The sequence below is a fragment of the Anarhichas minor genome, unplaced genomic scaffold (genome assembly GCF_050575085.1).
Source record: "Anarhichas minor isolate MPS153535 unplaced genomic scaffold, ASM5057508v1 ptg000005l, whole genome shotgun sequence".
In the NCBI taxonomy this organism is placed as follows: domain Eukaryota; kingdom Metazoa; phylum Chordata; class Actinopteri; order Perciformes; family Anarhichadidae; genus Anarhichas; species Anarhichas minor.
Genome location: NW_027466451.1, coordinates 4,003,488 through 4,135,000, shown reverse-complemented (window position 1 = coordinate 4,135,000; position 131,513 = coordinate 4,003,488). Strand labels below are relative to the sequence as shown.

General features: G+C 44.3%; 6 protein-coding genes across 20 annotated transcripts in view; 3 read left to right on the top strand and 3 right to left on the bottom strand.

Annotated features, from left to right (window-relative positions):
* ppp6r3 (protein phosphatase 6, regulatory subunit 3) overlaps window positions 1–7,327 on the top strand; it is a 24,774-nt gene extending 17,447 nt beyond the window's left edge. For 3 of the 7 annotated variants that reach the window (XM_076076387.1, XM_076076366.1, XM_076076360.1), the window contains exons 17-25: window positions 767–821; window positions 1,212–1,342; window positions 2,310–2,425; window positions 2,768–2,981; window positions 3,086–3,183; window positions 3,366–3,561; window positions 6,137–6,232; window positions 6,692–6,811; window positions 6,910–7,327. In XM_076076387.1, coding sequence (XP_075932502.1) covers window positions 767–821; window positions 1,212–1,342; window positions 2,310–2,425; window positions 2,768–2,981; window positions 3,086–3,183; window positions 3,366–3,561; window positions 6,137–6,232; window positions 6,692–6,811; window positions 6,910–6,961 — 1,078 coding nt within the window. In that variant the 3' untranslated portion in view covers window positions 6,962–7,327. The remainder of the gene's footprint in view (window positions 1–766; window positions 822–1,211; window positions 1,343–2,309; window positions 2,426–2,767; window positions 2,982–3,085; window positions 3,184–3,365; window positions 3,562–6,136; window positions 6,233–6,691; window positions 6,812–6,909) is intronic. The other 4 variants (XM_076076372.1, XM_076076379.1, XM_076076403.1 and 1 more) reach the window with 4 other exon arrangements.
* Window positions 7,328–9,914: 2,587 nt separating this feature from the next.
* Window positions 9,915–65,858, bottom strand: cmip (c-Maf inducing protein). Of its 2 annotated transcripts, XM_076076417.1 has the most exons (21): window positions 64,869–65,857; window positions 42,465–42,590; window positions 36,056–36,106; window positions 35,261–35,422; window positions 33,883–33,924; window positions 28,717–28,779; window positions 28,521–28,601; window positions 27,852–27,955; window positions 27,522–27,626; window positions 24,897–25,349; window positions 23,642–23,707; window positions 19,726–19,752; window positions 19,579–19,627; window positions 19,379–19,486; window positions 19,176–19,292; window positions 17,908–18,048; window positions 15,010–15,057; window positions 14,752–14,898; window positions 14,538–14,643; window positions 13,823–13,893; window positions 9,915–13,120 (listed from the first exon to the last, which is right to left on the bottom strand). In XM_076076417.1, the coding sequence occupies exons 1-21, from the start codon at window positions 65,196–65,198 to the stop codon at window positions 13,067–13,069; spliced, it is 2,451 nt and encodes an 816-aa protein (XP_075932532.1). In that variant the 5' UTR covers window positions 65,199–65,857; the 3' UTR covers window positions 9,915–13,066. The 2 variants fall into 2 exon arrangements, with proteins under 2 accessions (XP_075932532.1, XP_075932540.1); XM_076076425.1 differs by lacking the exon at window positions 36,056–36,106 and having other exon boundaries at window positions 64,869–65,858.
* Window positions 65,859–70,257: 4,399 nt separating this feature from the next.
* On the bottom strand, window positions 70,258–82,189 carry gan (gigaxonin). 4 transcript variants are annotated; one of them, XR_012947474.1, is made up of 15 exons: window positions 82,073–82,189; window positions 81,465–81,662; window positions 81,209–81,323; window positions 80,751–81,101; window positions 79,953–80,021; window positions 79,622–79,773; window positions 79,099–79,220; window positions 78,865–78,977; window positions 78,241–78,390; window positions 77,408–77,544; window positions 76,724–76,858; window positions 76,016–76,125; window positions 75,694–75,923; window positions 71,877–72,445; window positions 70,258–70,513 (listed from the first exon to the last, which is right to left on the bottom strand). XR_012947474.1 is itself a non-coding variant. In XM_076076345.1 (13 exons), exons 2-13 carry the CDS (start codon window positions 81,647–81,649, stop codon window positions 75,751–75,753), a joined length of 1,812 nt encoding a protein of 603 aa, XP_075932460.1. In that variant the 5' UTR covers window positions 81,650–81,662; window positions 82,073–82,189; the 3' UTR covers window positions 72,483–75,750. The 4 variants fall into 4 exon arrangements, 1 of the variants encoding a protein (XP_075932460.1); XR_012947470.1 differs by having other exon boundaries at window positions 70,258–72,305; window positions 72,403–72,445; XR_012947469.1 differs by having other exon boundaries at window positions 70,258–72,445.
* A 241-nt stretch (window positions 82,190–82,430) lies between these two features.
* Window positions 82,431–85,221, top strand: acd (ACD shelterin complex subunit and telomerase recruitment factor). 2 transcript variants are annotated; one of them, XM_076076334.1, is made up of 2 exons: window positions 82,431–82,493; window positions 83,275–85,221. In XM_076076334.1, exon 2 carries the CDS (start codon window positions 83,370–83,372, stop codon window positions 85,095–85,097), a length of 1,728 nt encoding a protein of 575 aa, XP_075932449.1. In that variant the 5' UTR covers window positions 82,431–82,493; window positions 83,275–83,369; the 3' UTR covers window positions 85,098–85,221. The 2 variants fall into 2 exon arrangements, with proteins under 2 accessions (XP_075932449.1, XP_075932448.1); XM_076076333.1 differs by lacking the exon at window positions 82,431–82,493 and adding an exon at window positions 82,887–83,044.
* Window positions 85,222–91,719: 6,498 nt separating this feature from the next.
* On the top strand, window positions 91,720–92,880 carry foxl1 (forkhead box L1). Its single transcript, XM_076112717.1, has one exon. It carries the CDS (start codon window positions 91,720–91,722, stop codon window positions 92,878–92,880), a length of 1,161 nt encoding a protein of 386 aa, XP_075968832.1.
* Window positions 92,881–108,478: 15,598 nt separating this feature from the next.
* kiaa0513 (KIAA0513 ortholog) overlaps window positions 108,479–131,513 on the bottom strand; it is a 34,912-nt gene continuing 11,877 nt past the window's right edge. Inside the window, exons 3-13 of one of the 4 annotated variants that reach the window (XM_076076330.1) lie at window positions 129,535–129,634; window positions 129,205–129,278; window positions 128,038–128,108; window positions 126,838–127,045; window positions 126,704–126,744; window positions 126,535–126,607; window positions 125,449–125,526; window positions 118,346–118,375; window positions 114,051–114,131; window positions 112,944–113,038; window positions 108,479–111,360 (exon numbers count right to left, since the gene is read on the bottom strand). In XM_076076330.1, the coding sequence (XP_075932445.1) occupies window positions 111,311–111,360; window positions 112,944–113,038; window positions 114,051–114,131; window positions 118,346–118,375; window positions 125,449–125,526; window positions 126,535–126,607; window positions 126,704–126,744; window positions 126,838–127,045; window positions 128,038–128,108; window positions 129,205–129,278; window positions 129,535–129,634 (901 nt within the window). In that variant the 3' untranslated portion in view covers window positions 108,479–111,310. Of the gene's footprint in view, window positions 111,361–112,943; window positions 113,039–114,050; window positions 114,132–118,345; window positions 118,376–121,779; window positions 122,494–125,448; window positions 125,527–126,534; window positions 126,608–126,703; window positions 126,745–126,837; window positions 127,046–128,037; window positions 128,109–129,204; window positions 129,279–129,534; window positions 129,635–131,513 lie in introns of those variants that run through there. The other 3 variants (XM_076076332.1, XR_012947467.1, XR_012947468.1) reach the window with 3 other exon arrangements.

Sequence of the window (131,513 nt, the reverse complement as noted above, 5' to 3'; positions counted from 1 at the left end):
GTTGTACCGGTATCTGTCGACTTCTTTCTAATCATGAACGTTAAGGAAGATAAAATATTTCATGTAGACGTATCCGGCCTGCTCCCCAAAGGTCCCTGAGTAGAAGCATTACTGCACACTGCCTGACGGGAAAGTTCTGTCTCACAATAATAACGATGACCAGGATGAACATTATTTCTGACTGTGTGAAAGGTTCCATGGCTTGCTAATCACAATAACACACTATATATTCTGAACAAATGTATTCATGTCGTATCAAATGCACACCAGCAGATTAACTGATAATGAAAATCATTTCTAGTTCGGGCCCTGATCTCTGTCCAGCTTTAGTGTGTGTGTTTGTATGAGCTGTGTTTTCACTCTCTAAAGAACCCTGATGGCACTTTTTCTCTGCTTCCAGTCTTTGTGCTAAGCTAGGCTAATCCTTGAGCTGATATTATTCTCATCTGACTTTGTGTAAAATGGCAAATAATTCCCCCAAATGTTTGATCAACTATTTAAAATGTTACACGTTGTGGTAATGGAAACCTTGCCATCCGTTAAGCGATGTTGAAAGTGTCTATTTTGGCTTTCTTTGTCTCCCAGGGTCCATGTAGGACTCTTTTCTTTGGCCAGTTTACAACCCGTTACTGTCTCTATGTGACCATGGAGCTGCATGGCGTGAGCTAGAGTTGGTCCTCCCTTCAGCGTTGAACATGTCTGCCTGTGTGTCTCTGTATCTGTGGATGCCTAACTGAACTAAACTCTGTTCTCTTTAACGTTGCAGTATTCCCTTTGATAGAATATCAGACATCAATTTTTCTCTGAATACAAATGAAAGTGTAAGTACTTTGATTATTAATCTTGAATTCATACATAGTCAATGAGAGGAGAGAGTAAAACGATCATAGAACAAATTAAAATGTGTTATTCTGTCAATATGGCATGTTTTTGTATTTACTGAGATCACTGTTAACAGAGTGAGACGATGACGTTGTTCTAGCCTGCATTTGATCAAATACTGTCCCATTGTTTGTTAATGTGCGTACATAGATATTGTGTGTGAGGCCTGCTGTTGTGCTAGGGTACTGGAGGTGTACATGTTAATGTCTGCGTCCGGTCTTGAGAGGCCTTTGTTCTGTAGGATGCAGCCCTAGTTTGTGTGTGGACGTGCTGTAGATGTAGAAAGAGTCTCGAGTGTCTAAGTGTGTGGCCCCTGTGTGTCTCCACAGGCAAATATAGCTTTGTTTGAGGCGCGCTGTAAGGAGAAAATCCAGCAGTTTGAAGACGCCGGTTCAGACGAGGAGGATATCTGGGATGAGAAGGATGTCACCTTTGCACCAGAGGCACAGAGACGCCCCAGGTCAGTTAAACAGACGTTTGTCCTTCTATAGACTTCATTGAGCCTTGAACGTGATTTTACCCGTAACGTCAAAACCAAGTCTCAACCGTCCTTTGAAGTAGTGTGGACCTGCCAGAATGTTGTCACCATTCAGAAATGGCCTTACTTCGCAATTAAAGGAAATGTATTTGTATAACCCAAAATCACAAATTAGCCTCATAGGGCTTTACAATCTGTACAGCATACGACAGCCTCTGTCCTCTAAGGGTTTGAGGTTTCTTCTTTTTGTTCCCAACACTCAAAACGGTCCCCTTTAATGTCGCACTGAATATACTTCAATGATGATTGTAACACCTTGAAGTCATCATCCTTCTACTTTAGAAAGTACATTTAAATCGTCTATAATGAATCCGGTGTGTTTGGTTGCACAAAGTACAAGAATCGTCAAGTTAGCACACTTGAGCACACTGTGGAAGAACTAGAGAGACGACTAACACTTTTTAATAAATGATTGGTTCATTGCTCATCGTTTTATCACTTATGGATTTTGTCTATAAAATACCCAGACGTTTGAATGCTATCGTGACATTTGTGAAATGTTACTCAACAAGTGACCCAAACATTTCAGTTAGTTAGGACAATGGTTATGAAACGGTCTTAATGTAAAACTGACATAAGTAAACAAGACCATCGGCAAGAAGATGGTCTGTTTTGATATAGAAGTAGTTTCTATACATGTGGGGTGCTCATGGAAACACCAGCGCTCTGGTGCACAGAAGCAACAAATCATCCCAAATGTGAGCTCCATGGAGGAGATTTAACTTGAGTAGTTAATACTTGAGAATATGTTGACGTCGGATAGTTAACAGAAGGTCAGCCCGTGATTAAATCAATCATTAACTGCCAGCGCTGTATACTTTGTAGAAGCAGTAATGAGATGAAGTCAGACGTGGATTAGAAGTAACGTGTGATGTGCGTGTCGTCTCAGGAGTTCAGGCAGCACGGACAGCGAGGAAAGCACCGACTCGGAGGAGGAGGACGGGAAGAGAGATCCGTTTGAAGCTTCCAACCCCAGCACCGACGACCGGATGGAAGTCGACACAGGTTGGTGTACCCAAGACTACTACATATCAACCCGAGGGACATAACTGTAACGGTGAACCCAAGTAAGAACTACTTTTGCCTGGACGGGGGTTTAGGATTCAGATAAGATTCAGCCCAGTTCATTCATTCATTATTCACAATGAACTAAATTGGGGCCGTGGGTTCAGGGCTGATGTAAGAACTGTGATTAGGTTTATTTTCAGTTTAGGTTTTTGCACACGGTGCTGATGGTTTATAAAATAACTGTTTTCTGTCCATGCACGTAGGGGCGGCGGTGCGTTCAACACCGTACTTTTTCCCACTGATTTCATGTTGTTTTTTATAATCATCATTATCTTTTAGGGCCCGTGTGGACGGCCAACTTTGATGACATCCCCATGGACACGGGCACGTCCACAGCTCCGGCCTCCAGCCCCAACAACCCTGCTGCCCCTGCTGCTTTGCCCTCCTCCCCCTCTTCTACAGAAGACGTCCCAGAGGCAGCGTGGAGCGCCACCTCTCCTCCTGCCAACTCTGAAACAGGCTGGGCTGACTTCTCCAACTTCACCCCCGTCAGGTAGGACGTCCCAACAGACTCTGGGTCAGTTTGTGGGTGTGAGCCTGCAGTGCTGCAGCTCATTGTCTTTGAGTGTTTCATAAACAGGAGTTGCTCTCTTTCAGCCCCAAACACCCTCTGAGGTGCAACTCTCCTGTTGCTATGGAGACCAGTTTAGAGACAATGGACCCTCTGGGGGTCAACGCCCCCATGCAGCCCGAAGGTGAGAAGTGTGCATATCTGTGTCCCACTGTCATGAGCTACACCTGGACACACTGATGTGTATGATGTCACACAAGCTCTAAATAACCCAAAGTCACATTAGTAGGAGAGATGAGCCCTAATGTCCGGGTAGCTGATGAGTCTTTCAGGTGTTCAGATCTGAACCTATTGTCACCCCCCCAGATTGTGATGGCTGGCTGGGTACCAGTGTGGCTTCTCCCTCCTCCACCTCAGCTAAGGATTGTGGGAGACCTAAAGCGGAGGAGGAAACGGCTTCCTGTGAGCAGCGCAGCATCACGGAGACGGTCATCAACGGCTCCATGAAGGAGACGGTCAGCCTCACTGTCGACGCCAAGACTGAGACCGCCGTCTTCAAGAGGTTCGCCAAACATGTATATACACAAAGAATCACAACATGGCGCTCTGTGCTACAGTTAAGTTATCGTCCTGGTCTTATGAAACCCAGGAGGGGATCGCTGCAATTCACTCTTACAATATGGTGTTTCCCAGAGCGGCTACTCCAGATGTGTCTCATTAGTCTTCCACATCTGTTTTCATGAGTGCCCTTGCTCTATCACTGGGTCACAGTTCCTGTAGAGGTGTTGTATTTAACACTCCGGGCCCCAGACCATTCAAACTCTTTGGAGTGTTTACTAAAATAGTTGACCTGAGTTTGAGTCGTCGGCCCACCAATGCTGTGCATTTAGTTTGATCTTGTGGACAGAATCCCCATAGTGGCAGCAGTGTGACTCTACACTAGAAACACTCGTTCTGAGACATTTGTTCTCAGCACAACATCCAGAGGCCCACTTTTCACCAGATTCCCACCAGCTTGCTTTGTTCTTCCTCATTCGAATGGACTCCCCGTCAGTTTGTTCCCCTCCTCCCATCTGTGCATCAAAATGCCAACACAGACTAGCAGAGCCAGGTTCTCGGTCAGGATGAGACTAAAGTGCCAGAGCTCTGCTTAGACGAGTCCAGCTGTCTCACTCGTTCTCTCACTGTCTGGTAATATGTGGTGGTCATAGCTCCCGTAACAGAATGGCACATAAAGGAGACATGATTAAGTGTTGGTCACTGATTATGTATTTAGGCTTTAAGTTATATTGAGAGTATGAAGCGCCCTCTACATAAAGTCTAAATGTCCCACTGGAAGGTTTGGTTTGAACCATTTTAGTTTGAAATGTTCCTGATATTGATAACACTTCTGTGGAACACTTAGGCTATAAAAGTGGAAAGCATCTCTCACGCTATGAAATATGAAATATAACTGTCTATATTTAAAGGTCGGCCTAACTAAAGTGAGCCTTGGCTGGAGTTGTTGCTAGCATCGGGGCTAACGCCCTCCACTTTAACCAGCAGGGGGCCGGCTTGTTGTAGGATTTCTTCAGCGTAGCTATGTTCCTGCTAACCTCATACTTCCTGTTGCGCACACAACCTGACTACAGCCCCCCCCCCCCTCCACTACTGACTCCACTCCTTCGTGTGTCAGAGCTCCCATAGTGGAGTCCTCAGGTTTCCAGTTGCTGTCCTCTGTCCTGTGTTGATGCTGCATTATTCTGTCTGTCTGTCTGTCTGAGTAACAACTGTGTGATGACCTGAGTGACACTTACAACCTGAGCTTCCCCTCCTCTCTCTCTTGCTGTGCGTTGTGGGTGTGGTCTTCTTCAGAGTTTTGAAATCTTATCGGTATGTACAGCCAATCAGAGATCAGCCTGCAGCCGTGATGTAGTCTTGTTGTCACGTCAACCACCAACCTTTCTTTCCCAATTTTGATCTTCTTCTTTGGTTTCAGCTCCTTGTTTGTTTTTATTTCATTATCTCCATTCTGCATGTGTTCTTACCAAAGGTGTTGTCCAAGTGAGTTTACTAGTTTATGGCTTTATTCTCAACGAGCCGACCGGATTAAAGCGGACTATAGTGTGAAAGTGTCCTACGACTCCACAGCCAGTTCTACTGGTTCCTCAGTTATTGTCTCCATTTTAAGATTGTGAGTTATTAAGATTCAAATGTCCAAATTCAATGTGAAACTGCTCAACAAATTCTAATGTGCAAACAGTCCCAGTACTGGACGTGTGTGTGTCTAGACAGCAGGCACTGACTGACGGGTCATCACGCCCTCACTGAACACATACAAGTCATTGAGATCATAGTGGTACGTTTTGACCGCATATTGACATAATGGTTAATAGGAATAATGACGACCATTCTGACATTTATAATAATAATAATAATCATCCACTCATTACTTTTAATCACACAAATTGAACGAAAATGCTATTCCATCAAATAGGACTTTGTGAAGTGTAAAAGAGAAGCACTTATAGCACATGGTTCATCACATCAGTAACTTATGAAAGTTATTTCTGAAGAACAAAGCTTTTCTTCTGAGCAGTGACGTTGATGACGTCGTGTCCCTGTTTGTAAATGAAGTTACATTAAAGATTTCTATTAGTTAATTAGACTACTCTCAACCGAGTACTCGGATACTGGTATGAATGATATCGTGTCTCTAACCAGAGGTTTTATTCTTCTTGCTTCAGTGTGCACCGTCTCACAGCGTAGCTTCTATCTGGATGTTTGTGGGCGTTTTGCTTTGATTGAGGCCTCATCAAGGTTATTGGTGGTTCTTGAGACAAAGCAAGACTGACGGCTGGTAATTTGGGTCTAATCGGTGTCCAAATGGTTTGGTAGGCCTGCCTACTGTTTGGCTCTGTAACTACAAAACAACAGCATCCTATCCAAACAGTTGACTTTCTCCATTTGCTGTACATTTTGATGCTTCTCCTACATGCTCCATTTCAACACCCTCCATCCTTTGTTTTTACTGTGTCCGTCCAGCATGCGTCACCGTGCACATCTCACTGTGTTCTGTGTGTTTCTGTGGGGAACGCGGTGGTGCGGGTCACCTCCTATGGTATTGATGTGTGTGTGTGTGTGTGTGTGTAATGCAGCGATGAAGAGAAGAGTGCCTCTTCAGTAGTGGAGTGTGTGGATTCGGAGAGAACGGGCGTCAACAGCTCAGCCGCAGCCTGCTGTCCCAAAACAGGGTCAGATGCAACACACTCCCACACACTCACACACACACACACACAAAGAAAAGAAGGCTTGTGCTCAGACGGCGGTCTTCAGCGCTGCACATTCAGAAATGTTCAGTTGCATGATATCGTACAGCCCCGTCTAGGATGTGTCAGTGTCTACAGACATCAGGAGGCAGATGAGTTGTGAGGTGCAATGTGGTACAAAGATTCATGAGTAAAATAAATTCACTTTATTCGCTTTTTTACTTTTTAATGCATCATGTAAATACAGATTTAGTTAATTCAGCATTTACATTTATGAATTGTGTAAAAGTTCTGCGCTCCATGCAGCGCTACAGCAGAGTGGATCCACCGGATACATCTGTCATACGTTTCCCAGGCACTGTCCTGTCCTGTAGATCCTGTTGATTTAGTGTCTCATTCAGATGAGGAATATCAACTCGTCTCTATCTTATATTGTACCTTTAGTGACACAAACGACCGTCTTAACCTTTTCCTCTCCGCACCTGTAAGCAGTGAGAAGTGTCGGCCCAGCGTCGAGCTTCCCAACGGTCCTCTGGAGGAAATGTCGCCCGTCGAGGAGGCCAAGTAAGTGTGACTCTACTACACCGAGCAGAGAAACGTTTCTATACTTTACTGTCCTGTTACTCAAAAATGGACGTGTCCTTTTCCCCGTCACGTCCCAGACTGGACCAGAGTGCCGTGTCCTCAGAGCCAGCTGTGAACGGGCCGGCGTGAGGCCTCCCAGTGCCGGCTGACGTCCAGCCTGTTGTGCCACGCAGGGCCCTCCTGCTGGCCAGCCAGCGGAGGCCACTGCTCAGAGCTGTACCAATCACACGCCCCCACCAGGACCAGCAATACTCCTATTGGCTCATCACTGACTGACAGACGGACAAGACGGGTGTACAGACACGGGACGAACTGAAAAGCAAAACGAGAGACGTACTCGAATGGATACAGAATACCTTCTTTCTGCATTTGTTTATATTCTATTGTTCTTATGAGGTGACGTGCGACTGATATCTTGCCACTCAAAATTAAATAGTAATGTTGCTATAGTTAAAGAAATGATTGTATGAATAAAATATTTTATAAAAAGAAAAATGTATACAGAAACATAAGATGAATTACACAGAACAGCTGTTGTGACTGGCTGCATCTGTCATCAGCACACTTCACACAACAGCTGCTATACTTCAAACTCTCCATCGCTCCATGAAACGCCTTTTAAAGAGAACACACTCAACCTTTTGCTTTCGCTGCAGGTATTATTATTTGTAAATGTTTCTCTCTTGTATTCTTCTGCATCGAGTAAGATTTGACACTTTTTTTTTTTTCTTTTTTTTTTGGTATAATTTTTTTATTTTATTATGGAAGTAAGATGAAGGTTGTTACTGAAGAGCCGTACCCCTCCCCTTCCATTAAGGCTACGTTCATGCTGGGTTCCTAATGCTAAGCTAGAAGGCTAACAGATCCAGTATGACGTCACACAGCCTGAACTGGGAGCTGTAAGTCCCGACTAGACCTCTTCAGACACAGTCCTCTTCTTTGGCCCAAAGCTCTGTCCAGTTGTTCCTTCTTGCTCTCCCTTAAATCAACATGTGCAGAGCTGAGGTAGCGACAGCGTTCTAGAGAACGTGGCTGTTGAAGACTCTCACTGCTACCTGAAGACCTGCTTACTGTGTTCAGACTGAGCGCTGTGAAAGAAACACTAAAGCTCAATGAGTGCTGTGACCATCATCCAGTCCGTGCACACAGTCCTGCTAGATGAGTGTCAGGGTTACGTGCTGCTGGTTGTAAACCAGGAGCCCAGCAGACTCGGTCTCTGACGCGTAACCCTGGGAGTGGTTTTGGTGCTGTGGTCAGGCTGAACCCTCGCGCCACCTCTTTCTGTCCACTTACTCCGCCTTCATGAGGCGATGGGTCTGATAGATATAATGCAGTAATGGCAGCACTACTGCTGAACGTCCGTCCTCCATGGTTCCTAAATGGGCCGTTGACTGACGCATGTACCTGCAGCTGGGATCTAAATGGTGTCTTTGTTGCAGCCCTTCCTTCTCCATCCTGTCCGTGGACTCGCTGCCTTTCCTCTCTGCCAAATGTGACCGCTTTCTTATTTTTCATCTTGGCATCAAATGACTCACTGGTTGGGGGAAATGTTCTGTGTACCGTACCAGCATTGGAAGGGGAAGAAGCGATCTACAGATGGATTGTTCAACCCACGTTTTTGTCCGATTATTAATTCAATTTCATCTTAATTTCTGAAGCTAAGTGGTCTTTGCAGATGGTTTCTGGGGCTTTGTTTGACCTGTTGCACCATCCCACCAGAGGGCTGCACGTTCTTCAGCTCTCACTGCACAGAGCTGCACCTCTGTGACCTGTGAGACGCTGAGTGTTGCTGCATATTGAATGTGAAACCGTGCATTAGGTGGTATTTATCAGTCCTGTCTGAAAACAGCATCAACGTTGGGAACTTTAAATGTGAGGAGCTTTGGGGGAGTCGGGGATTTGAAGTGTCCGTAGTTGAAGAGCACTGATGTCTGCGCCGCTTCAACTTCCTTCAGTCAGGGACAGCCTGGAAAGGTCAGTCTTTTCTTTTACAGTTTGAACAAAGGTAGAGGGTCCAGCATGCACTAGATGTATGAATTATTCATAAACATGTTTCTTTACTCTTGATCAGGCAAAGCTTCAGGGGTTAAAGGAGAAGCCCCTCCATATGAAAGTTCTAAACTAATCATTCACGATGCGTCTCTAGTACCACTTATATTTACTGTGGTTTTAAAGTAAATATAACTGTCGAGGATTTGAAAGTATAACTGAGTAGAATAATCAGATCTGATAATTTAAAGTGTAACGGTGTATATGGATTATGATCAGCCCAAATCACTGTTCTAATGAGAACTCGTAGACCACCGGCCTACGTACTAACATGTCTCCTTAATACTCAATAAGGCTCAACATGCTGTTCATTCACACTTCACAATTTAAAAAACTTACCAAATCATTCAATTACTGTTAATATATTATTAATATTTACTCAGAAAAAGCTGCTCCAGTTGATTCACTTGCACATGTCCACTGGAACAGTCACATGACGTGTTCTATTCATGAAGAAAGCATGTTGGCTTGATGTCTGACAGATGAGACCTTATTAAGGAATACTTTCAGTCACTGAGACATTAATGTTTCAGTGACTCAACGGCAGCTTTAAGTAGAATGTGTTCTGTGGGTTCTATTGTCCCTTTAAAGGTGGTTTTAATCTCTATAACCATCATGACGTCTGCTCCAAATATAAGCAAGAACACACCACACATACATTATGACTAGTGGTAGTAGTAGATCTTTCTGTAAGAAAGGTGCAAATAGAGTTGAAAATACTCAGAGGGATAAATATACCTAAAAGTATAAATGTTTACGTACACAGAATCTCAAAATAGTATGAAATAGTTGGGATCATTATTTCTGACGTATTGTTGATATATCTTTGCATTGCACGACATTACGTAAGGATTTATTTTCCAAATTTTAAATTCTTTTCACATTTAGTTTATATTATATTAGAGAATGAACACTGAACACTTCCAGACCTGTTGGTCCATCACTGCTGCAGTCACGACTAAACGATAATTACTTGATACAATTTACAAGTTGGTCTTGTAGAAAGATAAACAGAAGACGTGCCACACGCAGCTGAAACATATTCAGACAATTTATTTTGATTGAAGTTATTTCACATCATAGTTATTTTTCCTGTTGATGATCTTTTGTATTTTTATTACAACAGCCACAGAGCAGCAGCAGCAATAATAATAATAATAATAATAACAACCCAGCAGGAGAAGCAGATCAACGGGAGAAAGACAAAGAGAGCGAGACATTATGGGCCACGCCCTTTTTCTCCAGCTGCCAAAACATTTTCTTACAAGGAATTGTGGGAAATCAAGTTTTTTCTTTTTTATTCAGTCGGTCAGATTGGTCAGGCGGTGCCACATGTGACCCTGTTGTGAACTACAAACAGAGAGGCGATGGACAAGAGGGAGGAGCTCCACAGGATACAGACGCACCCTAAAACAAACAGTGGGAGGAGTTCAGAGAGACACCGCCCACTTCTTTAAAGGAACAGGTCGCTTTCATGCATCAATCCTCTCATCTGCGGTTCATCAAAAAAGCCTATTTTCCAAAATGTCAAGTTCCTGTAAAACACTGGGACATGAGGAATGAAACAAGAGGACAGTGAAGTGACACTGAGGCTGGATTTAAAATGGTAACGTTCAGTCAGCGTGGTCCACCTCTGATATGATTATCTGGCAGGATCAGGACAAAACAGATCAACTTGAATGATTAAAGCTCAGCTGTGAGCAGCTTCAGTCCATCAGTACCAGTACTGGCTTTTTAGAAAAGCAACATCACTCAAATCCCGACTGCCTCGACCAATAGGATCCGCCCAGACTCGTGGCAACAACCAATCAGAAAGCAGTTAGGTGGGATCTCTCCGTTTCAGTCCTTAACCTCAGAGAGATAGTGATCAGACCCTTTTCTCAAATTTTCAAAACTTTTTATAAAAACAAAATTACAAAATAAAAACACCAGATGACGCAGCGACATGTACATGCAAAAGAAACGACAACAACACAGGAAACAAACGTCTGATTAAAGCGATCAAATCAAAGATGTTGGAAAAGATAAAAGAAATGATGAAAAACATTTGTTAGACTACAGTGCACTGTGTGTGAAAAACATAACCACACACGCATAAGATGAAGGCGACACCAGCCTGCCGACGATGGGAGGCTGTGAGATACAGAAAGAGGATGAGGAGGGTAAAGGGGGGGATTTAAAGAGAGGAAGGGAGAAGACGACTATATACACCCGTATATACATCATACAGGATATGACAGAGGTCCTAGAGCCAGACCCAAAGACGGCCGTACACAAACCCAACGGTCATGGCCCCCAATAAATAGGAAACAAAGCCTCTCGTGGCGGACGGCGTCCTGTCCTCTGCTGCAGCTTCTGCCTCCGTTCAACAAACATCCCGAGTCAGAGCGCGGCTGACTGGGAGAAAGGGTGGAGATCGGACTTGTCTCATGTCTTCTAGGGTGCCCAAGAGAGAGCAACCCAGACCGGACCGAGAGGAACAAGAGGTTCTGACATTGTGTCGGGACAGTTAACACAACGTATGAAACATTTGGAGGGAATGTAGACGGGCAAATGTGGCCGAAAGGTGCCTTTCCCCCCCAATCTGTTGTCCCTTATAGCCCAATGCGAAAACATATGTACAATAATTTAGTTCCATCCTTTGATGGGAGTGAATCCTCCCGACAGCCTCAAAGTGTTTTATGGCGTAATATAAATACAGCAAAACAATTCAAAACAGGTGTTGTGACAGACAGAAAGATCACAATATGCAACTCATCCACAGCTCCACCAGAGGCACTGCGACTCTCCACCCCAACCTCGGCGGGGGGGGGGGGGGGGGGGGGGGGGGGGGGGGGGGTCAGAGTCTCCACCTGGCAGCACTGAAACCACACTCACGATGTCTTCAAGCTACAAGTGCACAAAACTAAAACTAAACTAAACTCCATGCCCATGTGTGGCAAGTGTCCTTTCTCCTTTTTCCTAACCGTCTCAAAAAAGCCCCCCCTCCCCCCAAAAAAAATAACATAAGCAGAGGATATGAAGATATACAACAGTCAGCTGGTGATGGGTCTGCTTCACAGATCCACGAGAGATCCTCTTGGTTGGCTTCCTTTGTTGTACAATGCAAAAACAACACAGAGCCGGTGTTCTTCATTACTGTCAGGACGTAATAATCCAGGAGAGACGGAGTAGAGGAGGCTTTAAGGACACAACTTATGAACACGAGGCGGTCCCAGACCCCCCAGCTGCTGCTACACAGCTGTCCTATTCAAGAGCAATGAGAGATCATCAGCACGGTGACAACAAGTGAGAGCAACAAGGAACGTCACCATCGCCGTTCAACTTTCCTTCAGAGGTCCCCAAATGTCATCACTGGGGGTTTTCCTCATATGTATATATATGTATATATATACATATATATATATACACATATATATATGTTTTATATAGAAACACACAGTATATGAAAGCACAGATGTCTGGAAAAATATGTTCATTCAAGTTGATAAAAACCTTTTTTTATGTGTGTGAACGCGTCGCGTTAAGAGGAAGAGGCACAGTCTCGCGACTCTTCTTCTCTCGGAGGTAGCACCTCATTTACCAAATGAACGAGACCAGAATCTGAACCTGAAAACCGAAGCCAAAGAGCGCGAGAGGGACAGTTCACCACGGCCGGTTCTGGAGAGCTACATAGCGGATCGGATTGGAGAAGAACTGGAATGTGAGCTGCTGTGTCCAGCCTTCATGGAGAGAGAGAGAGAGAGAGAGAGAAAAGAGAGGAAGGCTCATGTTTTCCTCACAACACACTCACAGAGGAGGGAGAGCTTGGACTGGATATGAAAGCTGTATGTGAGACACGGCCAGAAGATAAAGACAGAGAGAGAAAGGTGTCCCTTCTGTCCAACATCTCGGCTCCTTGCATGTCCTCTGATCACAAGGTCCTTGGAGCATTGGTGACGGAGGTAAGGGGAGCGGCGAGGTCCATGAAAGTTTCTCATTTTGGAAAAAAAGGGACGCTGACTAGACAGTTCCTTCCTGGTGATGGCGGCTGAAGGTGATGAAGGCTCCTCCTCTGACGTGTCAGAGTTCCCGGTCTAACGATGGAGTTGACATCATGATGTGTCTGAGCCTGTGTGCAGTGTGTGCATGTGTGTGTGTGTGTGTGTGTGTGTGTCTGGCTATGTATGAGGGCCGTGTGGTTGATCACCAGGCCTCCGTGTACCGAACGTCAACGTCTTTCAGGTTGGGCAGTTTGGCCTGCAGAGAGAGACAGACGGAGAGAAACTCACCAAATATCCTTCTTCCTCAGATCAAACTATTTATATGAATGTTGTCTCTTTGCACTCGTACAGACAGGTACGTTTGTTAAGCCTAGCTTAGCACGGACAACTCCCAGACCTCACAATGTCTATGTAGAGACCTGTCAATCACCGTGTAGCCCCGCCCTAAAGCATCCCCTGCTTTATGGTCTGTTTGACTCTAAATGGACCATCATGTACTAAATGAACATCATGCTGTATTGAAGAAGACTTGAAACTAGAGATTGAGACCATAAACTCATGTTTACAATGTTTACTGAGGTAATAAATCAAGAGAGAAGTAGAGTCATTTTCTCATAGACTTCTATACAACCAGAGGAGTCGCCTCCGTGTCTGAAAGCTGCATTCTCTCGAATGTCCATGTGACAGTTTTCACACATTCATTGAATCCTTTGTGAATATAAAAGTATTGATTAATGCAGCTTTTACTATATATTCATTGATCATTATTTTATGATCGGAAACTTCATACTGAATATTGAGCCCCTGTTGACTTCACGAGTCATGTAAATTCATCGGACAATATAAATATGAATGCATATTTGGCAGATATAAATGCATGTTGCATTGTGTTTTCAAGGCACAGTTTAGGCGAAGGGTTCGATGGTAGACGTGTTGGTTTGAGTGTGTGTGCTTCTACCTTGAGGTCCTCGTATGTGTCGGCGGTGAGCTTGGTGCTGTTCATGTTCAGACTGCACAGACTCTTCATGGCTGAAAGAGGCAAACAGCAGATTGGGTTAACGTATTTCATGTTCCTCACACTGGATATATACTCAGCTGACATATTCTGCATTACAATCCGTTAGCTACGCAGCTCGACAGCGCTAGTCGCCCGATCTTGGGAGAATGTTGCTGAGACGGAGCGACGTCTCGGACAAAGATCATTTCCTCCTGATTTGAGTGTCAGAATGTTCAGGATTGTGATTCGATGTTTACTTTGGTGACTATATAGTGAAAGAATCGGACATCATTTGTGTTCACTTCTCCCATTGGAGTTATTAAACTCCACCTGCCGCTTGTCTCCTAAAGGGGCGGGGCTAAACCAACGTGACTCAGATACAGGAAACTGACTCAGCGGGTCATCTCCTGTCTCCAGCTGGTGGTCTGTTCTAATGAGCCGTGCATGACACAGGAAGGTGAGCCAAATCTGATTGGCTTGTTGAATCCATGCGTTCTGATCTAGACAAGAACAACCCGGAGGTCGTATTTCACAGGTAGAAACTCCAGATACACAAATGTGTGTGCACTGAAAAGGTGTTCATAATATGTCCCCTTCATCGATATTAATATTATAATAATAAGTGTAATAACACCTACAGACAGTGATGTGATTCATTGTGTGTGTGTTTCCTTACAACTGAGAGCCAGCAGACCAGCGTCGGTGACGGGAGTCTCACACAGGTTCAACACCTGGAGACAGGCCAGATGCTCAGATAACAACCTTAACCCTGCATCCCCGAACTAAAGGAGGGAAAGCACAGAGAGAGAGAGGACATGAGACAGCTATCGGATCAGTGCTGGTTACTCGTGTGTGTGTGTGTGTGTGTGTGTGTGTGTGTACGTATGTACCTGTGTGGACCAGAGGTTGAGCTGTTTGAGTGAGGGCAGCTTGATGAGCTGCTCGGCACAGGCACTGGTGACGTTGGTGAAGGCCAGGCTCAGGTTCTCCAAGTTCCCAAAAGAACCCGAACTCAACAGGCGGGCCAGGTCCGCATCCTAAATGTTGAGGAAAATAAACATTCCATATTGAAATAGCCAACGCGAGTATCTTCTGATGGGATCAAATGATTGTGTGTGTGAGGCAGTGAAGCATCGGCGTGGTCTCACCGTGGACTTTGAGGGCAGAGTGAGCCGGGTCGGGCCTCCTTTCCTTTGCTGAGGAGCAGACAGACAGAAAACAAAAAGATGGCGTCTGTGAATGATTAATAACTGTAATTAATGTTATTTAAAGTTATAAAAAGTGTTAGAATCGACATACAATGGTATGATTATGATAGATACAGAAGCATGGTTTTATAGCTATTTCTCTTTTAAAGGCACATTCCATGATTCTGTGCACAATGTAGCGTCTGTTTATACGTTCTATATGTCGGAGCAGAGTCACTGCTGTGTCTCTGGTATCAGGGAATCATCACAGTCTATCGAGCCATCGCTGGAGACCATGTCTGAAAGTCTCAACATGGTTCTAGGAACATGATATCTAAGCCCATCCGCTGTGAAGACGGCGACCAATCAGAGCCGACTGGCAAACATCTTCCAGTTAGAACCCAAAATACAGGCGTGAACCTGAAGAAGAGCATGATGTGACCCTTTAGAGCAGGCATGGGCAAACTACGGCCCGCGGGCCGGATACGGCCCGTTGGGCGTTTTAATCCGGCCCGTCAAATATTGGTACAAAATTGTCCATATTATAATTAAGACTAGGGCTGGGTGGTATACCGGTTTTAATTTCCCGTATGATATGAATTCGTCACACACCATTATACCGGTGCATACCCGAAACAACTGCTGTCTGCTTTCAACAGGCAGCTAAATGTATTCTTTGCCGCTATTGCACAGCGGTCAGCGCTAGTTCTCTTATATGTATTGAGAGGGAACCCGAGTCATGGTCATAACTTTATAACAACAATTAATAACCCACAACTAACGCTCTTTAACAGAGAAAAACACAACAGCACACAACAGTCTGTGACACATAAACAATTTGTAACACTAATAATTGTACATTTATAAAATTTCACCGCCGAACTGCATGCTGCGTGCTTGCTAGCACAACAGTCTGCTGGGAGAGGCTCGTCACTCCACTTACGTTACATTAAAGAACCGGAGATGCACCGATAGAGTTTGACACATATGCAACGCTGATTACCGTGTAATATGTGTGGTATTTGTTATAAATGTACATTGGTGCAAAGAGGGTGATAATAAGCTGTACTTGGAGGGGCTTAGGACCCAGGGGAATGTAGGTGAAGGAAACAGGAAGAGACGGAAGACACCAATCAGACACACAAACAGCTGTTCACCGCTCGTCACGATCCTGTAGACCAGTGATTCTCAACTGGTGGTTCGTCGCGGACCCGTTTTCAGTGCTTTGCTTTATGCAGCGGAGTTATTCACGCTCCTTTCCAGCATTTACGGCACTTGTTCAGCGGTGCAGGAAAAACACAGACCAATGCGTTGTGAATCACGTCACGTGATGCAGTTTAGCCAATAAAATAAAGGTATTCTGATACGTTTCCTGACTGCAGTGAGATGCACCCACACCGTGACACAGGGGGGAGAGACAAGGAAAGACATCACAGAGCAGAACTCTGATAATGTTAGATGTGACAGTCAAACATGTGTATGATCCGGTCAAAGACTCAAACTGCTAAAAAGACCACAGTCATTAACCTTTACACTAAAAACACTGTGTCGAAAATGACTGCTTAATAATTAAGTGCATGATAAAATATGCATTAATGCGTACCGTGTAAGATCCCAGCTAACTGATGAACACCTCAGATCTGTTCTGAGAATTGCCACAACCAAACTGACACCAAACGTTGACGCACTGGTTAAAAAGGGTGACCAACAACACTGTTCCCGCTGAAATTAAATTGTACTTGTAATTTATATTAGTTCACACAAACACTCCATTCATCTGCTACTGGCCCGTCTGTCAAATTTTAAAACTCAATGTGGCCCCCGAGCCAAAAAGTTTGCCCACCCCTGCTTTAGAACATCAGCACTAGAGTTACTGGGGTACGGTAGATCTAGCCTTATACCTTTAGTCATGATAACGGGATCTCCATCTTCCAAAAGTAGACCAACGCAGACAATAGATATTCATTTCATATATATTCATGTCACCAGCTTTATATCTTGGAGATTCAACTCGTATGTCTTGAGTCCTAATCTTTAAAGTGAAAAATGTCTGAAGAAGAAATAAGTGCCGACAGTAAACAGAGTGCTGCTATACGACTACGACTGTATGTTCAATCAAGTCTATTAACACATTAAATACACTACAGCTTGAAAGTGCAACATGGCCTCAGTAGTATCTGGAGTCAGTAGTGTTTCATGTGCATAGAGAACATGACGTCACATGTGTCGGGGTTGAGTGGGGGAACATGTGGAGGAATGAAAGCAGCTCTCTGCTCAGGTTCTGGTACCAGAGAAGGTGGAGCTGCTCATACACACACGTATGGATACACGACGCATCGCTCTCTGCTCTCATGCTGGGGCCTTCTAACAGCTGCTGTTTTGGAATTGTGGATTGTTAAGTAGGTCAGACGGGAATATTTGTCCATAATGAGAAACCGGTGATTCTCTTTCTCCTGCAGAGCCCTTCACTCCAACAGGCTGAACGCAGCAGAGATGTGGGACCAACTGGAACAAGACGTTCTCAGTTCAGATCTACCACAACTGCAGGGGTGCCAGAGATCACAGCACCGTGTTCTCCTCAGGCCTCGCTGTACCTCATAACGTACTGAGTGTGTGTGAGAGACTGTGGCTAAGTGGAGAGCAGGGCCGTCCTTCAATCAGTGGATCGGCGGTTTGATCCCCGGCTCAGGCTCCGCCAGTCGCATGTCGATGTGTCCTTGACCCCCAAAAAGTGCTCCCTTCCTGTGCCTACGGTGAATGAATGTGATAGAATCTGAATTGTAAGTCGCTTTGGATGAAAGCGTCTGCTGAATGACTGTGATGTGATGTGATGCGTGTGCGTGTTGGGGCAGGACTCACCAGTTCTTTGAGCTCTCTCTGTCGGTCACAGAGCTGCTCGTACATGCGGAGGCCCACCTGGGTGCTCTCCAGGGTGGAGATGATCTGCAGCTGGGTGTCTTTGTTCTCGATGATGTTGTACTCCAGCATCAGACACAAGATCTGCAAATACACACTCACTATGAGGAGCACTACGGGGCAGAGCCGGAGAACACCAGTGGAGGTCAGTGATGTCATCAGGGTTCAACGTTCTAACAGGAAGCTGTGGTGCAGACTGGGAGGATCTAGCATCACCACTTTCTGTTAAATCTGTCTCCCAGCTGAGTTACTAGAACAGAACTGAAACTAGAGCAGCAACAATTATCCAATTCAGCGATTTGTCAACCAACAGAAAAATGGATCCGTTGATCGATCGATTACAATCTGTATTCTGCTGTCCAGCCCCTACGATGGGACGGTTGGTTTCTGACATCAAGTGAAGCTCTGTCATCTGTGATGGATATTGTTCACTATTTCTACGTCATTTAATATTGAGGAGAGAGTCAGCAGACGAATCTATCATGAAAACCACACCCACTTCTACTAGCGCTTCAGTAATGTACTATATGCATAAACATAAAGAACAGATGTCTTCTATAACGACCCCGTCTCTGCCAATAACCGTGTTCTCCAGTGTTCCAGTCTGTCTGCCTCACTGCTGCAGCTCTGCTCTCCTCCTCCCTACGGAGCTCTGGTTAGTGTCTGCTTTAAGTTCACTTTGTTCACCTTACGCACACGCACACACGCACGCACGCACACACACACACGCACGCACGCACACACACGCACACACACACGCACACACACACACACACGCACACACGCGCACACACACGCACACACACACACACACACACACACACGCTCACACACGCACACACACGCACACACGCACACACACACACACGCACACACGCACGCACGCACACACACACACACACACACGCACACACACACACACACGCACGCACACACACACACGCACACACACACGCACACACGCGCACACACGCACACACGCACGCATGTCTCTGTCTGTTGAGGCCTGAGAGCCGGTCAAACAAGAATAAAAGTTGATATAAAAAGATGATTGAAACTAAAGTACCACATGTTAATGCACCAACAGACCACGAGGAGGTACGAAGAATAAAAGAGAATGTTCATTGATAAAAGAATTCATAGAAAGATGAATGATGAAAGATGATTTTAGCATGAGCCTGGGGTCTGAGTAGGTGGTGAATGCTCTGTACCTCCACCATGGTCTGGTTCCCACGCAGGGCCAGCAGCATGCAGGGACCCAGCTTGTTTTCAGCCAGCGAGAGCAGGAACTTCTTGGTCTTGTAGCAGGAGCCCATCAGGATATGGACCTGGAGGAGAGGAAGAGGAGAGCCAGTTATTATGGGCCACGCACCAGCAGCTGAATTGAACTCTCTGTGTGTCTCCGTACACTCACCATGCTGGCAAACAGCTCTCCATCGTCATCACAGGCCACGCCTCCCGGACTGTAGAGCTGGAACCAGCCGTCTTTACCTGAACGCACGCTGAGTAGGCAGGAATGCACCTGGAAAAAAACACATTTGTCTGTTGGTGAATCTCTACAAAGATGTGCTATGAGGCTGAACCGGTGGTGAAGCTGCAGAAACACACACTCACCTCCTGCCTCGGGTCCTCCGCAAACCTCTGAATGACATATTTCAGTTCCCTGTTTGGACAGAAGCATTAAGACACAAACGTCAGGTGGTTTTCAAACTGGAATCATACTGAATCTGAAGGACGGCGTTTGGTGTCGGAGGTACTTACTTTGTGAATTTGGCATGTGCAAGGGCCCTGAAGAGAGGAGGAGATGTGAGAGGTTAGAGCCCAACACTCTGAGCCCAGCAGGGAGATACAACTAATGTTCATTCAATGCTTTTCTAGCAGTACGGCTCACAGTGTACACCAAGAGGTCAGTTTGTGCTCCTTCTTACAGGACGTCAAGCTGATGACAACATGTGACTTCATATTGATAGCCAGCGGGATCAGAGGGAGGGTAGAGCTCTTTCTCAGCACACAAGGCACCAGCTTGTGAACTTGTAGGAATTGTTTGTTACATTGGATGACATTGTAACGATCATTATAATTATTTCATTAGCAGTTGTAAGATGCTGCTGTGGTGATACCAGGTCAGAGAAATGGATGCTATGGATACAATCCCTCATGCTCCAGGTCTTTCTCTGGTTGTACTAATATATCAGCAGTGACGCTCATCATTATACACAAGTAAGCATATGTCCCCAAAAGAACTGGTCCTTTAGAGCTGTAAGAAGTGGTCCGAGCATGAGGACATGAGGAGAAAACTAGTTACCTAATAACAGACGTGTGTTCCTGCATGTGTGTGCAGGAGCTCACGTGAGAATGTTAGTGTGTGTGTGTGTGTGTGTGTGCGTGCGTGCGTGCGTGCGTGCGTGCGCGCGCCTCGTGCACTGATGTGACTCATTATATCCTTAGCTACAGGCTGCTGGGGAGTATTGTTGCCTTTCTTAATGACGCCCGAAGCCATCGACCCGGCAACAGCGGCGCAGGTGAGCAACAGGTGCGTCCCAGCGTTGGAGGAACAACAAGTCGTCCGCCAGCCATTAGCCAGCTAATGAAGCTCTGGATCAGCCGGCCAATTACCAACAAGAACCCGGAGCTGCTTACAGCCAATTATGGTGGGCTCTCTGAGGAGAGAGAGAGATACGGCCCCTCCAGTTCCTGACCCCCAGAGGTGTGTTCAGGTACCTCACCCACGTCAGAAGCCAGGCCCCAGCAGAACCCTCCTATCAACATGCACACACCCCCGGAGACAGTGATGTAAGGGAGGGGAAGCAAATGAGCAAGGAGGCCGATACAAACAGCCATAAACAGTATATGATTATGGTTGTGGTGTTTTTGGACGGCTCTCAAAAGGCCTCGAATCTGCATTTCTCCAAAACAGCGTTTAGGCTTTCAGGAGACACTAAAACATAGTATACTACTGCAAGTACTGCAACTATTAGGACTTTTTCTAAAAGAAAGCTGGTGAAATGTCAGTCTTCTTCTCTTCTCTTCCATGTACATGTGTACCTACAGTGATGGTGTACTGGGGTTCAGTACTGGGCCTCAAAGCATCTTTTGTAGACACAGCAGAGAGATGAAGCTGCTGTTAACGTGCTGCTGTCACTAACTCAGGCTGCGCACACGTTGTGGAAGCCCTCAGCACACACACACACACACACGCACACGCACACACAGTGTCTAATCTGAGTCCAGGTTGGATATAAATAGCATTAGACGTGTAAACAAACATTAATAATAGCGCCTCGCATATCCCTAAAAAAATAATTGGAGCACTATTTCACTTTTCCACGTTGGTGGTACTTACTGTACTGAAGTACAATTTTGAGGTACCTGTTCTTACTTGATGATTAATACTATGCAGTAGTATATATGCATTAACATGAAGGCATCGGTGTTTTGAGGAGACTATTATCCTCTCAAATACTTAATTACTTACTTACTTGTACTTACAAACAAGACATATGATGAGTTTCTGAAATTGTTAAAGATTAAATGATCCAGCAGGACATGAGGTAGGAAGGTACAATGAGCTCCACCTCAAGCTGCTACAACACTAAATATGTAGAAAGACAATCACACACTTCTGATCACTACTGGAGGAGATAATGATAATATAACATATGATATTATAACATATAATAATATAACATACGATAATATAACATACGATAATATAGCATACGATAATATAACATACGATAATATAGCATACGATAATATAGCATACGATACTATAGCATACGATACTATAGCATACGATACTATAGCATACGATAATATAGCATACGATAATATAACATACGATAATATAGCATACGATAATATAACATACGATAATATAGCATACGATAATATAGCATACGATAATATAGCATACGATACTATAGCATACGATAATATAGCATACGATAATATAGCATACGATAATATAACATACGATAATATAACATACGATAATATAGCATACGATAATATAACATACGATAATATAGCATACGATAATATAACATACGATAATATAGCATACGATAATATAGCATACGATACTATAGCATACGATACTATAGCATACGATACTATAGCATACGATAATATAGCATACGATAATATAACATACGATAATATAGCATACGATAATATAGCATACGATACTATAGCATACGATACTATAGCATACGATAATATAGCATACGATAATATAGCATACGATAATATAACATACGATAATATAACATACGATACTATAGCATACGATAATATAACATATGATAATATAACATACGATAATATAACATACGATACTGTAGCATACGATACTATAGCATACGATACTATAACATACGACAACATAACATATAATAATATAACATACGATAATATAACATACGATAATATAGCATACGATAATATAGCATACGATAATATAGCATACGATAATATAACATACGATAATATAACATACGATACTATAGCATACGATACTATAGCATACGATAATATAACATACGATAATATAACATACGATAATATAACATACGATAACATAACATATAATAATATAACATACGATAATATAACACGATAATATAGCACACGATAATATAACATACGATAATATAACATTTGATAATATAACATATGACAACATAACATATAATAATATAACATATAATAATATAACATACGATAATATAGCATACGATAATATAACACGATAATATAGCACACGATAATATAACATACGATAATATAACATTTGATAATATAACATATGACAACATAACATATAATAATATAACATATAATAATATAACATTTGATAATAACATATGATAATATAACATTTGATAATATAACATTTGATAATATAACATACGATAATATAACATACGATAATATAACATACGATAATATAACATACGATAATATAACATACGATAATATAGCATACGATAATATAGCATACGATAATATAGCATACGATAATATAGCATACGATACTATAGCATACGATAATATAACATACGATAATATAACATACGATAATATAGCATACGATAATATAGCATACGATAATATAGCATACGATAATATAACATACGATAATATAACATTTGATAATATAACATAATATAACATATAATAATATAACATATAATAATATAACATTTGATAATATAACATATAATAATATAACATTTGATAATATAACATATAATAATATAACATTTGATAATATAACATATAATATAACATATAATAATATAACATATAATAATATAACATATGATAATATAACATAACATATAATAATATAACTCCTAAAGACATTCTGCTCCATAATTACTTGAGGTAAATTTTTCAGAAAGACTTTTGCACTTTCAATGAAATAAGGTTTTAACATGTTCTATCATCAAACTGGTATCATTACTTTACTTCAGTGTAGTTTCTCGATACTTCTCCCACAGCTGACCGTTAATACCGTTTTTCAAAAACATGCTGAAGAGTTTGAAGTACTTACTTAGTAAATACAATTACACATCTCAAGCTTTTGTGGGTCATTTCTGTGGCTTGAATGAGAGATCACTAGAGAGATGAATAAGATGCGATGGCGTCTGTGTGATGCGTGTGTACTCACTCTTTTGGGAAGGGGATGGGCTGCAGCAGGCTGGCCAGAGCAGGTCTCCAGTCATCGTAGTCCGACCTGACCGAGACGGACGGTTGTGAAAGGAAGAGGAGAGAAAGAGATGAAGTGAGTCGGTGTGACAATGTAAAGAGGAGGGTGCAGCCTGGAGAACACAGAGATGAAGGAGCAGCTGAAACACGAGCCGTGGGCCTGCGTCATCTCAGCGCTGGTTCAACAGAAGCTGGAGCAGCTTCACATTACTGTTACAAACGTACAGACACAGCAACGCTCTTTAGGCCATCTTGTTTGGTTACCGCACACACACACACACACACACACACACACACACACACACACACACACACACACACACACACACACACACACACACGCACACACGCACACACACGCACACACACACACGCACACACACACACACACACACGTAACCACTGCTCCACTTTCACACCGTGAGACCAGCACCGAGACTCTTCCAGTCATTTACACTCTCTCACATGAAGCACCTTTACAAACGGACCATATCTGTGTTCTTTTGTCCCACGGTTCACCTTTCAATCTCTCAAGCTGTGTGATCTCTACTCTACTCCTCTCCACCATGTGTTCAGGTCCATCCTACAGAGCTGTAAAGGAGGATCCATTAGCAGAAATGGAATATGATATTCATAACTATGACTTAGTTAGTGTATAATCACCTGATACTAACAATCTTTGTGTTTTTGCCTTAGAATGACACCTTTGTATCTACATATTTCTACAGTAGCCCAGAACGGACAAACACTGGCTCTGGAGAGAGCCTTTGCATGTTTACATTACCCGAAGGCCACCGTAGTTCTCCAACACGCTGGTTAGCTGGGGTAAAGTGAGCCACCGAGTGCAAAAGCATGCTATTGCCAGCCACCGTCCGTGTGTCATTATGGTATGGATGGCCTCTGAGCGAGGAGAATGGCGTTACCGCGGTTTTGCACTCGGTGGCTCACGTTACCACAGTCTTGGAAAAAGAAGAGTGAGCAGAGGGGTATTTAGGAGGTTGCAATCAGCTACACTGGCCCTTTAACAGCAGTTATGTTGCCCTTGTTGCGGTCTTATACAGTCAGAGTCAGAGGAGAAGATGAAGAGTAACATCAGAATAAAGGATCCAATGACTGGATGCAGGGGGAACTGCTAGTCCCCTGCTTCATCTCTGGATAGCACCTAGAGCTTCAGCTACTGATCGTCATATCTGACTCTGGGTTCCATTAATACTCACAGCATCTTAAGGATGAGAGCGAAGCAGCCCAGCACCCGGTCGGCCTGCGCTGGCAGCTGGATGGACAGAGTGTTGACGGCCGGGCTGACCAGCAGACAGTCGATGAGGTTGGGCTCGCTGTCGCCCCCCGACGGCCCGCCCTTCCGCCTGGCGTTGGCCGAGTTGTTGTTCCGCTCCAGTTCCACCAGGATCTCGCTGGAGTTGACGACGGAGGGGGGAGGGGTGAGGGGCAGGGCGGGCTTCAGGGAGGAGAAGGGAATGGACGGGGCGGGGTTTGAGGGGGCGGGGGGAGGTGGCTGAGGGGGGCTGGGGTTGGCGGTGAGGGGCAGGAGGGTGGCAGGAGGCGGCTTCAGAGGCTCGGGGCGCAGCAGACGGAGCGGCATGGGGGGCTTCCGTTCGTTCTGCTGCTGGCAGCCGTTTCTGATCTCCTTCAGGCTGGGGGAGTTGTCCCGACTGCACGGGGAAGAGGGGGGAAAGGTAATTGGACGAGATACAAATCCTTTATTCAATGCAGGAGTCAAAGTACAGCAGCAATGTCAATGGAAGTATGAGCAACAGAAGTGACAGAAGGGAAAGACAAAAGAAGAGACAAAGGATCCCGGAGACATGGTCACCAGAGGGACGGCTCCTCCGTGTGCTGGAAGCTTGGAAAAATGGAGTAAGAATGATCCTCTCTGGGGCGAAGGAGATGACTCTAATGAGTCAGCTCAGCCTATACCTCCACATCTCCAGTCAACACAAAGCCTCTATGGAACACACCAGAAAGAAACACGACCACTTCAACAGAAACACTGGAACAGAAAGCAAACAGACTGTGACTGAGCTTAGGTGATGGAAAGGGTTTGGTTTCTCTAATGTACCGTGGCATATGTAAATCTATTGTATCACACTGTAGAGTTATTGTTCCTTTAAAGACGAATAAATAATAAACGGGGACTTTGCTAATTAGCTTAGATTTGAAGTGGCACACCGTGGTCTCATGACGGGACGGTATCTGATCTGCTTTCCCAGTAACACTGCAGATTACTGTTTGTACCGTTTCCTTCATATTAGTCCTACAAGATGTGGGAAATTAACAATCGTGTGTTTTGTTTATCCAATCAATGACAAAAGAATGACCCTTCGACCACGACAGCTGAACAAACAGGTATTGTGTCTGCTGTGCTGAGCTTCTTTCTCACACTACATCTGTTTGCTGTAAGTGTGTCCTCTACGGACAGCATTAAGATTTACAGGAAATGTCTGGTCATCATAAATCATAAGGTCATTCTAAGAGTCTGTTCTTTCTCACATGATAATTACTGTATTTTTATTTCTCCGCCATGATAGCGAACTAGACAATATCGATATTCACGATTATACCGATAATGAAAATTCACCACAAACAAGTTATTGTGACTGTTTTTTTATCGTGATCCGCCATTAAATCCCATATCATCCATCCACCGCCCAGTGACAGCTATAGGGAGACGAAGTCCCGCCTCCCGATGCCCAGCATGGGACCGTATATGTATTGTAGTCAAGGGTGAGAAACAAATAACTCTTTGATCCTGTTTGAATTGTGCCATGAATTACACACACGTTTGTCAATTAGAATAATAATTCTGCACATCAAGAAAGTTGTATTTTGGTGTAAAACTGTAGAAATATATGAGGTATAAGTGAAAATACCCTAAAGTGGCGTAAGTGACTTGTGAAGCTGCGATGCCTCCGATGTGTTTAGTACCAGGATGTACTCACACCTACAGCAGGTCTGGCTCTGATCAACAGAGTCACTGGATTCAACACATCAGCTGAGAGAACTCCACATGTGTTCATGGGCATGGCTACGTTAGCTCGCTCGCTAGCAAGCCAAGCTACCGTCTGTAGTTGGTGACGTTGTGCGAGACGAGAGATGTTCACTGATCACGTTCACACTAAACTAAATGATACGACAAGTCTACCACGAGCTGCCACTTTCCTGACAAACATCATATGTGTAATTCATGGCATTATTCAAAAAGGCAGAGATCATTGCAATTGACTACTGAACATATTTCTTCCGGGTCCCACGGCGAACTTCTCCTCTCTACAGAGTAACTATGGACAACAACACCAAGCATGTCCTGTGTTGTTGCTAGGAGCTGAGGAGAGTCCGGTTGTCTTTTTGACGGCAGCACCAACAATAATAATAATACTTGGAAACACGCATTTCGTTCTGGGTAACAATCACAGTTATCACAGACTTCAACCAGTTGTGCACTTCTTGTTCGTACGTTATCAAATGACTCTTATTGACAGATGTTTAATAAAGAGTATCGAGTAACTCACATAATGTCTGTAAATCTCTCTATATGTGGTTCTGTCACCTACAACACTCACTGTCAGCAAAGAGCACACATTGACTCAGGTAGCCATTTTGTACACAAGCAGTGAGGCAGTGTGAAGCCCCAGCGGAGCTTAGGCTCCTCTAGCCTTCCATGCCGCTGACCCACAGACAGATCTGAGCTGCTCACACTGCAGCGGTCAGATAAACAAGATGTCAAGACATGAGTGGAAAGGGAAGTGAAGGAGGTGAGGCAAGTTTACAAACTCCATCGAGTTCTGAAAGAGACTGAGTGTGTGAGTGAGTGTGTACTGACTGACCTGTTGATGAACTCCTCGTAACAGGAGTAAATGGCGGCGAGACACACTGCCACCAGGTTTGGCAGGACGCGTGGGTGAGGGCACTGCCCCGTTGGCCCGTGCATGCTGCAACACACATGGGTGCAGGTTAGTCTGGCTACTGAAGGATCAGCATCAGCCTCACGCTGCTTTGAGTATGAGTAACGGAGAGTCTAAGTGTTGTTAGGAGGCTTTCATCCCTGTAATACACCAGTAGTCATTAACGTGTCTACATGTGACCCAGCGGGGCGTTGACGATCTTGTGGGACCCGTTGACACGGACGTGTGCCGTGGTGCGGGACGGTGTCTCACCTGTGGACGAACTTCTTGACGACCTCCATCCCAGCATTCAGCTCGTTGAGAGCCAGGATGTACTCCTGAGTGAAGAGACGCAGTCGAGGGCACTTTCCAAAATCCTGTCAGAGACACACAATTAACATATATCAACCCGACCAAAGAGAGAAGACAGAACTGCAGGATTACATCAAAAAGGAGAGGTTCCCCCTTTTGTTTTGGTATGGAGAAAGAAACCTTTTAGAGCGTTAACATGAGTCATGGTTAGTGCCTTAATCCCTCAGCAACATCTGATTTCATTATAGATTTTGTTTTTTGGTCCGTTTCTCTATCAATCTCCTTATCCATTGCTTTATGATTAACTGCTGGGTAAAATAAAGCATATACATATTTTAAATGTTAGGTTTAGTTTCACTGGGCTGAGCTGATTAAGGGTCCTGTCTGATTAACATGCCAACATCAGGTTTTTATCATATATTTTCTAATATATATATATATTCAGGATTTAGATCAGACTTATCAGAAGAACTGAAGGCATTTCTTGTCCTACTAGACCTAAAGAATGTAGCGACTTGCACATAAACAACCATAAACATGAAATTGCATGCATTAAACAGACTAAATATAACAGATTCCTAGTTCTATTACTGAAGGCTCTGTGCAGCTCCAGGACAGAGCCGTTCTCACCATGTTGTGTTTGAGGATTCTCTGGACCACAGGAGTGAAAACTTCGATCACCACCATGGACCGCGGCCGCTCCCGACAGTGCTGCAACACACAGCCATGACTATTAACAGGAAGCACTGTGAAACGCTTAAAACCATTTCTCTTTACTATCATGGCTTTACTATCAGCGTTGTTCTACTTTGACACATGGGCTTACCTTACAGAAGAACTCACACAGGTCAGGTGGTGGGTGGTTGTTTTCCAGAAGAGGAGCAATGGCCTAAACACACACAGAGACTGATGAATATTTCCATATCCTATCTCTTATTTATCCTGGCTGGGAGCCAACAGTATAGATGTGAGCTGTTAGTTGCAGGAGATTTGTAAAATAAAGCTCACAGGAGACTACGCAAACACCAGAAACTCTCTCAGCATCAAACTCTTCAGTTCTGCCCAGATACGGTTATAATACTGTCATGATAGCACCATGATAACGCCATGATAGTGCCATGATACTGCCATGATAGCGCCATAATAACGCAATGATACCGCCATGATACCACCATGATAGCATCATAATAATGCCATGATACCACCATGATAGCGCTATAATAACGCCATGATACTGCCATGATAGCGCCATAATAACGCAATGATACCGCCATGATACCACCATGATAGCATCATAATAACGCCATGATACCATGATAGCACCATATTAACGCCATACCACCACGATAGCGCCATAATAACGCAATGATACCGCCATGATACCACCATGATAGCATCATAATAACGCCATGATACCATGATAGCACCATATTAACGCCATACCACCACGATAGCGCCATAATAACGCAATGATACCGCCATGATAGCGCCATAATAACGCAATGATACCGCCATGATAGCGCTATAATAACGCCATGATACCACCATGATAGCACCATAATAACGCCATGATACCACCATGATAGCGCCATAATAACGCCATGATACCACCATGATAGCATCATAATAACGCCATGATACCACCATGATAACGCCATGCTACCACGATAGCGCCATAATAACGCAATGATACCGCCATGATAGCGCCATGATACCACCATGATAGCGCCATAATAACGCGATGATACCGCCACGATAGCGCCATAATAACGCCATGATACCACCATGATAGCATCATAATAACGCCATGATACCACCACGATAGCGCCATAATAACGCCATGATACCACCATGATAGCGCCATAATAACGCCATGATACCACCATGATAGCATCATAATAACGCCATGATACCGCCATGATAGCGCTATAACGCCATGATAGCACCATAATAACGCCATGATACCACCATGATAGCGCTATAATAACGCCATGATACCGCCATGATAACGCAATGATACCGCCATGATACCACCATGATAGCATCATAATAACGCCATGATACCACCATGATAGCGCCATAATAACGCAATTATACCGCCATGATAGTGCCATAATAACGCAATGATACCACCATGATAGCGCCATAATAACGCAATGATACCGCCATGATAGCGCCATAATAACGCCATGATACCACCATGATAGCGCCATAATAACGCCATGATACCACCACGATAGCATCATAATAACGCCATGATACCACCATGATAGCGCCATAATAACGCCATGATACCACCATGATAGCATCATAATAACGCCATGATACCGCCAGGATAGCGCCATAATAACGCCATGATACCACCATGATAGCACCATAATAACGCCATGATACCACCATGATAGCGCTATAATAATGCCATAATACCGCCATGATAGCGCCATAATAACGCCATGATACCACCATGATAGCATCATAATAACGCCATGATACCACCACGATAGCGCCATAATAACGCCATGATACCACCATGATAGCGCTATAATAACGCTATGATGCCGCCATGATAGCGCCATAATAACGCAATGATACCGCCATGATACCACCATGATAGCATCATAATAACGCCATGATACCACCATGATAGCACCATAATAACGCCATGATACCACCATGATAGCGCTATAATAACGCCATGATACCGCCATGATAGCGCCATAATAACGCAATGATACCGCCATGATACCACCATGATAGCATCATAATAACGCCATGATACCACCATGATAGCGCCATAATAACGCAATGATACCACCATGATAGCGCCATAATAACGCCATGATACCACCATGATAGCGCTATAATAACGCCATGATACTGCCATGATAGCGCCATAATAACGCAATGATACCGCCATGATAGCGCCATAATAACGCAATGATACCGCCATGATAGCGCTATAATAACGCCATGATACCACCATGATAGCACCATAATAACGCCATGATACCACCATGATAGCGCCATAATAACGCCATGATACCACCATGATAGCATCATAATAACGCCATGATACCACCATGATAACGCCATGCTACCACGATAGCGCCATAATAACGCAATGATACCGCCATGATAGCGCCATAATAACGCCATGATACCACCATGATAGCGCCATAATAACGCAATGATACCACCATGATAGCATCATAATAACGCCATGATACCACCATGATAGCGCCATAATAACGCCATGATACCGCCATGATAGCGCTATAACGCCATGATAGCACCATAATAACGCCATGATACCACCATGATAGCGCTATAATAATGCAATGATACCGCCATGATACCACCATGATAGCATCATAATAACGCCATGATACCACCATGATAGCGCCATAATAACGCAATTATACCGCCATGATAGTGCCATAATAACGCAATGATACCACCATGATAGCGCCATAATAACGCAATGATACCGCCATGATAGCGCCATAATAACGCCATGATACCACCATGATAGCGCCATAATAACGCCATGATACCACCACGATAGCATCATAATAACGCCATGATACCACCATGATAGCGCCATAATAACGCCATGATACCACCATGATAGCATCATAATAACGCCATGATACCGCCAGGATAGCGCCATAATAACGCCATGATACCACCATGATAGCACCATAATAACGCCATGATACCACCATGATAGCGCTATAATAATGCCATAATACCGCCATGATAGCGCCATAATAACGCCATGATACCACCATGATAGCATCATAATAACGCCATGATACCACCACGATAGCGCCATAATAACGCCATGATACCACCATGATAGCGCTATAATAACGCCATGATGCCGCCATGATAGCGCCATAATAACGCAATGATACCGCCATGATACCACCATGATAGCATCATAATAACGCCATAATACCACCATGATAGCACCATAATAACGCCATGATACCACCATGATAGCGCTATAATAACGCCATGATACCGCCATGATAGCGCCATGATACCACCATGATAGCGCTATAATAACGCCATGATACCGCCATGATAGCGCCATAATAACGCAATGATACCGCCATGATACCACCATGATAGCATCATAATAACGCCATGATACCACCATGATAGCGCCATAATAACGCAATGATACCACCATGATAGCGCCATAATAACGCAATGATACCACCATGATAGCGCCATAATAACGCCATGATACCGCCAGGATAGCGCTATAATAACGCCATGATACCACCATGATAGCACCATAATAACGCCATGATACCACCATGATAGCGCTATAATAACGCCATGATACCGCCATGATAGCGCCATAATAACGCAATGATACCGCCATGATACCACCATGATAGCGCCATAATAACGCAATGATACCGCCATGATAGCGCCATAATAACGCCATGATACCGCCATGATAGCGCTATAATAACGCCATGATACCACCATGATAGCGCCATAATAACGCAATGATACCGCCATGATAGCGCCATAATAACGCAATGATACCGCCATGATAGCGCCATAATAACGCCATGATACCACCATGATAGCATCATAATAACGCCGTGATAGCGACATAATAACGCAATGATACCGCCATGATAGCGCCATAATAACGCAATGATACCACCATGATAGCGCTATAATAACGCAATGATACCGCCATGATAGCGCCATAATAACGCCATGATACCACCATGATAGCACCATAATAACGCCATGATACCACCATGATAGCGCTATAATAACGCCATGATACTGCCATGATAGCGCCATAATAACGCAATGATACCGCCATGATACCACCATGATAGCATCATAACGCCATGATACCACCATGATAGCGCCATAATAACGCAATGATACCGCCATGATAGCGCCATAATACCGCTATGATACCGCCATGATAGCGCTATAATAACGGCATGATACCACCATGATAGCGCCATAATAACGCAATGATACCGCCATGATAGCGCCATAATAACGCCATGATACCACCATGATAGCATCATAATAACGCCATGATACCACCATGATAGCACCATAATAACGCCATGATACCATGATAGCGCCATAATAACGCAATGATACCGCCATGATAGCGCTATAATAACGCCACCACCATGATAGCATCATAATAACGCCATGATACCACCATGATAGCATCATAATAACGCCATGATACCACCATGATAGCATCATAATAACGCCGTGATAGCGCCATAATAACGCAATGATACCGCCATGATAGCGCCATAATAACGCAATGATACCACCATGATAGCGCCATAATAACGCAATGATACCGCCATGATAGCGCCATAATAACGCAATGATACCACCATGATAGCATCATAATAACGCAATGATACCGCCATGATAGCGCCATAATAACGCAATGATACCGCCATGATAGCGCCATAATAACGCAATGATACCGCCATGATAGCGCCATAATAACGCAATGATACCGCCATGATAGCGCCATAATAACGCAATGATACCACCATGATAGCATCATAATAACGCCATGATACCACCATGATAGCACCATAATAACGCCATGATACCACCATGATAGCGCCATAATAACGCAATGATACCGCCATGATAGCGCTATAATAACGCCATGATACCACCATGATAGCATCATAATAACGCCATGATACCACCATGATAGCGCCGTGATACCACTATTTTACCGCCATGATACTGCTACCATGATGATACTAGCATGATATTGGCATGATACTGCCATCTTACCGCTCCTATTATACAGCGCAAGCAACAATCAAAAATGTACAAGTGTAACACAAACCAATACATGAAGATATCTGTCCTCAATTTAAAGATCAAACCAGCAGGACTCAAGCGGGTTCATTATTAACTTCAGGCTGACATTAAATATCAATTTATAGTGGAAACTCACCACAATGATGTTCTCATGATCCTGAGTGCTGAGATTAGAGTTCTGTGGTGAAGACCAAGAGAAAAAACTGGAGTCAAATGTCCGCACAGCAATATAAAAAAGGAGAACTTTATGAGGGCTTATTTTTTTTTAAACATTTGGACCAAGTTTAGGATTAGTGTCATCTTTAGGTGGAGTTAGGTTAGGTTGCTGCTTCGTACTGCGTGGTCATGTGAACTGACACAGTGCCACGTCAACATAGTACCCAAACACATTGTCTGGAATATTGTGCCTTAGAGGAGATGGCACCACATCAGAGCAAACATAAGGACGAACCAAAACATCACAACCAAAGTGTGAGGCTTTACATCATTGTTACATCAATTCATATCTCTTATTCTAAATTTACCAAGATTGTTTTAATGTATTTCTTTATGCTGCAATACTAACTCTAAAAACTTCAATGTCAGTAATGCAAAGCTTTTTTAGGAAAGGTATCATTTAAATACTTCTTAGCAGTAGAACCTGACATAAGCTCATGGTCACGTTGTCATAAAGCAGGCTGTGAACATTCATGGTCCCCAGAGGAGGATTCTTAAAGGACTAGTTTGACATTTTGCCACGACTTGGATAAAACTCCGTAGGATGAAGTTGAAGCTACCTCTGGCAGCAGGTTAGCTTAGCTAATAGCTTAGCAAAAAGACTGAAAACAACTAGCATTGTTCATTTGTGTAAAAACATAATACTGCTGTTCTAAAGTGCGTTTTGTGTCAGACTATTTATTGGCCAGTAGCAGTTTTTACATTTCAGTTTCTTACACAAGTCTAGCGACTCAAAAACACAAATAAACAGGCTTTTGTTACCTTTAAACAAAGTGAAGCTAACTGTTGACTGGCTGTTGCTTCACAGTGTATAATCTAAAACATATGGTCTGTATGTAAAACCTGAATGAACTGGTAACTATATCTGATTTATAACTGTAGTAGAGCCAAACCTATTATGTTTTCCTCTGATTGGAGTGTAAAGCAGCAAGAAACTAAAATTCTCAAGTATATGAAGTCTTAAGTGTTTAAATTGATAAATAAGTAGTTGGAAATAAATAACCAAGTGAATTAATTGTGTTAAATATATAAAGGAACCAATAATTGTGCCCTCACTTAAGAATGTAAAACATCAGCTCTTCTTATTTCTTCATTTCTATTTCCTTATTGTAAGATTAACCGGTTTCTTTCTGGTTATTGTTATAATTTAAAGAAGTGAAGAAAAGACAATAAGGACTAGGCTTAGATGAGGGTCCAAACTAATATTAGGCATAAAGAGGGAATGGTAAGGTCCTGATAGGTAAAATACTGCATCCATGAATGTGTGTGTGTGCGTGTGTGTGTGTGTGTGTTTCTACCTCGGCCAGCAGGGTGGAGATGATGTGCAGAGGAGCCTGGTGGATGGACTCGTCCTGCAGCGGTGAGGTCAGAGCCATGTCCACCAGCGCCCTGATCTCCTTCAGTACCACGTCCCAGCGACTCGGGTTGTTGAGGACCTTGCGGTACTTGTAGATCTTTTTCTGCATGAAAAGCACAACACAACAGCCCCCGGTGACTACCGAGAAAAACATCTGGAACATCATCATCCTTTTCTGGAGCTGCTGCCTGCGTTGTTTTGTGACAGAAACATTTGTCGAAAGTGTGAATTTTCTTCTGGTCTTTGGTCTGTTTCATGTGGCGTGGACATTTCTATCTAGAATGGTGGAGTGGAAGCACATCAACAGGACATGCTTGTGAAGAGTCAGAGCTGCGTGGACCGATCATGATACCCGGGCACTGCTGTCTATACAACAGCTTTATATTTGTCCCTGAGAGACAATGTTGAGTGTAAAAAGAATAAAGTAAACCAAAGGAAGTCGGTGTGAGCTCTCTGAACTTCTTCAGGCCTACTTCCTCGTGCAGCTTCATTTAGCTCGGTGAGCTCAGCACGACTCTGGTACCGACAGGCTTAGAGGTCAGATCCTCATAAAGAGCTGCAACGTGGAGGGACTGACTGTGAGAAGAGTTCTAAAGCAACACAAACCTACTGTGCTTTTCAACATTATCAATCAGCAATACATTTCAATATGTGTGTATTTCTTAAATAAGGAACAATACAGGATACAATACATGAAACAAATCCATTAATAGTTAAAGACAAACAGTAACCTTACCTTCCACTGCAGGGAGTGAAACCACTGGTCCCTTAAGTAGCTGTTTGCAGCCTGTAGCCACACACACACACACACACACACACACACACACACACACACACACACACACACACACACACACACACACACACACACACACACACACACACACACAAAGGATTCGTTACATGTGATCTCAGGTAATAGGAAGCAAACCCACACACAAGGGTTTCATGTCATTTGCTAGCAGCCACTCAGTCAACAGCATCCTTCGGCGTGGCACTTATTGCATTCGTTTGTTTCTGCACTGTACGTTGGCTCTGGTTTATGCTCTTAGATGCTTGTTTGAGGAAAGGACATGCACTTATTACTTCTGGTGACTAGTTCTCTCGAAAACCGATGTTGAATACACCTATTGTAAGTCGCTTTGGATAAAAGTGTCTGCTAAATGACTGTAATGTAATAATGTAAATGTAATGGATACGGTGTTTTTATCAGTTTGTAATCTAAGAACTGATCCATTCTGAAGATAGATTTACAGTTGCAGATGACTTCAGCAGGGTTTCTGACTCACGAATGCAGAGCCCTCCCTCCAACTACCATTGGTTAGTCAAAAACTAATTTCACTCCTAAACCAGCCCACAGTACCTGCTGTGAGTGTTTAACATTAGTCATGAATAAACTGTACTGCCTGCCAAAGAAAAAATAGATTCAACAGGCAGGTTGGACTTTGACGGGAGACATTCTGAACATTAATGCTGCACTGATCAATATTTTATATTAACAATGGGTCAATGTTCAATGAAAGTGGTTGCACATAGTGATGAATAAATAAAGAATAAGCAGCGAGGAGCCTCCAGCTGGTGAACATAGCTGAACATTTAGCAGTTAGAGAGTTGGTGGAGACCAAAAGAAGAGCTAAAAGCAGAGCGACTGTTGGATTAAACACCGTTGTTTCACTGCATCTCATGGATGTGAGTGCAAGCGAGCAAAACATAATTCATGAAGCACATTTCATTCCATGTGCTGCACAACATGTGAGCTACCAAGTCTACGTGGATAGGGTAAAGATCAAACGTGAGGCACAGTAAGTTACAGTACAGTAAGTTAGAGTGAGTTACAGTAAGTTAGAGTGAGTTACAGTAAGTTACAGTAAGTTAGTGAGTTAGAGTGAGTTAGAGTGAGTTACAGTAAGTTAGAGTGAGTTACAGTAAGTTACAGTAAGTTAGTGAGTTAGAGTGAGTTAGAGTGAGTTAGTGAGTTACAGTAAGTTACAGTGAGTTAGAGTCAGTTAGAGTGAGTTAGTGAGTTACAGTAAGTTACAGTGAGTTAGAGTGAGTTAGAGTGAGTTAGTGAGTTACAGTAAGTTAGAGTAAGTTACAGTGAGTTAGAGTAAGTTACAGTGAGTTCGAGTGAGTTAGAGTGAGTTACAGTAAGTTAGAGTAAGTTACAGTGAGTTAGAGTGAGTTACAGTGAGTTACAGTAAGTTAGAGTGAGTTACAGTAAGTTACAGTGAGTTACAGTAAGTTACAGTGAGTTAGAGTGAGTTACAGTAAGTTAGAGTGAGTTAGAGTAAGTTACAGTGAGTTAGAGTGAGTTAGAGTGAGTTAGAGTGAGTTACAGTAAGTTAGAGTAAGTTAGTCAGTTAGAGTGAGTTACAGTGAGTTAGAGTGAGTTACAGTGAGTTAGAGTGAGTTACAGTGAGTTACAGTAAGTTAGAGTGAGTTACAGTGAGTTAGAGTGAGTTACAGTGAGTTACAGTGAGTTAGAGTAAGTTACAGTGAGTTAGAGTGAGTTACAGTGAGTTACAGTAAGTTAGAGTGAGTTACAGTAAGTTAGAGTAAGTTAGTCAGTTAGAGTGAGTTACAGTGAGTTAGAGTGAGTTACAGTGAGTTAGAGTGAGTTACAGTGAGTTACAGTGAGTTAGAGTGAGTTACAGTGAGTTAGAGTGAGTTACAGTGAGTTACAGTGAGTTAGAGTGAGTTACAGTGAGTTAGAGTGAGTTACAGTGAGTTACAGTGAGTTAGAGTAAGTTACAGTGAGTTAGAGTGAGTTACAGTGAGTTACAGTAAGTTAGAGTGAGTTACAGTAAGTTACAGTGAGTTACAGTAAGTTACAGTGAGTTAGAGTGAGTTACAGTAAGTTAGAGTGAGTTAGAGTAAGTTACAGTGAGTTAGAGTGAGTTAGAGTGAGTTAGAGTGAGTTACAGTAAGTTAGAGTAAGTTAGTCAGTTAGAGTGAGTTACAGTGAGTTACAGTGAGTTACAGTAAGTTACAGTGAGTTAGAGTGAGTTAGAGTAAGTTAGAGTAAGTTAGAGTGAGTTAGAGTGAGTTAGAGTGAGTTAGAGTGAGTTAGAGTGAGTTAGTGAGTTACAGTAAGTTAGAGTAAGTTACAGTAAGTTAGAGTGAGTTACAGTAAGTTACAGTAAGTTAGAGTGAGTTACAGTGAGTTACAGTGAGTTAGAGTGAGTTACAGTGAGTTACAGTGAGTTACAGGGAGGTTGGGGACACGGAATCCGAATGGACCATGTTCAAAGCCTCTATTGTGGATGCGGCCGCTAGGAGCTGTGGCCGGAAGGTCATCGGTGCCTGTCGTGGCGGCAACCCGAGAACCCGGTGGTGGACACCGGAGGTGAGGGAAGCCGTCAAGCTGAAGAAGGAGACCTTCAAGGCCTGGTTGGCCCAGGGGTCTCCTGAAGCAGGTACAGGTACTGGCAGGCCAGAAGGGCTGCAGCTGCGGTGGTCGCGAATGCTAAAACTCGGGCATGGGAGGAGTTCGGGGAGGCCATGGAGAAGGACTTTCGGTTGGCCTCAAGGAGGTTCTGGCAAACCATCCGACGGCTCAGGAAGGGAAAGCAGGGCTTACCCCAGGCTGTTCTCAGCAGGGGGGGGGGGCAACTGCTAACCCGGACGGGGGACATCGTCGGGCGGTGGAAAGAGCACTTTGAGGAACTCCTAAACCCGACCAACATGTCCTCTGCAGAGGAGGCAGCGCCTGAGGACCTAGGGGGAGGCTCACCCATATCCCTGGCAGAGGTCGCTGAGGTAGTTAAAAAGCTCCTTGGTGGCAAGGCGCCTGGGGTGGGTGAGATCCACCCTGAGATGCTGAAGGCGCTGGACATAGTTGGGCTGTCCTGGCTGACATGGCCATGGAATGGCAGACCGGGGTGGTGGTTCCCATCTTCAAAAAGGGGGACCGGAGAGTGTGCTCGAATTACCGGGGTATCACACTACTCAGCCTCCCGGGGAAGGCTTATGCCAGGGTGCTGGAAAGGAGGCTCCGACCGCTTGTCGAACCTCGGATTCAAAAGGAGCAGTGCGGATTCCGTCCCGGCCGTGGAACAGTGGACCAGCTCTTTACCCTCGCAAGACTACTGGAGGGGTTCTGGGAGTTTGCCCAACCAGTCTACATGTGCTTTGTGGACTTGGAGAAGGCTTTCGACCGGGTCCCTCGGGGGTGCTGCGTGAGTGAGTTAGAGTGAGTTACATTAAGTTACAGAGAGTTAGAGTGAGTTAGAGTGAGTTAGAGTGAGTTACATTAAGTTACAGTAAGTTAGAGTGAGTTAGAGTGAGTTACAGAGAGTTACAGTGAGTTACAGTAAGTTAGAGTGAGTTACATTAAGTTACAGAGAGTTACAGAGAGTTACAGTAAGTTAGAGTGAGTTACATTAAGTTACAGTAAGTTAGAGTGAGTTAGAGTGAGTTAGAGTGAGTTACATTAAGTTACAGTAAGTTAGAGTGAGTTATATTAAGTTACAGAGAGTTACAGTGAGTTACAGTAAGTTAGAGTGAGTTACATTAAGTTACAGAGAGTTACAGAGAGTTACAGTAAGTTAGAGTGAGTTACATTAAGTTACAGTAAGTTAGAGTGAGTTAGAGTGAGTTACATTAAGTTAGAGTGAGTTACAGTAAGTTAGAGTGAGTTAGAGTGAGTTAGAGTGAGTTACAGTAAGTTAGAGTGAGTTACAGTAAGTTAGAGTGAGTTACAGTAAGTTAGAGTGAGTTAGAGTGAGTTAGAGTGAGTTACAGTAAGTTAGAGTGAGTTAGAGTGAGTTAGAGTGAGTTACAGTAGAAGTAAGATAAATGAAATGGTTGAAATTATTGGCCGACATCTTTTAAAAATGAGCTTCTCCTACAACACAGATAGAGTACAAGGAAAAGTGAGTGACGCAACAGGACCAGAAAGGATGCGGCATTATTCCCGTCTGCTTCCAGCGTGTTTGAACTTTTTTACTACCCGTCCGCTGTTTGTTAACAGCAAAACAAAGTGCGCTAACACTGAGCTCAGACCAGTCTAGGTGCGGTTTGTATTCAGAGGGAGAAAGTGAACATGGTGTAGTGTGTTCAGTACAGTAGGTGGCCTATTGTTTGAGAGAAACAATCATGCCTGTGTGCTACTGTGAAGGAGTTAAACTGTAACTGTTTTAATATTATTAATAGAGTAAAATGATGTCAGGGTATACTGAGTCCATTATTGTCTGCTTAAAGCTCTTGATAACAAGCCTGTATCCCCCATTAAAGAGATGAGTCAGCATAGTTTACATTCCCGGTTCCCTCGTCTCAAAGTCGATGTGTTTTTGGTTAGAAGTCTGAAACAAGCTCTGTGTTAACACAGGATGAAGAGTTTTGAACATTTTGTTCTACGACATAAAATCGTCATGAAACATACTCTACTTGTGAATTTAGAAGCTTTTACGTGTTTAAAATGATTGGGTTGTGTATTCATCACTTTTATTGCTACTACGTCACACGCCATGCAGCTACATAGTTTGTGCGTATGAACAATTAGTTGCTGCAGCGACTTACTATCTTACTATCCTCAGTTTCCCATGACCTGGAAATATTTGTTCCAATGTTCCATGTTCTTCCAGTAAGTGAAGCAACACACCAGGTTTTCCAGGTTTTCACCGCTTTCAGGAACCCTGACTGATCTCGGCTCGTGGATGCAAACCGGCCGAGCTTTTCCCTCCGAGGAACACACTGAATGTGTCTGGCAGCGGTCCAAACAGCTGGCAGCATGCATAAGCAAACACAGCTGATGAGGTGGGTAGACACCGCTGACCCCCACCACCAATAATGGGCCGAGTAGCGTATCAGAGGTAATTGGGCTAATGGGCTACAGTACCGAATGTGCTCACTGAAGGACTCTGGTTAACGTGGGGATGGACTGAGGTGTGAGGGTATCCAGTACGGGTTCTGGTTCTGTCCAAAACAATACAGCCACTAATCTATTGTGATCGGTTTGAAGAAGGCAAACATCAGATGGATAATGTGTGGAGCCAGCCCTTCCTTTATTGCTGACACAGCACTCTGGAGACTACCACAAATGTGCTCGTCTCTCAAGGACCAAAGTTCCCCTTACACCCACAGCTTTAGAACCTCAGTCCAATCATTTATCACAGCACACTGACCCAGCACTAACCACACAGTGCTCCACTCTGTTCCCAGACCTTCACTCTGTTTATCTAGAGGTTCTTGTGAAACACGATCGTAGATACAAAGACTTTGCCAAAGAGTTTGAGCTGAATGAATGCCAGACTTCTCTATCCAGCCAGGGACCGTCCTTTGCACAAACACAAATATTCCATCCATTAGCAGCCGTACACGAGCATGAAGGGGTTCATCATTAAAAAGTGCAGAGTGGAACATGTGGCCACCTGTTTGCACCGTCTGAACACAAGCTAACTGCTAACTGGTGAAGCACAAGGGTCACACCAGGCTATTGTGCATCATCCCGATGAACCGGCTCACTATTCTGCTGAGTTACTTTTCAAACATATTGTTCAAATCTTGAAAAAAATTACCTTAAATTTAAAATATGCTTTAAAAACTTTTTCTTTGAAACGGAAGTGGAGAAAAATGAAATAATTGATAAATAACAGAATTAAGACTTATTTCTGTGTTGTGTTTGTCTTGTCCATGTTCATTTTATTTTTTCAAAGCCTTCAAAATAATTCTGACCCTTTTTTAAAATTCCTGAGCAGATGACACACGGAGCTGCTCGGACACCTGCATTGATGGATTCCTCTGCTGCGTTATAGTTATGGTAAATGGTATGGAACACATTCTTCTACAAAACCTTTTGAAACACTACTGACCCTTAAAGGAAGGTATACTAACAAAGTACGGTTTATGAGCATAATTCAGCTGATATCAACAAGTATTTATGTTCCCTTTCATGTCCGTAGAGAAATCAAACAGCATCCCATGCATCCTTTAGTGTTGCACCAAACTGATGAGATGAATGAATGATCTAACACAAGCCCATATCTTGATGGTAGCCGTAGCTATTGCTAACAGAATAAGCTATGCCTGCAAGGAAACAGCCAACGACGACGTCATGGTCTCTAGTTTACTTCCAGCCTTTATATTCCACGCTGATGAAGAGCTGAGCTCCACTAGCTCCTCTCTAAGATGACGGCAGACGTTACCTGCAGCAGGACGGTGCCGCCGGGGAAGCTGAGCTGGACACAGTACTTGGGAGCGTTATCCCATGAGAGGAGCTGCAGGTCCTCTATGGAGCTGTAGGACAGGGACGTCTCCATGTAACCGGTGGGCTGGAGACAGAGGAGAGACAGAAAGCCAGAGGACGTTAGTCTGCCACCGTCGAACATTTACACAACATACTGAATATTCAAACAGAGACAAAAAAAAGAGCGTTTATTTTTACTGGCGGTCGGCCGGAAAGACAAAAAGAAAGATGTCCTGGGCTAACGTGCCCTGGGTAAACACCAGGCCAGCGCTGCTACCGAGCACACAGAGGCCTCGCTATCAGCTGTGGGGACGTTTCATGGAGGGAATAGTCATTGAATGCTGAAACAAAGTGGAAAAGCAATTTAGCAAAAGCCATTAATCACACAAACACGGCGCAGAAAGACATTGTTCATGTAGGTTCAAGTCAACACACGCGCGCACGCGCGCGCACACACACACACACACACACACACACACACACACACACACACACACACACGGTGTGATGGCAGATCCCAGCTGTGGGAGCTGGAAGCAGATGCAGCTGAGTAACAGGCCACAACCTGTTTGCTCGTCTCAAAATGATTACAGAAACACTGACAAATGACCACAAGTTTCCGGACTCAGAGACAGAAGAGTCGTTAAAGAGAAAGTGTGTGTGTGTGTGTGTGTGTGCTTGTTAATGCCACAGTGCGTCTATAATAAGACATTTGTCGGTCGGTAATGCAGAGAAATGGCAGTCGATGAATCACCAGCGGACATTAGCGTCACTGAGTGACTTAGTAGCTGCTGATGGAGAGCGACTGTGTACGAGTCCTGCAGACGTCATCTGGACCCTGATGAGGCCGCAGTGCTTTCTGCTGCTTATCATCGCTGGTTTTCTTTTTCATTGAGAAAACTTGAGATACGTTTTTCTGTGAACATAAAACATTCACAGAATGATGAATCATTCATTTCGCTATATTTTTTTGTCCTTATTTGATTTAATTTGTTTTTCTTTACTGGAGCATTTATGACAGAATACACTCAACATTTGAAAAGGTGCAGCGGACTTTGAGGCGATCGCCGCCCACCTAGTCAGACCTGCTGGACCAAACACCACCAAACTGCCCCAGAGAGGAGAGGGAGGGGAGATGGAAGCTAAGCTAACCCAGCAGGACCTGAGGCTGCTCCACTACCCAGCATGCTCCTGGCTGTCTGATGCCCGGTCGCTGAAAAATAAGATGGATGAAAGCAGCTGGAGGTCGGTGACCTTTGAGCCCACATCTTCACAGAGACCTGGATCCATCGTGGTCCAGGATCAAGCTGCACTTGACGGGTCAGGACAGAGAGCAGGACTCTGGTGGACCAGAGGAGGAGGACTCTGTGTTCACATCATGATGCTTGGTGCTCAAACACAGTCAGAGTTGATGGACAATGTTTTCCTCATGTTGAGTTTTTAATGTGAAGATGTCGGCCATCTTATCTGACCAGAGAACTGTTTCTGTTGCTGCTGTTTACGTTCCTTATGATGAAAATATCAAAGATGCTCTACAGCAGTGATTCTCAACTGGTGGGTCGCGCGGATCCGTTTTCAGTGCTTTCTGCTACTGAAAAAATACAACTGTGCTTTTATTTTGAAGGGGATTTTTTTTATGCAGCGGAGTGCCGTCTATTCACACTCCTTAACAATATTTGGCGTTAATGCCTTGTAATGCTAATATCAGCAGAGGATGAACTGAAAACTATACCTCTGTCTAATGACACTATAAGTCTTGAACTGAAGACATGTCGGATGACTGACAGGAACAATGTCTCTGCACTAGAGAGCTCCTACTCTACGACTGCAGAGGACATGTTCAGCTCAGGTTCAAACTGCTCCATCTTTACATTAAATAACTTTGAGAAGTTGAACATTTTCCTCGATTTGGGTCGTGGCTTGTCATTAAGGCGTGATGGTGGGTCCCGCAGCCAGACCAGTTGAGAACCACTGCTCTACAGGAATGTAAAACTGGTTTTCTTTGTTCTGCGTTTGTTGTGTTACGAATGGACTACAACTGCATTTAGTTCCCTGTGTTGCATAATGACAAGAGATGATCCTTGAATCACTTCACACAGCGACGGGCCAGGTGTGCAGAGGTGAGAGCAGGTAACAGTGCTCTTTCATCCCATTGGTAGAATTCAAAGGGCCTCATGCAGGAAGAGACAGAAGAAGAGATTTCCTCTTATTTTTGTTTTTTAATGATTTGCTCTTATTTTGTTGAACGTTTTCTTGTTGTTGCTCTTCTCTCAGGTAAGAGAAGACGTTACGAGTGGTCCATAGCACTCCGACTAAGAGGAGAAAACTAATTGTTTGTCCAACATAAAGAGAGATTTAAAAAATGCGTGAATATCACATCATTTATTTTAATTATTATATGTTTTAGAGTAATTATAACGGTTGGATTATTAAAGAAGCTCTATTAGGACTAAACAGACTTGTGGATGGTTGACATGCTGCTCTTAGATGCCTTTGAACTGTGCTGGACCACCAGGACTTAGTTTAGGTTCACTGGACTGAAGCTCACTTTCTCTACTGCTGACGTTCTTCATCTCTCCAGTATACAGTCATGTGCACACAGCACAGCGTTACCTACGCTATGATAAACAATCCACCACACGCCTCCAATTAACGAGCCGCCGTTCAGACTTCTAGTATTTGTTTCTTTCAACAGAGAAGTCAGAGTTGCTGCATGAGGTGTGTCGGGACTAGAAGCACTCGGAGTCCTCTGCAGAGCGCTCTGTGTGGAAGCTTCCCCACAGCACATCAATGTTAATCTGAAGTGGACGTTGAAGACGTCGGTATGTGCTGATTCCAGCAGTGTGTGTGTATCATGTGTGTGTTCTGTGGTGGCTCTCGACAGGGAGGCCAATATTTACCAATATTCAAAAAATAAAAATTTGACCATTTTTCCCCTTTTTAATTTTTTAGACTAGGAAAAAAATGGAATAATGATGCATGATAAAGAAAATAAAGACTTTATCAATATCAGCTTTATTTTCATTACTCATGGTTATAATTTATACTAGATCTGAACAGATTGTGTCATTGCAGCCTTCTTCTTCTTCTCTCAGACAAGCAGCCGCTCAACACAAACACAGCGGAGTAGTTGCAGCGATACAGCAGCAAACGCTGCTTTCTTACCCTGCCGTCCCTCTGCAGTGGAGTCCAACAGACAGGTGGTTGTCTTTATTTGCCCCCCCCCCCCCCAGTTGTGAAACTGTACGCATTACAGTGTTTTCATTACAGACCATGTCCAGGGCAAATATTGGTTCTGGGCGAGATGTCTCATTTCCTTGGAAGAGCAAACGCCAGCCTCGGTGTCCGTCTGTCTCTCTGTATGTCTGTCTCTCCGTCCGTCTCTCTCTCTGTCTCTCCGTCCGTCTCTCTCTCTGTCCGTCTGTCCGTCCGTCTCTCTGTCTGTCCGTCTCTCTGTCTGTCCGTCTGTCCGTCCGTCTCTCTGTCTGTCTGTCTGTCCGTCCGTCTCTCTGTGCGTCCGTCCCTCTGTCCGTCCGTCCCTCTGTCCGTCCGTCTCTCTGTCCGTCCGTCCGTCTCTCTCTCTGTCTCTCTGTCCGTCCGTCTCTCTCTCTCTCTCTCTGTCCGTCTGTCTCTCTGTCCGTCCGTCTCTCTCTCTCTGTCCGTCTGTCCGTCTGTCTCTCTGTCCGTCTCTCTCTCTGTCCGTCTTACATGCAGCCTGGAGTTGGACGCACATGTTGCACTAACAAGATGAACCACTAAATAAAGAGCAGAATATGAGGCGGTGCACTGGAGGAGGAGATTAATGGTGTTTTTGAAAAGGCAGCAGAACAGAGACAAACAGAAGGGACTTCAAGTCTCTGATAACCAGCCGAGGTTACCATAGATACTACATCCTGCACAAGAGCATGTGCTGATTGCCTCCCTCTACCTCCCTCTACCTCCTTCTCTCTCTCTCTGCCTCCTTCTCTCTCTCTCTACCTCCCTCTGCCTCCTTCTCTCTCTCTCTGCCTCCCTCTACCTCCTCTCTCTCTACCTCCCTCTGCCTCCTTCTCTCTCTCTACCTCCCTCTACCTCCATCTGACTCCTCTCTCTCTCTCTGCCTCCTCTCTCTCTCTGCCTCACTCTGCCTCCCTCTGCCTCCTTCTCTCTCTCTCTACCTCCCTCTACCTCCTTCTCTCTCCCTCTGCCTCCCTACCTCCTTCTCTCTCTCTGCCTCCTTCTCTCTCTCTCTACCTCCCTCTGCCTCCTTCTCTCTCTCTCTGCCTCCCTCTACCTCCCTCTGCCTCCTTCTCTCTCTCCCTCTACCTCCCTCTGACTCCTTCTCTCTCTCGCTCTGCCTCCCTCTACCTCCCTCTGCCTCCTCTCTCCCTCTACCTCCTCTCTCTCTGCCTCCCTCTACCTCTCTCTGCCTCCTTCTCTCTCTCTCTACCTCCCTCTGCCTCCTTCTCTCTCTCTCTCTCTCTACCTCCCTCTGCCTCCTTCTCTCTCTCTCTGCCTCCCTCTACCTCCCTCTGCCTCCTTCTCTCTCCCTCTACCTCCCTCTGACTCCTTCTCTCTCTCGCTCTGCCTCCCTCTACCTCCCTCTGCCTCCTCTCTCTCTGCCTCCCTCTGCCTCCCTCTGCCTCCTCTCTCCCTCTGCCTCCTCTCTCTCTGCCTCCCTCTACCTCCCTCTGACTCCTCTCTCTCTCTCTGCCTCCCTCTACCTCCTCTCTCTCTCTGCCTCCCTCTGCCTCCTTCTCTCTCTCTACCTCCCTCTGACTCCTCTCTCTCTCTCTCTCTGCCTCCCTCTACCTCCCTCTGCCTCCTTCTCTCTCTCTCTGCCTCCCTCTACCTCCCTCTGACTTCCCTTCTTTCTACTCGACTGTTTTCCTGCCCTCTCTTTTTCTCCTTGTTCTCATTCTGCTGTTGATCGTGGAGGAGAGCTGGAGGAGGCTACAGCTCCTCTTGTCTGCTCTCCTCACCGCTGTGTTACCATAGAAACAGGGGATGGAGGTGTACGTTGTGTTGTTGTTGTTTGTTTCCAGGAGAAGAGACGAGGAGCATGAAACAACAAAGGAAGAGAGCGTGACCGTGCCCTGTATTATCAGCAGAGGTTCCACCCTTCAGCTGACACCAAAACAGATAGTAGAGACTAGAAGCTCAGTATCTCTGTATCTTTGAAACTATTAGGTTTACTATCACAACATCATGTCAAACCAAAGGGTGGCGGTCTGTTTGAAAGTGGAATTTTCGATCCCTTGGCTTCCATTCATTTCTGTTAAGTGAAAAAATAAACTTCAGCAACTTGAATCTTGCTTCTAATGAACGAGCCATCGCAGTGACTGCAAGCTGGAGAAAAACATGAAACATTCTAAAACAATCTGGCACACAATGCCTGTATGTAGCAGTACTGTAGTCTTTGAATAGTGCTGAACACAATGTTGAAAAGACAATGAATGTATCGAATAAGTACAGACTGATATCTCTTCTTCCTCTGAGCCATAGAGCTCCATTAAAAACACACCCATGAGCCTCACTGTTGCTCCTTCATCCCTTCATCACCATGAACACACACACTGTAGTTTATTTTGACTGAAGGCCTCACACACTGTCCTGCTGCCACAAACACTACACTAAGAGAAAACATGTATCAATCCACCAATGAAAATAGTTCCAGACCTTTTAGAAGTGATGAGCCTTTGTTTGGGACAACGTGTCACAGAGTGGGTTTAACAGACGTTTCAATGCCTTCAACTCTCAGGTGTGGTGTGACATTGGGAAACCAGAAGTATCAGTGCTTCTAAACGCTGAGTCACTGATCAGCTACCCAATCAGCTCCCTCCTATGCTGCGTTCACCGAGCACTGCAGGGCAGCGACAAACATACAAATTGTGCCTTTGGCGACTCAAAGCAGGAAACGCATCGAGAGCCAGAGAGAGAAGAAAGATAAAGTGAGGAGGAAACAGCTGACTGCGCCAGTCTGAGCTGCAGCTTTGAATGAGACACCGATCAGGTGTTCAGTACTGGAAAGGTCAAGCAGCCATTTTAAAAGGTCAGTCCACTACACACCTGCAACAACAGAAGTAGTGCCAGCAATGCTGTGGAATAAGGTCTATTCTTTATGGTTTAACTCAGGACTTTGAAAGGTCCTCATGTCCGTCCATCCTTCTTGTTCTCCTCTACTCCCTCTTTCCTTCTTTACTTTCTTCCCTCTTCATCTTTTACTAATTTATCCTCCTTCGATTTCCCTCCTTTCCTCTGTCCTTCCCTTTTCCTTATCTGTTCCCTCATTTCCTTCTCTCTTAACTTCTTCTTGCCATTCTTGTGTCCTCATTTTCTTTTCCTCCTGTTTTCCTTTCTCTCATCCCTCTCCACGCTGTCTTCTTCTACTCTTTGTTCCTTTTCTTTAGTCATCTTCTGCTACTCCTTTTCTTCCCCTTCCTCCATCTTCCCATTTACTCATCTTCTTTTACTTCACTTTTCCTTTATTTTAATGCCCTCTGGTCCATTCATCCATCCATTTTCCTCCGCTTATCCGAGGTCGGGTCGCAGTGGCAGCAGGCCAAGCAGGCTGACCCAGACCTCCCTCTCCCCGGCAACATGTTCCAGCTCATTCTGGGGGATCCCGAGGCTGGGAGATGTATTCTCTCCAGCGTGTTCTGGGTCTTCCCCGGGGTCTCCTCCCAGTTGGACGTGCCTGGAAAACCTCCAGTGGGAGGCGTCCAGGAGGCATCCTAATTAGATGCGTAGCGGCTCGACTCCAAGTTCCCTCCTGATGACCAAGCTCCTTACCCTATCTCTAAGGCTGAGCCCGGCCACCCTACGGAGGTTCAAAATAACCCTGATGTATAGCAACTCACGGTCTTCAGCCACCTCGCCCGGACCAGGGAAACCGGGGCACCCTCCCGGAGCCAGACCCAGGTGGGGAGCTCGCCGGTGGGCGTCTGGTGGCCGGGCCTTCGCCCATGGGGCCCGGTTGTGTTCAGCCCGAAGAAACAACATGGAACAGCCACCCTGTGAACCCAGCACCCGCAGGGACAAGCATCGGGGTCAGGTGCAATGCAGACCGGGCAGCGGGCCGGGCCGGGGGCCTGGGCGAGCCGATCGCAGGCAGCATGGACCAGCATAGCCCTCTAGTCCATCTTTTCCTTATCTGAACCCCAAGTCCAAATGTGTCCTTCTTCCCATCCTTTACTACTTCAGAAGGTCCAAAATGTATAATGTGTTCTTCTTCCCTTGCTTTGCCACTCGTAGTGCTTTTAGCCTACTACTATTTTCCTCTCATCCTCTTCTTTTACTCAATAATAGTGCGTGGCATCGCAGCGTGAGCTCTGATGTACGGAGGCGGTTATACTCGATGTGTTTGCTGCTTTATTCTCTGAAACACCAGAGGGCGTCCAAACTAAATGAACTGTGAAGAATCAAAAACACAACGGGAGTAACCGACAAAGCGCCGTAAACTAACCTTCACAATGATGAGGGTGGATTGTGTGAGGACTTTAAGTTTAAAAGTACCTAGTATGTTTAATAGCACCCCTAGTGGTGGATATTGTATGTTACAGTATATTTACTTATAAAAGTGTTGAACTAAAAAGCATAGTCATTGAATGTATTGAACACTGTAAGTATAGTCATTGGATGATTTGAACGATGAAGTGGTAGGAGAGTGAGGGTTTGCAGGATACGTCCATATGAGCCAACAGAGACACCGGCTTCAGGAAGGAAACAGGAAATGGTCAAGCAGAGACATGCTGGCTTCAGAGGGTCTGGACCATCGGGTCAGAGGGCAGGAGGAGTCCGAGAGAGATCAGCCAATCACTGAGCTGATACGGGACATCTCAGAGACACTCGGAACACAAAAGACTGTGGATCTACGGACATCTTGAGACTCGCTGCGGGTCTGCCGGGTGGCCCGGATTGGGCCTCGGTTTCATGGAACATTAGATTATTAATAGTGTGATTCGGTTTGTAACTGTTTTTGCGTTTGTGGGATAATAAATCCATTTGATTTTAACTTGAACCAGCTGTTTTGTTTTGGAAACGGACGCGAAGCACATGGCTGCAGTGAGGGGGGCGGCTTCTCTCGGTGTTCAAAAGGTACGGCCCTAACAATTGTAATTACTGTAAACTCATATCACATATTCATGGACTACTTTACTACCTTTATACAAGCCCTGTTAAGAACAAAGTCAAGTATTAAATGAATTATAATGAAAGAAAGGTTGAATATCCTATAAAACATTTTCTCAAGTGAAGGTTTTTAAGATCTCCTGTTGCTTAAGCATTTAAAAACACGACATTCAGTCCAGAGGTACAGGACCAAGCGGCGCGACCACTTGCTGTGATTATGTCATTTTCGCCGTGTGCATCTTGCGTCTGCTTCACTACTGCGAGTATAAATGTAGCTTTACGCTTTCATGTGCTAACCTCTGGGTCCGACTAAATAAAAGAATCAGGTTTTTATGTCTGCTGTCTTTTTTAATACCCAAAAATCGATCAAACTTTCTTTTTGGTTTATTGAAATAATAAAAATGATTAATCATATTCACAAAAACTAAAACAGAGGAGTCACAACAACATGAGCACCTGTGTAACAAAGAAGTATGTCACAAAACAGGATGTTACACGGGCTTACCAGCCGAGACACTGTGGACACTGTGGACACTCTGGTCCACATGAAACCTTCTGCGTCCCACAGACACACAACAAGAACACGCCCCCTGTTGAAGGCACACAGCGAGTGGACAAGAGGGCATTTGAGTGCACATTTCCTCCTGTTCCCATCATCAAGCGAGCAATATCAATTCACTTCCTGTGTCCCCTCGGTTTCAGATTCACCAATAATCACACAACAGTAGTTCCCATTCAGCAGTGGCCCAGATTTGAAGGGTGCCCGAGGTGCTATGGTAGCTCTGTTTGTTCAGAGACCCTCGGGTCGATCCCACACCAGCACAAACACATCACACGTCCGTTTGGGGACAAGTCAAGCTGCTGGACTCGTGTGTGACGTCGCCGGGCGTTAAAAGACTCACTTCCCCGAACGATAAGCCGCTCCACTTCTCCATTTGCTAAGGAACAACCAAACTGCTCCTCGTAAACTTGGTGGACAACAACACAGTGTTGATCTGTTGATCGGTGCGTCTCAGAGGACAGGACAGAGGACAGGACAGAGGACAGGACAGAGGACAGGACAGAGGACACTCTGTTGAGGTAGCTGTTTGGAGACACTGCTCTGTGGTTTGGCTTTTCTACTTTCTGTGAAGACACAGTTCCAAGAAAGTTTTCAAGGCCAAAATGACAGCTCCAAAAAAATGACAACCACATGTGTTATCAAGACATAAGACTGCACGTCACATGACAAAAACAACTATGTAGCAATACAGCATAGTGAGAAAGTAGTTGGTTAAACAATTGTTCTGGTTTTTACTTTTATAAAATGTAGACTTTTAGAAGTAAAAAGGGGAAACTTTGAATGTAAGTGAAATGCTATGCAGCTATAAATCAGTGCAACACGTTTTAAAAGCACACCGTGGAATAAGTGGTGGAAAGCTGCTGGCTTTAGGATTTTGGACACAAAGGTTTTCTCATCGTTGAATATTCTTACTACTTTCTAAAGCTTGATAAATAAAGGACAGAACAATAAACACCAAAACAGCAACTGCAACAACGAACAAAAAAACACGTCAGCAACAAAAGCAACGACGAGTGCAGCCTCAGCTCCACCACTTACACGGCAATGGAACAGCTGGAAAGTGGAAGTAGCTCCACACTAAGATCCAAATATAACGCTAACCCAAACCAAACTGTGAGTCAGATTGTGGAGAACCTTGTGAGTGTAGTTCTGATTATCAAGGGAGGTTACAGTTACAGCTGTTTATTCCCTGTAGCAGGTCAACGTTCAGCAGTGTGACGCATGGCAGACGAGCACAAACACAACACGCCGAAATATCTGTACTGAGCTCATCGTTTACCAGAGTATACAACTATATGTACAATCACAGACACACAGGAGATATGCAACAACAGTCGCATAAAGACAAGGAGAGCTCTCGCTACCAGACGGAGAGAAGTCGTCACACCGAGATATTACAGCGCAGAGGTACCGAGGAGGAACTCCAGAAGAGTTCTGCATTGGTCCACTTGTGCACGTCATTTCATTCATGCAGACTGATAGCGTGGAGTTCAGGGACTCACTCACCTTTGCACTCCTTCTTCACATTTTAAAATACAGGATAAAGAAAGGGAACAGATGAATACGTTTATGTCCGCTTTAGAGCGTGGCTTACAAAGAGAAAGAGAAACGATGAGTAAGGGCGTTTTTATCTTTATTATTCAGCCAGTGTGACATTTAAAGGTTGGCCACCGCTTCACATCTCACTGATGAATGAGCTTGAGACGTCATTTCAAGAAGAACAATCCATCTTTTTCTCTTTTTCAACAGCAGACCAACTGATCAAACATACCCGACAAGTTCCAACCGATACAAACTAAAGGCACTCTCAACACATTTGAAGCCATGCAGACAGTATAACTTTAATAAAGTATATAGTAGGCCTTTATTTTAGAGACCTTTAAGCCTTTTTAGCTAATGTTCCATGTTTTAATACATCTTTGAAGATTCTTACCGTTCTGTTAGCTTTGGTCCAGAACAACAGTAGGAAACAGAATGGCTTGCAATGTCCCTTGACTTTATATGTCTTCTGGTCATCCACTTTGTCGGATGTTACGTCTCATGCAAGAAGTATGTCACTTGTAGAATATAACATGAGCAAGTATACAGAAATATACAGATTTACCTCAATGGCAGACCTAATTCATGGGGTGTAAATCTAAACTCAACGGGTTATTTAAAGGTATCTACTGGCTCCACACAGCTCTCAACATGGCGACGACTGAGCTGGCAGCTCGCAGCTAACAGAGCTAACAGTTTACCTGAAGGGGAACCGCAATGCTGTGGGTGTGAATGGCGTTAGCAGCTGTAACCGCCGTGCAGAACTAACCAACGGGGCGGGCACGTTAGCATAGCTTAGCATAAATACTGGGGGCAGGGGGAAATAGTTAGAATAAATAATAACCACCTCTTAGCACCTCTAAAGATCTCTGACACCATCTGGATTTCACAAAACGCAAAGTGAAATAAAACAAGTTGTGGCTTCACAGTTATGTGCCGGACTATTCCCTGGTCGGTTGCAGTGACATCCTCTTTCCAGCCAAGAAAGTTTCAGCACATAACTCCACAAAACCACAACTTGTCTTTTTTTTTTTACAGATTAAACAAACAAGATAAAATGTTATCATTAAATATGCTTAACAGTTTTTGTAGGTGTTCTTTTTATTTATTTGGACTGAATCTGACGAGCTGTTTCCCACAGTTTATTGGTTAAAGGTTTAACTAAATGGACCAGAGTTAACAAAGAAGTAAACACAGATTATCTGATGGCATACTAGATATGCAAAGATGTGCCAGTATCAAATGAACATTTCATTTGTGTCAGTGTGTGCTATCTTGCTGCCATAAGGTGAAACAGCTGTGCATAAATGACCAAATCATGCAAACTAGTGGGGGCATAGTGCAACCACGTTTCATAGCACTCAGCTGTAGAAGGGTGGTGTGTGTGTGTGTGTGTGTGTGTGACTGCTCACTGCCCTGGCTGAATGTGGCTTTTTTTTAACAAGGTTAAAAACAACCAGACTAAAAACGGTCAGAAATAGAGAATAACTGCTGCAGTCTTCATTCCTCTTCAGGAGTCTTTTCCCTCCAGTCTCTCTTGTTTGGTTTCTCTGTTTTCCTTCACGTTATCCATCACATCGCAGACACACACACACAACAGGGTAGAACGAGGGGAACCATTCCAATTCCAATCTATTGTAAATATCATAAATCAATATGGCGGGGAGAGCGCCATCGTTCCCGACTATGACTCAAATCTTTGCCAAATGGCTGCATTGTTCAAACAGAACTGGGAGGATCCAGTATTTGAATATGAACATGTACTGCAGCCCGTCCTGGAGGCCTGCCCAGAGCCTCTCAGAGCGGTGTGTGTGTGTGTGTGTGTGTGTGTGTGTGTGACCTCATAGGTTGTAGTCACTGCACGTCATTTCTCTTCCCTTTATTCTGCATTAAAACAATACTTTTGCTGATGGCTGAGATTAGGATGAGGGCCATTCTTGGTTGTGTGATGTGTTGTTCTACCACACTCGTATGAACTTTATATCCTGATTTTATAGAAGTGAGAGCCATGACAGCTGGGCTGTGGCGCTACACAGACTCTAGCATTCGTTAGCACCGAGTGAGACGATGTCAACTGAAAAATAAATGAACACATTCCGACTCCTAAAAATTAAAAGTTAAACTCATGAGCAATAAACGCACCGCTGGTCAATTCAATAGACTGAGGGCTTTATTTAGTTTGTGTCGATGATTAGAGAGGTGAGTTACCGGAGTCTGGGCCTTCAAGGAGAGCATATCAATTGTATGTTTTGTACGTTATTAAATTATAATAATTGTCCAAGTCCCAGTTGATTTCATTTTTTTTTATATAACCCCTTTGTTTGTTGTGGACGATGACTTTCCCGTGGGAATAAAAACAGTTGTCATACATTGATCCCTCCTCATGGTTCAGCACACATGTGAACCGTGGATTAGTTACACAGTCTTATTATAACGTTATCGTGACGCGTTCACATGTAATCTTGTTGTTTGAAGGAGATGTTTTCACAGCAACATAAAAAGATATTAAAGATTAATTATGAGCTGTTTACACTACCTCTATGCAGATTATAATACTTCATTCAAACTACTAATGACAAGATTGGTTTTTATTTCCTAATCATTTAAATTGTGTGTTTTTATGAAAAAAAGTAAAAAAGGATAACATGTAGAATATTTGATGGTTTACTGACTTCAGAGTGGGTTAAATTATTTTACGGACGGAGACAATCGTGTGGATCCTTGTAGAGCAGCTGCTGTAATCAAACAACAATATGGATCATCAATGATCATCAATTAGTATCAGGAGCAAAACAAACAGGATCAGAGATCTCTAGTTCTATTTGATCGGTGACTCTGATCGGCCGTGATTCTGATCGGCCGTGACTCTGATCCGTGACTCTGATCGGTCGTGACTCTGAACTGTGACTCTGATCGGTCGTGACTCTGATCGGTCGTGACTCTGATCCGTGACTCTGATCGGTCGTGACTCTGATCGGTCGTGACTCTGATCGGTCGTGACTCTGAACTGTGACTCTGATCGGTCGTGACTCTGATCGGTCGTGACTCTGATCGGTCGTGACTCTGATCCGTGACTCTGATCGGTCGTGACTCTGATCCGTGACTCTGATCGGTCGTGACTCTGATCAGTCGTGACTCTGATCCGTGACTCTGATCGGTCGTGACTCTGATCGGTCGTGACTCTGATCCGTGACTGATCGGTCGTGACTCTGATCCGTAGTGATTCTGATCGGTGGTGACTGATCGGTCGTGACTCTGATCCGTGACTGATCGGTCGTGACTCTGATCCGTGGTGACTCTGATCCGTGGTGACTCTGATCGGTGGTGACTGATCGGTCGTGACTCTGATCGGTCGTGACTCTGATCGGTCGTGACTCTGATCGGTGGTGACTCTGATCGGTGGTGACTCTGATCGGTGATGACTCTAAACCGTGACTCTGATCGGTGGTGACTCTGATCCGTGACTCTGATCCTATCTGAACTGTGAGTCTTATGATCAGTTACACCACTAGTTGCAAGGTCAAAACTTTCTCACCTCCCACACATACAACTTCAAAGGCAAGACCAGTACGCTTATCAAACATAACTAAGAAATTTCTCATTTTAAGATCATTCTACTGCCAAATGAAATGTACGGTATTTGACTATTCTTTTCAAATTAAACACCACAAAGATCTTTGGTGAAAGCAAAAGTGACACAGAGGATCACACCGACCCGCGCTAGAAAGAGTGGCACTGTTAAAATAGACTTCTTACATAATCATTAGAAGACACTCAATCCTCCCTCACTGATTTCTAAACGGGCTCCCGTCTCTCGCCTCGCTACCTAGAACGAGTCCCTCACGCTCGCAGCACCACCAGATTCCTTTCATCTCGGGCCTTTTATGAGTGAGGCGCAGCACAGGAAGTGCTTGCACTCGCGCCCTTCTAACGCAAATGTGATGCAAGTTAGGTTTGACTACAGTCGGGTCTGTCAGAGGAGAGAGGGGAGATGTTGAGTCCTCCTTAAACCACATTTAATACTGACACAGTGTCATTTTCTACTCGTGTTGGAAAAATGGCCGTTGCTTGAAGTGAAACGGGATTTGTGAGCTTTTTGTTACTGAAACAAATGAAACCCTCTCGGTGGACCACGCTCACTTTCACAGAGCTCCTCTTTCACAATGGTCTGAATTGTTCTCCGTGCGTGGGGATGTTGTTGGAGACGCAGAGTCAACGCTCTTTGCCTCCTTCTTGGAAGCACAATTGGTCAGCATTGTCCATCGGCCCACATAACCGCTCTGTTAGAAAAAGCAGAGCACAACGTCGCCACTCAGGAAATGCACATTCATGCTTCGCCTTGTGAACAAAAACCCTCTTCCTCATATTTCAGCCTTCACAGAAGGGAGACCGTGGTTCACTAGAACTAGCTTATGATAGATGACACCATTTTGAGTTCATACTCCCTACTATGTAAACCACATATGTAGAGCTTAAGGAATTCAAATGGTGACCTAAAAGCAACAGGGTGCATTGTTAGCTTACAGAGCAGCAACATTTCCGTTAGCCTTAGTCAGGATCATTTATGAGAGCCAGTCACAGCCGTCAGTGCCTGACAGCAAAGGACCAATCAGTAGAATAGACACTAGTAGACAAACAGCAGTTTGAGTAAACTCAACAGCTAGCTTCTCCTTAACCACAGTTCAGATTTGAACAAACTAATGTCTCATTTGCATATCTAAACTTAACATTTCAGAAAACTTGTAATAAAAAATAATCCTCTTAATGTGAGTAATGAAGTGGTGAAGTTTGATGGTGATATCTATGAGTGTTTGACCCTATTCACCTGTAGAGTCTCTAAATGTCTGTAATGGAACTGAACGTCTCTTTAAAGGACGTTTCCTCTCAATGAGTTTGTTCTCAGACTCTGATGATAAATCTCCACTTCAGCAGCTCTTACATTCACCAAACTCTACTCTTTCACTCCTCTCTGTGTGCTGAAGGTTCACACAGAGGGGTTTGTTTATATCTAAGTCATAGTCTGACTTATAGAATATTTTACTCCAAAAACATGGAGAAAGAAACAATCCTTGTTTCTAAAGTATTTTGGGATTTATGCAGTGATCAAAATCCAGTGGTGGGTCGTCAGGGCCTGCAAGGCCTTCTCTGCTGGCCTAAACACAATCACAAAGTTATAGCTATTTTATAATTTAATAATGTTTCTTTAATACACTACATGTATTATAATTTATAAAAATATTTTTCCCATTATCTTATGTTCTCACTGCACAGCTACTGTCTTCCTCAGTTGCTCTGCTTCCAGTGCAGCTTGTTTTAAGTAGAGCTTTTATCCAATCAGATCTCACCTCTGTGTCTCTAGGTAAGAACAGAGGCCCGAGGCCTGCAGACTCACAAGTGAATCCATGTGCAGTTTAAGTGAATGGGGACGATATTGTTGATTGTCATAGTGTTCAACCAATCAGATCTTTAGTTTGACATGTTGGGCGTATTCTTTGACGTGCCAGTGGTACCCAGGTAGCCTCTAAGTACGTCTGCATTAACGTGCTCCGTGATTGGTCAGTGGGCCAGCGTGACTTTTGTCGAACAGGAAGCTAGCTAGCAGGTCTTAGTGTTTAGTCAGAGTGTTTTTAGAACTGGACATCGTATCAAAGGGTCGGTCACCCCCACAGCTAGCATGGAAAAGGATTTGTACTAACGGTATTTCTGGCTAACAGCGGCAGAGAAGCGTTGCACATTTTATGGCTAAGAATGAAACTTTTGGAGAGACCCGAGTGGATCTACAACTCAACGAACACGTTCACAGGAGGTCCTCTGACTGGAACTGAACTGAACCGATGTTCTGTACAACCGCGTCATTAAACTGTGTTAACAAAGAAAGGAGGATGGACTTTGTCTTTATGTGAACAGCAGCTTTGGTAAGTGAACTGCTTTTGTGTTTTTACATCTGCAGTAGTGTTACTGTTAGATTTTCTATGGCAGGGGTGTCAAACTCATCTTCACTCTGGGCCACATCAGCATCATGTTTCCCTCAAAGGGCCGGTTGTAAATGTAAGACTATATAACTGTAACTACTCCTAACATATTGTTAAATAACTGTCTCTGCATTTGATTATTGTTTATTCAAGTGTTAAAATATTGTACATGCAGTTATATAAATGTAAACATATATTTAAGCACATTTCTGTTATAACTTAAATCCTTTTAATTTAGGGTTAAGAAACCCACATTACTCTATCAATGATCAAACTATTAAAGAAAATATCAAAGACAAATATCAAACACAAGTTAATAAAATAACTTTGTTCAAAGCTTAAAATCCTTTCAAGGATGTGTTTGCACAATCCCACGTGAAGTATTTCATGTGTTTTAAAGTCACGTTTAAAGTAGTCTTCAATGTACTCACAATACATTTACATGTCAAATGTACAGTAACCAGCCAAAGAGCTGCTTCTGTGACTGTGTGTTTAAGTATCTCATAACTTCGACTATGGGAATCTTTTTATTATCAAGTCTAACTTGAGTCAATCCACCGAAAACATTATATTTCCCACAATTGAAGCTTCTGCATTTTACAAACACACTAGTATTATTCAAACGTGTTGTTCGGTTCATAAGCCTCGTACTGAACGGTTTAATACGAATACGTGATGTTACACCCTAGAAACAAATAACCGTAGCTGTGGCTCATAAGAGGTTATTCAGCTGTAGTAGGACAGCACAGAAGGCCCAGGTATAGAATACACTGTCAAAATTCCCTCTGTAAAAACTTTGACTAATGTTTCAACAAAATGAAACAAGAATTTTGAACCTTATCGAATGTTTAGATTTATGTTCTTGAAATGTATGACAATTAGCACATACTTAAAATGATCATTCCTAATTTGCATATTCAATGATCAATTTTTCAGAAAACTTTTTCAACAAAAAATAATTGTCTTTATTCAAGTAATCAACTGGGGAAGTTTCATGATACAATACATCAATTCAGAAGTTTTAACCCAACTATCTGTCTCCCCTAGACATCACGGTATTAGCACTGTAGTACTACAGCGCTACAGTACTGTAGTACTACAGTACTGTAGCGCTGTAGTACTACTGTAGTACTACAGTACTGTAGTACTACAGTAGTACTACAGTACTGTAGTACTACACTGAACTTGAGGTGTGTCTACTACTCTACTCCATCTTGTATGTAATTGGTGGGAGATGAATACTGAGAAAGACCTCTCAATATAATTCAATACAGAACACCACCACTAATAACTACAACTTCAATAATGAATACTCTACTAGAGTACTGAACACACTATTACACTCAACACTTTTACACTACACCTACATCTCACTTCTTTATAGTCCTGTCATCTGTTCGTTTGTGCACTTATATTTCATCTTTATTTTATATCTCTGTACATTTTTATATGTTTCTACTTGCACTGATTGTTGTTGATTGTTAAATGTTTGCACCTCCCGTCACGCCAAATTCCTTGTATGTTCAACATACCATGGCAATAAACGGTTCTGATTCTGAACAGTACCACAGACCGGATGGCACAGCTGTTGTGTTGGACTGCATTAGAGCGTAGAGCTGCACCAAACTAAGTGCTCACTGAATGTATTGAGCTACTATTTCTCTCTCGGTTTGTTTTGGAGTAAATAGCTGAAGTGGATATTTAGTGTCAACAACAGACCGTCCTGAGGAAAACAGCCCGTCCATGACTAGAGACCAGGAATGTGGCAACGCAACAACACCAGCAGTGAGAAACATCGTAGGCCAACAGCACAAGACACTTTCCATGAATGGGGACTGAAGAGATGTAGGACGGGCTGTGCCCGAGTCTCCTGCTGTTGACTGGCCAAAGTTCAATGCAGACTCACTGATAGGCGGTGCAGCTCACGGCACACCACTCAAACCGCCACTATATCCTGACAGTGGTACATGAGACAGAGGATGAGACACGTTAGAGGCCGACCTCAAGCAGCACCCCCCACCGCCCGGAGCAAACGACGACACCGGACCGTACATCCTGCATGATCGCTGCTGCACACGCGCAAACTAGCAGTGGTGTATAGTAACCAAGTAGAAATACTTCGTTACTGTACTTAAGTCGTTTTTTTGGATATCTGTACTTTACTTTACTACTTATATTTCTGATGACTTTTACTTTTACTTCACTACATTTTGCAAAGAAAACTGATACTTTGACTCCGATACATTTCCCCTGAAACCTTCGTTACTCGCTACAAAATCAAATCTATCTTTAGAAACAAAATGAATCATGAGACCAACGTCGGGGACTGTGGTGGAACACAGACTGCAACAAGCAGGTTTGGCGAATCAGTGGTCCTAGCTTGCAAGTTAAATCATTGGTTAATCACGTTAATGCGCAAAACAAGTGCTCTCAAAGCCGCGGTGTTTAGATTCCCAGTGATGCCCAGGATGCTACATGCTATAGCTAGCGAGACTACATGAGTATAATTCCACTCTACGATGACTGATTTCATGACGGAAGCAGAAATGGAAGCACCTGCTACTCCCGCAACAAACTACGGTGGTGACGAAGACCAACACCCGTGGATCGCTAGCGAGTTAGTGAGCTGAGGAAGTGTTGACAGTTGTGAGATTGTGTTGTGTGGTGGCTAGCTAACTTAACGTTAGCTAGCCACCACACCATAGGATTGACAGGAGCCGTGAGAGCGCAGCATTAGGGGAATCCTTCCCAGCTGTGCGCAAGCTGTGTGTGAAGCTGAACACACCTCTACCTGCCTCAGCGGCCTGTGAAAGGCTGTTTAGCATCGCAGGACTAGTCTTCAGCCCAAGAAGAGCGAGACGGAATTCTCGCAATTTTGAAAACCAACTTCTTTTGAAGATGAACAGGACATTTTTCAGGTTCAGGTAATGACTGGGTTGTTACTTTCGGTGCTGCTTTAGTATCGATCATGTTTTGATATTTGAGTCATTTTGTGGATGATCAGATGGAGTTATGATGGTAACAGTCGCCCAATTGCAGATTCAGCTTGAGCAAAACCTTTGTGTTCAAATCAGGCCCATAGGAGTTCACAAGGCAGGTGTCCTTTCTCACAACACTGACCTGATGCATCAAGTGGATATTTTCTGCTGAACACAATATGATGCATTTGCCCTCTACATCCTCTAGTCGGAATGAGCATACTTATAAACGCACTGTTACAACTCCTTCATAGTGTCATATTGCGACTAGAGGAGAATTATGATGATAAGTTCATAGTAGATGCAAAAGTATACTTATGTACAATATGTTATGTTGAACATTGTTGCTCCTGGATGGATCACAGCCAACACAATTATGTTCAACACAGCTCCATGTCCTTGGTCCTGGTGCCACAGCACTTAAAATAATAAACTTCATAATTCTGACCCTTTGCTTTTTTATTAACAGCATTTACTTGTACTTTTACTTTCAATACTTAAGTACATTTAATATCAGAAAATTACTTTTGATACTTAAGTACAATAAATATCAGATACTTTAAGACTTTTACTCAAGTAGTATTCTAATAGGTGACTTTTACTGGAGTAGTTTTCCAGTAAGGTATCTTTACTTTTACTCAAGTATGACTTTTGAGTGCTTTATACACCATTGCAAACTAGTACTAGACTCTTGCTCTTGATCAACGCTCTTGTGCACCTTATTTCATCCCGATAAGGCCGGAGGAGAGCTGATTCATGTTAGCCGTGTGCAGCACAGTCCTACTGGCTAAAGAAAGGGGCTAACCGCTAACGTGAGGAGGTAGCATTGAGTTACATATGATGCGTTCAAGCTCTATTCAGACTATTGGGCAAAGGTAACGTTATCATGTTGTGTTCACATGCGATCTTGTAAAGTGTTTGAGGAGAAGTTTTAACAACAATGTAGAAGAGATATCAGAGGGAGTTATGGCCTTCTAGACCTCCTAAAACCAGCTCATCACATATCAGAGAAACCTACTAAACAAGTATTTACTCTTTCCTGAAAGGCAATAACTACTATAAATGACCATAATAAGGTAAAAGGATATATATATATATATATATATATATATATATATATATATATATATATATATATATATATATATATATATATATATATATATCCAAAAAGGCCCCATATATCTTGTCTGATTCCTCGATTAATTGATGGAATAACTGGTAGAATACTTTACTATAATATTCCATAGCTGCCACCCTAATCAAACGTGACAAAGTGAAATGTGTCTCTGAAGAGGTTGAACTTACTGAGAACGATCACCTGAATCTGCAACTCCTCGAGGCCTTAAGGAGCTTTATAGCACGTTCATTGTTTAGCTGTCCGGCTCACAATGCTGTAAAAACCCAGAGCACACGGAGCTGCTCAGCAGCAGACAGACTCCGCCAGAGAGCAGCTGGTGGACATAGTGGAGCATTTAGCAGCTGAAGAGACACATATTCTCCCAGGAGTGGGTGGAGACCCAACACGGAGCTAAAAGAGCTCCATGAACGTGTGACTAAGCAGCTGTTTGTTATGTTGACATTGTCCTGTTTGATTTATCGGCTAATACAGTTCTTAACTTGTTCATATAGCCTACAGATATCACCAGTCATTTAACACTTATAGAAACATATAAGCACATTATTTGACTTCCTCCCGTCGCAGTTATCGATGTTGTTTTTATGTGGAACCATTTATTCTTCATTTCAGTGACATTAGACCCTCAAGAGACTCAGCATTAACAGCATTCGTTATTCGTCTCCTTCGCCCCTTAATTCTGCTGCTGAGATCTCTGAAAGCAGGACGTGAATAGAGGACATATGGAGCCTTACGTGGGATTATCGGGTGTTATTTATGCTAATTTACAATCCTCGTGAACACACACTCATGGGCTCACTTGAATGCCAAAAAGTCAGAGAAATTAAGGACGAGATTTAATGACAATATTCTTTGAGGTCCAGTGATTCATAATCAGAGATCATGGATTCATATCATCATGTTACACACCAACAAGCATGTAATCAGTGGGAAATTAAAAATCCATTTTGATGTTAAGAAAAGCATTATCGAATGCATTTCCCCATAAGAGGCCCATATGATTGTAAACAATGAATTCAGCTGAATCATTGAGATCTCCAGTGGTCCACCAGGTCCACCAGGTCTGGGTTTACCCTCCACTAGACTTCCCTGCTGTAATATCAGTCTCCAACACATTGCACGCTGCAGTGAGCCATGCAGCACACTCCTCTAGCTCGGTGTGATGGACACGGTGTGTTGATGAAACACTGGCTGGCTGTGTGGAAATGTCAGAGGGGTTGATAGAAACAGAGGAAATAAAGATTTACTAACAATTACAGTTGATTTAATCAGCACAGACTGTTCCTCCTGGACGCTCCGTAGGAGAGAATAACATTGTTCTGTATAATACATCCTGATTCCTGAGAATATAAAGGAACATTCTGCACTTCCTGATTATGTGATGATGCAGGATTCACACATGGACCCAAACTGTTGCCCTAGCAACAGCACAGCAATGTGCTGCCCATCTATTTGTGGTTGTGTGGCTGTCCCGCCTCCCCGTCTATGCATCGACTGCTGCTTTAAAATCATCCATGCACCATCATCTTTAGGATGACATATAGACCCACAGAGGACGGTCCTCCGCGTGTCCCCACCACTAAAGCCCAACACACACACACACACACACACACACCCTGCTGTGGGATTCTGTTTCCAGGGACTGATAAGAGACGATCTTTGTCCTTCAATAATTCAGATGAAGAGCTACAAACGATGACCATTAAGAGACACGTGACACAGACACCAAGTGCGTCCACCTGCACCCCAGCGGGGGAGCCGGATGGTGTTGCACATGACGTGTGGAGGGGAGGGGGGGGGGGGGGGGGGGGGTTATCAGCAGACCACAACGGGCCACAAACAGTGACAAAGTGCCTTCTTGTAAACTGCGTCAACAGCCTGCGCGTCATCTCGGTCTGCTGCGTCCAGACAAGAAAAGACAAACAGCGAAGTTGCCTGAGGAATGTGAAACGCTGCATATTACATGGTGTGTCGGGCACACACACACGCACACACACACGCACGCACACACACACACACACACACACGCGCACACACACACACAGGAGGCTGGAAGGCGACTCACGGTGGCCGAGGTCAGGCTGCTGTCAGTGAGCGTGAGGTGGTGCGGCTCCCACCTCCGCAGGAACTTGGAGGTGAGGATCTTGCTGAGGAAGGTGCGGGGGTGCTTGACCACGCACACCTGGATGTCCCCCTCGTGCAGCAGCTTGTAGCGCATCCCGCCGCTGCTGCAGTGGTGCAGGGACCTCTTGCACGGCCCCGCGCTCAGCTTGGTGTTGTTGTTCCCCTCCGACATCTCCCCCAGCAGAGGCTTGTTCTCCTCGCACTGATAGAACTGGTTGTTGTGCAGGTCGTTGGCCCCGCCGCCGCCGCCGCCGCCGCTGTTGAAATCCATCGCTCGGTAATCCAGCAGGTTTATTGTTTTCCAAATGAAACTCTCGGGGACGCGTTGGAACCGACACGAGGATCCTACATGTAAAGAAGGAAACAGAAGCGGATGAGGTCGTTGGGATCGAGCTGGGGGGGGCTCCCTGCCTACCAGCCGCTACAACACGACCTGCCTCACTGAGGACGGGGCCGAGCCTGGCGTAGAAACACCGCGATCAGTGTTTCACCAAAGCGTATCCGAGCTCTTTATGGCACACAGCTCATACTCAGCAATCATCCACCATTTTCCTCCCCGCACAATGCCCCATAAACTGTCTCCGCGGTGCGCGTCTCTCCACCTCCCCCCCAGCAGCAGCACCAGCAGCAGCGAGCTATTCAGTATGTTGGGACCATGGCCTTATCCGTTCCGTCCGTCCCCGGTGCCAAACCGAATAATCCACAGCGAGGAACGCGACGGGAAGAAGCAGAAGGCGGACGGAGTATCCGATGGCGGCAGCGCTAGGCTCCTCCGCGGGGACTTGTGTTCATTACAGACTTCCTTTTTCTATTCCGTCCTCTCGCCCACTCTCTCTCGGTGTAACAAGGAGCCAGCACTCTCCGGCAGCGCCGCGCCGATTGGTCCCCGCTCGTTCATGTGATACCGGACTGACGTCAATGGGGAGGCGAGCGGATGAGCCGTGTGTCTTTTTTGCGCTCGACTGTCTGCCGAGGGCGCACGCTCTAACCCCGCCCCCTGACCCTCCCCCCGACCCCTCCCCCTCCGCGTTTAGAAAACACGGACTTCAAGTGAATCCGCCTCTTTTGAGTTTCTCTGGAAGTGATGCAGCCTCTCGATGTCACGTCATGTTACAGGGAAGCATCGCAGAGGAAGTGATGAATACATAACATGCTGTTTCTCTCTATTGTGCGCATCGTTCCCTCTCGTGTCTGTCTGTAGCTTCATGGAGGAACAACTCTTTTACCGACAATGTCTTCACATGTTCGTAATACTGCAGTTATAGAAATATTGTAATGCTTTTGCTTCTGAACCCGGGTTATTATAGCAACTCAATTAAAGTGATGTCATTTAAGGAAAACATTGTCTGTTGATAAACTAATACAAATAAATAGTTAATAATAGTAAATTCATTTGACTTTCAGTTGTTTCGCTGTAATGTATCAGCACCCACGATTCCACGGACGCTGAGCGGTCCTGACCCTCTAGAGATCTTTAAAGTGGTGCTGAGATCACACATTGACACAAACTAACTGAGACTAAACCTAAACTCTGAAAGCCAATTAAAGAAAACTAACATGAAATCAAAACTATATGAACCTTAGTCTGAACTCTGACCTTTCCTCTGTTTGTGTGCTCCTCGTGCTCACGTTGTGAATAATGATATATATATATATATATATATAAAATAATATGTGTGTAATGAATAGCACCGCTCTGGACACCGTTAGCCGTCTCACTAGTCTCCATGAGAAACTAAATTCCAGATCAAGTTTGGACTCAGGTAGTTCCGGTACAGAGAGATAAGCACACCTCGCCACACCTCTGCAGAGATTTATTGTCTTCGTCATTCAGCAGGGCAGGTGAGGAACAATACAAGGCCCTGAAGCCATGCCTTCCGCTCAAAGAACCATCCCAACGCTCCGTCACTTCTAAGCCAGCCAATGCTCACGTTCCACTCAGAAATATGAGCAGCCAGACAGAGTTGCGTTCTCTTGCTTCACTGTCATGGCCGTGCCCACAAGAAAGAACAAAAGAAAAAGCTGTGTTCAGGCCACCAATGGGATTTGATTGAGGACATGAAATATACAGAACCCATTTTTTTTAACCCAGTTTTACATGCAGATGTAACGCTATGGGAGCAACAGTGTGACCCAGCAGGTCATCAGTGTTGTGTCCAGATGCTTCAAACTGAAGCAGGTGGCAGTTCAGAAGCGTAGCTTATTGATGAAATACCCACGAGCATTTTATAGCAGCCTGAAGGAAACATGTGCTGTGTTTAAAGGTGTCAAATAATGACCAGAAGCTATTTAACAGATCCAGGAACTAAAAGGCTCTGCTTAATGTGAAGAAATCTTCTGACAAAACGTTACGACCCTTACAGGTCACCATCTCCAACCCTCACTCAAGCCCCCCCCAGTGGACAAAACCCACCAACACCTGGTCTTTAGTGGATCAGCACTCATTCACAGCAGCTCCTATCGGCACTGATGGAAACTAGACACGCTCCTCTTTCCAGTGCACCGTAATGTGTTGCATGTTAAAAGGAATATGATACATGAAATGCACAGGGATTCATTTTATTATTTATTGATGTACTAAACATAGAATTGCTATGACAACAGTCAAAACACACTTCATTCAAACTCGACACACACAATAAGCCCTTCATTCACAGAGTTAGAGATGAGGAGAAAGCTCAGCCGCAGACTCCATTGACAGAAACAGTACTGTGACCTTGCTGATCGGCGTAAAACACACTTCATTCCCCAACGGAACGGAAGAGACCTGCGTTGCGCTCCCTGAGGCGTTTCCCCCGTTCAAGTTCTGGGGGAGTTCTTCCTGTTCCGATGGGACGGTCCAGGCACAGAGGACGTGGTGAGATCTACAGATTGTACAGCTCTCAAATCTGTGATTTGTGATATTGGGCTTTACAAATAAAACACAATTTAATGGAAAATGAAAGTCATTCAAACTCGACAGAAACAAAACAAAACTCATCAAACAGTCGCTGTCTTTACATTGATCTAATAGTCACCTTCTCTGGTCAAGAGTTTGAAGGAGAGACTGAACCAATTAAAAGAAAAACACTTTCACTGTTCAGTAAATCTGTTTTCTGGCATGTTGTGCCGTGCAATGGAAAAGAAGTTCATCGCCTGTTTTTTTAAATCTGTAAGCAGGTTTTACTGGTGTTTACAAAACCAGCATATACTTTTTCCATCAACAGCGTGTTATGCAGGTAAAAGAGATGATAATCTCCGTAATTTAGAGAAAAAAACGAGCAGAGTCTCATAATTCGGAGATAGCACATTTTTCTAATAGTGAATGCATTAGGCTCTGATTAGACAGAGCGCGTTTTAGCACCTTGAACATTCATCTGAGAGCAGAAAAGCACCAACGACATCAACTCTTCTCATTGTGGTGATATGTGAGCGGCTGTGTTTGACTTCACCAACCGTACCTGATAGGAACAGCAGGAGGCAAATGTTTTCATTCATTAAACTACGAGACTCGACTACTATTAACTATTAGGTAGCTATAAGGTTTGTGCTAAGCTAACGTTAGCACTCATTCGGTGGTGTGACATGTCAAATGTCTTCTCTGTTAAAAAGGCCTATTCCAGCTTCCTCTACTACTAAATATTATAATGAATAATGATAACTCGACTCCCATCTCATTCCTAAAATGTGTATACAGCAGTCTATATATTTATACAGACATGAGTAACTTTAGAGTTTACTCATGTCTGCCTCCTAGTTTTGTGCCTCTTCCCCAAAACAAACAAAGAAATCACCAGCAACGTGTCTCTCCAGGAACAATGTCCTAGTTCCACATGGACTATTTGCTTGGTATAAAGTATTTAATGAAAAGGTGTCCAAAGAGAAGATGTGCACCTCAAACTAAATTCCATTCACCTTCCTTGTATTGAGGTGTTGGCAGCAAACTCAAATGGGATGTAAAAACCTGGACGTGTGGGAAGCCAAATTTGCATCCCTCAAATACAAACTGACAAATGCACTCCAGGTCAAACATGGCTTATGTTTAATACACGTAGGGCACGACATCATCTGCCAAAAGCAGGTACAAGAAATCCTGCTCGATGACATCACTCTATTGAAACTCCCGGAGGAATGAGCCAGAGGGAGCGAGGCTTTAGAAACACAGGTGAGTGTTCGGGCAGAGAAGCAGCAGTCTGAAGTGAGGCTTCACAGCTTCCCATCCCAAGGGTCCCCACTCCCAACAACAGCCACCTCACTGGGAGCTCTGAGCTTTCCACATCTCCCCACCCGGGACGTCCCGCAGTCCTCCCAAAGCTTCTTTATATTCCGTTCTACCCAGAATCCCCCATCAGCCGCAACACCAGCCAGTCACCCAGGTCTCTCAAGCCAAGTATTGTTCTGGAGACGAGTTAGGACACGCCGGGCAGCCCGCCGGCAGACGGGCTGCTGTTGTGTCAACAGCCAGAGAAGGCCAAAGGGGAACGAAATAAGTGCAGGAAGAATGCAGTGTGTCATATGCCAGACTGATGTAATATTCTACATTATTTTGTTAGATATCTGACGGTATTAAATCAGTGCTGGAAATCCATAACAAACATGTTAAATCACATGAATACATTTGTGTATAGAAATTATAGTCAATTTAAATTGCATTCTCATGTACATGAAAGCATCAGAGGATACACTGTGATCATATCATAGAACACCGTGATCATACGACACTGAAGGAAGCTCTTAATACAGTGGAGTAGAGGCACACATAATATTTCCATCCATGCAATGAGACGTCACAATACTAATCAAAAATGTTGATGAGATTCCGTATGAAATATGAATGTGTTATACACATGAGAAAACAAATGGTATGATGGATGGACATATGCTCTGCTGGTCACACCAGTTGTTCACATGTGTTATTCTGTGTTAGGGATTTATTTTGTCTTTGTATCAACAGACTGCATTTTTATTTGATTTTTCTTCATTCTTGTTTTCTTTTTAAATTATTTTTAATTGACTAATGAGTCTTCTCAGTATTTCTGGTGTGTGTTTCTCCAGGGTATTTTAGTATATTATTTAGAATTACACTGGCATTGATTACCATTGAGTGTATAGAATCAAGCCTGTTTTAAACGTTGTTGCTCTACCTCGTCATGAGTCTGATGAAGCACTGAGTGAAACATGTTGCTCTGATCCTGGATCACAGTTTTATGGACAGTTTCGTGCTCGCAACCACAAACACTTAATTATGAAGAATTGAGGCTTTAAAGTCAGAATTAGAGGTAAATTCTAAACTGTAGCGTAAGTGTAACGGGTGAGGTAAGGACCAGAAGCAGTACGATGGACACACGGAATAGTTGAACGAAGCTTTATTCCAGGCTGAACACACAACAGGTCAACAGTCTCGGATCAGCTCACATGGAGAAATCCACTCTGTGGAACACCAAGCCGTCAGGGGAGAAGGCAGACAGGAACCAGAGGAAGCTGAGGCAGAATCTCGTGGTCGGGGACAGAAGGCTGAGTGGTTTACCGGGGCAGAGGCAAGGCGGAGAAGTCCAAACAGGCAGGGTCGGTAACGGGAAAACAGTCGGAGGATAAACGCTGGAAAGTCTGGCATAATGCAGAGAACGATCTGGCCGTGAGTGTGTGTGAGACTGTTTAAACAGTAGGTGCAGCAGAGTGAGCAGGTGAGAGTGATGAGCTGATGAGGTGGGTGAGAGATAGAGTGACAGGAGAGAAGAGAAGCTGAACTGTGACAGTAACAGTATAAAAGAGAAGAGTAATATTAGCCAACATAAGCTACCGATCCAGAACCCATAAGTGTATTAAACTGAGCAAGAGTGTGTCTTATTACTTGAGAATCTTCAATTGAATTTGTAAGAAGAGGATTGCGTCATGTCTTCTTTCAAAAGCTTTAAGTGGAAAAGCCTCATTAGACCAAATCCTCAAACTATGACACATGGGAAAAGACTTGACAACCAGTGGAGCATTGATGGATCAGCGGTCCAGTATCTTCTAGTCGTGAACCAAAGCGCCAAGTCAGCGCCGCCGCCCTCCCACACACACACACACACACACACACAGTCACAGGACCCAGGTTAGCTGGAATCTGGGAGCAGTCACGAGAGCCGCTCACTTGAAGTGAATTAGCTCCATCCTGGTCATGCTAGGTAGCCTGTTAGTTAATCTCCTGTCTAGACATCTCCTGACCTGCACATGTTTACCATGTGCACATCTGAGAACTACACACAAGGCATTGTCTGTTCATTCTCAGCGCACATTATTCGGGAGCAGTTTAGCAGAAACACAACAGGATGTGGAGAGCACTATTTTAAATGCTGTCTAATGGAAATATCACTATAATATATATTATAGATGTTTGATGAACTGCTGGATGGAGCACAGGGAGAATTCTAAAGCTTGTCAGTTGGACCAGCCATCCTGTGAATCCATCTCTTTCACAGCAAGATTCAATTCAATGTATTAACTGCGTCAAATCACTTTTCAGAGAGAGAGAGAGAGAGAGAGAGAAACAACAATAATGGCACAACAGCTGTAACAATAATTGAAGGACAAATACAAATAATAATAGCAGTGGTGAATATAATAGGATGATGATATCAGATAACAAAAATGTGATTACTTATAATAGTAGCAGTGTATATAATAGAGTGATAATACTGATAAGTGATAACCTCAACAACTAATAATGGATATTCATGGTCCACTTGGTCCCTGATGCTGTTTGTTGACTGTTTAAATGAGCTAACATCAGGTCACACGTTCACTGTGGTCCATCACAAGTTAACTTAAAAACTAAAGTGCTGATTTCACTGTAACCTGTTGATGACATTCATCTTTGGATGGATCCGTACTCTGACCTTCCCTCTCTTAGCACTGTTAAAACCAAAAGTCCCCTCGTTCAACACAAGTACCACCATCTAATGGCATTACAAAAGAATTCAGTGTGTACCTGAATGCTCCCCAGAGGATGAACCCTTTGCATTCTGGACACTCCATGATCAGTCTTGCAGAGCCGTCCTCATGTTAATTCATCACATTGCACATATAACAATATTAATCAGATTTCCTTTAAACTTGCCATGCAAACGTATGATGCAGTTGTGTCTCCCAGATTCAACCAGCTAGATATTATAATACTATTATAACGACAATGAAAAATCCTAAAAAACACATACTCGTTTAGTAGAAAAGATGGAAATACGTCTTATTACTACAAGTGTGTATTCATTGTAGTTTTGTCATGATTTTTAGTTGTAGGACAAACATTTGCGTCTTTAGTCTCTACTGATGTAATAATAGAAAAAGCATCAAACCTCACAGAACTACAGCTGAAGCTACAATGATAACTCACACGCAGCTGCTTGATCCTTTACTTCTCCTGCCAAAAGATAAAAGACGAGAACATTAACAACGTAGGATCAGAAGAGATGTTCATCTGAGTCCATGGTGGAGTGAGTCAGAGCTTTAACACGTACTGTTTGAGTCATTGATCAAAGTGCTCAGGAGAAGTGGTTACATCTGAACAGAAACATAGAAACAAATGAGATGAGACATGTAGTGGAGCACATTGATGTTTTATTACTGTGAGGTGAATGAATGACGCTCATCGTAGAAACCTCCCCATGCATCAGTAACAGAGGTACAAAGTGAAACCACCGTGTCACTGCATCTCTTTCACAACACAGCTTTGGTTAAAGCGCATGTTCACTTTAGACGGATTGATTTCCCCTCACGGTGTTTCACATCACAGACCGTCTTGACGTGTTAACGCCAGGTTCCTGTATCTCAGGATACAGGAGACCTTTCTTACCGTAAATGGCGAGATGCTATTGAGTGTTAAGTGTCAATGCAACAATAAGGAAGCACAGCCTTCAGTCTCAGCAGGCTGGTCCTGCTTCTTAGTGTTTCAGCTCATACTGTCTGACAACTCTTCTGTTGCTGACATGTAGGTTTGACCCAGTGGCAGTGCTGATCAGACGCTAATGGAAGCCCGTGTTCCTGCTGTATTTACAGAGCATTGACTGCAGAAAGCATTAACACGCGAGACTTAGATGCTGCCTAATGTCAGCCTGTGTGTCTTAAAACCTTTAGCCTGATGCAGCAGCTGTGTTGGTAGCTTTGGTTTAGTGTAGGGCTGTCACCATATCACACTTTCACTACACCATTACCGTGGCCAAAGAGAATCAGAGTGATATATATATATACACAGTTTAAATAACGTCAGTCAGAGACTCCGTATATATGGTGACACCCCTTTGTGGGAGTTACACTAAGACTAGTCTCAGTGGTTCCACTGTAGAGTTCAGAATGACGGTTTGTCTGTAGGGTTCGGGTTCAGTGGGCTCATGATTGTCTTTGATACTTATACAGACGGCTCATGTCCTGTAACACACGTCACCTCTTTAGACTTGTGATAGAACTGACTCGCATGCTTGTTATTGTGCTTCACAGTCACCACTACTTGGAACAATCTGTGTGATTTTATGCTGTGTTGTCTTTTCTCGGAGGCGGTCCAACAAACCTGCAGCGCTCAGAAGGATTCCACCAAGAAGCTTTCCAAGCAACTCACTGCAATGATGGAACTTCACTCTCCTCAACAATATCTTGTTGTAGAAATGGTGCACATGAACAAAACGGTGGAGTTAAGTATAAAACCAAGTGGTTACAATCAATCTGTTCATGTTGACTTAAAGGGACAGTTCACCCCAAAATCCATATTTGTCCTCTTACTTATTGTGTTATTGATCTAAACTGTTCCCAGTGTTGGCCATGTCTGGACTGTGTTTTAAATCTCAGCAGTAATAAATCATAACCCAGTTACTCAAGATAACCCACATCATGTGGTGAGAGGAACATTCATTGACATGTTGGGTATAAAAGCTGTCCCTTTAAACCTCGGTGCAGCAGGACGTCTTCTCTCTCAGTTGAACATGTTGCTGCTCAGGTTTGTTTTGGATCCCAATAAGATTTCTGAACACATTTAAAACTGATTTCTACTAATTCTAATGCAATACTTTCCACACAAGAATACACAGTATTTCTTTAAATATTAATATCTCAGGTTTTTGCGATTCCTTTTCCATCCTGACATCTAAAGACTACTTTGTGTCGGCCTTCGTTGGTCATAGCTCCGTTTTAACCCTGAAGTGTCGTGTGTGGAATGTGTGGAATGTGTGGAATGTGTGTGAGGTGTATTGCCTTTCTGATAGGATGAGAGGTGTGCTTGAGCTCCACTGAGCGAGCGTCTGTGCTGCCGCTGAGCTGAGGACGGACAGCAGCAGCTGGAACTCACACAGAACAAATGGGGTCAAGGGATGCCAAAACTGTACCGACTGGAAAGCCAGGTCAGAGGTCACGGAGGCAGCAACACGTCCAGCGACTCAAAAGTGTCACTCGCAGCAACGTCTACTTGAGAACAGGCCCGGGCAGCTCGGTCAACAATAAAGACGGACTATCAAGTCAAGTGCTTGTGCTCTCAAATGTTCAGTTAGCGTGTGACGTTCTCATCAGCCTTCTTCACCATGTGAGGGATTCTTTCAGGCTTTCACTCTGTAGGCAGAAGAAGACAGCATGTCCAGGATGCAGCATGTTGTCCACGGCTCGTCGGCTGCAGTTCACTTTATAACCAAACTCTTCTTCATCTGCCTGGAATCAACAACAGTGAAGAGCCCAATCAAAGCAGAGAGCGTGTCACAGGTTAGACTGTGAGTAACAACACGGCTGTGTGAGTAGACTATTCCCCCGGTGTAAGACTGAAACCACCGCGGCGCGTCACAACAGGCGTGTTCGCTTCAGAAACACCCGTCGGGCAAACCAGCTGATGAGCCGGTGGAGCGTGGTCAACAAGGCCGTCGACTGTAAAGAACGGTGACAAAGGGCTTCATGACAGACATCGAGCTCTTGCTGTCGAATGAAGAGGAACAAAATGATGTAGTTCATCTTAATTAAAAAAACGCTAATAGCACTGTCCGTTCCCACCACATTTACCGGAATCGAAACAGGAAGTCAGTGGTAAAGTAGTAAGGCCCGCCCTTTTGCTCGATTTGAGTAAGCCAAGTGTGACATCGAGGAACGGTGCGACTCCGCACCTGGTGCTGAAAACTTCATGTTTAAACTCTTCAGTGAGGTGCCGCTGCCCCGTACCAGAGGAACACAATGGTGTAGTGATCGCGAGGTGTGATCGAGGCCTTGCAACACTCAGAACTCTACTGCCAGCAAATAACCCCCACCAGTTAAATCCCTGCTCTACTTTATAACCCAGTGTCCTCTGATCCTAGGGGACCGACACCAAAGCCTCAGTTCCCACTAAAGAGTTATATATATATATATCATGTGTGTGTATCTATATATATACACACACACACACATATATATCAGGGCAAATGATGGTGTCGTCTCCAATTGGACCATAACGATGAACAATCCACCGCCAAACAACATACTATATCCTAAAATACTAATGGCAACACAGCAGTGCTTTTAAAATGTCAATCCCTCATGTAATGATAAAGTTCATATTAAGAGTTGTTTACAGCAAGCAACAAGAGCCCCAGTAAACAGAACCAATGAGGTACGTTATTGAAATAAAAAGCTAAAAACAATCAAATCCAAAGTTAAAACGGAAAAAAAAAAACTCTATAAAAAAAAAGTAATTAAAAAATGTAACTTGTCAAGTCTCAGTCAAGTATAAACCCTAATATCTAGCGACTAGAACACTTAAGTGTTCATATAAATTCCCAAAACGCAGACAGGCAGGTAGAAAGTACCAGTGTGCAAACGTGGAGCAGGGAGCCGACACAGGCCCGCTGGCTGGAGGCCCGCAGTCAGACCCTGATCCGGAACATGCCCTGGCTCAGCTGAAGGCGGAACAGTCGACAGTTGGCGATGCGCAGTGCGGCACAGGCGGTTTTGGAGAGGTCGCTGGGTAACATGGGCTTGGTGTGATGCCACGTCCCGGTGCTGCGGCGGAACTCCCGGATGTAGTCGAAGCTCGTTCCTGCGCGACAAACACCAACCGTGAGCATTCAGAAAGAGGGCGTGACCTCGTCCCAAATCTGTGGTGGTTCTAGTTGCTTCTCTCTTACTGACCTGTGTCCAGGTCTCCCAGCACATAGATGCTGGCTCCGATGGGCACAGCGCTGCAAACGAAGGACGAGCTGGTCTGGATACACAGGTTCTGGTCATCCAGCAGCATCCACCTGTACCCATCACAACACAGCAGACATGGCCAAGTTCATCTAGCAGCTCAAATAGAATGAAACGCGTTGTTTTCTTCTCGAGCCGGTGGTGGAAGCAGCTCAGGAGGGAGCATCTCATCTCTGTTGAGTGTTGCACATGTGCAGTACCGACCGGGCCCTCGCGACAACATGGGAGAGACAAAGCAAGCATCTCTAATGATCCTGGAAAGACTACAGCTTAAACTTTTACAATTTTAATTGAACATAATCAAATTTGGTCTTTGTTGTCTTTTGAAAATCACGGAAAAATAAAGTGGCAAGTACATTTCTGAAAGAAAGTGTTGTGAGCCGTGTATGTATCGAGAACAAGGTTCTGTCAGCGACAGCCTTCTTGATTTCTGTATTATGAAAGACGTTGGATGTTTGTAGATCTAGTGAGAAAGTCCATCTGCTAGTGAAGATGATGAGATATGGTCAAGAGCTGAACTAAACGCTCCTTGTTGTGAGATTGTTTTAAGGTGAAGAACCATCGTTGACCCTAGTGGGACAGTAAAACCCCAAAATAGCAGCGGCAATACTGTTTGAATCTGACATTGAGAAGCAGCGTCTCCATACGGACCTCCTCATCTCGTCGTGGTAGAACTCAGACTTGCAGGTCAGCATCTGTCTTTGCTCGGGGTTGTCCTGCTCCTTGCTTCTAACTCCGCCGAACACGTAGAGCTCCTGGCCGACGCCGCACGCCACCGACCCAAACCTGACCGGGAACACCATTCATTGAGAAGCTTGTTAGATACAATGATCGCTCAAGAATGTCTCCTATTGGCCAGCAAACATGACCAATCAAGGCACTTTATCACAATGACTTCATGGCCATGAAGTAATCCTGCTCTGCAGCAATGCTCACAATGAGCTGAAGGAGACAGCAGTGACTGAACGCTGAATGTTTCTTCACACCGTGGGATCACAGGCTCGGTATGACTAACGAGTGTGCACGCTGTGACTCAACATCCTCTCTTAGAGTTACTTCATTATTCCGAGCAGCATTTTGATATGAGAGCCATGATTTCATGTGACTGTGGCCTCATTATAGGGAAATTTAACTGAAACTAAAACAGACAGTCGTGGGACTCGTGCTCCGTTTCCTGTTGTGCAATACAAACAAATACCAAGTATCACAGGCTGAGGTTAAAGGCCTGTGTCACACGGTAAGTACGTATAACATGTGACTAAAGTATCATCAACGGACAGAGAAGAGAAGACAACGAGGCCATGACATGAGGAGAAGACAAAGGTCCGTGTTTACCGTCTCTCTTTCAGAGGACAGAGGCCCGTCCACTGCTGGACTTTTGGGTCAAAGCATTCAACGGAGTCAAACAGCTTCCCGTAGGAGCCCCCGCCGATGGCGTAGATCTTCTTGTTCATGGAGGCGTAGCAGCCGACCTGACGGAGAAGACAGACACGGCTGAACAAGTCGCAGCATGTTGGGAGAGCTTGTGGAAAATGAATCACTCGGCCCATTTTCAATTGTTAAGTGTGTGTGTGTGTGCGTGTGTGTGTGCGTGTTCCACTGTCAAAGAGAACGGTCTGGTGTGAGAGACAGCAACCAAATAAGGAGGCAAGAAAAGTACGTTTCTTTATGTTGGTGAGCTAACACATCCTCAAACATACTTTAAAAAAAAAAGCATACGATGGCATCGTAGCGGTAGCATAGCATCCACCCACTGGTTCCCCCGGTTAACTCCGTCAGCACTGTTGCCGTTGTTTGCGCGGTTAGCATCGTTAGCTGCTAGCCGGCAGCTCAGCTGTCGCCATGTTGAGAGCCGTGTGGAGGCAATAGATATGCTCGGTATTTGAAGTTCAGCACCTTCAAAAGGTCTACTTGGTCATAATCCACGGTTTTCTAGTACACAGAGTTAATAAGACAGACAATATTGTTCATAAGTGTATAGTTACCTCGGTTCAGTGTGACAACGACTTGCCAGATTGATTTTAGCTGATATTTGCTGACTTTAGATCTGATTTTATAGAATTTAATTTGCGACATTACATTTAACAATGAAGTCAGGCGATGGCGGTTACTACTCTGTTGAGACATTATTCTGTTCATCATTGTGATACTTGTATGTGTGCTGGTACCTTGCGGATCATGGTCATACTGGTCTGCATCTTCCAGGTACTGAAGTGAGGGTCGAACACTTCAACGGTGATCAGCTCCGTGTCCTTGTTCTCTCCTCCGAGAACGTAGATCAGACCGTCCAGCTCCACCACACCGAAGCACTGACGAGCCTGGTGACAAGATAACCCCACACACACAGTGTCAGAAGTATTAAGCGCACGCACGCACGCTTAAAACATGAACACTATATTGAAGTCTGATTTCATACATATCATAAGTATTGTTTAGAGTGTTCCACTACATCATGTAAATGACAACACTTCTCTTTTCCCGTGACTGGGAATGCGTCGTCAATGTGTCACATCTGGGTATTGCAGCTCTGCTGACACCTAGTGGTCATGAAGTACAACTGTAACATAGCTGCAGAACTTAGCATGGCGTACTGATCATCTATCCTGCTTCAAACAGCAGCAAATTCAAAAAGCGAAAATGATCATTTCAGTGATGGAAATATTGAGCTGGATAGTAAAATACATGAAAAGGGGAAATAGAAAGCTACTGCCAGGATCACTCTGTATACTTATAATGTGGGGAGAACCTCAGGAGAAGCGCCGTTAGAGAAAATGGGGGGGGGGGGGGTATACCTGTAGCATCGGGGGTATGGGACTCCAGGTGTTGGAGTCGGGGTCATACTTCTCTCCACTGTCCAGAACTGTGTTGTGTTCATCCGCTCCGCCCATCGCAAACAGAAAACCCTCTAACAGACCGGAAACACAGCGTAACTACTCAGTTATTACACTGTTACTACTAAATACAAACCGTAACCCTTTCATCAGGATTAGGGTGATTCATGACAGGAGTTACAGGTGTGCACTGACCGGCGGCGACCACGCCGTGGCCGAGGCGGGCGGCGCTCATTGGCTGCAGCTCGATCCAGGTCCGTCTGTTGGTGTCATAGAGCGGACACATGCAGCGCATCACAGCGGTGGGCTTCCTGCTTCTGTACGGGTCATAAAGAGCATCAACATGTGATCGGGATCAACTCGTTACTGATTCAACCTTCTTCCTCCAGAACGTCTGTGGGGAGAAGAGGAAACGTTTCTGTGTACGTCATGATTAGAATAATAGTAACGCTATAAATATGAAGTCCAAATAAGATAAGGGATCAAATAGGGCCAAAAACTCCTATCACGAGAGAGATATATATATATATATATATATCTTGTGTGAATGAATACTTATTAAAGTAAGAACTTTTGTGCAAAATAATCAGATCTTCTAAAAATGTCAGTTAGTATATTATTATCAATTAGGACAATGTTATGATGTATTGTGATATCTCCAGACATGCTTCCATTGAGAGATGATAAATGACACTGAAACATAAAGGCGGTGACTCACTTGCGATCCTCCCCTCCGGCGACGACGATACACTCCGAGTACCCTCGGGGTTTGAAGGCGGCGAGCATGGCCTCGCCCTGCAGCGCGCCGCCAGCCACCACCTGCTGGCAGTACTCTCTGATCACCTCCCTCATCAGCGGCTCCCCCATGGCCTGATGGGATACCATGCAGCACACAACTACTGAGTTAGCCCAGGAGAGTTTGGCCTCAGAAGAGGCCTATGCAACGTGAAGCACTTGGCTGGACGTTCACTTCACCACAAGTTGTTGCGCTGTGGATCAGACTATGAAGCATACATTGTAATCTGGACGGCACTTCACAGCTCCCCTACCTGCTCCCTCAGGTAGCTCACGTCCAGGCCCTGCAGCCATACTGCAGACATCACCTCCGTCATGTGGACCTGCAAATACAGATGCAAGACTGGAGGACTCCCTTTTTTGGCTTATGGAACAAACAAAGCTTGCAGCACTTGAAGCCAAATAAACGGTCTGGAAACATAACACTGACATATCACCATCTTATAAAAAGTTACTATAGTGAAAAAGTTGGGAAGAAGTTGCCTATTTCCACATCTGGCAGACACACATTAGCATTCATATGCAAAAGTACAATATTGATTCTGCTACATGTTCAGGCATTAAACAATAAGCTGAAAGACACTCAAATGAAACTGCTAAATTGGCAATAATTCTCTGTGGGTTTGACATTTCGAGCGGAGCCTATTATGTCCCCCGCAGCCCATTAATATGAAAACCTTGATTAGAGCAGCTTGAACAATGCAATATGGTTTTGCCATAAGGCATGCCGTGTTAGTTCAGAGGGAAGCTATAACGTCTTCCTCTAGTGTTTACTTATCGTTCCAGCAGCAATTGGTTTACATTCGTTTTCATTCCTACAAAAATCAATAATTTGACTCTTGATATTTGTAGTGTGTAGTGTGTAGTGTGTAGTGTGAACGATCACAGTGGACGATAACTCAAGACCGATCTCTTACCAGTGATTCATTAGCAGCTTAAGTGCAGCTGGATGTTCATACAGCGCAGGATGAATATTCTAAACAGTAATATTCTAATGCGTTGAACATAACCCGTCTTATCTTCACACTGAACCTGAGGTAAGCATCACCCACCTTGCGCTCCACCGGGTCATGTGCGTACCACCGCACCACAGCCTCCAGCACGTGCTTCTCGTTGCCCACGTTCAGCTTCTCCATGGCCAGCAGTTCGCAGAGCCGGCTCGGGGGCAACTCCCTGAACTCCTCGGTGCGCGCCACGTCGCCGAAGTGCGTCTGCAGGAACTCGGTGGCGGCATAGTGGACGTGGTGAAGGCAGTAGTGCAGAGAGAAGAGGCGGATGCCGATGCAGTTCTCTGCGGCGATGCAGCTCTCTAAGAACTGGCAGCACAGGTTCTTGAGGTCGGTCATGAGGAGCATGTCGGACGCCTGCACCATGTCCTGGATGGTCTCCTCGCTCAAAGTGATCTGTGTGTGAAGGACGGGCCAAATGGATATCCACAACAACATATAAAGGAGAGGCGGCACACATTTACTTAAAAGCACAAGGATGTCACTAAAGCCTCCATGCTTACGTCACCGCTGAAGATGTAGTCCAGGATCTGCTTCATGATGGCCATGGAGACCCCCTGCAGCTCGATTCTGTATGTAGACCCATCTTCCTTTGGGGGATTGTAGTTCAGCTTGGTCCTAACAGGGAACCATCACCACAACTGAATATGGATGCCCTTCCAACACAGGCATCGTGCCAGTGGACACGCCCATGTTGCTGAGACATGGCAAACATCAGGAGAAGAGCTGTGAGCTGGTATGGTCGCTGGTGGGACTGACCTGACATAAGGGCTGGCAGCGGCCAGGATGTTCTTCTGGACAGCCAGCTCCTCTCCATCCACCACCAGCAGCGCGTCGTGGAAACTTTGCTCTTGCCAGAAGGTGCGAAGGACCCGGAGGAGTTTCTGGGAATGTTGTGGGTCCGAAACCCTGGAACCGCTTTCGCTCGATACAGAATCGGGCATGTCTAGGCTTTCACTGTACACACATGAACACGGGGACACTCTTCAATTCGGCTCTCACAATAGACACTTGTAAGAAACCGGTCCTTCAGCATTCGCTCCGTAGGCTGTTCCTCTAACTGATGGTGAACAGGCGTGCTGTGTCTGTGGCTAGGCTAGTAACTTAGCACAACAAGCAGCTCCTATGTCAAAGACGATGCGATGTCGCTGACAAATGACGTACAATGAAGCAGTGGAAGACGTAACTTAGCTAACTTAGTCGTCGTGTGTGGTTAGCCAAATCAACGCACTGTCAAATGGGCTAAAGCTACAAACACACGCACGTAGGCTTGAGCCCCAGCACTGCATATGCGGTGGTCCAAACTTGTTATGTCATGTTTTTATTTCCTTTTGACAATTCGAGTTTCGGTTTTTTACGTGACTTACCTTGAAGCTACGGAGTGCGCTTCTCTCTTTCTATGGGCATAGGCTGCACCTAACCCTCAGCACAACACGAAGCACACTACAACAGAATGTGGCAACTGGACGTGAAGACATGTATCGTGCTGCGTTCAAGGTAAAAGGAAAGATGGAGAATACGACACACCCATTATTTGGGGCTACCCATCTTTCCAAATAAATATAAACGATAAACAAACAGATTCATACAAGAAGCAGAAAAACAACCGATTAGTTACATAGATTTAAATAAGTTGCGTAAGAAAACACATTGTATGATCACAGCCGTGATGTTGTAGAATTCATGTGGCACCTGAATGCAGCATCAGCGAGACAAGGCGCGTGTAGATAAACAACGTCCCAATACTTCAATGGCAACCTGCGTACCAACGGAATTGCGGATGAATTGGTGATGTAACAGACATTACATACATTATATGAATATATGTTTATGAATTTGTTTTAAACTAACACAAATAAAAACCTCTCGCTCAGTCGCTGTCTAGATTTCGAAATGTCTCAACCAAGTTAGAAGAAAAACCAAAACGGAACGGGGCCATCAACCCACACTGCCAGCACAAAGCTACCGAGAATAACGCTACCACCAGTATTTCCGGTGTGAATAAAACATTTAAAACCAACTAGTATAGTGTTAGTACACTTTTTATGAGTGTAAATTAGCACGTGGTGATGAATTAGAACATATTCATTTCACTGAGTGTAATAGTGATCGTATTGGTACATACAACAATACATAGACTAACATTTCCGCTTTTATTTTGAAGGAAAACTCGTCTTCATTCTAGCCACCGCTATCTCTCGCCAACTTGACACAACTCTCGCCGCCATAACTTTGGACAAACGTAGATATTATTATGCTACGCGCAGGATTACTCAAAGGTAATAGCGCTGACTGCTATGGCGCTATGCTAGCTACGAGAGGATCGTGCAACATACAAGGTTCGTTTGTTGTTATTGTGCAACACAGGGTAGCACAACGAAATGCAGTTTGTAGTCCAATATGCTACGTAAGAAAAACACAGCAAAGTAAGAACTACATTATATGGTGGAGGAGGGATGTAGGGGTCACTGCTTCAGGAAAGATCACTGCGATGTCAGTGATTAAGCTCTAACTTCTTATACATTTGTATTTAATAACGGCTCATAGATGTTGTGTCTCTTGTCTCCAGCTCTCGTGGTGATGTTGTGATGGAGGAACCAATGAGCATCGTAAACGTTTGCCCGACGGAACATAACTGGAGACTCGCAGTTTGAAGGTACCAGCATGCCTGGACCCGCTCAGAGCAGACTGTCTCCGTGGATAGAGAGTCTGATCCTGAGCTATGGCAGCCAGGAGGAGAGCGGCAGCGGGCGGCTGAAGGCCCATGTCATCGGGGTGGGTCACATGTCTCAGTCCCAGGCTCTTGGCTCTGAGGGCCCCACGGGGCTCCTCTTCCTGTCAGACGGACTGCTCCAGATCCCTGCCATCCTCACTGCGTCAGCCTGGGAGCACCTTCAGGAGCAGGAGGACCGCGAGTGTTTCACCAGCCTGGTCAACACTACGATGTGCATCCGGGACTACCGGCTGCAGTTCCACATGGCCCTGGAACAGACCAGAAGCAGATTCGTCTTATCAGTCGGGGAGCTGGCCACGACCTCGGCCGGGCCGGTTAAAACCGGCACTCCTTGCAGCACGACGCTGCCCTCCATCAGGATGAAGATCTGCAAGACGTGGAGGGCCCTGCTGGGTCAGGAGACGCAGGACTCCCAGTGTGGGTTAGATCTGTCGGAGCTGCTGGGAGAGTGGCAGCACGACTGCCTGCAGGCCGTGCTGGAGGACGTCAGGGAGAAGCTGACGGCAGCGAGCCCACGGCCCTCCACCTCTACTTGCGACCCGTCGGCGACCCACACGGACACATTCGCCGCCACAAGCTGGAGTGTCGACAGGGTCAGATATAAGGGAGTGAAAGGTTTCAGTGTCCCCATGAAGTGTCTTCTCATCGCGGAGGAAGACGCTCAGCAGATGCAAACGCCTCCGATTGTCGGAAGCAGGACAGCGAGTGGACTTTCTGAGGACAGAGAGAGAGACTCGCCTCCACCTTCAGACACCACGCCGCCTTCTGTTGACGACGCAGAAGTTGTAGAGAGCGATCAAGGCGCCAATCAGACTTCGCCGTGTCCCGTGGAGGACAGCATGCAACAAGAGGACGCTGTCTCTTTGATCGATGTCGACAGCCAGCTTTTATCCAACTACTGGGACAAGTTTCCTCCACCATTGGTCACTTCGTCCTGTGATGCGTCTCCGACACAGAGCCCATCGCTGCACCAGCCCGCTGCTCCAGACTTCAGGTCTGATCCCTCTGTGATCTCAACCAGCACGCAGCTTCCTGTCCACAGCTCCAAGGAATCCCAGCAGACATTAGAGCGCAGCAACCTCCCGCCGTACCAGCAGCTCCAACACTCAGCCGCCGCGGCTGCTTCTTCCACTTCTGTGAGTCCACCAGAGCCCTTCACCAGACCGTCAGACCCGCTCCCTGCCTCAGACGAACGCCGCACCGACACAGATCAACCAACTCTTCCGGCTGTGGACCGAGAAAGCCAGATTTTGGAAAAAGACGCGGAGGAGGCCGTTGAGAGGAAATCTAGAAAGAGAAAGAGAAGTGAGCCGACACCAGAAGCGACGACCACCTCAGCGGAGGAGGAAGCTCAGATCAGCGGCAGCCCTCCGTCCTGGCTCTTTGACACTCAGGCGGGCTCCGGGGCCGACGAGGGCAGCAGTCAGGGTGAACCTGCAGGACCCGTCTCCAGAAAGACACCCACCGTTCACAGCGACGGCCGGCGCTTCTCCTACTCTTACCAGCTGTCGGGACAGAACCTGCAGGACTTCAGTGGGTTCACCGTGGCAGAGTCCGTAGTGCACTGGGCCGTGGGATATCTGGTTGTTCCGAAGCAGACGGAGGATCCAGTAACCTGCAATCAGACCTTGCTTTATGTTCAAGATGTTGAAGGTTAAAGTGATCTGTTACAGTCTCCTCGTAGTGTCCACTCATGCTAATGTTAACTATAAAGATATTGGTACATGTTCACTGGGAAACGTTTGAAGCTCGTCCAGCGTAAATAAAAGAAGCAGAAAAGTTCTTTGCTGTCTTAATTCAACTAGAATAGTCAAATACTCTGAACTCAAGGAACACTCACCAGCTTTCTGTTGGTGCTTTCAGCAGAAAACTAGAAATATTCGTGGAAAGTTTGATGATCTGTTCACTGAACTTGACAGAAAATATTAAAGTTGCATTAATCATTTTTGGCAGCATGTTGGGTTTAACATCAAACAGCCCTTTGGCGCAGTAGGGCCTTATTTAGTCCATATGGTGGGAGTAATAGTTGCCTGTTTACAAACAAGCTTTATCATTATTTCATATTATTATACTTGTATGAAAGCACACAGCTTCCATCGTGTACTGGAACTAATCAGAGACCGTTTAGAGGCGTGGCCTCAGGTCACATGACTTGGACTCGAGTCACAAATGTGAAGACTTTAGACTCAACTTGACAAAATCAAAGAAGATTTGCAACTTCAACACCAATGACTCGTGACTTCACTTGAACTTGAGCCTTTTGACTTGAAACACTTGATACCTTGATTTTAAAAAGTGTGTCGCAGACATTAACGACATTGAACTACGCAGATTTGTTCTTGTTGTCAAGTTCAGTACCAGTTCTAATAAATATATATGTTTTAACAAAACAATATGAGACTTGAAGAACAGCGACTTGGTCACACCTCTGGTTATAACTCTTGCAATGCATGCTGGGAGTATGCCAATGTGTTAAGCAAGAATGTAGTGAACAACATTCATTTATTCAACTCATTATTTCAAGTTGCGAGACTCTTTCAGAAGAAAAGTCCGGATTAAAAGTTCTGAAATGATTCTTCTGAAATGATTTTTAAGAATTTCAGGTTACGGTGATTATTTTATTTCATGAAATTATTGATGCAAAGAAATGAGTGGATTTGACCAAATCATACAGGAGTATGATGCTGTACCTAACATACAGTATAGTATGTCTATGCAGCACCACCTGTGAGAGTGAAGCACTTCTCTGTTTGTCCAGTAGATGTCACTAAACACCTCATATTGAACTGTGATCACCAATGAGATGGAGTTTAGAGCTTCAATGCAGTTTATCTGCAAACATGTGAAAACTGCCTGTGAACTGGGACCTTAATGGACACGACAATGAATATAATACAGAGGATTAAAGTCAGCCTTTAGCTAACACGCATACACACAGTGGCTGTGTAGTAAGTAACACTGTTACTTACTACACTGTTACTACACAGTGCTGCTTATTGTGACACCATCACAGAATACCAGGATGGAGAAGTTGTTGTTAAGCAGTCTGAGGGTGTGATCGAGGATCAGCGATTCTTTAACTTCACAATCATCTGCTGAGGGGGACGTTTCTCGGCGCTCACCTTAAATGTGTACGAGCATGATATTCATTTATCAGACGCTTTTATCCAGATTCGATCACATTTCTGAACCGTGGGCACAGCGGGAGCAAGCTTTGGGTTAAGGACACATCCACATGCGACTAGCGAGCCGGAGCCGGGGAGCGAGCCACCGACGCTCTGATTGAAGGACGGCCCTGCTCTCCACTTAGCCACAGTCGCCCAGACATCAACTAGTTTAGAAGCAACTTACACAAGTGTGATGTGGAAACACGACGCTCTGTCAGCACTGCGCCGTTGTTTGAACTGTTAGCGGTGTTAGCACAGTTAGCTGCTAGCCGCCGGCTCAGCCATCGCCATGTTGAGAGCCATATGGAGTCACAGATATAATTTAGATTTTTGAATTTAGCACCTTTAATTAAACTTAGAGCAGGCAAAGAAGGAAACATCTGCAAGATCTTTAACATTTCTTTTAGACATTTGCCCAAGTCTATTCAGGGACGAATGAACCTCTCTGCCTCGTAGCTCATGCTTTCTGAATTATTAAAAGGGCGGGAAACAGCCTAATTTAGGTTTTGGCCCTTTGTGAGATTTCCTGGTCTGAACTGTTTGGTCAACATAACAGGACCTAAAAAATGGTATTTTGCAAAGATGGTACAATGAGCTGTGACAGTCAGTGACACACTGGGCAGTCCATTGATCAGTCCATGGATCATTTATTTCAATGAGCGACTGGCTAAGTGGAGAGCAGGGCCGTCCTTCGATCCCCGGCTCCGGCTCCGCGAGTCGCATGTCGATGTGTCCTTGAGCAAGACACTTAACCCCTAAAGTGCTCCGTAGCTGAGCCTACGGTGATTCTGAACTGTAAGTCTGCTGAATGACTGTGATGTGATGTTATTTACTCAAAACCAAACATTTTCTGAATTATGTGAGATTATTTCTCGCACTGATCATGTGATGTTAATCATGATGTACACAAGTGAGCTCTGTTAGTCGTATGGTGAATTAATGCTCTTGAATGTTGGACACAATGTTGTTATCTCACCTTAGTTTATGTGTCTTAAAGGGGACATCTCATGAACAACTCACTTCCTCAGTGCTTGTGCACACAGGTGTGTATCTGGGGTGTCTACCGACCCACACACTGTGTTTCTAGATCATCTAGAACTCCCATTCCTTAAAGAGAGTTAAAAGAGGAGACGTCACACGTCATCTCACCAGGGTACAACACATTCACAGTATGATCTGGTCTGCACTTGGCAAAAGACTCACTAGCTGGCGCACAAGTCAGGCCCAGTGCAACCAAAGAGCAGCGGATCAGACACCATTATCTCTATTCGTAACCCTCCACCCTCGCAGCTCCAGTGACACTGAGCCGTACCCCGTATCTCCAGACCGTGTCCCAGCCTTCATTCAATAGCCTCGGCAGGCTCATTACACCGCCCACGGCTGAGAACTACCTTTGCAAAGGTGCATCATATTTATCTGGTAAGCCAATCAGAGCAGAATGGGCTTAAAGAGACAGGAGCTCAAACGGAGCGTTTAAGACAGAGAGCTGATATAGGTATATTCAGACAGACAGTATGAACATTAAAGCATGTAAACATGCTCTAGTAGCAACCCAAAGTACACGTATGAACCTGAAGATGAGCACGATATGTCTCCTTTAACGGCCATAGCATCGGTCTGTAGCGTGCGGCTGATAGAGAAACGCTCTCGCATCAGTTCAATTCTAAAATGGGTCTCAAGCGATAACGATGGAAAGATCTTTCCAGCAGCTGCCCTTTGAAAATGTCAAATCCTGCTGGCTGTGGCCTGCACGCGTCTGATACTTGCATGATAGTTTAGTTTTATTTGCTAATGAATCACCGTCTGCTGAGAGACAAACAGAGAAAAGACCAAACTTCTGAGTTCATCCACTGAAAGCTCCGAACCCTTAATGTAAGCAGGGGCCAGCTGTGCGCACTTGTAAAGTTGTTATAATCCTCCTTTGACCTATAAACAGGAAAATACATAATATAAAGCATCATGCTCACATCTACAAACAATACTGTCCATGTTGTCCTTGTAAGGCGATACGTCCAAAGAGTGACTGCAGCTTCTCAACGGGCAGTTAAAACACTTTTAGTTCAACGTTGATGCAAATACAACATGCAACTTCATCTGATGAGCAGAGTCATCATTTAGATATGACAGTGTTTTCTATGTGTGATGTAATGTGTGTGTGTGTGTGTGTGTGTGTGTGTGTGTGTGTGTTATAATGGAGAGCAAAAATCAAGCACAACTTGTCAGGACTTTATTTGGAATCCGTGAACATTTTGAATCAGATGACCATCCCCACCATCTTGTAGAACCAGAACCAGAGATTATCCAGGAACCGGAAGCCGACAGGGACCGCCCATTCACGAGCCAAATTGGAAAGGAAAGATTTTAAAATATGGAGCAGGTCTGCTGAGTCTGAAATACTAAGAAAACAGTTATCTTCATTAGACACATCAATCAACCTAAAAGCCTGTGAAATATCACCTGCACCCAGAATGCACCTGTGAAAACCCCTGTAACCAATCAGATCCCTTAGAAATCAGGATTCAGGTTTGCTTCATGGTATTATGTTACAGAATGATACAGTTAATATCTCATGACACCTTCAGTCTGATACTGTTGTGAGTAGATGAGGATTGAGGTGAAACACGTTGCTTTTGTGTTCATGGTCTTTATTCACAGCACGCTGCAAAGAGTGGAGATAATAGTGTTGTAGGGTTTCAACAAAGAGGCCCTAGTTTCACAGTCAGTGTTTCAGCAACAGATTTAATCATCACATGGTCCTTTTGATTTATCTTGACAACCTTCAGGTTTGGATAATAATTCACAGAGAGAATAGACACATTGTGAGCCTCTACTGTACAGCCGTGGACAAAAGTTTTGAGAATGACACAAATATAAATTATCACAAAGTCTGCTGCCTCAGTTTTTATGATGGCAATTTGCATATAGTCCAGAATGTTAAGGATATTGCTGCTAGTAAGATTGCACCTAAATCAACCATTTATCGGATCATCAAGAACTTCAAGGAGAGAGGTTCAGTTGTTGTGAAGAAGGCTTCAGGGCGCCCAGCAAGTCCAGCTAACTCCAGGACGTCTCCTGAAGCTGATTCAGCTGCGGGATCGGGGCACCACCGGTGCAGAGCTTGCTCAGGAATGGCAGCAGGCAGGTGTGAGTGCATCTGCACGCACAGTGAGACGAAGACTTTTGGAGGATGGCCTGGTGTCAAGAAGAGGAGCAGAGAAGCCACTTCTCTCCAGGAACAACATCAGGGACAGACTGACGTTCTGCAGAAGGTACAGGGATAGGACTGCTGAGGGGTCAAGTCATTTTCTCTGATGAATCTCCTTTCCGATTGTTTGGGGCATCCGGAAAAAAGCTTGTCCGGAGAAGAAAAGGTGAGCGCTACCATCGGTCCTGTGTCATGCCAACAGTAAAGCACCCTGAGACCATTCATCACGTGTGGGGTTGCTTCTCAGCCAAGGGAGTGGGCTCACTCACAATGTAGCCTCAGAACACAGCCATGAATAAAGAAAGGTACCAAACATCCTCCGAGAGCAACTTCTCCCAACACTGCAAATATTGACTCTTTGCATAAACGTAATGTAATTGTCAATAAAAGCCTTTGACACTTATGAAATGCTTGTAATTATACTTCAGTAACCATAGTAACATCAGACAAAAAGATCTAAAAACACTGAAGCAGCAAACTTTGTGAAACCAATACTTGTCATTCAAAACTTTTGTCCGGCTGTAAAAGCATGAAAACAAGATGCATCCAGAACCGCCGACTGCACAAATATTCGTGCTTCTACTTTACATGTGTGCTGCTCTGTCCGCTCAGTGTTCTGTCATCGTGGTGTTTTCATTGTGACAGACCTGCAGATGAATATGTTTAATATTGCAGGACACAAATGATCACAAATAAAGCAAGAAGATACGGAGGATGCTATGAATATTTAAATACAGAAAATGCACTAAAATGAATATAAACGGATGGTTTCTTGTGCCATCATAATACACAAAATAAATGAGCTTGTTTCTTTTGTATATTTTGTATTTGAGCCAGGTGGGAACTGAAGAGATTTAATATAATAAGAGTTCAGTTCTACCAGTTTTACAAAAATAAATTGTATTAAAAGGACCGCTCACTTTGTTGTTGTCATCATGAGCAGATAGAGAAATCAATCCGCTAAAGTCATGTCTGAGAATGTGTTTAATAGCTGATAAATATCACTCCTTCAAAGTCAAATTATAGTTTAATATCTATTGCTTAAAATTTGACTGTTTTTAGGAAAATAAATAAATAAAATAATCACAATAAAGATGGAGATACAGTTGCTGGAAATATATAACAGATTCTTTGAATACAAATGTGAAAAAACTAACTTTTTCACAAACTTACTGTTGCATAATTAAACATACATGTCTCATAATAATTCACAACACAAGGACCCTGCGGATGCATGTAAAGCAGCTGCAGGCCTGTAGCAGTAGTCTACAGTGATAGTATCTGGTCAGTCACCCATCACTGACTGTCCTCAGATCTGCTGTGGGCCTGACACGAGTTAAGAGACATTGTTTGACTTCATTTCCCTTTTATACACTTTGTTTTCACATGAGCGAACCCGAAGCAACTCCCAGAGAGGACCCGGCAATGTTTGCTTGTTCTCTCTGTGTGAGCAACTCTCAGCGTCAGGGGTGGACGTGATATTTCAAACAGCACATCAGTGCGTTTATGTATTGAGTGCCCGGAAATTTTTCCAAATAAACACAGCTTGATTCGACCTGGGTGGGCAGACTTATCAAGCGACTAATTCTATAAACAGATGAGGGAATAACCCGGCACCTCATTGGCTGTTGGACGGAGAGGTGGGGTGGGGTGAGGTGGGGTGGGGGGTGCACGAGGGAGTTTCAGCGCAATGAAATTTTAATTAATGTGGGTGGGCTCAGAACACCACCGACTGTTTATGATGGCCAATTTATTTCCCAGTGCAAAGTCAACATAACACAGCAAACGTACAACAATTATTAACATTTCCAGGGGCCCTCATGAGGCTGGGGAGTCAGTCAGTGGTGGAGAGGAGCTCCGGGAGCAGGCTCAACTTTCCCCGGGACACACTGCAGCTTCCCCGGCGTAATGACTCTCTACCACGGCCGTCTGCCGCCTCTCGGAATGCCGCACTCGGCTCTGAGCCTCTCCGGTACCCCGCTCATCTACCTGTACGGAGGGGACAGCCGAGGGGTCGTGCCCGCCACCTTGAGCTTCGTGCCGGCCCGCGAGGAGCCTCCGCAGAAGCCGCCCTACAGCTACATTGCGCTCATCGCCATGGCCATCAAGAGCGCACCGGAGCAGCGCGCGACGCTCAGCGGCATCTACCAGTTCATCATGGACCGGTTCCCCTTCTATCACGACAACAAGCAGGGCTGGCAGAACTCCATCCGCCACAACCTGTCCCTGAATGACTGCTTCATCAAGGTGCCCAGAGAGAAGGGCCGTCCTGGCAAAGGCAGCTACTGGACGCTGGACACCAAGTGTCTGGACATGTTCGAGAACGGCAACTACCGTCGGAGGAAGAGGAAGGCGAAGAGCCAGCAGGAGGCTCTGGACTCCAAAGTCGGAGGACACAAGCGCTCTAAGGGCCCGGGCCCATCCAGGGACCCTCAATCCTCTCTGAGACATCAGACCGGCTCGGGTATAGAGGCACCAGCGAGGCAGGGCGCGGAGGCGGTGGAGACACAACCTGACACAAAAGCGGTTCTTGTCGAGTTTAACCACGCGGAGCAGACGCATAATCCTCCCAGACCTAAAGTGTCCTTCAACCAGGGTACGCTTGCGTCCACCGGGAGGAGGCTTGACGCCCCCCAACCTGAGACATGTCCTGTTCCGCGACACGCTCCGCTCTGGATAGACCCTGTGCATGTCCCAGGCGCGTCCCTCCACCGGGAGCCAGAGCAGAGACGGTCAGCGTTCAGCGGAAGAGACAAGGAGAGAGGTCCGCTCTGCGCCGTCAGTTTCAGTTGCGCGGGGAACACTAACTTGGCTGCGCTCGCGCAGGACAGGCCGAAAGGACACGCGCCGAGCAGGGACAAATCAAAAGGTTTTAGCATCGAGAGCATCTTATCGAGGAGCGAAGACGAAATGCGCAGCAGCATCCTCGGGTTGTCTGCGGAGACATGCGCAGAGCGCAGTCCGTCCGTGGTCCTCGGCGCACGGCCGCATCAGTTGTACCAGATGGGATTTCCTCTCTGCTCTTACCTGTCTCTCACCTGCCCCGACAACGTGCTGCATTTTAAATGAGTACAGCTCAGACTTTCATGTGTTTCACTCACGGATGGAAGTGTAAACTCTGTAATTAGCTTTGCATGATGAGACAGCTTACTGCTCTTCTGCTCTTTTCAGGATCCCGATCATCCTCATCATCTGCAGTAATGACAAAGAGCAGCAGCGACGCTTTTACATTCTGTTTTACGCATGCGTAATTGTCAGTAGTTATTGTTTGTGGTAATTATTCAAAAACTGTTGCTCCCTACAGTTTATGGCTCAATGCTTGATACAACATGTAAAGTGTATGAGGGTCATGTACACAGTGTGTCTGTTTATGATGAATCAGTGAACGTCATGCTGAGCCTGCAGCCTGCAGCAACTCTGCACATCAATATGAGAACAACGTTAAGTGCTCTGTAATGTAACCAAATGATGTTCCACATTCCACTCTGCTCTGAATGCCCTGTGCAAAAATAAAGCTTAGTTTGGTAAGAAAACAACAGAATGATTTATTTAAAACCAAGAATTCAGTTGGAAGATTGTTTGGATGCAATGTCACTGTTTAGTGATTAAAGGTTGTTTTTTTAAACATCCTGTATCTTCTCTTTATAACTCTGTAAGGCTTATGATGCGTATTGAGGATTGGCAGACTGAGCCTTGTTCAGTGCATAAGATTTATTAAAATATATTATTTATCCAAAGTGCTTGGATAAAGATATCCTGAGTACTTCCTGATATTAATAATATTTGATTTGCCAGCAGTTGTATCAACTTTAAATGAATAGTAAGAAACATTATCAAGGAAACAAAAACAAAGATTACATTCAAAATTCAATTAACTCAACTTCAAAAACTGACGACCCCTGAAGAACATACGGACCAGAAGTGTTGACTCGTGATGAATCCGCTGTGAAGGAGAGTTTACTGTGTTCTGGTCTAAAGACGTGACGAGCAGTTTGATCCGGTCCGCTGAGCTCACATGATGGTTTATGAAGCCGTGGTTTCCTGTCATCACTCAGACAAACGGAGAACTGTTGATGAGCTGATCAGTGATGGATTTTGTGATTTTTATTTTGTGACAACATTCAGATATCACTGTTTCTCTTTGTGTTGAACAGACCTCACTATGTTTACATCCTCATATTAGGGTTAATAATGGTGATACATAACATATTTGTGTGAAGATAAGACAGGATAAAATAAGATTGGCCTTTATTAATCTACAGAGATGCTTTCATGTGTTGCAGCAGCACAAGACAGAAATAGGTACTGATACACAGAGAGGACAATAACATATTATGTTATAGAATGAAATAAGAGCTCTATAGAGCTTGTATAAGAGAAGAAAGTACACAAGAGAAATGAAAGACAAAGTTACATGTGAGTGACACCGTATATGTTGTCTGTATTAATACAGCAAAATAGAAATATAATATTACCATATGATGTGGTAACACAGACATTATAACATCGTGTATGTGATATATATATATATGTTATATATAATACATTATGAGGTTTGACAGGATGTCAATCAATTCAACAGTGAACATGTAATCATATCTATCATATATAAATACATCATTCTAATACCATGCTGTTCATGTTGAAGGTGGCAGCTTTGAAATAAGAGCACAGTTTAACAGTTCTTTAGGAATGTTCATGTAGTCAATTTGAAAAAAAGCACTAGAACAATAGACAAAGGAACGGAGAAATGAGACAAAAACGGTGACGAAAAAAATCACAAAGACAGGCTTTGTTCTCCACTCATTGGTTCATTGAGGACCTCATGGTGCTCCTCACAGACGGAGGTACCTTGAGCTCTGTCTGTGAGGTATAAGATGAGGTTCACCAGACTGCTGCTCCAGCCTCAACAATCAGTGACGTCGTTCTCATTACATTCACCTGAAACTTGAGAACGAGTGTCTGTGAGCTGCGTGTTGTAGACTGACACCTGCATGAAGTCAGAGCGCTGACAGCATTGATACAAACAAGACGGGCGGCCATGTCTAAAGATAGGCCTGTGGCTTCGACACACGTCGTCTGAAAGAAGCCGGAGCTGCAAATCAGGAATGTTTGTTAAAAATAAATAAACTTCCCCACATTTGAGGGGGGGAACTTGCAATCACAAGCATTTCCTGTGTATAGGATTCTTTCATAAATAAAACCTGATGAAAAGCTCTGAGGAGAGAGAATGGAGGAGAGGAATCAGTTTAACTCAACGCTTTGTCTCTTTGGGATTTTCATATTAACACATAATGCTCCGATGGCTCTTCATCCTCCAGTGATCTGTGAAGTCCTCGAAAAGCAAAGTGGATTAATCTGTGTTGGTTATCTGATGCTCCCTGTAAGTGTTTGATCAGTAAAAGATCCTCGGCAAAAGAAGCTTCGGCACCGAGCTTCGGCGCCTCTGAACCCTCTCGCGGGGACACAGAGCTGGTTTTTAATGCTTTTGCTCTGAGCACACATCTGCTGGATCGGGTGGGACGACGCAGAAAAACATCTGTTTCTTCTAAATGCAGTTTCTCATAATGTTTGCTTTGAGGCATCCTCCTCTAATCTTCAGCTGCTATTTGCCCCAAATATATTTACTCTTCTGTTTAAAACAGGCCTGTTTAGATGATCAAACTCATTTATATACACTTCTTTGTTTTTCTTCCACTTCAAAAAGAAAGATGTGCGTTCAATTTGAAAGCTCCATCAGATTAGAATATGCTGCTTTATTCTCTTAAATCAGGTTTCTTTCTTGACTTCAGGATTTTTCTTACTTCTCAAAATGAAAGCTTTTGACTTGATGTCAACAGTAGCTTGGAAACAGCGCAACACAGTCTCACGGCAGTTTGTGAAATAGTCACAAAATGCAATCTATTGGTTTCGTGTACCAATTGTCCGTTTTTTTCATGTTGAACACATTTTTTGCGTGAGTAGATTACATACAAAATCAATGCAAAGACATGAATAACACGAATAAGACGAATAACATGAATAACACAAATCACACGAATAACACGAATAACACAAATAAAACGAATAACACGAATGACACGAATGAGACGAATAACACGAATAACACAAATAACACGAATAACACAAATAACACGAATAACACGAATAACACAAATCACACGAATGACACGAATAACGCGAATAACACGAATGAGACGAATAACGCGAATAACGCAAATAACGCAAATAACACGAAATTCGCCCCATTCGCGCAAAAATTCTTGTGAAGTCTTGTGGAGGGAACTAACAAAACATGAATTCAGACCCGGGATATTTGGGACCCACAACAAGTACTAAGCAGGAATAGTGGTTTCTTCCATGGCAAATGAACCCGCGGGTAACGCAACGCAAAATTTGGCTTTGCATTTGGTGTGAACATACCTTTAGTCAGGTTAAGGTAGAACATCATGGTTCAGGCAACAACACCATCAACAGTTTGGTTCAGGCCGTTTGGAAAACCACCATAAAACTACAATGCCATGTCGAACACCAGTCTTCTGGACAAAAGGCATTTCGTGGCTATTTCCCAAACTGCCATGATACTGGGCTGAATAGTAAGATAAAGATGAGTTACCTTGAGCTAAGATTATAATAATGGCTTTAATTAAAGCTTCAGCAAATTCAGTTATCTCAACTTCTAATGCAGTCTTTAACTCTTGAAGTGTTTTGTTCTTTTCAGATTGAAAAACTGTTTTTGTGCCACCTGTTGTCACATTAACCATTATTAAAGCTATTAGTTCAACTTATAAACCTTTGAGAAAGGGTGTCTTATTAGGAAGCGTTTCTTCCGTTCCCTCCTCAGTCATCACTGCTGAAATCCAGAATCCAGCTCCTCTGTTCAATCCAAACAAGCCAGAAACAGAAAACGCATCACTTCCTGTTTGAGAGAGGATTCTTAAAGACCCACCAGACCTTGTGTGTGTGGGTGTTTAGAACATCAGATGTGAAAGCTTTCATCAGGTTGAATCACTGTTCTGTTGTAGTAATCAGTCACAGAGAGAAGCAAAATGGACGAGTATTTATATGAAGAGGCTGTGGATTATGACTCAGAACTACATTTTGTCTCCAGACTGGCTGAGGAAGAAGTCCACGCTGATGCAGAAATGTTCAGCACTTCACACAATAGTGTTAAAAAGAGTGTAAACGATCGGTCAGTGTTTTTATTTCTTTATTTTCTGTTCAGAACAAATTTCCACAATTTGATGTGGAAGCGAAATATTTGTATTACCAACTAAGCCCTATTATTCTCATGAAAAACATTACAGAAAAGATATAGTTTAAGTCTTGTCTAGTCTAAATGTCTTACACAACTACACAATGAGTGGGTCAATGTTTGGTTGGCTTGAGTTGTTTTTCTGTGTGAAATAAAGGGAAAAGCTGTTTAAAACCTGTGAACACTCTGACGGCCCGTCAGAGTGTTCAGTGTACAGTTGTGTTATGTACACAACTGCTCTGTAAAGACAGGTACTGATGTGATATCTCATTAGAAAGCTACGGTTCTTGTAATTCGATTTATGCAAACCATTTCAAGATACAATCACAACAACAGGTACAGTTAACGTCTCTGTCAAACAACCACTCCAAAAATAGCCGATAAAATATCGCCGTGACTCACCGATTATGATTCATAGTGTGTCCCTCATGCATGATACTCCACCAAAAACGGTCTTGCTAGATTGCTAAGGGTCCACACGATCCAATCCAGTAAAATATTTAGTCCAAAACACGGGGGGCTGTTGCATCATTTCAAATTAGCCAGTAGATATTGATAATTTTCTATGTATTTTTAGTCATATCTCCCGTTAACATGTAAACATTGCTGTCTCTGTGTCTCAAAATGGAGGCTGCATTCCGCCAGTTAGATTGACACCTCATTTGACCCAATAGGAGCTTCCATAGCCTGGTCACATTCTGGAACAGCCAATGAGAGTCCACTTTGAAAGACAATGCCCGCCTCTCTTCTTTGGGTAATGCTCGAGCCAATTGCAACAGATCTTGTTCAAACTCAGCTTCGTTATAGCCAATGAAATTACGAAGAGAACAATATGCAGCTTCACGCAAAGCATGTTGGGAAAGCCTTTTTGGAACTCAAATCTCGCACCGTCAGTGAGGTCCTTATGACCGATCTTGAAGACCAAAGTGTAGTTAGTGAGAATTTTCAAGAATCTGTGAAAGTTGACAATGATTAAATATGTTATAGTTAGCCATACATCAACAAAAAACAAACTATAGGTTGAATTTCCGACATGTAGTTTATCGTAGTATGCATTTTGATGTGGTTACTACGAGCCTCCAAATGTGCTTTTACGCGGATGTGTTCTTAGTAAACCATGTGTAAAACAGTGGTGGGCCGTCAGAGCCTGCAAGGCCTTCTTTGCTGGCCTAAACAGAATCACAAAGCTATCTATTTTATAATTTAATATTTTTTCTTAAATACACTGAATCAAAAAACACAGGACATGATGTTTGTCTGTCCTTTGTGCCAAGGTGTGAGCACTTCCAGGAAATTAACCTTGTTTTGAGTGGTTGACGTTCTACAAGTGGAGGTTTTCCAGCTTGTGTGGGGTGTATCTTGATTTGGTTTAGGTTGTAGAATTTTGGGACAGTTGGGCCCAGAACACATCATCAGTAATGTTCCCTTGTGTCATTGAGTGTTTCGGCCTTTCAACACTATACACCCTCCCCAAGGGCGGCCAGCTGCAGGATGATTATGATTATGATTATGATGATTATAATTTATATAAATATGTTTCCCATTATCTTATGTTCTCATTGCACAGCTACTGTCTTCCTCAGTTGCTCTGCTTCCAGTGCAGCTTGTTTTAAGTAGAGCTTTTATCCAATCAGATCTCACCTCTGTGTCTCTAGGTAAGAACAGAGGCCCGAGGCCTGTAGACTCACAAGTGAATCCATGTGCAGTTTAAGTGAATGGGGACGATATTGTTGATTGTCATAGTGTTCAACCAATCAGATCTTTAGTTTGACATGTTGGGCGTATTCTTTGACGTATCAGAGCCTGCTCGCTGGCCTATGTCAGCATTAGTGCAGCTCAGTGTCTGCCGCGAGGTGCAGAGTGTGCTGTGATTGGTCAGTGGGCGAGCACGTGACTATCGTGAACCGAAACTTAACAGCAGAGGCTGTCGGGTAGTGAATCACATCACGTGATGCAGCTCAGCCAATCAAATATGGGCATTCTGACTGAGTGAGATGTACCACACACCATGACACAGGAGACTGAGACGAGGAAAGACATTGCAGAGCAGTACGTACAATGTTCAAGTTGTGAAAGTAAAATCATGAGATGATCTCTTTAAGGAGTGATGGTGGGTCCCACAGCCAGACCAGCTGAGAACCACTGTCCTCCATGAGTGCAGAAAATATTATGTTTTCCTGAATATAAGCTTCTGCATTTTCCAGATGCTCTAGTACTATTCAAACGTGTTGCAAGTCTCGTACCGAACGTTATGTACATTTAATACATACATTACGTACATAGTTACAGCCTTAGAAACTAATAATATCTGTGGTGCCATCATGTGGTTATAAGGTGGTATTTCAGCTGCAGGACAACAGTGAAGGCCCAGGTATAAAATGCACGGCCCGCCACTGGTGTAAAATATTCATTTTCTGTCGTATTGTTATCAAATTTGAACTTGTACTAGGTACTATGACTTCATGCTGTGGTACCATTGTGTTTTCCAGCTAATAAGTCCCAGCCATGGTTATCTGCAGGCATCTGTTTGCCAAAAGAAATCCAGGCGGAAATAAAAACCTTCTGTTTCAGTGTGTTGTAGCTTCATTAGCTCAATGCTAGTAGCAGTTACAGTGATTCTGACTGTTTGTGAAGAAACTTCAGAGTGTTGCCGTTCAATAGAGACTAAAACCACACATGTACTCCCAATGGTTCAATAAGAGCTGTCAGTTTACTTTGGGTACGCTTTGGATAGGCGGTTTAGGCAAATTTTACAGGAGTGATAAGAGGATAATATAGATGAAGTCACACTACTCAGGTTTTTGAAGAGCCGGTGTGAAGCTCAAAGATGGCGGCTCCGGCCGGCGCCATCTTGGCAGTGTCGACACAGCCGGCTAATCCAAAAATGGGCAAAGAGGTGGAGCATTGATGGCAAACTTCTCCCATGTGCATGATGCAGCAGAGCAGACAGCTAGCAGATAGCAACTTGAAACAGCACCCACCTGTCACTGAGAGCGGCCACGCCCTCAGGTGTACTTAACTTTAAGGCTGTTCACACTACAGCGACACAGGCCACAAGTTATTCAAAAGGGAATCTTGTGACATGAATTTATGACGCCCGGCCATAGAATGTATATGAGAAGTGGACGTATTCATCGTGATGTCACCCATTGGTTGGTGGACTGCCATTTTGAAACCTCGAGTTCAGCAATTTGACCGTTGCCATCTTGACTTTTTTCAACTGTTGAACGGAAGTTGCCATATTTGGAATGCGGAGGAGTGACGTAGAAACGTAGAAAACCATAATCTACTTAGTGAACATCATGCTGTATTGAAGAAGACTTGAAACTAGAGATTGAGACCATAAACTCATGTTTACAATGTTTACTGAGGTAATAAATCAAGAGAGAAGTAGAGTCATTTTCTCATAGACTTCTATACAACCAGAGGACACTTGTCCCTGTGACAAGCGTGACATATTACAAAGTTGAGCTAATTACAGCGCTCCAATGAGGCAACCAATCATATGTTTTTGTTTCACCCTGTTCTGTTGAGTCTAAAAAATGATGAAGGAAGTGATGTTGACAGTTTTCAAACACCACCACGGGGCTTACCACTTCTTCAGAGAAGCTTTACAGTTTAAGATTGAGGAGACTTCGCTAAGCATTTCCGATTGCTGCTGATCCTCAGCCGGCGGACCAAACACGGCGAGGCCTCGGCGGGACACTGCCACTGATCCGCTTCAGTTCCACCTTTCTATGAGTGGTTAACAGCCAGCAACCTTCATGGCTGTGTTTGAAAGCTTGAGCTGTCTGCCCGGCTGTAGAGTGCCTTTAAAAGTGAACTCACGGCGGAACACCTGGCTAGATATTGGTGTCGCATTATGTATTGAAATGATGTGGGTTATTATCGGTGTGTCGTCCTGCTCCAAAAGCAGTATGCAGTGTGAACTTTCACACATGGCTCCTGTTCTTTCTTTCTTCCTCATCGGTTCAATGTCCAAGTCTTCTTTTCTTATTCTCTTATCCCAGTTAATGATGACAGTTAGTAGTTCCCAGTCAAGACAAAGCCAAGGCATCGCTGACATCTCTACCACGGCAATGAATCTCTCCTAACGTGCGACACTGTATTCAATCATTCTGCAGCGCGTCCTAAACTGTGGCTCGGGACCTGGCCTAAGGCTGTACGATAGAAACTTACTACCTCAAGTCAAGGTGTCACAGTAAGTTTTTCTAAATAGATCACGGCCTCATTCAAGTTACCATCAGATAAGAAGATTTAGTCCGTTTCTGTTATCCAGCCCAGGATCTCTTAGGGCCCTCATACTGAGACTACCAGCTTGTTTCACTGAATCAGGGTCCCAGGATCAGGCTTAAAGTACTCACATTAGAAAGAAGAAAGAAGTCTGAGGAACCCTGTTGTTCCGTAACACCACCTGTTCTTTCCAAAACCTCTTACAAGCCGTAAGAGGTTTTGTAACAAATGAAGTGCAGCTAGCAGCAACTCCACATCAGCCCATTATATACAGTTACAAGAGTACAGTCCACTACGAGCAACTCATCTTCTCTATTCACCTAAATCCAGCAGGCATCTCCCTGCTGTTAGTTCTTATAACGTATGAGACAGGATGTGCCCTTTTCTTCATTATGCTTTCGCTTCCTCCCCAGAACATAACTCCAGTATGACTCTCTTGCTCATTCAGATGCTCAGCCCTCAGGTCATTGATCACAGCTGCATGTCATGACTGCTGTCTGCATCACTGAAGACGTGGGCTCTTTAGTCCATGAAACATTAGCTCTCATCTACACCCTTTCTTCCCACCATCTTTTCATTGTTTCCACGCCTACAGGTTCGTCTAGCCATTATGTGTGTTCCCATGCATCACATGTGTGACACTGCATCCTCCCAGTGCGTTGCTTTCTCCTGTTCTTTCTGCCTCCTTACTCCCTCCATGTCCTAGAGGTCCCGAAAGATGAGTGCAGACCCATTCATGTTGCCCTCATCTTTAGCCCCCTTTGTACATTTGCATTACTCCTGCTTGCCTCTTCGTTCGCTTCATTTCCAAGAGGTGCTAGGAGGTGTTGGGATGACAGTGGTAGAGCGGGTCGTCCTTCAACCAGAGGATCGGCGGTTCGATCCCCGGCTCTGCTAGTCCATGTTGATGTGTCCTGGTGCAACTCTGCGGGTTATTAACGGTCTCTTCTCTCTTCCTGCGTTGATTTAAAAATGGCAACAGACACTCAACCTCAAATTGCTCCCGTAGCTGTGTCTACGGTGTGTGAATGTTAGATAGTTCTGATGGGCAGGTGGCACCTAACATGGTAGCTCCTCCATCAGTGTATGAATGGGTGTGAATGGGTGAATGATGACATGTAGAGTTAAAGAGCTTTGAGTGAGAAAGAGAAACACAAGTAGAGTCCATTTAGTCCGCTCAGGATGAACTGGAATCACTTTTGGTGATTCTTTGACTTTTGTCCGGCCTTATTATTTGGTCAAAATTCAAATATGCTAAATATTTTATGACCAAATGCCATTCATTCAACGACATCGATGATAGTAGTGCAAGCTTAGATTAGTCTGTACTCCCACCGGTTACCTCGGGGTTTAACTGGTGACGAAGCTGAAATAGTTTCTCACTTTTCTGTGTTTTAGGAAGGAAGTGGGTGTGAGTGACCTCCTCTAGTGCGGGGCACTTTGGGGGATAACTGCAGATTAGTTCAGAACATTTTGAGCTGACTTTAAATAACTTCATCATGACTTATTCTGAGACCTCAGAGAGAGAGAGAGAAATATAGCTGCAACTTTGGAAAGTGTCATCGTCTGTGTTTCATGTGCAATCAGGTCCCAGCTCAGCGCTAAATCACACGCTTTACAGTCGGCTGGTTCAAAAAGGCTCCTAATCCAAGTGTTTATTATATTTTTTCACTCTCTACATAAACCGCTACACTTGTCCAAATACACACTCAGCACCGGGGGAGGGCGGGGCCATGATGGAGATTGATGGGCTCGGTTCAGCCCACATTAGCTGCTAATCAAGTTAGGTTTCCTGGCACAGTGCTCTATACATCATTATGTGCCTCACACGTCCTCCAGGTCAGGACTGATGCTGTTTGCAAGCTGGACACAAGCACGTGCATGCAGAGAGAGCATATGGTCACAAAGAACACATGAACACCTGAACAACCGCATGAAATCAAGTACAGCAGACCTGCAATGCATCTTCACTGTTAGATGTAATATGTGTTGACACTGTCAGAGAAGGCAGTAGTTTGTGCATTGACCCGTATCGTATGTTTTCCCTGTTCCTCCCTCCAGCGACAAGGAGACCCGAAGCGTTTTACATTTTTCCCTGAAATACAAGTTACAGTTGGATTTCATGAAGTCTTATTAGCTTTTGTTTAAAGGCCCAATGAAACATATCATATATTATATTCTCCAAGTACTTTGGCTTCAATAGCATCTAGTTGAAAGTAGCCCATCGATATCTATGAGGGGATCATAATTAATACATTGAATGGTTTCAACTTAAACGTGACTAATTATTAAACATGAGAAGAGTGACGGGAACATTGCAGAATGTAAACACAGACTGGGAAATGAAATTTAAAAAATAATCTGTTAAAAAATGATTCAAAGGCAGCTGCATGCATATATGTATAGTTTATGTATTTATATATGGCTTTCAAAAGTATGCACGGCATTTCCACAAGTTTCATTCCTGTGTTTGAACTGATCTCTTGACAATCTACGTCTCCTCTGAAGATCCAATTCCATCAGTTTTTTAATTTACATCCACATTCATCTCTTTACCTTTCATTAGTTATTTATTTATGGGACAACATTACATTAAAACGAAATTAGATTATAGACAACAAAATCACTAGGTTTTGGAAAAACAACTAAGTACGGTTTAATGTAATGTTGTCCCGTAAATAAATAACTAAGTACGGTTTAGGCATGAAAACAAAGGTTAGCTTTAGACAACAAAACGCCGGTCTCGTGGCAGAAAGTCCTGTTTGTTGGACCCATCCACCTTCCAAAAGTGGTCTTTTTGGATATTAAAAACGACCACGTGAATGCATTAAAAAAGGATCCTCATTGACTGTCCATTGGCATTATCTTCATCCGGCACCGGGTCACAAGATAAGTCCAAATGTGGCTCAAGGCTGGACAAAACAGTGGAGACCACACACACAGTTGTAACTAAAAATGTTTATTTTGCACAATTAAAGAGAGAGGAAGTGAAAACAAACAGGCTGGAAGCCAGCGGAGAGGAAGACTGGCTGACGGCCACCAGCCTATCGTGAGTCTAGACTCTAGAGTCTAGAGTCTAGAGTCTAGACTCTAGAGTCTAGACTCTAGACAGGTGAGCTGAATCTCCCTGACAACCCGACTCCGCCCACCAGGCTCCTGTCCAGACAGGGTCGTCACAGTAGCAACAGAACTGATGAAATCGACTGTGGTACACAATAATCGGTTTATTTCCTTGGACTTATGTCTTGTGAAATACTTAAGTGTTACCCTCCAGACCTCCAGTCTGTGGTTGAAGAGTTCACAGCTCACGTCATAATGCCCTCTACCTCAGACTGGCCAATCACAGCGCAGCATCAGCCAGCGTGCTCCATGGACCCTCATACAACAACATTACGTTTATACGTAAAGACCTGCGCCGCTAACATTAGCAGAGTATGTTAGCACACGGTAACTCGCGTTCGCACTTCTATGCTACACTAGCTACTGAATGTGTACACATGCTGCACACTGTAGTGAGTGAAGTGTTCTGTGTGCATCTCAGGTGATGTGTTCACTTTTACACTGTGATCTAAGCTTTAGCTTCTATCTTTCCTTCAAACACATCCTGTAGACCTTCTGTCTGCTTCCCTCTGAAATCACTTTATTGTTTTTCCAAAGATTTGATATTTATTCAGGGAGAGCAACTAGTGACCGTATGGGCTCCATGGTGACAGTTTGACCAGGCTGAGGCATGGCTCAATCCCCATCGGCTTAAATCATACACGCATGTACAGCATGTATACTGTATACAACTATATTTATTGTTTTATCATAACATAAATCCCTACCTCTTATTTGTATTCAATCATTGGGTTTATCTGATCCCTTCAACATGAATCAGGCCACTCTGCAGTTCATATCTTTTCATCATGATTTCAGATCTATAACTCAGTTAATCATAATTAGCACATGCATGTTTCTCTAGTTGTATTTAATCATTCATGTGTCTTCAAGCTTGTCAGCCTTCTTTTAAGATTATGACAAACAGATCGACATCCTTACAGAAGGTTCAGCCTTTCTGTTTTCATATTCACTAGTTAGTTTACTTTCCTCCGCTTGTTGGATGTTCAACCCAAACAATATTATTCCTGCATATTTAATACACAAGCACATGGTAGTTATGCAGGTAGTGCATGTCGTGTTTCACAAAGGTTTGTTGCAGTCAAAGCTGCGTTCTGAGTGTTTCCAACCCTGCAGACGATGGCGTCATCCTGCCCTTCACCAACGAGGCCGACCGGCCGCTGGAGTCCTGCTCTCATCAAAACGCTTCAACATTTCTGCAGCTTTGCTTTCACAAACTGTAAATAAATAGCCTCGGTCCCATGAGGCTCGTGTGTATATGTATGTGTGTGTGTGTATACGGACACTGGCAGGACGACTTGTACACAGCAGCAGGATTACCACCCCCAGACTGGGACCACCCTGACTTTAACACTTAATCCAGGAGGAAGTGGAGCTGCATCACAGGCTCACTTAGGACCACTGCCCCCTCTGCACACACACACACGCACACACACACACACACACACGCACACACACACACGTCTATGCAAAGCAGGAATTATGTTGCAATGGGACACACACACATGCAAACATACACACACTTAATTTGAGCATCTAAGGTAAAACAAACCACTTCAGATTTATACTGCACAGCTGGTCTTGTGCAAATGAATGTGTTATTGTCGGCGTGACTGTGAATGCATCATAGTTATGTTTGTATGTACAGAGGGTTGTAAGAATGCCAATGTGTGTCATCTGTGAAATACATCAGTGAACCTTCTGTGTGTGTCAGTATCACTGACTGTGTGTGTGTGTGTGTGTGTGCATGTTCGCACAAATGCTCCTTATCACGAAGGATGAAGAGCTGATGTTAGACCACTTTGATAATCCTAAAGAATGATAATATTGATATTATTATTACAGAACACCAAAATGTATCCCTCACATATACAGAACATAACGTGTAAACGATACGGGCTGAACCTTTTTAGGAACTCTCACCTCAGCCGTGTGACGGTTCCTTCTAGCTGAGGAAGTATGTGAGAGGAGTTTGCAGCACTGAACTTTGCTGTTTTGTCAAACACTTTTGTTTAGACCACCAGCATTTTCCACAATGCTACACAACTGCTATTTTACAAAAACTGCAACGGCGGATGGAAAGGACCTGCAGGAGTAAAGTTAGTGACTTCCTAAAGAGGCTCTCGGTCCTGTGGGTAGAAACGACCAACGGTTCATATCTGCTGCTAGCCAGCAACGATGCTGACATAATGACGAACACTGTGGATATATGCAGAAATTGTAATTTAAAAATAAATCAGAATAAATGCAATATAAAGACTAAAGGGACACACACACAAAAAGAGTAACACAACATGTGCAACATGCATCTTTTGGTCATACAGTACTTCTGCAGAAGAAACTTAATGAAATAAATAATTCTACAAATACACGAGCAGATTTCAATATGTGCATTTAGAGGCGTGGGGAGAGAGGTGACAAACGGTGGCCACCAGGTTGCATGGCTGTGTTGTGTGTGTTGAGGTCTGGTACTAATTAGATGGAGGAGGGTGTTCATGGTGTGACACTGCTGACCGGCCTTTCACAGCTCATTACGTGGTGTCCAATCAGAGCGCAGCCAGCGTGACTGCTGTTTATTTATACACAGAGCTGGACCTGGCAGAGTGTGGGCAGCACATTGGACTACAGAGGGTCCCAATCAGCAGGCTCATACTGACTGAGACATATACAAGCTCTCTGGCACACACACACACACACACACACACACACACACACACACACACACAGTATTTTTAAAGGCATTTCTCTTTTTTCCAGCCTGAATCGTCTTTACTGCTGCAACAACTATATCTTCCCAAAGATCAATAAAGTTACATTGCTTATAATAATTATTGTAGAAGTATTACATTTCATAAGCTTTTCCATAATGGCAGAAAAATATAAATCTAATTGGAAAAAAATACACTTTAAAAAAAGGGTGAAATGAGGAAAGAATCACGAGATGTGTTGTTAGCAGCTTCAGCTAGAAACAATATTGGTCTTAATCTTGTCACACTTGCCAACAGTCAATTGTAACTTTGTTTTTCCAACCTGAAGCCTGTTTTCACATGTTTTTGTGTCTTAGTGACCGATGGAGACCATTTGTTTAATTGGTCCAGAGAAAGCTGCAGACAGCAGGCGCTCAACAGGCTGTGATGTAATCTTTAGGGGAAACTCCTCACCGTCTGTACGTCCAAGAGCTGGTTTTAACCACCGACAGGCTCAGATTGTGATTAGAAGTGTCTGACAAATTATGAAAGAACCCGAGAGAAATATAGCATTTGTCTTTACCTTTCGCATTCTGTTTGTTGGAGACGAGAGCGGCCATGTTGTCAGAGTTTTCGTGTTGGATTACAAAAAGCATAGCAGGAAATAACAAACCAATCTCAGAACCCATCAGCTATCTGTCTGACGACGGGCAAAGGGAAATATTTCTGGGGTTCCAGTGTAGCCAGCAAATATTCCTATATCCATGAGCTGCTGATTGTTTACGGTCCGATCATCAACTAGAGGTGTGAGACTGGGGCAAGAGTGGAGAGACGACGTGTACCACCGTGTTGTTTCACAAGTAGCCAGTTTGTGAGCTCATTTTAAACCAATAAAAAGCTGAATCACTCTCAGGTGACAGCAGGTGGGTTCCCACATTACATCTTGGTTCATGCGTTCTGTTCCTTTTGCTCTCCACGCTGACTGTTACCTGTTGGACGTGATTGGTCAATACTACACTACAAACGGAAACCACAACACCAGATACAAACCATGTTTGACCCACAGATTCTAGCTATGAATACATCATCTGTTTATAGAGATGGCTAACACACCGGATCAAGCGAGAGGTAAAGAGAAAGGCTTTATTTCTCTGTCGGGTTCTTTCCCTAATGTTGGAGGAGTCGCTACACTGTCGCCTGTTTAGCGGCTTCCATCTGCACTGTGTTCTGGACCCATTCCACAAATTGTCTCCATTAGTCACCTAAAACACAAAAACATGTAAAAAATAGGGTTCAGATTGAAAAAGACCAAAGTTCCCCTGTAAGCAAAAGCACGTTACACAGATCCAAGAAGAGTTCACAACAAGAGACATCCAAAACATACATTTATTTCAGTATCAGCAACTTGAATCATGTCCAGGCAAACGTAAGCATAGCACAATAAAACGGCTAACATCTTGATTCGACACGTTCACAGGTACAGCAGATGAGACCAGAGCAGATCCCCCAGACTTCATCAGTCAGCTTTAGAGTAATGACAACGTGCACATTGATATTAATGTGTTTGTTCATGGTCTCCATGCAGCTAACGTGATAGTATACAGCTTTAATCAGACCCTGAGCAGTTACATGCATAGCTCCTACATGAAACTGCTCACAACAAGCTCTGAGGATTATCTTGAGGAACCGGCTCATGATCTCTGGAGACATTGCTGTTGAGTTTTTAAAAATGACACTTTTGGCACTTGGGGTGCCACATAGTCCCATTACATCGGAGAGAAGGCAGACGTCTCTAAGGCGTCCGAGGCTGATATCTAGACAACTCACAGTGTGCCAGACAGCTCTGGAGCTAAACCAGGTACTTCATCTCAGTTCATCTTCAGTCAATGGCAGTTCTGTTTAGGAAGCTACTTAAATTCACATCAACTTCTCTTCTGGTTGTCCAGCGTAAGTGAGCCTCATGAGAGTGAGTAGTAATCTAATGAGGAATAAAAAACTCTAGAAGTGCTGAACCGTTAGCATGGAACCCCCAAACTAACCAGCAACTGGGACACGTGGATCTGGAGACCACATTGTCATCATCACATGATTCATCAAAAGGGCAATCCCATAACAACTTACTGTACTACTTTAATGACAAATGTCACTTGCTTGATAATTGAGACAAAGTCAACACGCTTCAAACGGTCTTTTCATCCATTTAACAGATATGCTGGAGACAGAGCGCAGAACAAAGAGAACAGGCATCAGTGCAGCATCATCCAGAGGATGAGAGGGCGCACATGCTCACACTAAATGTAGTGCAAATGGCTCATGCTGAGCTAACAGGTACAACATATACAGGTCAATACGTCAACCAAGCCAGAAGGGATGAAGGGTGTTTGGTTTCAAAGGCTTACAGCAGAGGGACAGTCACACATGCATGTTCCTCAAGGACACGACGGGCACAGTTACATCTATTGTTTATACATTTACAGATATATATAATTCACAAGCAGCAGCACGTGATCAATTCTTACAATATACAGAGGAATATGTACAGTATTTACAGAACGACTTCATCAGCACAGGAGATCAAAGGAGAACATCGATCTAAACTTGGATGGATCATGCCAGCATTGAGATGTAGAAGTCATCATTTAGAAACACACATTGATCTGTTCTCCAGAGTGAAGCTGAGCAGGAATCTCTCACTGAGGAGCTGTGAATGAAGACGCGATGCTGCCCCGCAGTGGTCGGAGGAAGTAATACAACTAGCTCATGTCACTTCACAGTTCAGTCACTCACTTTACATTAGCTTGATGCAGTTTGCACATGGAGAGAGATACACAGACACATATGCAGCAGGAGAGGAACTCATGAGTATGCTGGGCCGTGCAGGCATCATTACAGCTCAACCAAAGGACAATGAACACGACTCAGGTCACTGACAACACAGACAGCAATACAACCAAAGTTATTACTATTTATATCTAGCAGGGCACGAGTAAGAGAGATCACTGCAGGCTCTGCTTCAGTGGTTGGTTGGCCAATAGAGTTACAGCATCAGAGGATCAACACGTTAACGTTCATGGAAGGCACTCTGGATAGATGAGTGCTCTCCAGTGTTCCCCAGGAGATTATCAAGTGTCTGATTAAAGAAGATCAAATGAATACGGCTAGATTGTAAATGTGGGCCGGAGGAAACATGACTGAAATCAGAAGGAAGACTTTGCTGCTTTTTGTTCTTGTTGAGAAGAATGAAACCAGTGTGTTAGCTTAGCATTAAAGGCTGGAAGCAGGAGTAACCAGTTAGCCTGTCCAGAGGTACAATGTCCACCACCACTATGAGACAATGGGCCCCTGGGCAGGGACATGCAGAAGGCCCCAGCACTACATAGGAGCAACACACAGACTTCAGAGTTATGGTTTTGTATCTCTTTGTCGTCGTTTTAATGTTTCTTTGTGGTCCTTTTGAGTCTCCTGGTCTTTGATTGACATTTTGTAGATGAGGGACAGGGGGGCCTCTGGCACTGAGGGCCCCCGGGCCTGTGTGCAGTAGGCCCGTCCACTCGTCCATCCATGCCTCCCAGCACCTCTAAAGCTCACTAATTCATCTTTCTTTGCATTGCCAAATAGGATATGACAGCGTTACAGAAAGTATTCAGTAAATAAGTGAAGTGGCTTTGTGATTGAAAAGGGCTGACATCAGCACGTTAAACCCTGTGAGTCATCATGTCCTATCATAGCCAAGTCTGGTTCGAACTGTATGCAGACATTTATGTTAAATGTACGATACTAACATGTAATACATGTGGGGAACACCGAACAAAACAGCACGGAGGAAATATAATGTACACATCCCGTGTAGATCTGGTGACGCCATACTGAGGCGGTTGTATACTGGACGGTCTTTGTCACACAGCTCACAGACAGAGTCACAGACAGAGTCACAGACACTACAGTGTGCACCACTTGATGATGTTGTATTATTGCAGCTACAGGACAGGGTGCAGAGGAGCACGACCACGTCACATAAACAGTGTTTGCTACAACTATGGCACAGTTCAGTACAGTAGGTTATGTTGCTCTACACAGCAGTGCACCACACAAATGAACAACAGCCAAACAGAGAGTCACGGTGGCATTGAGTTGCAAAGAAATGGCTGATGTGTGCCGTCAGTCCGTTACGTGGAGACTTTGAAATGCAGCGTCGTCGACAACCTCACTCTGCCGCCATTTTCTGTATGTGGTCACTCAGCAGCTTGTACTGTTCTGCAAGGGCACACACACACACACACACACACACACACACACACACACACACACACACACACACACACACACACACACACACACACACACACACACACACACACACACACACACACACACACACACACACACACACACACACACACACACACACGTTATTTGTTCCCATTTCATTTTTTCTCAATATGCAAATGAAGTAGGTGGAGCTCACAGACCCGTAACAAACATCTTTGTCAAGGATGCGATGTGGGAGACTAATGTGCAAGACAAGGGTCACATGACAGACGGAGACAGTTCAAGCGTCCGTGGGATACCGGCTACGTCCTCTGGGAAGTTATCATGGCTCAACTGTTTCAACTTTCATCACGACGACTGCAGTACACAGTGAAAATGTGTTCACAAGACAAGGTCATCAACAGTAAAGTGCGTCTGTATGCGTTTGATGAGCCAACACAGCTTGTTGGATGATGCTGGCCGGGGTTCAACGTTTCTTCACACAGGGTCTGAATCTGAACTGGACTAATGAGTCACTACTGTAGGACTGTACCCAGAGCCAGCGGGGGGGCTTGGGAGCACTGGCTCTTGGATGTTTCTGTGTCAGCTTCACTCTACCTATTGTTCTTTTGCAGAGAGAGCGCTTGTTTGCATGAGAGAACAGAAAGAGTCTGAGTGAACGCACACTGAAATCTCATGTTTTAAGTTGAGCTTGTTAGCAAATAGTTGCTTAGTCACACAAGCAGCAGTCACGAAGAAACAGTATCGTTTATTTGGGTCCATCTGAAGGATATAAAGTCCAATATTCACGGTCTGGTTTCATTAGCTTCTTTGTCTGCCTGCAGTCGAGCAGGTAGTGCCCGGTGGCTCTTTACAGCCTCTTCTCTGAGAGCGGGCATTGATCCAAACCAGTAGAGCTGAGGGCGGACAGCTAAACCCAGAGCTGAAACTCACTAGAACGCTCCGTAGAGCAGAGTCGGGTGATAATCCTCCGTAGGTTGAGTCCACATTACCATTTGATGCACTGCTATCAATAACATATAATGATAGACACACTGTAGAAACATATTTACACTCTGATCCCAAAGCCAGGCACTTCCAGATTGGTCTGGCCGATCCGATCAAATTGTGACTACAACATACTTAGTGTGCATTCACACCTGCATCACCTGGGGATCCAGAGACACATGTAAACACCAGGTGTCACCAACATGCTCCCTCTCTGGTCACTTTGCACTCTTTGCTATAAAACCAGCCAGGAGGGTAAAGTCAGCGTTCTGAAGTAAATGGCAAATTTAACTGCCAATCCTCAAAATGCTTCTTCTGCTGCTGCTGCTCATTGACTGCAGGTGGCAATGGTCCTCACATTGCAGCAGTTTATACCTTCATGACATTGACATGTCTACATATCTGCAGGTCCAAACTCCTGCTGCTAGTATGTTCTTCTCTTGAGGAGCTATAGACCGGCCTGTAGTGGACAGGGGTTGAACAGCGGTCCCTAGTGGAGAACCTTCAGCTTGCACAGTGAGTTAGTGAGTTAATGAATAAATGAATGGGCTGAGAGCAGAGAGTGTTCTTTAATGCTTTACCTTCATTCAGGTTCCCAATGACTGCCTGCTTCTTCAGGAAGTCATTGCACAGCTTCTTACTGAGCCCAAACGCCAGCATGTTATGAGTGAAGGTCCTGAAAACACAAAGCTCATCTCAGGACAAATGTTCTGTGTTTACCATTTACAACAGGAAACAGAAACCCAGTAAACGGACTCTACTCGTATCGTTCTTCTCTCGTCTTCTGACCGCTCAAAGCACTTCAACACTACATGTCATCATTCACCCGTTCACACACATTCACACACTGCTGCCACTTGTAATCATTCATACACCGCTCATACAGGAACAGCCTGGGGGAAATATTTTGGAGTTAGGTGTCTTGCACAAGGACACATGGACTAGCAGAGCCGGGGATTGAACCGCCGATCCTCTGATTGAAGGACGACCCGCTCTACCCCTGAGCCACAGTCGCCCCAAACTCAACAACTCAAAACGTAACAAAAGAAACAGTGTGTGGTCCAATAACAAATGGATCTCTGTATTTACTCTTTACTACAGCGTACTTATGGACTCTCAGGTTCATATTCTGCTCCATGCTCAGTCTATTCATTCAGGAGTAATGTATAGAAGCACAGATTCTATGGTTGCATTAAAGCGGATGTTATCCACAGTCCCTGGAACACAGACATACAGATCTTGTAGCACGAACCTTCTTCACAAAATTCATTTAAATTCAATGAAACAAAAGTATATGTCATATACATATCATTGCTATTATTGGGAGCATGAGCTTGTTTAACCACTAGGAGGCTGATCACACTAACCGTCTGTTGGTAAATGTCCTGCGCCAATAATAAGAAAACTACAATATGTCTTGAGCATATTCATAATAACTTGCACTCTTTAAACACTATAATACCTTTTGTAAAATGATCTCTGTCTAAACATCTAGGCACAAACACTGTTCTGCCAGTTCTGTTACATCTAAATATAGACGTACATATTTACATCATCATCATGTTAAGTGAACCCTTAGACGAAGAACAGAAACCAATATGGCCATTTGTCAACATCTGCCTGTTTAAACTTGATGTATTTTCAGATTTACACATAACATCATAGTATTTGATGTGCAGCTTCCTCACCCCAGCTGGCCGAAGGCGATGTTCTCATCGATTTTGGAGCTGTCGTCCCTCTCCTCCTGCGTCATGTGACACCACTTCTCCCTGCAGCACACGCACAGTCAGAGTCAGGCTCCGTTTGGCCTTGAGCTCCTCCACAGGAACAGGCCAGGGGTGGGTGTCAACATGAATATCATGCTGACGTTCAGCAGCCACACCACACACAGCAGTGCCTTCACATCAATCTACAACCTGTTGGACAACTTTCCGCTAGTCTGAAAGCTTTTGAGGTTAAAAATCTGTTTTATTGTCCAGCTAAAGAAATCCATGACATCCACCCCTGAGCTGCTCATGATGAAACAACACAGATTCCACTACACATAAAACACACAAAAGAATAAAAAAACACATTAATCAGCCAACAGCAAAAGAATAAAACACGAGTGATTCATTCACAAACAGTCATCAATAGTAACAAATGGATGAAAAGCGTTGATTTGCTCCAACAGCACGAAGGTCAAACAAAGCGGCTTCAGGGAGGATGTGGTCGTATTGTATTTATGCCACAAATACAACTCATATTCAGATTAATAACCAGCAGCACTTTCTTACTTCACCGAGTGAATCTACTGTAAAACTAACTCTCCCAGTCAGCACATCCTCCTGTGATGAGATCTTGAGGAGCTTCTGTGTTGATCACACTTTCATTAGATCTCATGTGCATCCTCTGCTTTCATCTCTTCTCTAGAACGCTCTTTGAAAGCCCCCCCCCCCCGTGGACGGGTTCTAAATGTGAAACATGGCCTTAAAGACCTGATGCTGCACTAATCAATATTTCATGTTGGGTAAATGACTATGTGGGTTCATTTCCACCTTACACACAGAGTCACCACATGACTCCAGTAGATCTACAGTGTGAGTGTTTAAATAGGATTCTTCAGCTCATGGCTCCTCTCTCATCAACCTCATTTCCAGTAGTGGCAGGCAACTCTTTTCAGCTCAAACATCTGTAATAAACCAGCTGTGCAGTAACTGCCCCGAATCAAGCAGCACACAGACACAACCAGAGAGCAGCAGGTAGAGACAGTGAAGACTTCAGCAGCTGAAGAGCAAGATATTTCCCTCAGGAAGTCAAGACCAAAGATAACAACGATTTAGCTGAAAAGCTAAATATGGACTTAACTTCATTTGGTGGACACAAACATAATCATTAAATGCATGCTGGTGTCTACAGGCTGTGGAGATGTTAGCTAACCCGTTCACCTTAAGAGATGCCCAGTCAGGCCCTCCCGCCATGGGAGCTCATGTCAGAAAGAAATATATACAGCAGTCAACGGGAAAACACATATTTTTGATCTCTGCCTTTTTGAATAATGCCATGAATTACACATATGATGTTTGTCAGGAAAGTGGCAGCTCGTGGTAGACTTGTCGTATCATTTAGTTTAGTGTGAACGTGATCAGTGAACATCTCTCGTCTCGCACAACGTCACCAACTACAGACGGTAGCTTGGCTTGCTAGCGAGCGAGTTAACGTAGCCATGCCCATGAACACATGTGGAGTTCTCTCAGCTGATGTGTTGAATCCAGTGACTCTGTTGATCAGAGCCAGACCTGCTGTAGGTGTGAGTACATCCTGGTACTTAACACATCGGAGGCATCGCAGCTTCACAAGTCACTTACGCCACTTTAGGGTATTTTCACTTATACCTCATATATTTCTACAGTTTTACACCAAAATACAACTTTCTTGATGTGCAGAATTATTATTCTAATTGACAAACGTGTGTGTAATTCATGGCACAATTCAAACAGGATCAAAAAGTTATTTGTTTCTCACCCTTGACTACAATACATATACGGTCCCATGCTGGGCATCGGGAGGCGGGACTCTCTATAGTCTATAGCACATTTACAAGGTAATAATATGTCAATATTTCTGTTTGGTCGGCGCTGCCCCCTGGTGGCCCAAGAAAATAAAATAGGTAAAAGAATGTTGGTGTACATTTGGCTCTACAATACAGCAGAAACACTTCGATAATATCGAAACATAACATCACATTACTTACAGTTTATTTGGCAGGAATGAATAAGCTGTTTAACGTGGATATTATTGCATGTTCAGAATATGCCTGCAATCAATCTGCAGTGGAAACATAGAAGCGTGCAAAGACGGTAAAAAGAGACAGCAAAGGGAACATGCAGATGGAGGCAGAGAGAGAAGAGATCTCACATGCAAGAGGATTAATGGTGTGAACATGCAGTGAGCTGTGAAGAGGCAGAGAAGACCTTCACACCGCCTCCGTCTCCAGATATGAATACATACCATCCCAGACATTACACAAGGTCAAGATATGAACTGTTGGGGGGGGGGGGGCTTTCACTCACACCAGCATCATTTCAACAGCAGCATGATAGAATATCTGCGTTAATCAACAGCATGCCAACAGAAGCCCAACCAAGAAACCAGCGAGGAACTCATAAATCTAATCAACATAAATCTATTCAAACACATTCATCACACACAGTAGTCCAATAATAATTACAAGCAAACCATTTCCTATCTATAACTCTAATGATGGGGAATGATTTATCTATTCATTTATACACAGCACAGTGTCGCACTAGACTCCTGTCCTCCAGACAGGGGGGGGGGGGGGGGTGTACCATTAGAGACTCTCCTATCACTGCTCACTAGAGCGCATCTTCAGACTGAATGAGAGGCAGGGCGACTCCCCCCTCACCACAGGGCCGACCACCGAGCTGCTCTCTAGTGCGGCCCCTCGTAATCACTGTGTGTCCGTCATCCATCACACCTCTCAGCACCTCCCTCAGCTCTGTATGCTGCTCACGTTCTAGAAGCTGCTTCTGCTTCACGTCCGTTCTGTCTCTCAGGCATCAGAGCTGAAGAGAACGCGTCTCGTGGTCTTATTGGAGGTCATCTTGGAAACTATGGCGTTTAGAAGTGTGCCATCGCCATAATCATAGACTTGATTACAATCAATTAAATACATTCATGCATTTGTAAATGCTATGAATTGATTCATCAAATTTTCCTTTAAATTATGCATTAATAAACTAAAGTGCAAACGTTTTCACAACATTATTCAATTTTCTATTTAACTTCTTTGTTATTATTCCGTCTTGAATACTTAAATAATGATTGAATTCTAAAATTGTGATATTCAGTTTCAATTGTGTTTTGATATTCTATTTACTTTTAATTTTGTATTATATTGTATAACTTGGAATTCATTTGTTTGAAGCTTCAACGTTCACAGTTTCTCTTTTAAACGGTTCCCTGTGAACGTTTCTCGTCACCAACAGTTATGTTCACATGCACCGTCTCTGAACTTATCACATGGTGTGCATCCTTGATGGCCAATAAGACTTTATTATACTTTATACTGTATGTCCCTACAGCAAACATTTGCAAAGTAGATTGGTAGATTGAGTCTCCGTCACTGCCTTTATTGTCCCATTGCTACATTTCTTGGCACCACCAGCCCTCTGCAGGAATGTGAATGCCCCCCGCCCCCCCAACATGATGCTCAAGACTAACTCAATACTTGATTTCATTACAAAGAGATGTGCCCTCTCAAAGGAGTGCTATGATGTTGGATGTTACAGGAACTGTGATACATTAATATGCAGATCACAGTGTTCCGATATGTATTTAAATATTAACTTTAAAATATGTGTTTTTAATACTATGACAGATTTCTTAAAATTAGGATTTTCTTCACAATATATTGAATGGTAAACCCTGTATCATGATACTTATCCTATGGTCAGATTATGTTTTTGAATGTATTCATTGATTATGGTTAAACAAATATTAAAACTTGTAATTATTCTGGTGGCATGCTTCAGGCTAACAGGGCTACAAACTATATTATTGTTCCGTATGATTTTCAGAGTAAAAGCTTTGCTGTGTCTCCTCTTCCTCTTAAGTATGCTAATGAGACAGCGGTTAACTGTTTGTCTGTCTGCTGGCTAGTTAGCCCTGAAAGTCAAAGAGCTACTTGGTTTGGCTAGATGTGTAAACTCTTAATAAAGCTCGTTATGTTCAGACTCTGACCTTAAAGAGAAGCATTAAATACACATAATATTCCAATGCATCACGTAACCACATTTCTTACATGTCAGATAATGCTGCTCTTCTTATCACCAGACAGAAACAGACAATAACTCTCTTTAACTGTCTGTCCCCTTCAGATACAATCTCAAAGCATCTGCCTTTCTCCTCCTCTCCACCTGGATTCATCTTAGTTTGACTAGTTCATTTTTTAGGGCAGTGGACACATAGAAGGACAGACCTCTCGTCTTTCTCTTCATCCTGCGTTCCTCTGCCCGGCAGCAAGGCACAAGGAGACAAAGGGTTAAAGTCAACATGCAGAAAGAGGGAGAACAACAACAGCTAGTGAAGTGAAGAGAAGTGAAAAAGAGTCCCATTATTGATCCACTGCAAGGAGACACCAGATCACTGTCACATCATCAGCTCAGCCTAGAAAAATAAATAAATAACACAACTCATCCAAGTACAGAAAAATATCAACTTATCATACGAACAATCAGCTCTCCCTCCTCCCCAAGGAGCATAAAACCCGCCCAACAGCCCAAATGCGGCTGAAAGCCGTCACATTATTTATTATTTGGTACCAAGTGTATTCCACCCTCAGTCTGGCTTTCAGCAGTCCCTTCAGAACCGGTACCAGCTCCACACTGCTGGAACTCTGAGCCCGGTTCCTGCGTGTCAGCCAAATGGCAAACTTAGCAGTACCAGACAAAAAGTTCAGAGTGTGTACAGTTTTCCTCTTAGCAGAGTATTTCGGACCAAAGATACAAACCAAAAGAAAAAAACCTCCCAAGAGCCTGGAACCACCTTTTTAAAAGTTCAAACAGTGCTGACAGATGAGGACACTGAACAAACAGATGGACAAGACTTTCACTCTGAGAACAGAATAAACACCCCTCCCCCAGCTCCGGATCAAGGTGCACTCTGTATCTGTTCGTAGCTATTGTACCGTGTACAACCCTCCACTGGAGGTCTGCTGTCCATTTTTCAACGGGCAGCTTGTACAGAGACCGCCAGCTGCCTTTAGGGGAAAACTCTGGACCAAAGAACCCAGTCCACCTCGACTCCTTCATCGCTGTCAAAGAGCGCAAGTTCACAACTTTGACGCAGGTGTGGTACACAGCTTTTTTACCGCATCCTGAAACTCAAGGTGCGGGGTTGTGAAAGTGAGCAGCTGACTTCCCTCTTTCTGCCACTCTTTCTGATGGACAGAGAAAGGAAGCAGTACTCAAAGCCGTCATACCACTGGTCACACAGAGTTCGGTTTACAGCAAACTCTCTTTGGGGTATGGACAGGGTGGCACAGACTTTCTCCACCACTCTGTTGCCTTCATCTTGATCAGATGGCTTAGTTTGGTGCAGCCAGCTTCTCTGAGACTCGCTCGCATGCTGGCAGATTGAAGAGTTTGAGTCTGTAAAAAGTTGTTAAAAAAAACAAAGGATCCTCAAACAACCACATTACAGGAACCTCATTTGTGGTGTGTGTGGTCTAGAAGATCTGCCATGCCTGCAGTACAGAGCTGTAGAAAGATGTAAGTCCAGTAAGGTCCAAATCAGAGGTAGCCAACACGGTGCCCGCGGGCACCCTGTCGCCCGCAGGGACCACGTGAGTCGCCCGCAAGACATGTTCTAAAAATAGCACTAGTCATTGTGGAGCTCCGTCTAAAATTGTAGTTGCTGTTCTTTTTTAATCAAAAACGCTTGCAGAGAGTTAAGAGAGTTGGGTACCCGGAGGCGCACGGCGGACAGCCAGGACGAGGCCGCCGCACCGCACTAGGTTTTCAGGTTCTGAATGGCGGGCGCATCCCGTTGGTGCCAGACGCGAGCGCACCCCGTCGTCAGGTCCGTAAATCCTCGGAACAGGCCGCGGGGCAACAACTCAGGGGTGGCGGGGGTAGAGGCGAGGCAACGCAATCCGACCAAAAAGGCCCAGACTAGAGGTTTGAACGCGGGCGCCCGAAGACGCTCGCGCGCCTCGGAGGGTTGGATCCCCCGCTCGGCTATAGACGAGACTTTTTACTAGTTTCTTCGTTGAGAAAAGGTACCGTTGGAAAAGCTGGTGTCGGTGACAACAGACGGGGCTCCCGCGATGACGGGTCGGCATGCGGCTTCATTGCGCAATGCAAAGGTGACCCAGACTTCGCAACATGTCTACATTACCACTGGATCATTCACCAGCAGGCGCTATGTGCAAAAGTAACCGGCTTTGATCATGTGATGATACAAAAATATCAGAGATGTGATACCTCTGACTTTCAAATGTTGAAACAGATTAACAGAAATAAAAGTTGCATGTTTAAATATGTATGTGTAGCTATACCATCATTGTTGTGGAAATCATTATTAATAATTATTGTGAGGAATAATTAACTGACATGTGATCAAACAGTCTCTTCACATATATTATTATTATTATTAAGGTGATCTGTGCAACTTTGTTATTCAGGAAGTTTGTATCAAATAAGTAGCCCTTCGTACTACTCGGTACCTTTGTAGTAGCTCTCAGTTTAAAAAAGGTTGGTGACCCCTGGTCCAAAGTCTCTGGTTGCAGGAGGAACAGCTGCTTGTCGTAGCCCAACCGCCCAGCTCTCAGCAGCAGTCGAGCTGTGCCGAGCCAGCTTGGGCCACAGTTGTAAAGCAGTCTTTGAGCTGTCCGGAGTCTAAAGGAAGCAATTTTGGACTGGATGTCATTCAATCCATGCCCTCCTTCATCAACAGGCAGGTACAGAGCTGCTGCCTGGACCCAGTGCTTGCCAGACCAGAAAAAGTCTAAGGTGGCTCTCTGGATGTCCTCTATCAAGCCTCTTGGTGGCGTCGGAGCAATGAGTTTGTGCCAAAGAGTCAAGGTGACTAAGTTTTTGGTAACCAGAACTCTTCCTCTATACGACAACTGAGGTGGCAACCATTTCCATTTAGACAACCAAGCGCACGCTTTCTCCTTCACTCCCTCCCAGTTCTTTGCTTGAAAGCCTTTGGTGCCCAAAAAAACTCCCAGGACTTTCAGTCCCTCTTTCCCCCACTCAAGTCGACCAGGCAGACTGGGTGCTGCCCGTCCCTCCGCTGTCCCACTAACAAGGCTTCAGTCTTGGCCCAGTTCACCCGTGCAGATGATGCTTTTTCATAAAATGATAAGGTATCCTGTAAACATTGATCGTCCTTCTGACTAAAGACTAAAACACATATATCATCTGCATAAGCAAATACAATAGGAGGACGATTAAGACTGGAGGACCCCGGCAGTGAGAGACCGCTGAGTCAGCCTCTCAACCTGCACAGCAAGGGCTCAATAGCTAAGCTATATATTTGACCTGAAATAGGACAACCCTGTCTTATCCCTCACTGTACAGGGATTGGTCAACTCAGCCCTGTCCCCGTCTTCACCATACATTGAGCATCACTGTACAATAATCCAACCCAAGCCAGAAAACCATCACCAAAAACAAAAGCCCTAAGTGCAGAAAACAGATATGAGTGATCCACCCTGTCAAAGGCTTTCTCCTGATCCAATGACACAACACCAAAGTTTACATTATTTTTCCTGCACAAATTCAAAGTGTCTCTCATGAGGAAAATGTTGTCCATGATTGTCCTGTCAGGTACACAATATGTTTGGTCTGAATGTACCACTAAGTCCAGGTTGTCCTTGAGTCTATTTGATAAGGCTTTGAAAAGTACCTTATAGTCAGTACAGAGGAGGGCCACCGGCCTCCAGTTCCTGAGAAACGCCAGGTCTCCTTTCTTTGGCAGCAGGGAAAGCACCGCTTGCTGACAGGAGACAGGAAGAGATCCAGTTTCGTAACACTCCAAAAGAACACTATGTAAATCACGTCCAAGTGTATTCCAGAAGCGTTTGTAAAAGTCAGCAGAGAGACCATCAATCCCTGGTGCTCTTCCCGATGCCATCTGATTGACAGCAACCGTCAAATCCTCCAGAGTCAGCCCACAATCCAGAGCAGCTTTCTCCTCCGGGCTGAGCTGAGGAAGCCCCTCCAAGAGCTCCTGCCGACACTCCATGCTGCACTGCTCCGCCCCAAAGAGGTCAGCGTAAAACTCCATGCCATGGTTCCTCATCTTGCCCGGACTGGTGGTCACCCTGCCTCCTGGAAGCCTAAGGCCAGTCATCTGCTTCCTCTGTGCCACCGATCTCTCCAGGTTGAAGAAGAAAGAGCTTGGGGCATCCAAGTCCTTCAGCTGGAGGAAGCGAGACCTGACCAGAGCTCCCTTCACCCTCTCCTTCAGGAAGGAGCTCAACTCCAACCTCTTCTCCTGGAGCAGTTGACCCGTAGCAGGATCTTGGCCTCGGTGTAGCCCCTCCTCAATATCCCTGATGTTGGCCTCCAGCTCCTGGACTGCTGCCTTGATCTTAGCGGTGGAATGGGAGGAGTACTGCTGGCAAAAACACAAAATGGTGTTTTTCCAACCTCCCACCACAACTTCAGAGAACTAAAATCTGTTTTTTTGCTTTTCCACATTAGCCAAAAGTGTTCAAAGTTCTTGCAGAAAACAGTTTCCTGCAGGAGTTTGTTGTTGAAGAACCTGTAGGACTTGAACCTTTCACCTGGTGAAATGATGAACTCTATGGTGATGATGTGGTGGTCACTGAAGCCAACTGGACTGATGCTACTGTGGAGCAATCTGGATCTCAGACCCTGTGAAATGTGTATCTGGTCTAATCTGGCTGCACTCACCCTGTTATTGTTGACCCTCACCCATGTGTACTGTCTGGATTGTGGATGTTTGGTTCTCCATGCGTCTAGCAGGTCCAGATGTGTGATGACACTGTTAATGCTGTGAGATCATTGTGCATGTGGTTGTGCACCGGTCCTGTCTACAGTAAAGTCCAAAGTGCAGTTAAAATCACCACCAATGACTAAATGTTCTTGATGATGGTTCTTTAGTTCATTGTCCAGTATGTTGAAAAAACAACAACACTCTTTCTCTTCCCTGGTTTGATACATAAATATTGACAAAGCAGAATATTGAGCTCTCATAAGCCCCAGTCTACCTCATCTGATGGCACCGTGTTGTAAATTGTTTGATTGCATGTTTACTTTTATTGTGAAGAGCATGAAAACGGAAGTGATTTTACTGTGAAGAGACAGGAAGTAGCATGATACGTGCTTCTTCACGACAACAATGATGATGGTAAGAGAAAACCCACATGTCGGGTGCAAGAGCGCGGTCTGTTCACTGTAACAGTTGTAATACTCAGGAAGTAAAGTGTTCCGTTCAAAACCAGACGTGTCTTGGTCGTCATTAGAAGCTCCACTTCACTACACACCGTGTGTGTCTCCTGCAGAAACAACTCATGGACCTTTTGTTGAGTCGAGACTTCAGATATTAAAGCCCGTTTTTGCCGATCTCTTCCACCGTTAATGTTTAACGACCCTATTTTGAGGCTCTGGGGAAAAATAGTACAGAGAAAAAAACACTGAGGTACCATTTACTTTTTAGTCTTTTTAACAATTTGACCTTTTTGTGCTTTTCGAAGAAGAGTGATCTTCACTCTTCTTCGAAAAGCACAAAAAGGTCAAATTGCATAATATGTTTTCAGGCGAAAACGCTTCCTCTCATCCAAGAGGTCGAAGCTGACCAGTTTTGTAAGTATGTCAACTGATTTGATGAATTTGGTGGCTGAAGTAATCGCTTAGTTTGACAGATTTTTTAAAAGTTTGATCTAGAAATGAGTTTATTTCTTCCAGCGAGTATAGATCTGTGTTTTTATTGGGGCTTCCACTAACGGATTCTATGTCTGACTCAGTGTCATAATCCATGTCCTCTCCACATGACACATGACTACTAGACACACTGTGTTCTTCATTTCTGCCTCCAACACTTGTGGAGGCTGCTTCCTGGGGTTGTACAGTCTGAGAGCTGCTGTTCTCTGCAACAGAAGCCTGTTGATCCTCAGCTTGGCTCTGCACTTTCTTGTCCTTGTCCTTATTTTTTAACTGTGAGCCAGTGGCACTAGCCGCTGCCCCCGCAATACCGCAATCCTCCACCGCACCCGCGAGCCCGGCCGCAGGCCCACTGGCCGTAGGTTCGATCACAGGTCCACCAGCCGTAGGTTCGACCACAGCTTGGCGCCGGTGGCTGTGCCTGCAGAGCCGGCCTGCTTTCTATGCGGACAGGCAAAACGTTTGTGTCCCACATCTCCACACTCAAAACACTTGAGCTGTCCTGAGCTGGCGTACACCATGTAGGAGCCTCCTCCGTGCTTCACTCTGAAGGACACCTCCAGTGTTTGAGTCGGTGAGTCCAGAAACACCAGAAACACCAGAAACACCAGCCGCCTCGGGGACTGAACGTGCTTCAGTTTAGGATCTTTACATCCCAAACTCACTGTTTTTTATCCACTAGCAAATTTCCCGAACCTCCGGAGCTCTTTTTTCTAACAGCTCGTTCAGGATAAATGGCGGAACACCGGACACGGTGATCCGCGTGGAGGGAGCTGACAGCGGGGAAACCTGCACAAATGCGTCCCTGATGAACACGCCGCTCTCAGTCAGCTGGTAGACACGAGGCTCTTCTTTCAGGAACACAACCACTGCTTTGTTCATTCTCGATGCAAAGGAGAGTTTATCGTGTTCTACCTGCTCACCGACAGCCAACAACACCTCCTCCTCTACGGTGAAGCTATTATCCGGAGGGACTATCCTCACTCCCTGCCGGAGAGATGGAGGTGATGTCTCGGAGGACCCCATTCCTCCCGAAAACACCTCGACAAAGCCCCGATTACTCAACACACAAACCAGTAAAACAGTTAAAGAGACTCACCTGATCATGCACATAAACAGATGTTGAAACACAGTTAAAGACCCGAAGATCAGGGACAGAAAACAATTCAAACTCAGCGCCACTCGCACATCCACCGTCTCACAGTCACCGGAAAGAGGAGGAGAGGAGAGGAGGGGGGAGGAGAGGGGGGGGGGGGGGGGGGGGAGGAGGGGAGGGGAGGGGGGAGGAGAGGGGGAGGGGGGAGGAGAGGGGGAGGGGGGAGGGGAGGTGGGAGGAGCGGGGGGAGGAGGGGAGGGGAGGGGGGAGAAGAGAAGAGAGGAAGGTGTGGGGCATCAGGAGCTTATCAGGCTGAAGCATACTGAACAGCACTGTGACATTTGTCTTTAGATACAGCTCTTTGAACCAACAGTACATCATTACAGGATCTCCAACCTTTATTTAAATGTCATCTGACAGATACAGTGACACTGGAACACACACAGAACACATTTATGTTTTTTAAGATGCTACATTTTGTCCCACAATCCAACACTAACATATTGATTTAATATATATATATATATATATAATATTCATTTATCTGTCAAGATTCCCTTCCACTCTCACCTTGTGGTTGGGGATCTCTTCTTCCTCTCACAATGGACGGCATCAAAGAACGCAGCGTTCCAGAACCTCAGTGTGTGCCTGGCAGAGGGAATGGATGACATGTTACAGGTCTCCTGCCTGACCTACTTCACTAAGCTACCTGAGATGACACTGCACATGACGGCCAGTGGTTGCAGAGAATGAAATCATATAATGATCATTCTGGTAACACCTGCCAAATCTCATTTCTCCTGGCGAAGCCTGAAGGCAGATGGTCACTAAGCTGTGATATGATTCAATGCGTTGATGCATGCTTGATGTCATTTCCATAACATGTCATCAAATCACACTCTTCTTCAGTGGAGCCCAACATGCAGATCAGGAACCCACCTGATATCCTAAGATAAATCTGAGGGGCCACAACATCATTTAGGGAGGAAAGAAAAAAAAGAATTCTCTTGCACTGATTTTGCTTAAATTCTTGCATTTTTTAAAATGAAAAATCCCTGATATTTTACGCCATAAAGCCGCTAGATTAGAAGATGTCCACAACCTGTGAGGAAGGATCGAGTAAGCACTAATTACTTTTTAAGGGTCACGAGTCAGAAAGGTTTGCAACCACTGCTGTAGTTAAAAGAGTACATTGAAATGAAATGGAGTTAGTTGTTCCAAAAACTGTTACAATATTTATTGAGGGAGAGCAGTTAGTGACAGTGTGGGCTCTATGGTAACGAAGCTCTGACAGCTTGACAGAGTAGCAGTAAGGGGCGGGACTTAGCGAAGGGTCTCTTTAGCTCTGAAACTATGAGGAGGTGGTAACAGGTACAGTAGTATAGGAGCTATAATCCACAAATAGTCTAAAGGGGTCACATGTAGTGATAAACCAACAGATCATTTTCAACTGACTCTGCAGAGCGTTTTAGTGTCTTTTAGGCTCATTGTTTTGGTTGCCAACTTTCACTGCTCTCGTTCACTGAGCAAATAAATAAAGTTCTAACGCCCCACTGTGTGCTGCCTGTCCAGCACCAAACAGCAGGCAACGTTACAGTAACATTTAGCTTCTCTCATCCAGAGCTCCTGTATGTGTTCGATGTTTCCTCAACTTACCAGATGGGTTGCTGCTTCAGGTGGGTGTACAGGTACACCTTCTCTCCTTTCTGTTCCTCTGGAGCTTCAGACACTGGGATGGAGGAGATCACATTTTATAAAACCTTAGTTGAGCAAGTCAAAGTGCACTTCAATAACTGCAGTTCAAGAGATGTTTGGTGCATCATACCTGGTGACTTGGGCTTTGTCTCAGCTGGGCCTTCCCCATCCCTAGACATGAGAATGTGGTAAAGAAGAAGAGAAAGGGATGAAAACTATAAACGGCGGCGTCAATGAAAAGAACTCAGAGGTGCATTTCCTCACTCAGTCTTGGGAGCAGTCGAGCCCCTCAGCTTGTTCTCTAGGCCTCCAAAGAAGCCTTTGACGTCAGTCTTGGATGTGGTTTTGAGGAGGCGCTCAGCGGCATCCTTCTTTACGGACAGCCAGGAGTTGGCCTTGTTGATGTACGAGTCTAGACCAGCTGGAGGACCACCACGATCCAGTAGCTCGGCGGGAGACGGCTGGGACTTCCCTGAAGAAGAAAAGAGCAGAGAGGTCGGAATAACGACAGCTATCTGGGTACGGCATCACCAAAACGCTGTTTTAGACGTTTAAAAGCTCCACAAGGCAAATGTGTGTCTGTTGGACTGGATGTCCCCGTGGTGTTCTTAGTGTCCAGCATCACAGATTGTCTGGCTGATAAACAGAGAATAGACATCACCTTCCAACATGTTGTTGCTTCATCTTAGCCAGCTGCAACTCAGTGAGCTGCCCATGACGTAGTCAAGTACTCGTCCGTGAGCTTCGGATATGGAGTCAGATCAGATCACAGATGTATTTTGTGATTTATAAATAAATTACTCTTTCCACAAAAGTAAGATTCACAAATATATTTATAATGCACAAAAAAAAAAATCAAATATAAAAAATAACCATACAGATAAAAACTATTGAAGCTGCATTTCCAATCTGTTGGTCATGTGAGACCTTTACTGGATTACTGTGTGGGACTTCTGAGGCTCCCCTGACTCCCCTGTCTCCTTCATTTATCACATGAGAGCGCCAACACGAGGGTACACTCTTGCGTCAAGCTCAGGTAGGAAATGTGGAAACATGGATGTATAAAGAGAACTGATACAGCATTGGATTTGCAAGGGGGCCTTAGGTAGTTTGAGTTGCGCAGAGTGCAGGTCTACTTTATGTCTAAGAAATACTGACTGCAGACGGATGTTGAAGCAATGATCGCTCAAGGCTTCCTGCGTGCACAAACACAATCACTACCGTCATGCAACCTCACAAAGTCATTGCATCAGTGTTTGTGGTGCTGCTGCAAGAGAAACCACAGGGCCAACCTGTGGTGGTAACACTCGCTGAGTCAGCACTGGGGAGTGATATTATATATGTTTTCTTCTGCAATCAAGAGCTCCGGTTTCCTTTTAAAGGTGTGCAATGAAAGGCTCAACACTAGTTAGAAAAGAAAAGTCCCTCTGATACATGCCAGATAGAGTTTGAGTTGGACCGTACCACTGTAGTAGTATGTGAAGCACATAGTCATGAGGTTCTTGGCCGGGCTGTAGTCATCCATCTGGTAACATCTGGGAACACAGCACATCTTTAGAGAGGATCATCCTATCATCAGCTTACTGCTAGAATTGATGTAATTTACTGGAGCTTTCTCACTAAACGGATGAGAAGGTGATCGATTGTTCTTATTGTCAACCATTACCATGAAAAGACACAAGCCACGATGAGTTGATCCTACTAATAAGTCGTCTTCTTCGTCTGTGTCATAGAGCGCAGTTGTTGTCCAACAACTATTAAAAACACATCAATAATCCACCTTGTTGCACTGGGTTCCTATGAACACACACACACACACACAGGGAATCCCACATACACCGCACTGCAGCCAGAAATACTCAGTAGAGCATCAATGTGGATTCATCCGCCGCTAAAGAAATAGCCCCCATAACATGCACTATTTTCTCCCGTTTAAGTCATGTTCTGTATTAAGAGTGTTGGGAAAAAATCGAAATGACTAATTAGTATGCATTTAAATGATTAAGGAATGTTATACATTTAACAGAGGCTCATGTCCTCTGTAGTGTTTAAGGCCTGGGTCCTTGTGTGAACTTACACTGACACCAGGCGTCTTCAGCAGATGTTTAGTCTATTAAGAAGCAGTTGATTGCCGAAAGAACACTTCAGCTGTTTGTCCTGAATAAGAATGATAATAAACTTGTAGAAAGCGTCAATACTTACGCAGGGCTGATTTGCGACCATGACTTACGAGAAAGTGACCTTTGTACTGGAACGAATTGTTAAAGTGTCCAGATACGTAGACGCCTGTGTGAAACGCAAAATGTGTGTGTGTTACCCTGTGCCAGCCCACTGCATGTTGTTTACTGAGTATAAATACCAGAGACTCGGAGACAGATCTTCGAGCGGCCTTGATGTACATTCTGTATGTGAATCAACCCTGTCTCCTCCTTTGCAAAGAATAAATGGCCAATGATTGATGATTTTTACACCAGTCTCGAGTGAATTTTTCTAACAAAGAGATTTTTGTCTTTTCATGGGGAAAGCTGACAAGAGAAACATTGTAAATGATCATCGGCCGTATCTTTCACAGTCACATAGGATCAGACGATCAAAGCATTCTCGTCTCAACCACAAATATCATAAACTCACTCAAACAGAACCACTGCAAAAGACTGCACCAGTCTGTAGAAGGTGGCTTCACTCACACGTTTAGAGTGGCAGCGCTGTGAACACAGGAGGACAGAGAGTTAAAGACAACATCAGATAAATGACACGCATATAAAACCTCACACTGCAGCTCATTCTATGAGATATTTCAGTTTGATTTCCTGCTGTCATGTTGGTCATTTCTTCATTTGAATATGTGAGTTTATGTATGTAGGGGGTCCAACAAGAACCTGTCATTCTTTGCATTTGGAATATTGCAGTTATTTTTCCTTGAAGGTCAAGTATGACATCTCACTAGTTCATCATATTTACCTGTGCGCTGACGTATTTGGCAAACCACTCCCTGCCTTTGCCGTTCTCTCCACTGCACAGCTCTCCAAAACGAGCCTTCTCTTCCTGGTCAAAGTCCTTCCTGTGAAGACACGGTCCATAAACTCATCACAGCACGGCTCTACAGACCCTGTGCGTCACAGCTGGCTTTATTAACTTAGTCATTTATCAGATGGATTGGACTATTCAGAAAATGGCATGGATATTACAAATCATTATTAAATCAAGTTTGAATTGATCGTAAATTATCAAAGTGTGAAAAAATAAATAAGAAAAAGCATGCACAATTTGAAATACCAAATCAATTCTGTATTGTTAGCAATGCCAAAATGTGCAGTTGAGTTACAGCTCAGCAGTGGCACACCTTGTTTTTATACCACCAAGCACCAAACTGATATTCCAGAGAATTTTTAAAGAAATAGTTCAATTATTTTTCCCAGAGGATCCGTCATTTCCTTGTGTCGCATTCATTGTCTGTGTAAACAGACTAATTTGCATAATATTGAGGTGTAGGTTGCTATATGTCCAGCGTGACATGCCACCTTTTAAGCCAACCGTTGTGGATGTCAAATGAAGAAAGATTCAGCAACTGCACCGCTTACTTCACGCCTCAAATGTTTTCAGGAACACATTTCAGTAAAAAAACATTTGCAATATAAGAAAAGGTTTCCAAAACATTTACTGTATATAAGAAGTGGACGAAGTCATGGTGACATCACCCATTGGTTTGTGGACTACGGCTTTGAAGCCCCAACTTTGGCACTCTGTCGCCATCTCGTTTTTTTGCAACCAGAAGTGACACGATAGGAAACTGTGAAAGTGTTTAAAGTTCTAGACGAAAACACGGACAACTCCCAGACCGGACAACAATCACTGTGTAGCCCCGCCCTAAAGCATCCCCTGCTTTATGGTGTGTTCGACTCTAAATGGACCATAATGTACTAAATGAACATCATGCTGTATTGAAGAAGACTTGAAACTAGAGATTGAGAGGTTTTCTTTGTTGGTCAGTAGTAATTATTTTATACACCATTTTGTATTGTTCTGTTTTCAGGGAAGGAGAACACCTGTCAATCATATATCATGACATCGCCTAGTGGCACGCCCATCATGCGTGCAATGCTGGGAAGCGGTGCAACCCCTCGCGTCCAAAAACACCTCCACAGAGCAATGAACTAGAACCTGGCTGATAAGCTAGTCACGGTGTCATGGCACTTTGTAAAGAATGGTAAAGGATGGATGTATCATTCCCTCCATCCTCCATTGCTGACATGCAAAGCAAAGGAATTGTGAGGGTTCACGGTTTTCTGTGAGGGCTTCAGTGTAGAGCAGAGACTCGGGCGCAGACACAGACACAGGGAACAAGGTGAGGTAGAATGCAAGGTTCTTTACACCAAGCAGTCAAGAACAGGAACTAAAATCAACTCTAACAGGGAGCGTGAAAAAATCCAAACTGAAATAAAAGGCAAAGTCACAAAAAAGGGCAAAGTCACAAACCATGGGACGGAGAGGGTCAACACGAGGGACAAACACTGGAGACACGAGGAGCCCACGGGGAGGAACAAGGCCGAAACATGAAGCACCCCGGGCGAAGAACAAATGACAAATGACAATCTGACAACTGGAGCAGGGCAAGCAGGAGAGTATAAGTATGTGTGGGGTGATGAGAAGATTGCAGGCAGGTGAGTTGAGATGAGTGGGGTTAGTAGAGGGAAAAGCCAGGGGCAGGTGATTGGGCACAGGTGAAGAGAATGAGCACGATCAGGACAACCGCGGAGAGATGAAAAGACTACAAACAGGTGGAATACAAGAAAGCACATGGTGTTGCTACTGGCCGTCTCACACAATGAAGACGGTTAGGAATCTAGAAGACTCCAGTCATAACTGATCACTGGACTGTCTTACAGAAGGTAAAAAGGACAAAGGCAAAGCAAGAGATTCATTCTTTTAGACAAGATGGA

Coding starts and splice junctions, on each gene's coding strand:
- acd (XM_076076334.1), top strand. CDS start 83,370: ATGCCTGGACCCGCTCAGAGCAGACTGTCTCCGTGGATAGAGAGTCTG.
- cmip (XM_076076417.1), bottom strand. CDS start 65,198: ATGGATTTCAACAGCGGCGGCGGCGGCGGCGGCGGGGCCAACGACCTG. Junction 19,753..23,641: donor CCCATCCCCTTCCCAAAAGA/GTGAGTACACAC, acceptor TCCTCTCTTCAG/GGCCCTTGCACATGCCAAAT. Junction 19,487..19,578: donor CGGAGGACCCGAGGCAGGAG/GTGAGTGTGTGT, acceptor GTTTTTTTCCAG/GTGCATTCCTGCCTACTCAG.
- foxl1 (XM_076112717.1), top strand. CDS start 91,720: ATGACTCTCTACCACGGCCGTCTGCCGCCTCTCGGAATGCCGCACTCG.
- gan (XM_076076345.1), bottom strand. CDS start 81,649: ATGCCCGATTCTGTATCGAGCGAAAGCGGTTCCAGGGTTTCGGACCCA. Junction 78,978..79,098: donor CCACGGCGTGGTCGCCGCCG/GTCAGTGCACAC, acceptor CCGGTCTGTTAG/AGGGTTTTCTGTTTGCGATG. Junction 76,126..76,723: donor TACCACGACGAGATGAGGAG/GTCCGTATGGAG, acceptor TGATGGGTACAG/GTGGATGCTGCTGGATGACC.